This window comes from Polyodon spathula, chromosome 25 (assembly GCF_017654505.1).
Source record: "Polyodon spathula isolate WHYD16114869_AA chromosome 25, ASM1765450v1, whole genome shotgun sequence".
NCBI lineage: Eukaryota > Metazoa > Chordata > Actinopteri > Acipenseriformes > Polyodontidae > Polyodon > Polyodon spathula.
In genome coordinates, this window is record NC_054558.1 from 1,604,568 (window position 1) to 1,743,952 (window position 139,385).

The window sequence follows — 139,385 nt, forward strand, 5'->3', positions numbered from 1 at the left end:
GTGTTTCCCCAAACCTGATGCAGATGTAATAAGTGTTATTTGAGTTCCACTCATTTGAGCTCATGTCTATTTAAGACAATCGTACGAGGAGGGTAGGTGGAACAGGCAGTGCTGTGCGGGGTGCCGCTGGCGTTAGTGTTTTGCCCCCTGCGCTCATTCTGCAAATCGCGGCTCTTCTGTGTAGTAGCTAATGCACTTGCTTGTGCGTCGGGCAGGGCTGTGAGATACACTGCAGTTACACGTTCCCCTGTCGGAGAGGTGAGAGGAGATTAAAAGCACTGAAAGCTCGAATGTAGACGAGCCCTGCTCTCGTCTCACTTGCTGTGCTGGAGGGCTCTGGTTCGCGCCCAGCCCAGCGCACAGCACTCCCTTGTTAACTAGCTGTCTGACTTGCACAGGAAACAGCTGTGAAATACTGAGGGTTAAGAAGAAGTGAAGAGTGCCCCTTGCACAGCAGAGCGCGTATACAATGTGAAGTCTGAAACGCGATACACAGTCGCACAGCACTGCTTTGAACAGGCTCTCAAATACAGATGTTTGATGTCATCCTTTTGTACATGGAGTGGGATGATTCTGTAGTCGGCTGTGCAGTTCGGTGCCACCCATCTGTTGGCTCGTGAAGGGATCTCATTGTCCAGTGTGGAGAGCCATTCACTGCCGCTAGTTTTTCAATCCCGGGTGACAGAGCGAGATAGGGAGGCCGTGTGTGGAAGAGATGCTGATGTTACTGCACCTCTGGGCAGGGTAGCACCAGTTCAGTGTCTGTGCCAGGGGGGCAGGCAGAGGGTCAGTGTGAAGCACTCTGGAAATGTATCAACGCTTCAGGGCTGTGTTCTGTGCTCGCTCATTATCCTGTTTCTCCCTATCAACGTCAGAAAAGCTCAGATTTACTGGAATCCTCTGTGTGCAATACAGTAATACAGATAATATAATGTGAAGTCAGTAGGCCAGTAGTTTTAAAATGATTGGTTTTATGGACAGCAGCATAGTTAATTAAACACTTGAGACTAGCAACCTTCTCAATGTCATGTGACCTAAAACAGCATGCGCTACTGCCTACAAACCTGCCAGCAGCCACTCTAGCAGATAACAGTGAAACAGAGCCTGCCCTGTGATGTCATTCAGCAGTCAGCAATCAAAACTCTGTTGCCTTCTGACATCACAGGCTCAATAAAACTGCTTACCTTTCAGTGGACGTTTCAGCGCTTACCAACGGTTCCCTTTGGATGGGAAAGGTGACCCCGAGCCCTGCAACCCTCGGAGCGATAGTTTTCCACTCGAAGACTCGGCTGCAGTCAGTGCTTTGGGGAATGCGTGACCGCTGTCCTTCTCCTCTCTCTACAGGTGGTCGGGTCTCTGGTGCTAGCTATCGGTCTCTGGCTCAGGTTCGACTCCACCACCACCTCCATCTTTGAGGTAGACAGTTCACCCACCACCTTCTTCATAGGTAAGAAAGAGCTGGCCTGCTGGGCAGTCAATGCGCTCCTCAGGGAGAGAACAGACTGAGCGATCGGGACGCTGGGGTAAGAACCAATCTACCTTCAAGGGTAGATCACTGAAGGTTTGAAAAACTGGTACAAACTCAGGTTGGTTCTGACTGTGGTGACTTACTATTGCATGTGAAGAAACATCTGCTTGGGTTTGACAGGATGCTCCACAGAGTCTGAGAATCATCAGACTGTTTTTACATGTTGAATTTGTGAGACGCGTTTTTCAACATGTATAAATTCTAGCTGAAAGTGCGCATTACAAAACTTTTAAGAATGTCTTTGTTAACGTTTGTGTAGCTAAAACCTGGACTTTTTGTCACTTCAGCGTTGGGACAGCAATATTTTGGTGCTGGGTGACAAAGTGTCTGCATTTCGCAAAAAAAAAAAAAAAATTGTGTAAATAGAAAAAAATCAGTTCCCATCCTGTCAGCTCAAGGAAAGCTCATAGAACTATCCCGTGATAGAACTCTTCGGGCAGAATTCTAGACCTCTTGGCAGCTCCTGGGTGCTGATTCACAAAGAATGCAGTGATCTGTCAAGAAAAGTGGAGGCCTTGTTTTTTTGGCTTTCAGATCAACATACCTGTGCGAGGTATTCCGCTCTGGTAGCTATCCAGACAAAACAGCGATCTGGTATGCAGGCAGGTAGAGGGGAGTCTCCGAGTTGCCATGTCAACGACTCAGCTAAGAATGGACCTTATCTCGTACCAAATTCAAGCCCGTCCGTCACATTGCACCTGCGAGTAAACTAAAACTGTTTGCGTTATGATCTGTGGCGTTTGAAGGTCTGTATTTCTTATAACTTGAAGCCTGTGTTTAAAGTTATGTTCTGATGTTTGCTCGGAAACGAGGTTGGCGTATGAAAGGTGTGTGCGACGCTGCAGTAGATGACGGTGAGCAGTCAGGCTGGTTTGATGGTGATCAAACACCATGAAGTTTCAATGGCGTGACCTCAGCTGCTGATAACTTGGGAGTTCCCCTTGTAAAGATGTTTCATTTACTGTACATTTCACTTGTGCTTTTCTGTTTAAAAAAAAACCTACACGCAAAGCCTCGTCTCATATCTGCCTTTTATGATTTCAGCGTGTGTTAATAGTTACCATGTTTCCATTTCCATTCTGTTATCAGTAACACTGACGAAGCAGCACAGAACCATGAACACAGATCTTGTGACCAGCCATGGAATATGTTAGCGTCAGTATAGATGTACAGAAGGGCACAGCACACAATAGGACAGCTCACCAAGGCCCTGTTCGGATAGCAGAGGTCTTCTGATATTCAGACCTCAAGCACGACCCAGGAAGCAGCCTCCTCTGCATCGAAGCATCTGCTATATGAACCTTAACAGAAGAATCAAGAAATAGACTCCCCAATATATCTACTCTTACCTGTTCTCAGTGGCGAGGGTATTGGTTTCGCCGTCGCTCGAACTAGAGCTGAACTGGCATCCTGTTACCGTGCTTGGAAGCTGCTTATGACTGGTTAATAAACAAACCAAATAAACGCGCCTTCAAATTAGGAGCGCCCAAAACAACAACAACAAAAACAGGAAGCGAGCCACTGAGCAGCCAATCAGTGACCGTTATGAGTACTTTCCAGAGAGGAAATATCTGTTTCTGTAATATCAGTGTGCCTCTAAATACGACCCCACTACATTGTTTCCTGTGGGACCCTATTATCAGTAACACAGGAAACGAGGGTGATGTGTGGAGCATGTGATTTTTGTACCCCTTGCACAACTAGAATGCCGAGTCTGGCTGGTTGCATATACCTCTGGACCTACAGCTTATAGGTACACTTCCATTGCCTCATAGATCATAGATCTAGTTCATAGATCAAAAGGCACTGGTGATGAGAAGGGGTTTTAGGGTTCAACCCTGAAACCAGCGCCCAGGTCTGGACGGGTTCCATACACTTGCAGTGTCTTGCAGTTTCATTGGAAGGCAGAAGTACAATCTGGTTATTGAAGAGAGCTGTGGCTTTCCTGTCATGGGCTGCAACACGCAGTCTCTCTGGCAGGAAAACGCAAACGTGCGCTTATCAGCTGAACGCATTTACATACAGAAGGGTGATACAGCACATCCCTGTAAGTTCCCACCTGAAACTTATTATTTTTGGAACAGCCTGAGCGAGCTAAAAGTAATATGTTTAAGATTTCAAAATAAATGCACAGAAGAAATAAACCCATCCTGGTGTCTTTCAGTTTATGGGAAAACATTTTTTGTTGTGTCAAAACAAAAGGGCTGTAAAGTGCAGTTTATGAGTGAGATTGTGAGATTCCTGGAAGCCTTCCTGTTTTTGTAGCTGTAATTAGTCACTTTGGGAACAAAGTACAGACAGCGGAGAGAGCCCCAGACTAACGTACACATTAACAAATTCAACAGGGAGAGAACAGCCATGTATGGTAGCAGAGTTAGAGCATGTATCATTCTGCGGGCCAAGAATGTGTGCAGGCTTTATAAACATTTTGGACCTGGCACTGCGCGTGGTGATCTCACTGCAGATAGAACCCCAAAAAACAGCTTTCAAGAGGATCTAGCGAACGGAACAATTCTATACATCTTACCTCTCAAGCGCTTCCATTCCATATCACTGGCACGCGTTTCTAGAGCATTTTGCAGCACCTTCAGACCCTTTTACAGTTGAGGAATCGGCCCTGGATTGCATCCAACGCCTCTCTGTGTGTTATCCCAAGGCCACCTCTAAAATCAGCAGCTGGTGCGAGCCAGTGCTGTAAAATGCAGTAATATGAGGGTATATATTGATCAAATCAACCAGTTTATTAGAGATGCTGTATTATTGATGGGCTTTTATTAGACGAGGCGCAGTTAAAAATGAATTGCCCTGGTGCCCCCTGTGTGGAGCCTCACTGCTACTATATTACTAGCACATGATTGTTAAGAGTCTACACTTGCTTTGCTTTCTGCATATGCAGGTACTGTATTACTGTGTATGATAACATGCACAGGGTGTTCAGCAGTAATAATAATAATCTTTATATATCGCCTTTCATAGCGGAGCGGAAAGTGATCACAGTCGATGTTTCACGAACGAGACTTAAGGGTGTGACAGGCTGTGGATCAGTGTCACTCACAAAAACCGTTCACCTGACGGAAGAGCACAAGGAGGTTCAGGGTGTTGGTAAGCGTTAGGGATTATGCATTGTAAAAGCACAGAGGGTGTGGGAAAGCGACTGGGGGACTACGCATTTGTAAGCTAACAGAGAGCGCTGTGCTAAAGCATAGGGACTGCCATGTAAAAGCATCAGCGAGTGTGCAACGGCGCAAAGCATAGGGAATGCATTGTAAAGCACAGAGCGGGTGTGGTTCAAAGCTAGTGAAGCATGGTAACCAGCCACAACGAGTGTTGGTTAAAGCATAGCGGAAGCATGTAAAGCACAGAGAGTGTGTGGTAAAGCTTATGGGAATGCATTGTAAAGCCAGCTATGTGTGTGTGTGAAAGCAATGGGAAGCATTGTAAAATATTTGTCGTTTCGTAGATTTTTACAGTAGACTAGGGTGTGTGAACATGCATCAATATGCTGTCACTTACAACAACGTCTCACCTGAAGGACAGAGCACAAGGAGGTTCAGGTGTGGTAACGCATAGGGAAGCATTGTAAAGCACAGAGAGGTGTGGTAAAGCATAGGGAAGCATTGTAAAGCACAGAGAGGTGTGGTAAAGCATAGGGAAGCATTGTAAAGCACAGAGAGGTCTGGTAAAGCATAGGGAAGCATTGTAAAGCACAGAGAGGTCTGGTAAAGCATAGGGAAGCATTGTAAAGCACAGAGAGGTCTGGTAAAGCATAGGGAAGCATTGTAAAGCACAGAGAGGTATGGTAAAGCATAGGGAAGCATTGTAAAGCACAGAGAGGTGTGGTAAAGCATAGGGAAGCATTGTAAAGCACAGAGAGGTGTGGTAAAGCATAGGGAAGCATTGTAAAGCACAGAGAGGTCTGGTAAAGCATAGGGAAGCATTGTAAAGCACAGAGAGGTCTGGTAAAGCATAGGGAAGCATTGTAAAGCACAGAGAGGTCTGGTAAAGCATAGGGAAGCATTGTAAAATACTTCGGCAGTTTTTCCATATGATTTTATATCATGTATTTACCATAGTCTACTGTGGTTTCACATGTTTATTTTAATATGCTTTCCCATACCTCTCTGTTTTACAATACCTGTCTATGTTTTACCATGCTTTCACTATGCTTTATTACAAAGCCGTGCTTTCACTATGGGAAACGTGTTCAAAGACTGACATTAACAGGAAGAATGTTTCGCTGGTTTCACTGAATCCTGGACTATTAGGGATTCCCCAAGGCCCTTGAGAAGCTCTGCTTTGTTTTGGCACAAGCAGACTGGCAAAGGTAGAGGAATTCCCCTCCAACACCAGCTCTTCCAGTCCTAGCATGCGCTGCAGGAGTGCGTGGGTTGGCACGCATGCTTCTCACAGCACAGGACTCTCCAGAATGAGGTCACTACAAGACAAGCCTGTGTGCCCATGACCCTGCCTTGAACCTTAACACCGACAGCGCTTTCAGTTTTGCAAATGGCTTTTGCTCAGGAAATCGGGAAACCTGTACAACAGGGCCATCTAGTGGAGAGAAAGAAAACTGCTTTTCTGGGGGCTTTGAATGAGGAAAGGCACAGAACAGGAGGCTTTTGTTTCCCTGTCAGTAGTATGAAATAAATCATCTGTTTGTCAAGGTATTTACGATAGTTTCCTTGCTCTATAAAAACACCCCATGGCTGTGCTATAGGGGCTGTGCGAGATACAAGCTGACTGTCACTCCACTGACAGAGTGGCCTCGCAAGACATGGATATATTGATCAGAATCCAGCGTCACAAGCCAGGAACAGGAAGACAATTAAATGCAATGTTTTCTGAGGATTTTATAATGCTTTCTGCAACAATATGTGAGGTTACACTTCAATATCAAGAACATCGCACAGGCCAACCAGAACATCACACAGCCCAATCAGAACATCACACTGCCCAACCAGAACATCACACAGCCCAATCAGAACATCACACTGCCCAACCAGAACATCACACAGCCCAATCAGAACATCACTGTATTGCAGTGCAGCGGCGCGGTGTATGGCAGCGCAGCGGCGCGGTGTATGGCAGCGCAGCGCCGTGTGTATTGCAGTGTAGCAGTGCAGTGTATTGTAGTGCAGCAGTGCAGTGTATTGTAGTGTAGCAGTGCAGTGTTTTGTGTTTTGTTGCACAGCCTGTTTCTCAGCCACTTCTCTTGCTCTCTCAGGGGTGTACATCCTGATCGGAGCCGGGGCGCTCATAATGCTGGTGGGCTTCTTTGGGTGCTGTGGAGCTGTCCGGGAGTCGCAGTGCCTTCTGGGATTGGTGAGTGCCTCTCTTACTGTTGCTGATTGACAGCAGGGCAGGCCACTGGCTAGCTTCACTCACAGGGAGTTCCTCCAGAGTTCATCACTGCGTGACTCAGCCCAGCCTCGTGGCTCGTTTGGGGGGACCGGGTGCTGACTCTTCTGTGCCTCTCTCTGTTTCAGTTCTTCGCCTGTATCCTGGTGATATTCGCTGCTGAAGTGGCTGCTGGTGTGTTTGGATTCCTGAACAAAGATATGGTACTGTCCCTGTGAACCAGACTCTTACAGCTGCTGTTGTCAGACACAGTGCACTGTCACTGTACCTGTGAACCAGACTCTTACAGCTGCTGCCGTGAGACACAGTGCACTGTCACTGTACCTGTGAACCAGACTCTTACAGCTGCTGCCGTGAGACACAGTGCACTGTCACTGTACCTGTGAACCAGACTCTTACAGCTGCTGCCGTGAGACACAGTGCACTGTCACTGTACCTGTGAACCAGACTCTTACAGCTGCTGCCGTGAGACACAGTGCACTGTCACTGTACCTGTGAACCAGACTCTTACAGCTGCTGCCGTGAGACACAGTGCACTGTCACTGTACCTGTGAACCAGACTCTTACAGCTGCTGCCGTGAGACACAGTGCACTGTCACTGTACCTGTGAACCAGACTCTTACAGCTGCTGCCGTGAGACACAGTGCACTGTCACTGTACCTGTGAACCAGACTCTTACAGCTGCTGCCGTGAGACACAGTGCACTGTCACTGTACCTGTGAACCAGACTCTTACAGCTGCTGCCGTGAGACACAGTGCACTGTCACTGTACCTGTGAACCAGACTCTTACAGCTGCTGCCGTGAGACACAGTGCACTGTCACTGTACCTGTGAACCAGACTCTTACAGCTGCTGCCGTGAGACACAGTGCACTGTCACTGTACCTGTGAACCAGACTCTTACAGCTGCTGCCGTGAGACACAGTGCACTGTCACTGTACCTGTGAACCAGACTCTTACAGCTGCTGCCGTGAGACACAGTGCACTGTCACTGTACCTGTGAACCAGACTCTTACAGCTGCTGCCGTGAGACACAGTGCACTGTCACTGTACCTGTGAACCAGACTCTTACAGCTGCTGCCGTGAGACACAGTGCACTGTCACTGTACCTGTGAACCAGACTCTTACAGCTGCTGCCGTGAGACACAGTGCACTGTCACTGTACCTGTGAACCAGACTCTTACAGCTGCTGCCGTGAGACACAGTGCACTGTCACTGTACCTGTGAACCAGACTCTTACAGCTGCTGCCGTGAGACACAGTGCACTGTCATTGTACCTGTGAACCAGACTCTTACAGCTGCTGCCGTGAGACACAGTGCACTGTCACTGTACCTGTGAACCAGACTCTTACAGCTGCTGCCGTGAGACACAGTGCACTGTCACTGTACCTGTGAACCAGACTCTTACAGCAGCTGCCGTGAGACACAGTGCACTGTCACTGTACCTGTGAACCAGACTCTTACAGCTGCTGCCGTGAGACACAGTGCACTGTCACTGTACCTGTGAACCAGACTCTTACAGCTGCTGCCGTGAGACACAGTGCACTGTCACTGTACCTGTGAACCAGACTCTTACAGCTGCTGCCGTGAGACACAGTGCACTGTCACTGTACCTGTGAACCAGACTCTTACAGCTGCTGCCGTGAGACACAGTGCACTGTCACTGTACCTGTGAACCAGACTCTTACAGCTGCTGCCGTGAGACACAGTGCACTGTCACTGTACCTGTGAACCAGACTCTTACAGCTGCTGCCGTGAGACACAGTGCACTGTCACTGTACCTGTGAACCAGACTCTTACAGCTGCTGCCGTGAGACACAGTGCACTGTCACTGTACCTGTGAACCAGACTCTTACAGCTGCTGCTGTGAGACACAGTGCACTGTCACTGTACCTGTGAACCAGACTCTTACAGCTGCTGCCGTGAGACACAGTGCACTGTCACTGTACCTGTGAACCAGACTCTTACAGCTGCTGCCGTGAGACACAGTGCACTGTCACTGTACCTGTGAACCAGACTCTTACAGCTGCTGCCGTGAGACACAGTGCACTGTCACTGTACCTGTGAACCAGACTCTTACAGCTGCTGCCGTGAGACACAGTGCACTGTCACTGTACCTGTGAACCAGACTCTTACAGCTGCTGCCGTGAGACACAGTGCACTGTCACTGTACCTGTGAACCAGACTCTTACAGCTGCTGCCGTGAGACACAGTGCACTGTCACTGTACCTGTGAACCAGACTCTTACAGCTGCTGCCGTGAGACACAGTGCACTGTCACTGTACCTGTGAACCAGACTCTTACAGCTGCTGCCGTGAGACACAGTGCACTGTCACTGTACCTGTGAACCAGACTCTTACAGCTGCTGCTGTGAGACACAGTGCACTGTCACTGTACCTGTGAACCAGACTCTTACAGGTGCTGCTGTGAGACACAGTGCACTGTCATTGTACCTGTGAACCAGACTCTTACAGCTGCTGCTGTGAGACACAGTGCACTGTCACTGTACCTGTGAACCAGACTCTTACAGCTGCTGCCATGAGACACAGTGCACTGTCACTGTACCTGTGAACCAGACTCTTACAGGTGCTGCTGTGAGACACAGTGCACTGTCACTGTACCTGTGAACCAGACTCTTACAGCTGCTGCTGTGAGACACAGTACACTGTCACAGAAGCCCTTCGGAGTGTATTGGAAATGCTCCACGCACTATATAAATAAATAAATATTCCACGCACCTTGTTAGATCGCTCTGGGTTTCACTTGCTTTCTTATTCGTTTCAGATCGTCAAGGAGATTCAGGACGTGTACGTTTCAGCTGTGGAAAATTTCAATCAGGATTACAGCAGCAACCACACCCTGACAGTCTTTCACGAGGCGGTAAGCTTTCACTGCTCACTGCCGAAGCGATCTGCAGCCAGTATCCTAATGGAACACCCCACCTGTGCATTGAGATAGCATTCAAAACCAAGAAACTTTGTGTAGAAGCCCTGGGGTCACTGCTGTGCTGAAATGAATCTCTTTTTTTTCACTTGTAGCTTAAATGCTGTGGGGATGGAAAATCGGACAAGAACACTAATGTTCATAAAACCTGCACTGAGCATGATAACAAAGTAAGTTCGATGCGGTATTGCATGCTGTATGCGTTAACGGCCGGCGTGGAGGTCGGGTGTAGATATAAATCTATTGTGTGTGTTATTTTTGTTTTTCAGAGCTGTGTAGCTGCGATAGAGGAGTTTTTCAATGGTAAACTGTACATTATCGGATACGTGGGGATTGGAATCGCTGGTGTAATGGTAAGGATTCAAGCTGCTGTCTCAGGAGCTTCCAGTTTCATTTGCTTCTCCGTTTTATTACCCCCCGACCTGTTGATGGTGCGTTTCGATCATTCTGAGTGGTCTGTGTTGCACAAGAACGCGCTGTCAGCAACTGCTGTTCATCTCCAGCCTTAGAGGCACGTAGAAACAGGATAGAGATAGGCTTGCTCTTGTGTAGCTGGCAATACACTGCTGTCCACTAGAGGGTACTGCCGCTTACTTGTAGGTTGTAAATACATTTAGTGTAGAACTATCCTGCATCACATGTGCCTGTGATGGAATTGAGAGACACCGCTGAACTCGTAGTTAAAACGCCTCAACAAAGACCATAACAACAAATTCCAAGGACACTGTGTTTGAGTAATTGCAATGGGAGCCACTCAGAACGATTCGCACTGAATCAGACCACAGGAAAGGTAAAAGATGACCGCCGAATAAGAAAGGAAAGCAGACTCAGTGTGACGTGAAGGAGCTTTACCACGTGCCCGTGCAGTATATAAGAGCCGGGTGGGTTAGCTGTTAGCTAGTTCTGAGTGTATTGTCACGCTGCTGTCCTGTGTTTCCCTAGATCATCGGGATGGTGTTCAGCATGGTTCTGTGCTGTGCAATCCGAAACTCACGGGACGTGATCTAACCCCCCTCCCCTCGGCCTGCGCGGGACCCCCTGAACCTCTGAAACAGGCCCCCGCCCCGCGGAGCGACCCAGCACGGGTCACAGCAGGGGGAGCGCCGGCTCACACCACAGCAGGCAAACACACACAGACACCAGCACAACAGACAGCAATACTAAAAGACCCTTTCCACGACGAGAGATTTTACTGCTCTGAGTCTTTCTCACTGTCTTCAGTCAAAGGCCAGTCGTTTGTTTGCGGTGGAATTGGATCGCGTTTCTCTTAGTAGTTTTGGATCCCAGCTTTACCAGCAATGGCAATGCAATGGACAGTCCTCAGGGAGTGAGCTGACTCTACTGCCTATGTGCTCTTGGAGGGAGTGTACTTACTGGTACGCATTTCTCTTTTGTCTAGATTTTTGTCAATGAATGCTTGAAATGTTTGTCGCAGATTTTGTTTGGCCAGTTTCTTTAGTGTTACTACAAATCTCACAGTGCTTTATAGGTATGGATGTCCGCCTAGAGGTCTAGAAGGGAAACGTTGTACCCCAAATTCCCACTGTCTTTTTTTGTGTTGTGGAGACAGCAGCATACATGCACAGCACTGGGGTTCGCCTTGTGTATTGATCTGCCCGACCCTGATCACATTCCACGTGTTTATCTCATTGTAGCTGCCCCTTAGCACAGAACCATTGCATTGCCATTCCACTTGCAAGAGCATACTTTTAAAAAATAAAAATAAAAAAAACTGATTGACTAAAGGTCTCTTTTGTGTTTTCGGTAGTATTTGACTAAATATATATATATATATATATATATATATATATATATATATATATATATATATAAAGTGATGAGTTTAAACGTCTTCGTGGAGGTTTGGGTCCCCCGTATACCTGTACCCAATGAAAACTTGTATATTTTGTGTGTATTTTAAAATGGTAAATGGATTCTTTTAATTGTATTTAGTTAATAATGCAGCAATGTCTTGTTGAGACGTTGCTACACTAGAAGGCAGCTTCTGTTATTTGCAGAAATGTTTAGAACGTAATCTGCGCTTGCTTTAGCTCTTCACAGCCCATGACGGTTTTAAAGCCAGTTAACAATGTGCCTGGTTATGAGGGTGCTGTATACTGAGACAGGTACACCTGATGCAACAGGACTGAATCAGACTCTCTTCAGAGCTTTAAAGGACTGCTCCCTACTGTATAGATTTCCATCTGATTGCTTCACTGTTTAATACTGTGGCGAGCGCTCTGCAGGATTCTGTAGGGCTGCTTCTGCTTCAGTCGTTATTTGCCTTGCTTACTAACTATTCCAGCAGAACCGGGTTCTGACCTGGGGAAGCAGAGAAGTGTTGCACAGGTGCGAGTCCGTGGGCCCGCTCAGCACGCTTCCCTGCAGTCAGCTTTGAGGAGCTTTCAGAAACAGCTTCTACTGGAATATGACTATATATATATATAGAAAATTCATGAGCAAAAGCTTTGTGACTAGAGCCTGATTTTTTGTTTTTGTACAGAGCAGTTGTCTCCATAGAACTCCCTAGCCAAAAATAATTCAGCCCAGTAATCTTCATGTGTGTGCACGTCTCGTCTATATATTGGTGTTTGAAAGAAACACGTTTTGTTTTGGCTTGTCATTAAAGTTAAGGCTACTTTTGTGAATGTGAACAAACCTGTCTTAACATGGTCTTCTTTCTGTCTTTGAAAAAACAAACAAAAAAATATCGAACTTGATCATGTGACACTCCTGTTTTAAAGAGTTTGATTGGCTGGAGAGATGACAGCTACAAAAAGGCTCTTTGCTATTAATGAACTGAAAACCAAACTATTTGTATGCATGCACTGGAAGATTTCATTTTCCTTTAGTTCGTGTGGATGTGTTCTTTACTGAATCATCAACTGTAGCAGGAGGCCTCCGCAGATTCTACGCTGGCATCTACCCGAGGTGATCCCCATCATCTTCCCACGTTTGCTCGTCAGTACACGGTACAGCACAAGCACTTGCACAGGTACAGGCACAAGTGCACGGAATGAAACGAAATGGATTCTTCTACGTGCTGGAATTTGTAACAATGTAAACGAATATTATAAATTCCATTTAGATTGACTGGAGATTACTTTAACAGACACGTCACTCCCACAGCTGTTAAGCACAGCATGAGCAAGTTGATATTTTTGGCAATACAGCGTTAAATGGATCAGACGACAAACGGAACAGCTGCTTGATCTGCTCCAGTAATCCATCTTCGCGGCAGTCAGCCTTGAGTTTTGATGATGTGTGTGTGTGTGTGTGTGTGTGTGTGTGTGTGTGTAATCCAGGGCTGGTCTCCGCGCGGCTCGGCCAGAGGCAGGGCTGGCCTCCATTTCAACAGTACTGATTAACTGGGGTGCGAGTACTTTGGGGGTCTATTTACAGATAGGCTTCCTAAACACAATCATTTAGTTGCAGAGCATTGCTGTGTAAATCTCAATGCATTTATAACACAGCACTCTTCTCAAGCAGGAGGAAAAAACAGACTAAAAATGTTGCAGCTTTCTACCCTCAGCGTGGACCAAGTGAAAAAGTAGTGTGCAAAAAGATACAAGAAAATTCCACACAAATACATATACAAAGAGACTGCTTTATTATTTCACTTAATACATTACAAGATAGAGAGATACATATATAGACAAAATAAAAATAATAACGTTGTGAAACGAAGCTGGGTGCCTAGATTACAGAAGTGAGGATTTGCTGAATGCTGCACTTGGAACGTGCAGAGTTCATGTAAACAGTACTTGGTTAAGATTAAACCAATCTTAGGATGACGTGACAGTTTCTTATACAAGCCCCTTGTGATGCATTACTAGCTATAAGAGTCCAGCACTTTGATGCTGGACAGTTTTATGAATATTTAGCACCGTTGCCCATTGTTCACCACCCTTCTAAACATACAAATCAAAAACTTTACAGAAATCTCTCTCTCTCTCTCTCTCTCTCTCCTATCCTATATATAATATTATATATATATATATATATATATATATATATATATATATATATATATATATTATTTATATATATATATAGGTTCTTACACCATCACTGTCCTAAGCCCTTGGGGAAGGGTTTGTCCAGAATTGGCTGTTGAACACAATTACAGTTTGACGTCAGAAATAACTTGTGTGTGGAGTAAACCGCTAGTGTTTTTCAACCAACCCTTTAAAAACTTCTGTGACTAGGTGTGCCAGAACGCATCCTGCTGGGACCGCAGCAGAATTCCATTTCTGGTTTGGAAAACAAGTGCCAAAAAATAAAAACAGGTCCGTGTGCAACTCTGCAGCAAGTTCATTTCCATTCAAACAGTGAAACATGCCCCCACAATTCCTACACCACTGTGTTCATAGTTAACCTAAAAATATTAAAAAAACAAAAAGCATTTCATCCCAGATGCATTTTTTAGATGCAAATCTAAAAAAGTGAATTTATACCAAAAAAAGCCATTTAGTTAAAAGAATAGTGATACATTTGGTCCCAAAACACAATTCAGATTCAACTCAACACAGACTGACATGCCCAGCTTGGTTTCCAATAATAATTGAACCCTTTTGCTTTACAGCAATGCTGTGCAAGTGCTGTTGCTCACATTATAAATAACAGGGCTCTAGCAGCTCGACGCGAGAGACAGGTTGGTTCCCTCACAGTATCAACACTAAATGGATGACATGGCAAGAAGCGTGCATGGAAACAGACTGAGCAAACACTGAAGGACTCGAGCTCTCCTGAGGAGCAGGATGACTGAGCAAGGGGTCCTTACTGAGGCAAAAACAGGGCGTCTGCATTCTAAAGGCTCGTTAACAGATCGAGGACAGCAAAGCTGGGGACAAGAGAGGCAGGAATCACTCCCTTACTGCTAAAGCAACCAACATCACAACTCAATCCACTACCTGTCCAGTCTCAAAAGCCTTTACAGAAGACATCCCCACACCAGTTAAATATATACACACAGCTATAATACAATTCAGGGCAAGAGAAGTCCAGCACACGCTCCAGCTCATTCTTGACCCATCACGGACTACCAAACCATCAACTTTCCGATCCCCCCTCAAAACCAGCGCTCCCCAGGCGCACGGATATTCGGATATTCAGAGCTGGCACAGGAGTTGTTGTTCGATTCAATACTTTTTCTTTGCAGATGTAGTTGTTTTTGTGGGTGAAGGGGTACAGTTTGGAAGGCAGGTCTCTATGAAGAGATCACATTGTACGGACTGTAACTCAGGATGTGTTCTCCCACCCCCACAAAGTAGACCACTTGAACGATTCCAAACAGAGGGGCCATGACCAGCGCCCTGCAACCCGCTCCCTTCAGAAAAGCAGAGGGGCCTTCTTTCCTCAACACTTTCCTAAAGAAGGATAAAACAGAACGTGGTACAAAACATTACTCACACAATGTAGTTGTCTCTCTTCCTAGTCTCGTGCAGGGAGAGCTAACACGCAAAGGATCCGAGAAGCGGTGTGGAGTCTTACCTAGCGCAGTCAACGATCCCACTGTAACTCTCCTCATGGGCTCCTCGGTTCAAGGACTGCAGACGGGTCTTAATCACTGCAAAATACAAAGCCGTGTATCACTATACTGCAGGTCACAGGGAACTGGGTCAATCCCAATCTAAAATCCATTCAAAATCCCCTTTAAAAATCAATTAACACATCATTGAGCAATACAGTGCAATTAGCAGTATTCTGTCGAAATGAGCGTCTCACAGTGACGATAAAAATACTTAAAACTGAAGGTCACCGTTTTTGTTAGTCCATTAAAAAAAATTGGCTTCAAATGAAAGCAGTTGAACGATCATCATGTCTCTAAAAAAAAAAAAAAACCCAATTCCTTCGAAGGAATAAAAATTGAAAGAACAGGAATGAAACAGCATTTCATCCGCAGTTCTACAGGGATCATGTGCAATGACAATTCAAAACAGTCAAACAGCTGGTCTAGTGTATCAACACCCTTTTCCATTGCACTGCATTCCACCAAGAAAAACAAACAAAAAGGACGTGGCACGTCGTTACATAACTGAGCCACCAAGGCAGCTGAGCGCCACTGAGCCCCAGTCCTTCACTGACCCAATAGCGCCACCAGGCTGCTCCAGCTTACCATCACAGGGGTTGACAGCAACAGCTGCTGTGGATCCAGCAATGCAGCCAGCGAGGAAAGAGTGGTAGAAAGGGGCGCTCTCATCTTCCGATGGCTTGCCCAGCTTGTTAATGTTCGCAAACAGAGGGAAGTAGACGACGGAGAAGGGAACGTCCCTGCGGGAACAACAGAGATTCAGGTTACTCCCCTTTTCAACTCAAAAACACAAACCCGCACAGCACCCTAAACTGTACGGAAGCAGAACAGATGATACTAGTTCAAAACAGAATACCACCCCCCTCACTGCCCTCTCCCTGACCCTTTTACTGTGTGGGACCTCACACTTCCAGACTCACCTCAGCACTGTGGCTCCTAGACCCCTGTAAAGGCCCCGGACTCCCTGTGTTCGCAGCAGCTCCTGTGCTATCTGTGAGGCAGAGACTTTCCCATTAAGTGGAACTGGTCCCACATTGTAGGCTCGGCGGGGTACTGCACTGGTACTGGCCAGCTTTGCACCGGTCACAATGGGAGCCTTCACGCTCTGCTGAGCGGCTGCACCCAAAGAAACAGAAGAGAAAAAAAGCAACAGTCACAATCTAACCACCGTAGCCTGTCCACCGTTGTCCAGATGAATGACCAGTGCCAGGGTTAAGGTAGCATGAAACCCCTGCTGCTTCAAGGGCTCGATGCAGTATAGCGAGCCCCGTCACCACCAACATCCCATGGCAAGGCAGTGGTTAGGAAGAGCTAGCTTACCCAATCTGCCAGCATCCTGCAGCTGGATCTTGAGCATCTCCATTGGAGTGGTTATAATAACCTGGCAGGTCCCGGCACCACAGCCGGCCAGCATCTCCTTGAATACGTTCATCCCCTTCCTGCAACAGAAACCACACATTTCAAACAAGCTAAACAGAACAATCTGTGCTGAAGACTTGCTCAAGCCCTGCACCCGCTTGCATTAAAAGCTCAGTGAGCTGCTACTGCATGGAAACACCCACCCGTCTTTGGTAAGGCGATGACGGAAGAAATCATTAGCAGCCAGTTTAATTGCCTTCTCTGGGGTGACCAGGGTCAGGTTAACTGCAGCACCTGAAAACACAGAAGAGACAGAAGGGTTACCTTCAAGGCAAGTCAAAATCTAAAACCCACACTGTGCAAGCGCACACTGACATCAACATTGTGTGTATCCCCTCACTTTCAATATACAGTTTTTAAGGCATGTTAAAACTTGTTCTTGAACAAGTGCAAGAGATTTACTGCAGTTCAACGCTACTGGGTTATATTTATACGTTGTAATTTAATGCAGCAAGCATTTTCAAAAGTTAGGAATCTAAGCACACAATTTAGGAAGAGGTGGTGGGATTTACTCAAACACTTCATGTTTGCTGCTTAATACAAATTTACATGCAAAAACACAGCTAATGAAAAGGAGAAAAAAAACAAACAGTAAAGAACGGAAAATTCACAATCACACTAAAACAAGGACGGCACATTAGCACAGGGTTAGCAGAAAGAAACACGGACAAAAGCGCACTCCTCTCTGTGAAGTTAGTACGGGCTGGGGTGCAAAGATTCTGCCCTTAAATAAATCTCGCTTTGATGTGAACATTTAAAATCAGAGCAGTACCCCCCCCAACATGAATTTAATACAATTAAGTGAAGACATCCTTAAGGATGCTGCTAGATACACCCAACAGAGAAGGGAATAAACATACAGATGCATCTCAGACAGACGTGCAATGTTTAAAGAGCACGATAGGATGTAAAAGAGAAGATGTGTTTTTTTTTTTTTTTTAAAAAAAAAACAGGCTTCAGGTGATATCAAATCCAATTGGTGAGGTTAGGAGTCAGTTACATCAGTCTGAAGGTTTGTGAAAAGTCAAGGGAGTCATCATGCAGAGCAGAGACACGCAATCAGTGCATAACAGTTAATGATGGAGCCGACAATAAATAAATAAGAGGGGAAAGTAAAGAAAACGGGCAAGGAAGGAAAGACAGACGAGAGATGAAGGTGAGATGAGGGAGTGACAAGGAGGACAGAGGGACCCTTACATATGCAGTACAATAAATCAATAAAAAAAATGTAGCCTAATTACAAAGGTGAGAGGTTCTGTAAACCGTTAAATGATTTGCCTCCAGCATGGCTGTGCCACATCGGCTAGCCCTCAAAATCCACGGGGACGTCTGCAATATGAAAAACACAGATGCAGCAAAACAAACAGCATTTCTCTAGCGATAGCATGGACTGGCTTTCAACACTGCTCCTGTTTTTAAACACGCATCCCTCAATGCACATCTGCAGGCTACTGGACACTCACACATCTTCTACTGAACCACGTGCCACACATGTTGCAATACAACCAGACCGGGAGTTTAAATTATATACAGATTTCTTTATTGCTTGATGTGATCACTCCAGCATAACTGTACAACACTTGCGAGTAATTCAAGGACTCAGATGGGACTGTTCATACATTCTTAACACCCGCTCCTGCAGAGTAAAACCTCATATGTGATTTACAATAATGATGTATTGCAAACACAGTCCCCAGCAGGGAGCTGAAGATGCACCTCAAAGACACTCCCTGTCTTATGCAACACTGGGTGTCCTATACTTCCCAATGCATTATAATCCATCACGATTCCCTTATTAAAAACCCCACTCCACCCCGTGCCATTAAACCTCTCTGGCTTACTTCTACAACTTCCAGTGCTATGAGGGCTACTTCTGTAGCAAAGTGTCCTGCAGAACACCGTTAGCTACTGAGAAATGCATTCACTGCAGCTCACTTAGTGAAACTCTGTACAGCAAGATTCAGGCGATACAGGAGGTCATCCAGTGCTCATCTTACCCCCATACTGAAGTGAGATCTTGGGCTTCAGGATAGAGCACTTCCAAAGTCAAACAGGTGGAGCCGCTCGCTTGCATCCACGAAACTCCTGATGTTTGTTCCCGTATTATAGACAATTCTACGCTACAGGACAGCTCTGATAACAGGAACAGCATTAGACTTGCACATGAATGTTAAATGCATTTCAGCGTGGCTGGGTTTCTCTAGCAAGGTTCACAGCGACACGAGTCACCAGTGTTTAAATGACGTGGCTGTGTTTCTTACCTCTGTACATCCCAAAATACCCCTCAGACCGCACAGTCTTAATCAAACAATCCAACCTGCAAAACACAAGCAAAAAAAAAATCACAAGATCAGACGGTACATTCTTTACTGGAGAGGGAGAGGCTGCATTAGGCAGATGAAGGGAAGGGTAGCAGTCTTTAGACCAGACCCTCAATAAGAGAACTCCCCCACCCCCCCCCCCCCCCACTCCTACTTCTCCAACGCTAGCTATTCATAAACACTGTCGGGCAGAACAGAAAGTAAACAGAACCCAGTTTGGTAAACCGTGCACATCCCACAGCGATGAGAAAGCGTGCAATACTGTGGATTCACACACTATGAGATGTGGTCTCCTTGGAGGGTAAAGAAGGAGGCTGGTGGCATGTGAGAAATTCCCCCCCTATACCACATTCCACGCACAACATATAAGCCAGGATATTACCCTAAAAACACATCCAAAACCAGTGACATGAATAGAGCACAAACACGTCCAAACACATCCAAACATGTAGCGGAGTAGCGCTGACGTTAAAACAATTTAATAAAACAGACGAGGAGCACTCAATGCCAGAACAGGGGGTTAATCTTGAAGCCCAGCTTGGGCCCGTCTTTCCTTTACTGCACTGGTTCTGAAAGGTCTGTGTGCAGACAGACACCCGAGCAAGTGACGCTTCACTTACATGCTCCTGTACACCTGCTGGCCATTCCTCTGGTTCTGCAGCCTGGTTTTGGCCAGGTCGATGGGAAACACACAGGTGACGCCAACAATACCAGCAACACCACCGTTGATCAGCTTGGCAGGAAGGCTGTAGGGGCAAAGAGCAGGAGAAATCCGTTTCCAACATGCAACAGTCTTCAAATACATGCAGCAAACCCCTCAGCCATCGATTAAAAGTAAATGCATTTTAAATAATACAAAATGGGAAATAAAGAAAATCACATGGACTCTGCAATCTGACAGCCACACTGAAGCGGCTTGCCTGCTGAAATCAGAGACGGTCATCAGAGAGTGGGCTGCTTGAGAAGCAGGATTTGATCCCACTCTGCCTGGACCTGCCAGCAAAACTGTCTGCAGTGCGATTTGAACTCGCCGTATTGAAGGGGTAGGTAGCTGGGATTGACTTGAAATGTGATGAAGTATGCAATTTACTCTTTATTTCATATCTCCCACCATGCTGAAATCTACACACTGTATTACATCATTTACCTGCATCGCAACAATGCAAATCCGCTAGAGGACGCTTCTCACCTCAGGCTGCAGCAGGAACACTAAAGCACGCCTCGGTTTAATAAAGATTCTCTAGCTCTTACTGCTAGGAAAATACCATTTATTCACTGAGATATTTTAACTAACAGCAAAAAAATAAAAACGTTCCTAATTAATCATTAGGCAATACCCAGAAAATACTGCTCAGCTGCAAAGCGACAGAAAAAAAAAAAATTAAACTCACCTCATCTGTTTCTGGGACATCTTTCAAAGGAATTTGTAGTTAACGAGGTTAAATGAATGCAAAAAGAAGCTACCAAAAAAAAAATAAACTCTGCTGTCTTCCGAAATGCTTTGGTCTCTAGTGCTGAAGAGCTGCCTCTGGAGTGTAGCAGTGCGAGTCCTGACTGGTCTCTGAAGAGAGAAGAGAAAAGAACTATCAGCTGTTCACCCGCCTCCTGGCATATATTCAAAATCCCTGCTTCGAGAGCAGCGCTCACGCACACACAGCACGCAGAACACCCTCAGAGCCCTTCTCTCCAGTTACAGCAGCACACTCACACACTGGAGTGTAGATTCCTTACTGTGCTGAAACCTGAGCACACTGCAGGAAAGCAACACCCTGGTGGGGCTCACTCTCTCTCGCACCCCAGAGATTTGTCTTCGAATTCTTACAGCAAGCAGAAAGATGCCTTTTCGTATAGCAAAGCCCTGGCCAGACGACAACGCAGGATCCTGCTCTCCCCATACAGATGTCGCCAATAAAAGACAGTGCTTTTAACAGTGAACCTAAATGACCTTCATTGTCAACTGTGTTAGAATGAAGTTTATGAACCACAGAACGATCTTTCACTGAACCGAGAAACAGATGATCAAAATTGTTCATTTTTTAACCCTATTTCAATTTGTCACAGCAAACTGATCCTTCCTGTTTTTCTACAGATTAGCAGACTGCTACAAGAGAATCAGATTATGTCATATCAGTTTATGCCAATGCAAATAGGAGATATATATATATAAGGGGGGGAGGGGGGGTGCTGAACTGCAGTGACACACTCTCTCACACACACACGTTCAGCTGCGGTTTCCCGTTAGAGTAAAACTCAGACTGTGGCACTGTGGCATTCACCCTGTGTCTGATCTACACAGGATTCGTGCAAGCCTCCAGCCCAAGCGCACCACGATTATACAAAACCTAGGACTCGACAGTATAAAGCTGGGGGAGCCCCAGCCCTTGATCAGGCTCCTATGAAAGGATCAGAGCTCAAAGCAGATTTTCAAAAGGACGACCTCCAATGCCAGCTTATTAAGATATAACAATACTCTTCTACACTGGGAATTTAAATCAATGTCATGAAACAGCTCACAGAAGCCAACTATAACGTATAATAATAATAACAACAGACTGGTGATATAACGTCCAGCAACCAAAAACAGAGTTTGGAAATACAATGACCTCCTTACACACTTACACACACACACACACACACACACACACTTACACACACACACACACACACACACACACACACACACACACACACACAGGTTCAGTGTATTTCGCCAGTCATGTGACACACGGCGGCGCTTCAAGGTTACGGGAAGAGTTCATTCATTACTGAGCGGATTCGGTTACCAAGAGCATTGGAAATAAAAACTTCACCAGCAGGTGATTTATAGACCACGACTACCGCGATTAAAGGTGATCAATCTGTAATATTTACAGAAAGTTTGGGCGGATTTTAAAAAGTTGGAACCGCAGGAAACAGACGCACTTCCTCTAAGCGTACGCACGCAGGCTAGTGAACGGCAAGAACAAACTTAAAACCTGAAACACTCCACTCGGTTAACCTGAAGCAACATTTCAATACAAGCGCCACCCTACAACGCACCTACAAATATACATGCATGCATACATACATACATGCATACATACATACATATAGCTTTATTTGTGATACTAGCTCTTTGCCGCTATCCTAACTCAACATCACCGACTTTTTTTTTTTTTTTCAAATACCAGCAACAAATTACGTTTTAACAAAGTCCAATAATATTTTAAGACAGCAGCACAAACGCGTCCTTACCTCAAAGCGCAAAGGTTTGCAGTGAGTCGCGCTGACGTTTCCAAGCCTCTGAAGATGTGAATGGAAATTTCCACCGAAGTTGATGGGCGGGGCTACAACACGCAGGCACAGAATGAACCAATCAGGTCTCCGCGGACCGCATACTAGCGTTGGCCCGGTTCTGGGAGTGGCCGGTCCGTGGTCAGCTGTCAGCGCTTGAATACTTTGCAGCGTGTGTAATGTGACAGGAATAAACGAAACCGGGGTTAACCCTAAACTCATTTACTATAGGGGTGAAATCAGGGTGTAACAATCGCAGATAGAGGGCAGGTTATTCAGAAAGCCTGTTTAACGCGGATGAATACAGCCCTTCATTCTGTATTGATTTTTCAATTACTCGCAAACCTCTGGCATGTATGTAAATATTAATAACTCATACGGGCCCGCGGGGAGAACAAACTTTCCAGCTGGTATTCAGCCCAGCTCTCCAGACCTCTTATTAGCTCAAGCAATATTCTCACTGATTCGTTTGTCTTCGCTTGTATTTTGCGCTTCGTGTTTCAAACTTGGCAATTCAGGATGCAAAAGTTTCTATTTAAAACATGCGCATATCATGAATGAACGTAAAAAGCGCGTCGAAAGAGCGACAGAAATGATGTTAAAAGGTTAGGACAAGTTTAAAGGGCTTTAATAAGGACATCTATTTCTGCTGCACACACTGCTGTTCAGAAGCTTTGTTCAGGGCTGTTCACAAGATTAAAATTCCTTCTGGAAAGCAGGAATGGTATTCCGTTCTAGCCTTGGGGAGGGGAGTGGAGCTGGGCGGTGTGCCATAGCAAGAGTCCTGGCAGTGGCAGCACACATTCCATTTGCTTACTAACAGCATTGCCAGCGCACATCGTCAGGGTCACACGGTTGCTTCCCTCATGCCTGAAACTCGCTTTTCTGGTTTTGTGGTTCCTAGGAGGAGTGGATTCGCAGCACAGTGAAGCAGCTTCAGCCCACACTCTTCACAGATAAGGAAACACAGGTAACTGTAATTACTGACCTGTTATAAATAGGCGTTGAATCGGTCTTACTTGTTGAACCGGTCTGAGCACCCTGCAGCTTTCTGGCAGGACAATGGAAACACGTTGCTCAGAGCTTCTTAAAGCAGTGGCGTCCACACTGGACAGGAGGCTGTTTGAAAGTTACATTGGGAATGGAAAAGCACTGGATGCATTATCTACTAAGCGTGGGGTCAGGGATTATGAAGGGAGGAGAGGGTGTCATCCATATATAGTCTTCACAGACATGTTGGTACGTTCTCATCGGGGGGTGGGCTCATTGGATTTTGTAGGGGGGGGGGGAGATAAATGAAGGAACTGTCCTGGGACTGGGGAATCCCCTCTCTCCTCCCCTGACTTATTGACATTTGTTAATCTAACCCTAGCCACATGATTGCACTGTAAAGAGGAAGTCAGCTGAGAATGTGGAATATTTTACATGAACATGATGCTTGAGAATTTGCATGCCAAAGAAGTTGGGTAAGCACCTGGGCACGGCGCATTATTACATGATAACGCTGGTCATGTCTCCAATCTCTAGACATGGCTGTGGCTTGGTGACCATCACCATTGCTATATATTGTTACTGGCTCACTCGTCACATTGTTATATGTGGTTCCCAAACGACAGACCGTTAAGATTTCATTTCCCCTCAGCTGAGCACAGAAGCAGCGAGTTAACCTTGTGCAGTTCAATGGTCGTGGAATAATCCGCAGCCAAACAGAAATAAAAATGGAAACACTTCAATTAGTTCCAGTAAGTGTGAGAAAGGCAGCCTGCAGCCACACACTTGAAAAAGATTAACCACAACAGCTTTATATAGACAACAGACTTCTCTAATCATTTACTTGCAGAAATTCCCAAAGAGAATAAACTCCCACTATTCCAGCAGCCTGAGCACACTGCTGCTCTTGGCTCTTGTCCCAGTTTTCCCAGGATTTCTGATGTCCTTCATCTCTTTCATTCCCACATTTGCTTCTCCCCACCTTGAACCGGATTTGCAATGGACCTTAATAATAGACCATCTGTTCTCTGCACTCCTCCCTGGTTTCCATAGCAACAGATTCGAACCCTTAGGCCAATAGTGAAATAGAAATACAACTTTTATAGTAATATATTTGACTGTTAAAGTGCTGGGGGTTTGGGTTGACTGTGAGTCAGAGTTAATCATAATAGTAATTAATAGTAATGGATAAATAGTTAACTATCACAAAAGCATGAAAAGCTCAGTGAAAGCATGATAAAGCATGGGTAAGCATTGCAAAGACTAGCAAGGTATGGTAAAGCAGATTAATAAACATGGTAAACCAGACTGAAGTATATTAATGCAAAGTATAACTACAGGGAAATAATGGAGAAACTGCAAAAATACTGGAAAAACACTGGAAAAACACAGCAAAAACTCTGTGAGAAAACACTGGAAAAACTCTGCAAAAACACTGTGCATAAACACTGGAAAAATACTGTGCAAATACACTGGAAAAACTCTGAGGTGGAGTTTTATGATGGGTAGTGGGACAGGCTAATGGTTAACTTGAGTGAAAAGTTTATATTGAGCTCATCAGCACTTTGAAATTCCTCTTGTGAACATGGTCTCTTACTGGTCCTTCGTTGGGACTCTGTGCAGCCCAGCGAGGGATTCCTGGGAAAGTGCGTCAGTTTGTTCTTGTAATAAGTAGACACATTGTGAATTGAAAACGACTTCGTTGAACTATTTGTGTTTTTCAAGCTGCAGTGCCCTGTGTCCAACCCACAGAACAGGAAGGAGAAACCGTAGCTCAGTGAAATAAAACAGAGGCTTTATCTCCCAACAAGGATTTATTGAACGCACATTGAAACATGCAAGGAATGTAAGATCACTGTTCATACATGAAACACGTACACGAAACACCGTGTGTGAGACGCCTTGAAGCGTCGTAGGAATGTGCTTTTACAAAACAAAACAAAAAAAACTCACAAGTGGGCCTACTTAGAACACAAGTGGGAAAATCAAGAAAGCGGCCCGGTCCATTTCTGCAGATGACATACACAACGCTAGTTCTATTAAAGGTGGCACAACTTCCATAGAAAATATTGTATGTTTGGCCCCTGTCATGCCCCCTTCGCCCTCTCCCCTGTAACCCCCTCCCTATGCGAGTGTGTTGCCCGGCGGCCGTGGCCCCTATTGGATGAAGTTGCTCTGGCCGCGGTAGCTGTCGGCCTCACGGGGTGGTTTGGTGCACTGGCTGGGGCGCAGGGTCTCCGTGGTGCACTCGCTGTAGTCTGTGTTGCACTTCCTGCAGCGGCAGCTCAGTGCCACGGCGTAGGAGTACGAGGGGTTGCTGTGGAGCGGGCAGCCTGGCAGGGTCACCGTGTGGTAGCTCAGATCCTGGTAGGTGCAGCTCCTCTGTGACACAGCTGACTTGGGAAGAAGGCTCTTCAGGTTCACGTCCTGAAATGCAATTACAAGCCCTGAAACATTATAGGATGGCTGAAGGTCACACCGTTCTTCACTGCCAGGAGCTCTGGAGGTCAAACGCCAGCCCTATCTGCTGTTTTTATTACTGGGTTGTGTTTCGAGGAGAAGGCTTTCACATTGTCTGAGTTACAGTATGATACAGACAGGCAGCTGGGTCAATGTTAGCAAGCAGGAATGGCTCTCCGCTCTTACCCGTGTGACACAGAAGCCAGCGCAGATAGTGGTGTTGATGACCACACAGTAGGGGCACTCGTTTCTTTCCACGTAGAGCGTGTATGCAGTGGGCTCACACAGGGACCAGGCATTGCCCATTGCCAGACAGAGGAGGGCGCACGTCAGTACAGCAGCACTCATCCTGCAAGCACGAGAAAATAAAACCAGGTCCGAATGCATTCATTACCTCCGCTCCTCATGAGTGATGAGCGACATCAGAACGATACGCCAACGCCTGAGCCAAATGTGTAGAACATGGAACTGACTGGGAACTGATTAGAACAAGTGCGTTATTAGAATGCGAAAGGAACTATTCAGTGACATCTTAGTTCATCTAGAAATAGGTATTTAATTCATAAACAGTTAAGCATGTGCAGAAGTTCATGTTATGCGTAAATGCGTAGTCAGTAATAGATATGCAATAAGGAAATGTAACCTCAGCATTATTTATTGGAGCAGAATGGATCCTAAACTAACACTTTAGTGTCATCTTCATCCATAATCATAAACCCTTAATAGAGCCGAATTAAGAATAATGAAATAAATGATACTTCACAGAAGTCTTTCTAGTCGAAACATCTGAATTTGAGTGGGTTTCGTTTTTAAACATCGCTGTACATTCTGCTTGATTTCCCTCTATACTATTCACTTGTTTTCACATCGCACCTCCCTTACATGAAGAGTCATCTGTATGAAATCCAGGCTGATCCCTAGTTGTGTAAAGGGTTGGGTTCATCACAGACACAAACCCTTTTCACAGCTCTAATCTTCCTTCTCACTGAGGGGCGGGGTGACGTGTGTTCCAAACAGCTCTCAACAGTGACCCTGGAATAAGATTCATTGCAGTGGTATGAATTTGACAGCGGATGCCAAGCCATTAGATAGGATTGCTATAATTAAAACGCTGACTTGCACGCATCACTTTACTTCTGCAGCATGACAAGCCTGGTATAGCACAGTTATCTTAACTAATGCATAGTGTAACTATTACCGGTAACCAGCCCCTGCCGCACTCTGCCCCCAGTGGATGTAAGAGGAACCGCATTTGTTCTCTGTGGTGTGGTGTACCAGTGTATTTCCTACACTCTGGGAGAGCAGGTAAACAGAAAGAAGACACTGCTTCAGTGGTTTGCTGAATGCCTCTTGCCCACTTTGGGCTGCTGCTAGAGAAGAACCTTTCCTAGCTGAATTGAAAAACAGCGTTGGGCTAGAGGAGTTTCTGTATAATGCTGGCTGGGAAAGTTATCACTTGTGTGCTCCACTATACAGTGCAGCCTTCATATGCACCCCCACCTCACTTCCCTGCAGTTACCTCAGAGGAGTCTTTTCAGAAGCCTTGGAATAGTTAACAAGTGTGGCACATAATGATCTGTGCAGAAGCAACAGCAAGCACAGACAATCTAGTATACAGTAAAGCATTCGAGTAAGATTCATACGAAGCAAAGAGAATAGACACTAAACAAGTGATTCTCAATACAGGTAACAGTCTATTCTTAGGCTAAACACACTGCAATACATTTTAAAAAGACATGTAAAAAAAATGATACACTCTCCACTTACCTGTATGTGTTTTGGAGCTCAGGGGACAGTCTGACACTCTGCTATCTCTCCACACTGAGACTTTATACAAGGACGATAATCCCCTCTGACCCTTTTTAGTAAAATCAGATAAAATCAGCCCAAACCGCGCGCCTTACTGGGCAAGCAGGGCAGATCGGATTTCATGCAAGGAGCTTAGCAGCTCATCTCGGGCGCATACCTACTTGGGAATAGTCAAGAGGCTGACCCAGGAGTCTCAAGAAAGATTCATAATCATGAAAACTGAAAGCAGGATATTGAAGTTCAAAAGGGGATGTTTACAAAACATCTGCTCACTTTGCTTACAGTGACACTAATCAACCATTTATCAGAGCAGATCTGATCTGCTATCTTGCCTATTGTGACTGAAAATGGCATGGCTATTACCACATGTCCATATTGAACAGACATTATCAGTCATACAGGAGGATTTGGTGCATAGCAACTAATACAGACTAACAAACGAAGAGCCCATCTGACTGCCAGAGAGCTACCACACAGTCTCGTTATATAAACAAAGTCAATATCACAATAGCTCCCTGTGAAACTCAATCCGATGTTGTTGGGTTTTTTTGTCATTTAATTTTGCATTAGCCGGGTCGAAGGCTTTTGCAGCCTGCGCTGCCTTCGTTGGATCTGAACCTAATTAAATTGTGCTGACGACAAGCTCTTGTTCTTCCAGAGCTGCCTGCTCCGTCTCTTTAAAACACAAGGGTGTCTCTCCGGGGCAGAATCAATCCTACTTTAAACTGTGCTCATATATATTATCAGTGAATCGATTAAGCAGGCACTCTACACTTATAAGGGGTCATATTTTTTCTCAAACATAAACAGGCTTTAAATGACAGCTGCAAGATAAACAGGTCTAATCAATTTAGTGTTATTTTCTTCTTGGAAATAAAAATGTTTCTAATCATTTCAATAAGAGAAAGTCTGTTCTGTGAAACCCGTTAAGATTTTGCTGGTAGTTTATAGTCAGTAACAAGAAGGGATATCGGTCGGGTTTGCATTAGCTTGCACAACATGGCTCGCGGGGGCTCAGTTCTCGATGTGGGACTACATGGTTTTCGTGGGCACTCTCTTGGCTCGTCGCTTGAATTGGGGTATACCAGGCCCTGGTGGGGGGGGGGGGGGGGGGGGGGAGCAGTGCCGCGGCAGTGAATTCCTCCTGGCCGAGTGTCAGCTGACCACAGTGCCGGTGGCGATGTCACTGACCATCCGCTTCATGTCGCGCATCACAGTCATTGGCACTCCAGCTGAAGCCTATCGCTTTGGCACCCTCTTCTGGCTCTTCAGCTTCTCTTATGCCCTCATATCCACCATCAGCGCAAAGATCTTCGTGCCTCTCTTTTACCGTCTTGGCCTCACCAGCACACACGAGGTAGGCTGGTGGCGTTAGCAGCCTGTAGTAGCTTCACTGAGATCCTCTCACAACAGGTTCAGGAGGCAGGTGGTTGCCGCTAGCAGCCGGTACACAAACAGAAACTTTAAGGGTTGCCAGCCATAGACATCAAACCAAACAACTTTGAAGAAAAGCGTGAGTCACTGTCTTGTGTTTTGTGACGTGAATATTTATTTCTTTGTTCTTTTGTTGATCTTGTTTTTCCAAATGCACTTCATCCCACTTTGTTAACACACTATGAAAAGATATTATGTGGTGTACGAATGCATTATCTCTGTTTCTGCTTATTCGTTATTTAGCAGCTAACTAATGTCCTTTTTTTAACTGTGGGAGCTGAAACTGAATAAGCACCTCCTAGCCCTTGTCTAACTCCGAAACTAACTCAATGCCACGAAAGCTGCTGAGCCCCTGAGTCTATTTACACTCTCACCTCTTTCAGACAGCAACGCACGGGAACATGTAACACAATCAAATAGAAAGGTCCTTGTGTACCCTTTACAACGCTTTCAATAATACGCACCCGATGGGGTTAGCTCTAGCTTTGTAAGTTTGACAGTTTTCAGGTGAATAAAGCATTAGATAAGAAGGGCTTTAGTTGAAGTTTATAAAATCAGTGATGGCTCAGTGGTTGCTGGTCGCCTCCTCACTCTCTCTTCTCTCTCTGTGTGGCAGCTCTCTGTATGTGAACATGGTGAGACTGTGGGTTACTGTGAGTCTGGCAGTTCTCTCAGGGTTCATTATGTTCTCATTACACTTTACACTATGGCTTTTCTTTACGAATGCATTATGTTTCAGCAGGCTGAACCAGCAGCCAAGCCTGACAAGTTACTCTCTATAGGTCTGCAGGTAGTACAATAGCACCATCTGGTGGACGTGCTTGTCATGAACCGTCTGTTTAATCAAATGATCAGCGATACAGTGCCATTTTAGCAGTGTTTCGTTTTTCATATTTTCCATAGCATTTGTAGCTGGCTGTGTGCTGGGGACACGTTTCCATTGAGCAGCCTGCTGTGCTGAGGGGTGCTCAGTCAGGATTGAGGTGTTTAGTGGAATGCTGCTGCTAGTCTCACACTGGCTGGTTTTTCTTGCAATGTCTTCTTCAGGGTATTCTGTAATGGGATGGAAGCCGTGTCCTCCTTAATAGGAAATCATATTTTGGGTAGTATTGTGTTTTTCTACAAATAAAATACAAAACTGGTTTAAGCCTATGGGATTGCATGCTCATTTGCGTGGGAGGGGAATTAGTTATAGTGGGTGCAAAATCTAGATACCTTTACAGGTAAACTCAGGGGGAAAAAATTGAAATGGTTGTTAATACTATGCACAGGATTGTGTGACAAATGCTTTGTGCTTCCCATGCTGTGAATGGGAGCCTCTGTGAGGCTGGTGGGAACTTGTCTCCATAGTCTTTGGGTTTCCAGGCAGCTCTCTCCACCTTTGGAATGATCAGCAGACCGCAGCATTGCAAACAGCACCAGCACAATGGATTCAGAGCAAACACTGCACACAATGAAAGTGCATAGTGTGGTACTGCAGGAGATCTGTGTGCAGGTTCACTACTGTCTTACTGGCAATGTAATTCAATATAGTTGCCCTTTGGTACAGAAACACTGCTAGCGGAGACATGAAGTGAAGTTTTATTTAAGCACAGGAGTAATTCTAACAGCTGTGACTAACACAGGAAGTTAGGAACAGGACCTGCCCCCCCTCCCCTCCCCCCTTACCTGCTCTGTGACGTGAGGATCCACTCCCAGCCAGCCCTCCAGGGAGCGAAAACAGAGCTGTGGAAGCAAGGAAGTGGTAAAAACACGTCGATTTTACTGAGCAGAGCGGAGACAGGCAGCTGCTTCAGGTAAGTGCTGTCCAAGCCGTGTCTTCAGGGTGCTGTTGTTTTCACAGTGAAATCTTGCACGACGCGGTCTTGTGTAACTGTGTGTGGTAGGGTAGTTGAGCTGGTGCAGTTGTCACAATGAAGAGTTTGTTGTTGACCTTGTTGTTCTTTGTTGTTTGACACCAAATGGCTTTATAAACTCAGGTATGTTAGGGCGCAGCCAAGTCTTCAGAAGGAGGCCTGCTCACTCCGGGAATGAGAGCTGCTGTTTGGAAACGATTTTGGTTTGAACTGAAGCTATGCAGTTTGGAGCCGGGATCGCGCACTGTACTGAAGCCTGCCTAGTCATTGTTTACATGTTTTTGAACAGCTGAGTGCTGCTGAGCTCCTAAAACAAATGTCTGATTGCTTGTGTTTATAATAATGATGACGATGGATACATATTAAATTCAGAGCACTTCTTTTTTCTTTCAGGTTTTAAACACAAACCATGACCCCTGGGCAAAAACCTGGACCTTTTTTCGCTGTAGTCGGATTGTATCTGCTGTTGTCATTGCCTCCCACCTCTCTATCTAACAGCAATGTAAGTCTAACCTCCGCTCCCCCTCCTGCCACACAACAGAATGCTATGACGACCACATCCAACGGAACCATGCACGTTCCAGCCACAGCCCCATCTGCAGGTCCCCAGGTCAACACCAGCGAGTCTGGGGCTGCAACAACAGCGCTTGTTTCTACAGACAGCTCCACTTTAACTACTCTGTATCCTACTGCTAATGAATCTACAACCCCAGTGAATGAGACAGAGGGTACCACAGCGCCCCCTGTCACAACACTGCCCACTACTCACGCCATTCAGACCAGCGCTGGCACGATCCCCACCAGCCTGAAGCCAGACCAGAATGAATCTGTAACAAGCGGAGCCCCCAGTGTCACCGGGAGCCTCCCAGTGCAGCCCGCCTCCTTCTACACGACCCTCGTCAGCACTCACAACTTAGGTGAGGATCTGTGGAGCTGTGGACAAGGCGTGCTTGAATGTTTAAAATCTTAAAATGGGCTTGACAAAGTTAACCCTAACCGGAGCTGCATAGACCAATTATTCGAGTGTTCGGTTATTCGAGTGTTTGGTTATTTGAGTGTTTGGTTATTTGAGTGTTTGGTTATTCGAGTGTTCGGCTGATTGGGCTAATTTACCAATCCAAGAGAAACGAGTGAAGACACAGCTGCTTGGGTTTGGCTGGATCACTGTTCTCCACAGTCTCAGAAAAGCAGCGCTCATCACAAACCCTTCACTTGTTTCTCTTGGAATGGTAAACTAGTCCAATCAACTCCAGTGACCTCACCTGACTGCCCACACCTGGTTCCTGTGGAGAGCTCATCTGAATACTTGACTAATCAGTTTGTGCTGCACTAACCCTACCCAAGACTTTGATAGCAGTGCAATAACCAGGACCAGAAGGCCACAGTTGGAAGCTAAGTGGATCTGGAATTAGGAAAGCGGGTAGAAGGCACTTGGTTACACAGAGAGTGGGGAGGGGGTGGATTGGGTTACCTTTGTAGCCACTTTGTTGATTCTGAATCACTGGATTCCTATAAGACCAGACTTGTTTTGAGATTAGTCAGCTACTAGGAAGAGGACGAGCCCTGATGGGCTGAATGGCCTCCTCTCATCTTAATATTATATCTGTAGATACAAATTGCTGTAACCCTAACTTGTTGCATCTTATTTCATATTATATTTTAGTGGTGTAATTTACACTTACTGTAAATTGTAAAGTATTTAAATATTGATTTAGCATTGTAACCTGTAAGTCACCTTGGATAAAGGCATCTGCCAAATAAATTAATAACAATGACAATCGTATAATACCACTGTCATGAAATGTAGAAATCTTTGGCAAACCTAATTTCACTGCATTCTTGTTGCAAGCAGCACATAAATGTAACACTTTTTTGTAAGGTTAATGCATGCTTTTCTCTTGGTTTTTTCAAGGCAAGCGATTTGGACTCAACAATTCAGAAATGGCGATTACCATCTTCTTCAGCACTGTTCTCGGAGTGGCTGTCCTCGTGCTCGTCATGTACAGCCTGAACAAGTGCAAGAGGAAGAGCGCTCAGTATTCACACCGGCCTCTGTACAACACTGCAGACGAGACAGGTCAGTCTTTAACTGCACACTCTCCACTCCTCCGGGGCCAGTCTGGGGTTCTGTGCTCTTCTGAATGCTGCTCACGCATCTAATCTCAAGTGTTGAGGACCACCCCGCTCTGTACACTGCTCCGAAGGGCAGGACAAACTGCCCCCTACACACACTGCGCCACCTAACTGTAATCAGGCAAGCAGAAAGCACATACATTTCTAGAGAACAGATGTTGGTGGGTGAACAGTCTAAGGACTGGCTGAATCTAAAGGGTTAAAGAGACTAGTATAAAGGTTACAAGACTGAGCAGTATATTCTAATTCATATCTGATCGCTCACCGCTCACCATTAGCATCCTTTTATTCAGAATGTTACTCAGAAGACTTTGAGCTAGTAGTATGTGGTTTGGACTCTTCACTGGGATTGTATGCTTTGTTTATCATGTCCCTGAGGCAAGACAAAGCTAAGCTTGTACTTTTAGGATCTTCGGGAATACTTTTTACCTGTCTGTAAACGTGTTCAGGCATGAGTTTATAGAGAAGAGCTCCCTATTTCTAGTGTGTGTTTCTCCATCCGTGTGCTTTTCCCCCTGCTGTGTTAATAAGCTCCATTGTCATAGTCATTAGAAAATACAAAGCTCCAAGTCTTACAAAAAAATAACTTATGATTGGGAACATGTATGAATCTAAACAAGATGGAAAAATATTGTGTAATCTTTCTTCTGCACTGTTTACGTTTCACTAACTTTTGTAGGATGTTGCTGTTTTTTTTTTTTATAATGGAAGCAGTTGCCCAGAATTGGTTACAGGAGCAGATCAGGGTTCTGTTTTTGAGCAATCAGTAAACTTGCAATCAGTTGTTGTCTGTACAATGGGATTGCTAGCAACTTGTTTATGCAAATGTTAGCATATCTAGTTGCAATGTGTAGGTGGAGATCTAACTTTACCTGCTTGTTTGTCTTCACAGTGGACAGATACAGCGCCCCAGATGATACGCTGGTCATTTCAGGAGGCTTGTATGATGGCATCCAAATATACAACCCAAACATGACTGTTGAGGAGGACGAAGAACTCCACCCAGAGCATCGGCCCTTTGGCTCCAGAGCCCCTCAGTTTCGGCTGGAATTTTTGCCAGAAGAACAGGGCAGGCCCCCCAGTATTGAAGGGTCTACCTTTGAAACATTTCAGGCTCCCCCTGAAGAGGTTTGATTCATTTCAGACTGCAACCACCACGAGACCCAAACAGGAAGGTGTAAGCTGACGTTTCGGTGGTACTGTACGTACTTATTGAACTGTCATGCTTAATCTTTTTTTGTTTGTTTGTTTGTAGTCCGTTATTCAAGATATCGCAGAGGCCCATAATGAAAAAATAGGGAGGGGTGATGCTCAGGAAATATTGTTATGTCATCTTGTGTTTTTCAGAGGAACCTCTCCCGTGATGATGATTTCCACTTGATTTAGATTTTCAACTTCTCAAACAGGGCAACTTACACCATTGCTACTACAAACCGGAAAACACATTATGGGTAACTACGAGAAGGTCTCGATACACTTCAGCGAATTAATAACATGTGGAGATTTAGCTTGCAGGGTTCGAATTCTGCCTGAACCAAGTGACTCATCTGTTCTCACAGTGTATGTACCCATGTGAATGTAGATGTTCTGCTTTTTGCTTTTCCAGGAATCACTATGGGCTGCTAAATATTTAGCATTTACATATATCTCAAGTTCATATTCCAGATGTCTATCTTTAATAGGCTTTGATAACTCTGTTATATTTTGTGTCCTGTTAAATGAAATTTGTACAAAAAAAAAAATGTAAACTGTCTTATTGAATAATTATTAATTAGCACTTCAGGTTAATAGACTGACACAAGTTACAGCAGCTGCACTTAAATGTGTAAAAACAAAATCATTTTGTAATTACTTAAAATAATTACTTAAAACTCTTCTTAACTAATGTATGTTGTTTATAATACTTAACCTTATATCTGATCACATCTGCAATTTTGCTTTTTTTCTAAAAAAAGTTATTATTATTTTTTGCTTCAAATCAACACCAAAAGGGAAAAAGGCACAAGTGTTGTATTTATTGTTTAGAATCTGATACTGTGCACATGCTAGAACCTTATTTACAGATTAGATCCTCAAACAAGGGAACTTCAGCACTTTTGGTAAATAGCTAGTAAATAAATAACTATTAATTAAGACCAGTAAAAGATTATCTTTCTTCTCTTTTATGATGATCTTATCTTTTTAATTGGGCCATAAATGTGTGTGGTTTTCTTTCATTTAGATTTTAGTCCTATAAAGATTGAACAATCTGAAATTATTTTCTGTTTGCAATGTTTTCTGTCCTTAGTTATTGTGTGTCTTCTAAAAAAATGTCTAAATTGTTGACTTACAAACAGGTATGCAGGATTTCAAAGATGCTGAACAGAACTACTGAAGGTGCATACTGTAGAAAGTATACTGTAAATAATGACAAGATCAACCAGTTTCAGAAATGCAACATTACATTTTTTTAAACTAAAAGTACTTAACAGTGAATGGCTGTGTTATTGTTTTAAATTATAGATTTGGCCAGTTCATTCATTTATGAGGTGCACGCAAATGAGAAACAAATCCTTAGCAAATTACAGAACTGCAAAAACAACACAACACTTTCTTCTTCAGGGTTATTTTAACAGACTTAATGGTAAACAACTTAAGCTGTTTATATAAAAAATACCCATTTCAATTGAACGTTAAGTTTTAAAGCCATTTTAAATGATTTTATGAACAATCTTAAACAGTATAACACAACAACATTCTCATACTATTGGTCATTTAAACATGCAATAAATGTCACTAATCAGTGACTGTTAATTTATTCAAAGAATTTTTCAGCTGCCTTCATTTTCCTCTTCCTTTCTGGATTTGTAACTGCTGTCCACCCTGCCTCACGTATCTTTTTAACAGCTGCTAGTTTCAAAGCCATACCAGGAGACTTTATTGCAAAATGCTCCTAAAATATCAAATGCAAGAGAATGGCATGACATGCAGGCAGTCAAGCATGCCAGCTGATACTCTAGATATAGCATTAAGCCTAAGAGTAAGTTTCATAATACTATAAAGAAAATGAAACAATACCGTTTTGCCAGTTTCACCACACAGGCGCAGAGCGTGAGGATCACTGTCATATAGGCTTTTAAATGCTTCAACCTCTGTGGAAACACTCTAAAATAAATAAAGATAAGATCTGTAAGCAAACGCCTGGCAATTTAAGATTCTGGAACAAAAGTACCTAAAATATACAGATATATCTAGGGAAGTCAATGAAATTAAAAATACTTTGGTAAATGTAGATTCTTCAACAGAAAAGAGGTCTAGGTGGCCTCCTCCTAAATTAAATTATACACTACTCCTTATAGAAGCAAAACTATATATATAGACCTTTACCAGCAAATCACTCTTCTCAGAGCTGTTAGACTGCATATCAAGATCCAGGGCAACTTTTCTCTTTTTCTTTAATGTTTCATCGACCATTGGGGTGAATATTCCTTTCTGCACTGACTGCCCAGCAGAAGGAGGCGGTGTCCGTATTGTGTAACTCTAAAAACAACACAATCTTAACGTGAATTTAAAAGAGACTATTCAGATATAAAACAGGTATGACCAGATCTCCTTCACAATGCTGCTGTAGTGCTACTGTACACCAAACTAAAACAAGTGTGTTAATAACAATGCAACCCTCACAAACAGCTTTAGGAAAGAAGACAAACGTACGTCAAATAAAGAGCCACAACACATAGCAGCAAATTCATAACAGAAAAGTGTTTCTGGAATGCATGTTCTGGATTGTCTCTTTTCACCTTTACATTCGGAGTAGCTTGCATTTTTCTGGCTGGGGTCCATACAGGTGTATGCATGGCAGGTTCAACCTTTTCTCTTTTCTTTGCAGGTTTCAGCAAAGCACTCCCCGCAGTTTTATTGAAAGGAGTAGTCTTTCTGCTTCCTAAACTAAAACTGCTCTTTTGGGGGTATGTGTCCTGCATCTAAAATGTAACACAATTTTAGGATTAGAGGTTAGTAAAAAAAATAAAAATAAATCATTTAAATTACTGAAAGTCAATCAGTATCCAGTATATTTAGTCGAAACTGCTGTATCCATAAATCTTACCTTTCTCTCAGTCTCTTCCTCTGTAGACTGCAGGTTCTCCTGGAAGATTCTGACTTCTTGTTCCATAATATCCTACAAATTTGGAAGAAAAAAATTGTATTTTAATGATCTTACCCATCAACTTTAACTTTATATAAACACTGCTGGTGTTTTTTTCTACTCTTAATAGCACATCAACATTCCTCAAAGTCCCTATAGTATTTAGATAATTAAAATACACCCATCAGGAAGTCATATAGATTTATATAGTGATTTGTATTTTTCAATAAAATATATTGTACCCTCTTTTTCAGTTTTTCTTTCAAAAACTCGATATTTTCTTTCAATACTTTGGCTTCTTTTTCTATCTTTTCCTGCAACGAAAAGATAACGTATTACATAAAAATGAGTTGAGATTAACAACAATTTGAAGTTAGCATCTAAAATCATAAAACCGGAGCATCAAATTGTATGCAAAATATATAGACTGACCTTTTCTTTTTTCACAGTTTGAAGTTGTTGTTTGAAATATGACAGTTCATTATTGATCTGGGACAATTCCTGTTCCTAAAAAAAACAAATGTTGCTATTACATCTAAATACAATGTTAATGTATATCTATATATTATTTATATAATAGGAAATAACATTTATGAGCATTTTGACAATCGTTTACTGGAAGCAAACTAAACTGGCTACCACTTTTCTAAATGTGACGGGTAGTGAGTCAAAAAAACAAATGTTTGCTGTATTTTTAAGTGTTAAAAAGATGTATATTTACACTATTCTTTGAGAAATGGGAATTTTCTGAGGAAACTGCATATTACACAGCAATGGGTACAGCCATAGACATTGTACTAAATATATTATTAGGGAGGAAAACTTTATCTGTCAAGAGAATACAAAAGCACAGTTTGTGAAATAATCAAAAGCGAGGCAGTTATTTCCGTGGGCATTTTCTGCAGTAATTATTCAGGTATTTCACTAAGGCGATGCTTGCTATCTTACCAGTGAAGTTCTATTTGCAATTTTTTCCATTTCTTTTTTCCTCTGCTGCTCCAGTTCAGCATCTTTTTCTTCCACCATCTTATCATACTGGTTCTGACATTTTACAAAAACACGAGTAAATACCACAGGTCATTAAAATGCCTCTCCCAAAAGCAATAGCTCTCGGTGCCTGTTTCGATCACCTATAATCACACGTTTTACCTTGTGCTTTTCCATTAAAGCAACCATTTCAGCTGTCTTGTGCTGACATTTGATTTCAGTTTCCTTCTGCTTCTTCACTGCTTCATCAGCTGTAAGCTTTAGCTTCTGTACCTGTGGAAGTTCCCAACGTTGACTTGTTTATAATGTCATGATTTTATTTGCAAGAATAATTTTTTATTGTATTATTTGAGAAACTAATACCAAAATATACTGGCTATGTGCGCAATAGCACACTAATATATAGCGTAGTGTTTTCAGAAAATGTGTGGATATAAAAATCAACAATAATAGAAAATACCTCCTCATAAAGTTCTGCTTCAGAAACCGTTTTGGCTTCAAAATCCTTCTGAAGATTCTTCATTTCATCATCATGCTGTCTTTGCACATTTTCACGCTCCATTTTTAATTCATTTACCTTCAGCAAAAAATACAACAGAGTAATAATAATAATCTCACTAAATATGAGAGCCTCTGGGGGACGGGCAGCACAGCAGGACAGTTCAGTCGCCTTTCCTGTTTTTCACCTTGCGTGGCATTTGATTTTGCCTCAGGTATGCAATTAGTTTGATTTCCTCAATTTAGCCCTGATAGGGCATTAGTCCACATAGCAGAGACTGGGATACTGGGGGTTCTGTCTTCCCTAGCAGCATTGCACACTATACCAGAACATACATTTAAATGGGTGGCATCATAAGTTTGTATAAAAAGTGAAAAGCAGCTGAGCTGGAGATATAACTGCATGAAAACACTTCTTCATTGGTACATACCTCAGCTTCAAATTGACTGCACGCTTTGCTGTCTGTTGCCATTTTTCTTTTTAAATTCTTAATCTAGTAAAAGAAACAGATGTAGTTAATTCAGTGAGAGTATACTTATACTGAGATAATCATGGTGACCTACAGACAGTATTTGTATTCTCCTTGATGTTTATAATGAATATGGAATATATACCTCTTGCTGCAGCTCTTCGTGAGATTTGCTCTTATTTTCCATTTGCTTTTTCAGATTGTTTAGCTAAAAAGATAAGCAACAGTTTTACTATCTCAGACAGTACAATTATTTTACAAAAGGCTTGTGTTTTGGTTATTTAAAGCAGTATAGATTTCAAACCCTGGTGTCTTTTAACGTTGACTTCTTTAAGCTTATTGTTTCACTATAAAACCACTGTAAACCTCCTAGGGGTTACAAACGATATTATTTCAAATAGATTAATAGGTTGTAAATGTTGCTGTGAATCTTGTGTCCATAATTTTACACACTCAATAAGATATACAGGAATACATAGAAATGTTAATGTAGGCATCAACATGAAGTCTTTTACCTTTGTCTCCACTGTCTTCAGCTGCCTGTCCTTTTTAGAAAGTTCGTTGTGCAAACTTTTATTCTGTGATAATAATACACAAATAAAATAAAGACTGACTCTAGGAATACACATGATAAGGTCTCTGTCACTGAAGTCATTTCCCATTAAGCAGCACTGAATGTGACATTAATAAATCAAGCAGAATAGTATTTTATTATATTTCATTACTGAGCTATCCATGCTCCTCTTTGCTTCCAGGCTATTACTAAAAAGAAAAAAATCGAGATTGTTAAAATGTGACCCTACATCTTACATTTCCAATGTGGCATTAAAGTACCTTCCAGAGACCTCAGAGCTTGGTTATGTAGGATTGTACTGTCCCTAAAGCACCACAAGGAGAACTTCTTTCTCCCAGTGGAAGAATGCAATCTCAGGTATTGTTGTCTAATACTCATCTAGTCTTACATTTTCTTCATGCTCTTCTAGTTTGTTTTCTGTGTCCACACCATTCTGTTCAATGTTTTCCTTTAACGATTCAATTTCCTCTCTGACAATAAGCAAAACAATAGATTTATTTCATCACTGAGCATCCCCTATTCTAAACTGACAGTACTATGCATAATACAGTACTGTAGCTAGAAGTCAAACAAAAACTTGCCTGAGTTTGTTGTTTTCTTCTTCTAGCTTCTCAATTTCCTTCCTAGCCTTTTCTTCATTTTGCTTACTGGCCTGAATTTCAGAATAAATTCAAAGGTACTTTTAATGTATGGTTAATTGAAATAAGTATACTAATCAGGGAGAACTTGGCAAAATGTGTAACCTGTCTGCCAAGCTGAGCTGTTTCCATCGTGTGGTGTCAAGTGGTAATATATTGGTTACAGCTGCTAGACTTGTTTTATGATAAATATATGGGGCTCAATGTTTAGCAAAGGAATTACATACACGTTTTCTGCAACATACTCCAATGACCATAAACTTTTGAAATGACTTTCAATTTAGCACAGCCTGAGTTAAATTTGCATACCTTTAGCTGTTTTTCAAGGTTTTTGACCTCAACAACTATATTCTTTTTCTCCAGTGAAAGTTGTTCTTGATCAAGTAGAAGCTTGCTAAAACTTGAAGCTAACTCTTCATAGCTTTTCCTGTTGTGAAAGAAAGGATTGGCCATGTAGCCAGATATTTAAGCATTCATGCGCTTATTGTGGAGACCCAAGTAAGGTTTATGAAAGGAAATATTACAATTAAACTGTTTAGCACCTATTTTTTCTAATAATCAAAGTTAATCAAGATAACTTACTCTTTTTGTGCGAGGATCATCTTTAAATTATCTACTTCTTCCAAAGAGACTCCCTCCTTTCCAAGAGCAGCAGATAACTGTTCTTGAATCTCACATATTTCAGACTAAAGAAGAAAATCACTTTGTTAAGCATTGAAACAAAAAAGTGATCAAATTTAAAATGTACAATGATAATAATTATTAAGACAACTGAAGTTTACTTGATGCAAGTATGGAAACAAACCTCTTTATTTTGAACAACATGCTTTAACCCTTCCTGATCTTTCTGCAGCTGTTCTATATTCTTCTCAAGGTTGCCATTTACCTCTGAAAGAAGCTCAGCTGCTTCCTGAAGTAAAAAGAAGGACACAGTGAAACCGACTGTACTGTAGATAAGGGATGGTTTGTTATTAGTGGTTAAAGAATATAGAGCTATACTGCTTTTTGCACATGCCAATGAATCATGACTAAAGTGTTATGAAATGTCTGTGCAGCACAGTTGCAGTATATTGTAAAACACGTTTTAAAAACAGATAGGTGTCCAGACCTTTAGTTCACACAGGGCTGTGTTTTTGATCTCCAGTTCAGTTATCAGGTTCCCAGCCTTTTTCTCTTCATTTTTAAACTTTTCCTCTAAAGCAGTTATGGACTGTCTAGCCATTCCCTATGAAGGGACACACAATATACAAATATGTATCTTAGAACATTCTCTCATGCTATAACAATCAACATATACTCCACTTGAAAAAAATAAACATATATCACAGCTTGATTAACTTAAAATGGAATCATTACATAAATAATTGAAATCCAAGGAAATTCTCTGACAAAAAATCACAGTTTATAACAGAATAAATATATGGAGCATTACCAATTTGTCTGTAAGCTGTTTGATTTCCTTTTCTTTCTCTTTTTTGTGTTCTTCTATCGCTCCTAAAACACACAAATAAACATAAGGCAACAGAAGTATAGCCATTGCGCAGATAAATGTAGAAACTTCAGAAAATAAATGTTTCTGATTACCTAATTCACAAGTTTTTTTATTTGCTTCCACTAAAATGTTGTTAAAATTCTCTTCGAGTTCTTCTGACCTGTACAAACAATACTATTGAAAATAATAGGAAAACAGAGCATGTTTTGTTTAATTTAAAGCATAATGAATAAAAACATGGTATGTAACATCCTGTCCATCAATATGAAGGATATCCAGGGATCTAATAAATCGCTGTCATACGCCAGGACTTGGAAGGTTGAAAACAAAACTGTATTGTATAGAACTCATAAACACGCGAGAAGCATTCATTCTGAAAAACAAGCCTACTGACAAAAAATGTTTGCGACAAAATCTTCATTTCCAAGTGTGCCATTTTTACCTCAGTTTCTTCATTGTAAGAGATGTCTCTAAACTCTGAACTGTATCCTGCAGCTTCTTAATCGCTGCTGCCTGACATTCTTTCGTTTTATTAAGCTCTTCCGTGGCTGCGTCTTTCTCCACAATTACTTGCCCAAGTGCCTGTTCTTTAGTTTCTAACATTGTCTCGAGAACTTGCTGACGTTTCTAAATAGAGGTAAGAATTCAGCATTACCAGCAAACTCTGTATATGATCTTGTGTCCAACAAACAACAGACAACATCCACTGAACCCTCACATGTTGACTCTACCTGGGTTTTTTTAAGGGAGCTTTCTGCTTTTTCCAGGTTATCTAAAAGCACCTCTTGTTTTCTATGTGACTCTTGTAGATCCTTATATTGTTTTCCTGACAATGAAAAATAAGTTTAATTATTGTTCTGGAATTCCGATTCTCAGACCTTATGGACAACCTTTCTACCATAAAAACACATATTGACAAGTTAAACATGCCTAACTTAATATTAAAACAATCCAACTGAATAATTACTTGCTGCTTCTTCTAGCTGCTCATATTTCTGCTTTGTTTCTTGAAAATGAAGCCATATTTGCTGAAGTTCATTATCTTTTTCATCATACTTCTGCTTAAGCTGCGACACCTGTAAACAAATGACATTATTTTAAATATCTGAAACAAGCGTTATGCGTTTTAAAGTGGCAGTATTCTGCATGCTCATGTTTATTCAGGGTTGTGGATTATGACTGTGGCTATAAACATGTATGTCCCTGCTATTTATTTTTTCTTCAGGGTTTTCAGTGAAGTAATACATGGAAATATCTACTGTACCTTAATAAATGCATATTGAGGGCTTTCACAGATCTTTACAGCACATACAATGTCAGCCTTTAATATAGGTTTGCTTATTTGCACAATGCTGTACACCAGTTGCCAATCATGCAAGCAAACCCGTTTAGAAAAGAACCACATTTGTGGAGATTTCTAGGGGTTATGGAAAAGGGTCATAAAGCCATTTTAGGGACAAACCTGTTCTTGTTTCTTCCTCAGTTCTGCGTGACATTCCCTTATGAGTTCCTCACTCTGCTGTTTACTCTCTTTTACTTAAAAATTAAAAATTAAAATTAAAAATGAAGGAGTCATATTGTTTCAATGAAATCTATTCCTCTCCACACATATCCTCCCAGGATGCTCCAGTACTATATATAGAAAAACTGTTTAACTAATTAAAGTGATCATTAAGAACTGAAAAACAGTGGTTGTTTATCCGTTATAAGTTTGTTACATTTTCCACACACAGTAATAATGATCTAATCAGTTTAAAACTCACATTTAATCTTCATCTCCTTTCTTTCATTTTCAGCTTGGATTTGAAGGCCATCAAATGCCAGTACCATCCTCTGGGAAAAAAAAAATCAAAGATATATCATTTACAAACACAGTACAATTAAACTGTTATTATGAGTTGTTTTATTCTCAGGAAGAGGGTTTTTTTTTACCTGGATGTCCTTGTTATTCTGAATAAGCAGGTCATGTGTTTCTTCTCTCTCTGATTCATCTAAAATTCAAACAACAATGTTATTTAAAAGTATAAAGGTATAGATTGAAATACTGATCATTGGTTTAGTTCTTAATTGAATATATGCATATTATTACTGGTCTAACAATTTCATAAAAACAGTGCAGTTATTACTTTAATGAGCACTCCAAGAGTATGTTAAAGTAGTACTGTACGGTTTTAAAGGATTTTCCCAAATTAGATTTTATATTTACTTACATAAATTAATTTTCTCTCCTGATCTTTCAAAAGTTTCCTTTAGCAGATTACATAAATGTCTGGTGGCCAAATTTCTGTAAAGAACAGGGATAACACCATTCAGCATTAGATTTACAATATACAGTATTTGCAAACATTTGCAGATTCAATCTTTTCTGCCACAGCATTACATGGCATCTGCTGTTAATATTAATACATTACAACCTAAGAAATCACATACTTGTTGTTCATATTTTTATTTTCATTCATCTCTTCTTCCAATTTCATGCTCAGACTCTCGTTTCCAAACTAAAAAAGGAAAAGATAAAAGCATGTTTTCTTAAATAGCAATACTTTGACAAATATATAAATATATAATTCGCTGGTGAATAAAACTCTAAACTGTCATTTTAGGGATTTTTCTGGAAAACAAAAAATAAAAAATAAAATGTGATTGACCTGTAACTCCTGAATGGCTTTGCGCTGGTTTTCAATAGTTCTTTTATTTTCCTGTAATTTCTTATCCTTCTGTATAACTTCAGCATCCATGGCCACTTTCCATCTCTTTATATTCTCAGCTTCTTCATAAAGCTTGGAATAAATCTGACTGGCTTTTTCAGTGCACTGTGAACAAATAAATCAACAGAACACAATTCTGCCCACCACCTTCAGAAGAGGTGTTGATTTTCTTATTAGTTCAAAAATAAAGGATGAATGCTATAACAATATATTCCAGAATATTTTATTCATGTGTACAATTATCTGCATTTTTTAAGAAAAGTATTGTTCTAGCTAAATTTAACGCTAAAGAGGACAGCATAAGTAGTGGTCTGTGATATGGGGTGAACACAAATACTTAAATACTGAATATCTTCATTGCAAGATATGTATAAAATACAAATCTGCATTTCCAAATTACCACTTCTTCTGGCATTGTTGGTATCTTCTTTAAAACAGGGTCTGGGGAGAAAAATAACACTAGTTATATATAGGCACATTATGGGCAGGTTTCTGAAGAAGGTTTTTTAAAGGTAAGCTGTGCGTGGGGGTCACCTAGCTTGTGCAACGTGCTTCATTCTCGTGTATATTTACCTGGACTGGCTGGTTTTGAATACTTGGAGGCGTTTGTCTTTGTTAATGGCAGGTTTGAGTCATTACTATCAAAGTGCTTCCCAAAAGCCTGCACAAAAAAACATACAAATAAAAACACAAATACTTTAAGCCAGCAATAATAAGAACAATAATTACTGCACGTGACCACTGGTTTCCATTCACACTGACATTACTGGGACACAGACTGCTCTTAGATAAAGTGAATGAAATTACACAGGGCCACCCCTCTGAGTACCTGGGTTAATCCTCCAGTCTCCGTCATTTCTTGAGGTTTTACAGCAAACACCGGGCCAAGACTGATCCGTGGAGGTAAAAACAATTTAAATGGTCTCTCCTTCTCCATCGTGCAGCTTGTGTACTGAGCCTGGAAATAATGCACTGCTAGAAAAACACAATGTTAAACAATGTGGAAACCATGAACACAAATTCCTGTGATTTAAATGACATTAAACTCCAGAACATGGAGGAGATTATCAATGTATAAGAATAAACAAGTCAACATGCATGCTTATTTATTATTATTATTATTATTATTATTATTATTATTATTATTATTATTATTATTATTATTATTTCATGAGCAAATAAAAATAACAAAGCGCTTCCCTTACATTTAAAACGTTACAATACAATATTAAATAAATCTCTCGATTTATTTCACTATATTTAATGACCTCTGTACTGCAGAGTGCTTTAAAAGCCTCGTTGTATTTAAGGTAAATTAAAGAGACAAAGGGTGTCCCTGAATCACGCTGTTGTTATTGTTATTATTATTATTATTATTATTATTATTATTATTATTAGTATTAGTATCACGGTCTGATAACCTTGAAGCTCAACAGTCCACACAGAGAACGTTCGCGTTTGAATTCAGCCCCGTGCGCGCTCCAGGTGAGCTGCAGGGTCGCGTGCCAGCAGGCTGCACCTTTGCAGGTTTTTTTTCACGCAACACGCCTTTGCATTTCCCATAGGAGCTTCATGCAGAATATACACCCCGCTGAGAACTGCGTCTCACCGGGAAACCTGTGGGTAAGCTGTATGAAAACCCCGCAAGACGACTGAGGCTTGCACGAGTGTAGACAAACGCATAACAGGGTAACAGCGTTAGAACAGCACAGTGAAGAGGTTTATAACGAGCATGTGTGTTCCTGGACCAGTTTAACAGCTCTGTAACCAGCACCCAGTACCTCTGTATTAAGCCCAATATTGGGTACTAAGTACTGTATATTTAGTATTTTTTATCGTGTTTGTTGATTACATGATTTAATATTCCATATATATATATATATATATATATATATATATATATATATATATATATATATATATATATATATATATATATATATATATATATATGGAAATAATAGGTATACGCCTGATACAGTTCTGTGTAAAGTTCTGATTGCACCGCAGGCTTTCACATTATATTACGGGTACAACTTTGCACGATGACAAAGGGCACTGTTAGCGGACTGTTACTGTTAGTTACAAACTTTCCAGCAGGTGTAGCTATGCAAAAGAACCACTAGGTGTCACTGCAGCATTGTTTTTATCGGCTGAACACAGGAGGCGGGCTGGGTGGAAGGTGACAGGATAGTAAATGTTGGAATTCGCTTGTAATTCGTAAATAAATGATTTTTTTTTTTTTAATCTGAAGAATGATGACGTTCTGTTTGTTTTGCAGTTGGGGTGGCCAATTCTTTTCACAAACGTATATACTTTAAATAATAAAACATCCTATAAGTGCAGAACTTCAGCTGTAGCTTTGCCAGTTTAATATTTGATGTAAATGTACACCCATAAAAAAAAAAAAAAAAAAAAAAAAAAAAAAAAAACTTTTTTCTACGATTTTTCCAGACTGTTTTCTTTTTAACAGAGTTATTTTGCATGTGTGTTCTAATTTTAACCACACACACACACACACTAAAAGCTACAATGGCCCTATTGTCCAAATTAATATGGAAAATGTGTGCTCATTTTGGTTTGGCCTTTAATAACATCCTGAACATTTGTTATAGCAATGTTGTCAATTATAAGGCTGAGTATTCCTTCAAAGGAAATTGAACCAGGTTCAAAAACACATACAAGCAAACATACAATACAGGTTTTACAGAGAGATCGGTTTCACATCCAAAGTTCTCACAGTCAGAAAAGCTTTACATTATGTATTTAGTTGTATTGTTTTGCTCCTCGTGTACTATGGGATGTATTTGTATGGTCATTGTTCAGTTTCCTGTGTGTTTCCCGTAGTTCCCAGGGTTAACTAAGGGCTCTGCAATTGCATCCAGTCAGTACAGTCTACCACGGCACTGTGCGTTCAAAGCAAGGCGAGGTGGTAAGCATTGCATTGCTTAACATGCGCCATTGCAACACTGCACAGAAACCTTCTAATCTTTGCCTGTTTTGTTTGCCAAAGTGATACCAGCTGAATAACGACTGGGTTTGACTTTCCACACTAAGAGATTGCACCCTGGAGTTTTATTAAGAGGGTTTACCTGCATGGACCTTTGCTGTTTGATCACCTTGCTGTGCTTTTACCAGGGTACCCCACAGGGAACTTTTGAAACTCATCCCACTGCAAGCTTGGCTGTAGAGAGAAGCCCCACTTTCAGTGAAGTGCTCTGATAACGCGTATAAATTGCAGAGCCTGACAAAGTGAGCCACTGAGGGAGAGACAATTTAAACCCTGCCAGCTGGAAATACTGTGCTGGATCCTCCCCAGCGGCGTGCTTAACCACTTCATATTTCCTGAGCAACACGCCTTCCGGTTTCTTCACTATCTAGAGGAACTATTGTTCTCCTTTAACCCTGAGTCACTGCAGCTTTCTCGTTCGCGCACAGTAGCTGCCCAACACCCAAAATCAGACAGCGTGGATTTAAGACAACACATGCCTATTGTGTTGCACAGTAAACATTACATTGCAATTAGAAACCCTCTCAAGAGCAGCTGGAGCTAATCAACTGAACGAGGACACAAAGAACACCAACAGCTCTCCACAATTCCAATGATTTATTAGAAGGATTCCTGAGTTCTGGAATTAGCAAAAGAACAGTCGGCATTGAATGTGTTTTTGTAGAATGGAATGAGAATTTGTGCTCACGAGAAGCACAGTATAATATAATCCATACATTCAGACCCTTTACTAATAGAAAACACAGTAGCAGAACCTGTTTCTAATACAGATGCAACTGTGTCCAAATTCACACTTAGGTATGGGTGGACTCGGTTCCTTTTCCTTCATAATGCCCTCCTTCAGCGGCTGTGTAATGTAATAGGACAAAACACCTGATTTTAGTTTTTAAAATTCAGAAATCGTTTTCTGGGGTTGCACCTACAGACAGTGGAGGACAATCTGTATATAAAAAACATGAAGGCACAAGGCATTGGGATGTTTGCGATGTTTGGCATTCGTATAGATGTGATTGTGACTGGTGAGTGAGCAGGGCTTCCTTCCAGGGGGAATGCATTTCACAGTACAGCCCTGTACATGCTCTCTGTGCGAAAGAGAGTAAACACCTGCTTTCTCCTTCTTCTGGCAAGCTTTGGTGACACCCGTCCTTCAGAAAAACGAGGTCCTACTGGAAGTGACTCTGCAGCAGCTTCACTTGTGATGCACAGTTCACCCCCAAGTCTCTGTAAGTCACTTTGGATAAAAGTGTCTGCTAAGTGACTGAAGAAGAAGAAGAAGAAGAAGAAGTCTGGTGACTCACACAACTAAAGATGTGAAGCAAGTGGTTTTCTAATGAGCAATCTCTGTACTTTGTACAGAATTACACCTTCCAGATGTCCTTATACAAATAAACTGATCACTATGTGAAAATGCACAGTATGCAGGTTACAAAAAGACGTAGCTACCTTGACAGATTAATTGCATCATGTGGGAAAAAGGGTGTAACCAAAAATAGCTACATGGAAGATATTTTCAGCTATGCTTTACTCGTTTGGTCCAAATGCTTGTGTTTCGAATGATAAGCCATTCTTTCTGGCTCTCCGTTACAACTATTTTTATGCAAGACACTGCAGAATGAATCTTTGTGTCAATATCCTTGCTCTCAAATTGTCCGTTCTCAAATCGCCCCAGTTTTACGTAGCTGGAACATTCCACCTTCTCTTTAATCTGTGCTGGGTCTTCTCCCAGTTCGACCTCTCCAGCATGAAGCACATCCGACTGCCTCTCCTCTGTGCTGCTTCGAATTCGGAGTCTCGTCAACTCCACGGGTTTGGCAAACACGATGGTGAAGTAATCCCCCACCGATGGAGACTTGCCCCAGAAATATTCATCCACGTTGCTGTAGGCTTTGTTGGGATTGTAGTTCTCAAACGTGCTGATGTTGGTGTAGATAGTAGCCGGAGGGTTGTCTGGGAGATCAAGGGAAACCTCTTCAAAGTCGTCGTCTTTAAGCTTGTTGGCCGTGCCCAGGAAAGAGGAGTAAAACCCATTGTGCTGAAACAAAGACGGTTTGAAACGAATGACGTCCTTCTGGGCGAGCAAGACCCGGAAATGAACCAGGAGCCAGTCGCAAGGCATCTCCTGGTAAAACATCAACAGGAACTGGGCCAGTCTGGGAAGATCGCTGGACTGATAAAGCTTTCCGATGTACCCCAGCTTGGAAAACTCCAGGGTCACCCAGTAGGATCCCTCCCTGGAGGTCAGGACTTTCTTAATGGCGGTGAAAAAGGATTTGGAGCAGTGGATGTCATCCTCCAGCATCAGATAGTAATGTGACAGGTTGGCACAGAAGTTGAGCAGGAAGGCGTAGTCAACGTTTTGTTTGGAGCGGAACTGCACGCGGTTCGGAGCGTCATTGAAGTTCTGCTTGAGCCCCTGCAGGGGGGGGTAGTGCTCCTGGGGTGCGTGGATGACTATGAGGTGTCCCAACAGCACATGGTGGGAGAAATTCCTGGAGATGTCCTTCACCACCTTGCTGTTCCAGGCTTGGTCGAAGTCGGCCAGATGAACGACCACCACCATCTCCTTTAGCTGCTGAAAAATGGACTTGAGCGTCTCCAGGAGGTAATTCCCTCGCTTCCTCTTGATCGAAGACAGCCCTACCGCCAGGTATTCTGAAAAGAAGAACCAGAAGAATCTTCGTTGGACGACTGCTGAAAAATGGACTTCCTGTTCCTCTCGGAGTAAATCTGTTGCATGGCCACCTCTCTGGCCCATCTCCTGCTCTCCTCCTGTAATGAAACATTTCAGCAGAGGATGAGAGCCCTGTCGAGCAGGGCAGAGGAGCGCCCCCACCCCGGGGGTTCATCCTATGTGCAATACAAGAAAAGTGCTTCTCCAACGCCCAGTTTAATTACACAGCACCTGATTCCCAGCATCGCTTTCTGGATGGCTGTTGGCAAGACCATCGCTGGTTATGGATAATAATTTAGCTTCATTACTCACAGCGGCAAAGCTGTCTTCCTCAGTCCTCAGACTGACAAGGAGGAGGAGGAGGAGGAAGAGAGACAGGGAGCCCAAAGTCATCAGAAATCTCTTCCAATAGCATCTCATTGCAGCGACGCCTCAGGAACACAGTTTAACCCGTCTGAAACGAAACCACACAGCCAATCCAACCCTCAGGACAATATTCAACGCCAGTTATCATGCAGAGGGCAGGTTTCACAGACCCGTTTCCTGGTGTTACCTTTGGTAAGGTAGCCCAGGATTAGTGCTAATCGGAGTCTGTGAAACCAGCCGGGGGGGGGGGGTTCAAATTGACATTTATCAAAGCCCTCAAATAAGCAGATGCTTATCAACTTAAAAAATAATATTCAAAACAAAAAGAAAATTGGCGACCTTCACGACATGAAAATACGAAACTCCTAACATTTTCACTGGCACTGCGAGACAGTCCATTCATTTAAACGAAGCATGTCTTGAAAATCATTTGAAACATGCGCTCTTACTATTGCGCTCAGCGCTTCATCAGCGTCATTGCATTTTAATGACAGGAGACTGACGGTGGTGCATGATACCTGATAAACTGAGGCACTGGAATTGGTTCCATCCCAACTGGGGAGTTCCATCAATCAACAACACCAAACACCCAGAGAGAGAGAACACCCTCCAAGCAAGCCATCAGTACTGCGGAGCGTGAGGGAACTCCCAGAACATGAACACAGACCCACTCTTTCACTGATGAACCTTGTTTTGTTTTGTTTGTTTTTTTGCATTATTGTAAATATATATGTAAATAAAATCTGTGCTTGGAAGTGGCGTGTTGACCACAGTCTCCAGTCTCTCTCCTATCTGCCTGCAGATCACTCCTGCCCCTATTACAGTACTAATTACAAAAACACAATAATGTTATAAACATACACCTTGCAATGTAATATTTACAAGGTCTCTCAAATGTAAACACGTTCTCAGCACACCCGCATGACTGGTTATGCAAAGCAGAGATTTTATAGATTAACAATTGTAACAATGTGTTTTCAAACACATGCATGCACGTTGCACACTGTAAATATTACACAGAAAATGAAACTTATTAAACACTTCAAACACACACACAGATTATACACAGTAAATATTATATAGAAAATATATAGCTATATAGAAAATAAAATTTACTGCAACAAAACTCTTCAGAGACAACTCAAAAACAAATCCGGGGAGGGTCTTTAGGGACCTTTTGCAACGGTTTCCTCCAGTCTGTGAATCACACGCGTTTCCTTGTTTTCAGTAACTTCTAGTTTGCTTTGTAACGAGGTGTGGTGCAGATGAGATGTTGCTGTGGATGCAAACCCCGCGTGTCCAATGTAATAAAAAAACACTGTGGCAACGGGACAGGGGGAGGGGGGTGTAAACTCACTGCGGCTTTCTTTTGTAGTTTAAGAATGCACATTTTTTTTAATTACATTGCTCTGATAGACCATTGTTCTCTTCTCTCTAAAACCCCACCAAAGCCGGAGTCGTCAGTCGGCCTCTCTGAATAGCTGAACCCTGATCCAGGTCATTAACCCTTGAATGTTCAGGTGCGCTCTTTGCAGTCTGCTAACATGGCGGCAGTGCCGCTGCTTTCAGAAAGAAGTCGTTAGTTCACCTGTACTGGCTGGATTGCCTGCAGCTCCAGAGCGCAGACTCGTAAACAGCGATCATGAGGACAGGTGCAACAAGGCTTGCTATGCTGCCTGCGGCGCCTTACCTTTTAATGAGCTGCCAAAAACACTATTATCAGCGTTAATATGATAGCCGAGGGACAGGAAGAGAGTGCAGCAGCACAGATACAATGTGTTCATCAACGCCTCCGAGAACAATTACCATCGAAAAGTAAAAACACACATTATATATTTACCATCGTCTATTTTAATGAATGTTTCCATGGAAAACAGTTTGATATCTGATGATATATATTGTAACATGAATCTACTTTGGGTAGGCAGTCGTCAGTTTGTGAATTATAATAATGTAACTGAAATTGACTGCGCATGCGATTTACTGCCTGAGCAATGCCATCCATTACCAATGGAAATACGAGGAATCAACTAAGTGACCAAACTAATACGCGCCATGCTATCAACCGAACAACGCGAGTTCGCTCCTGAGAGTTACATTATTATTATTATTATTATTATTATTATTATTATTATTATTATTATTATTATTATTATAAACCCAGATAGGCTGCGCCCGTACACCGCACACTCCATTCAATATGGTCACATTCATTTCAAATAGTAAGACAGTACTATAAGTGACTAACTACACAGACCTCGGGCAAGTTGAAAAAGTATCTCCCAGTAGAAAACATTTTTAAAAACCAAAAACTAAAACCCCGTACCTGCAGATTCAGAGTGCGTGGTCGGTCATTTCTGGTTCCTCGTTCGTATTGAACGGCGTCTGGTTAAAGCAGCTGTATTGGGGTGTATTTCCAATGGGTTTTGATCAGATCCCGCTGGTTTAAGCAGCTGTATTGGGGTGTATTTCCAATGGGTTTTGATCAGATCCCGCTGGTTTAAGCAGCTGTATTGGGGTGTATTTCCAATGGGTTTTGATCAGATCCCGCTGGTTTAAGCAGCTGGTATTGGGGTGTATTTCCAATGGGTTTTGATCAGATCCCGCTGGTTAAAGCAGCTGTATTGGGGTGTATTTCCAATGGGTTTTGATCAGATCCCGCTGGTTAAAGCAGCTGTATTGGGGTGTATTTCCAATGGGTATCAGATCCCGCTTTAAAGCAGCTGTATTGATTTCAGATCCCGCTGGTTTAAGCAGCTGTATTGGGGGTGTATTTCCCGTTGGTTATGCTCGCAGGTTGGTGGTTGGTTTCATTGCACTCATGAGAAGTTGCTGTCAGTTCCGCGCATTGCCGGAATACAGCCGCTGTATTGCTTTTTAAAGAGACACGGCGCCAAATGAAGAGGCTGGCTTTCACTGATCAGGCAATAATGAAGGGCTTTCAAATGCACATCATATTTAGATATGCATACAGGATACAGCATGCACACATACAGGCAGACACACAGAGCGACAGACACACAGAGATACAGACATAGACACAAAGAGGCACACAGAGACAGACAGGTCCATTTTACAGAACTTCTCTTGAATGGGCTGGATCTGTGGGTGTCTGTATGAAGAGGGGGTGCAACGCTGCCTCTGCTTTTCAAACTCAATCATGAGTCATTATCGTTTTAATCACACTTTATTAATTCAGAAATACATGTAAGAAATGAAAGCCTCATTTTTATATATAAGTGCAAAGAGAGAGAGAGAGAGAGAGAGAGAGAGAGAGAGAGAGAGAGAGAGAGAGAGAGAGCGCACAGCTAGAGGAGACCGCGGGGGCATCTTCACTGGACTGATCTCTTGCGGTTAGTAACCTTTATTTGCTTTGCAGCCCGGCAGGCAATGGAGACCTCAGGTGAAATGAATACTAAAAGTCGTAATTGGAGAGCAAACACCGGTTATCTGTTTACTGTTTCAGGGTATTTGCACAGCACGCCTGCGAGAAGAGAAACACGGGGTTTGTGCAGAAATGTCACGGATCATAACGTAATGTAACCTAATAAGGGTTGATATTGCGTGACATTGTGCTCAACACTTTATTACACCAGATTCACTGTGTTACTGGGGACTGTAAAGCCTCTGCTCTCTGCTCTAATTGGGATTGGGGTGGATCGGATAATCACATTGTTTTTATAACTGAATTACAGCTGAGATGAGTCTTGTAAATGAATGGTTTCACATGCTAGCATTGACACGGAGTTCAGTGTGTTAAAAGGCCTGTTTAATCAGATCAGTTAGTGGTCTGCAGCTTGACTCGGGTTCCGTTTCACACTCAGTTCGTCTATAAAGATTTGATTTAGAAGCCACTGGGACACAAATTAAACGTGTTGTTGTTTTGCTTCGATTGGTTTCACAACAGTACATTTCAAACTAACCGCAGGTCGCCTTCAAGTAAATTCAAGCTCTCAAGTTAGCTTGCTTTCATGGAGGCCCTACGACACGCTACAGACAGAAAGAAACCAGCCGCTTCCAGCAAAGACTGCAGAGCCCTGCCGCAGCCAGGCTACAGGTGGAAGATGGTGGAAGGGTAGTCCGAGTGCAGGGGCTTGCAGCTCTTGCAGGGGTAGATGGCCTTCTTGACACAGTCCACCAGCTCCTTGCGGAACTTGGACTGCGTGCAAGCGTAGAGGTACATGTTGAAGGAAGCGTTGGTGAGGTCCAGCATGGTCCCGATGTCAGCCGCCACGTTAATGGGGATGGTGTAATCGGTGCGGTCGATCTCGTAGTGCGCGCTGCGGAGGATGATCTGGGTGACAAACCTGGTGATGGACAGCAAGGCGAAGGTCATGGAAACGGTGATGAGAAGAACCACCGACTTCCTCTTCTGGCTCTGGAAGTGGCTGGGAGCCTGGCGGCGCACCCCGGCCGCGGCGTGGACCTTGTTGCTGAGAACGATCTGCCGGAGAGTCAACCCATTCAGGGTGAAGATCACCACGAAGGGGACGATGTAAACCAAGGCGGTCTGAAACCACACCAGCCCGCGCACGTAGAAACCAGGCAGGTGCGGATCGTGCATGCAGACAGGAGTCCCGGGGTGACCGCTCCTGTTGAAGTAGGACTTGTTGGACCAGAAGTACGGGACAGCACACAGGTGGCTACAGGAGCACACCAGGGTGATGGTGATAACGGCACATTTCGGGGTGCAGAACCTGGCTTTCAGGCTGCAGTTGTTGATGGCAATGAAGCGTTCCGCTGTGAAGGTGACCACCAGCCAGGTGGAGGCGTTGTAGGCTCCGTAGTTGAAGATGTCCCTCAGGCTGCACCAGGGGTCCTTGCTCCAGAAGGGCTCCTCAACGTGGAACTTCAGCACCATCTCCATGACGACGATGAGAATGAGGACCAGCGTGTCCGCCACTGAGATCGCCATCAGATAGTAGGTGCTGGACTTTGACAGCATGCAGTTCCGCCTCCAGAAGATCAGGAAGGTCACGATGTTGGCTGGAATAAAATGAAGCACATTGACGATGGTAAGCACTCCGGTACAGTGTGCCGGGACCTGCGTGCGCGCTTCTCCGCTTTACAGCGCTTTTCAATCAAGCTCCAGGAAGCAGTTACTCGAGGGCAGTGGATCCCAGTCCTGGTCCTGGAGACCCCTGTGTCTGCTGGTTTTCATTTACGCGGAGCATCCAGTTGCTTCCCTAAACCCTTAATTGAACTGATAATTTGCTTATTTTATACTTTTTTTTAAACTGTTCTCAGCTTTCAAGTCACTTACCCGATTTTACAGTTAACGTGAAAACTGTTTAAGAGCTGGAAACAATTAAAAAGGCCTAATTAATGAAATGATCAGTACAAGTAAGGGTTTAGTTAAGTAAGCGAGAGCTCAGCTGGAAAAGCAGAAGACACCGGGGTCCCGAGGACCGGGGTCGAGAAGCACCGCTCTGTGTAATAATAGCGTCAAACACGTGTGTTAACGTTAAGAGACCTCGTTTAAAACACATCGCTTTTAAAAACGTGTGTTTGAAGAACAACCCGTGCTATTGAGCGTTTATTTTGTTTTTACTGCCTTTATGCGAGAGAAAAAAAATGCCATAAAATTCTAGGTGAGGCAAAACTTTTGGCCGCAGATTCACGAGTTTGTAATTTTCACATCAACGCGTATTGCCCAGCAATCACTGGAAGGACGTGGATAAATATTGGACAGATAAATCACTTGATGTACATTTTAAGCTAATCTGCTCTTCCAAAAAACGTCTTTCCAGCTTCATCTAGAAAGCAGTTAAACCGCATCTGTTTCCATACCACCGTTGCTGTGCCACAGAAGGAAAGCGATACCGCTGTGGTACCTGGTGCCCCAGGTGAGCTTTTAGGAAGAGCAGCCCCCCAGACCAGATCGCAAGCTAGAAGCGCCCACGCACCTGAAGAAGGACGCGGGACGGCCGGTACTCACAGGGTATCCCGACGATGGCGAGGAAGGGGTAGAACGCTCTCTGAAGAGGAAGCATCCAGTGCTCCTGTCCGCTCATCTCTGCCCCTGGCTCTGCACCCCTCCGCCCCGCTCCGGGCTCCTTTTTACTGCTTTATGTTGATCATTCTCATTACTGCTCGGTAAACAATACGACGCTGCCTTTAATATAGCAGAACAGCCCGGAGCGGCTAGAGCAGGACCGGCCGCGGTTAACCATTAGCAGCAGAGCTGCAGGGATCGCTGGGCAGTGAGAGCGTGTGCGTGTGCGTGTGCGTGTGCGTGTGCGTGTGCGTGGCGGAGACATTCCGTGTAGCCAGGGCGGCTCAAATACCCCGTTGTCTGAAGAACTTGAACAGACAGACGGACATGAAGGCAGATAGAAAGATAACTCCAAAACAAATGCACAAATACATATTTACATACAAAGACAATTCTGTAGTCTCCTGGCTTCGGGGCGAAGTGATCACACTGCAGTGTAGCCCAGTACTCTGGGATCCACAGGACTGTATCAAACACTTATTTTTAAGGTTAAATACAGACAGACAGACCGGCCAGGCAGGTACAATAGCTAGACAGGGGAGTTCTTTTTGACGTTTTCAGATGTTGGGTAGTTATCAGTTAATACAGTCCTGAAGCTAAAAGAGAGCAATTCAAACAGACATGAACTGCAGACTGAGACACGACGGTCTAGAAACGCAATTCAAACAGACATGAACTGCAGACTGAGACACGACGGACTAGAAACGCAATTCAAACAGACATGAACTGCAGACTGAGACACGACGGTCTAGAAACGCAATTCAAACAGACATGAACTGCAGACTGAGACACGACGGACTAGAAACGCAATTCAAACAGACATGAACTGCAGACTGAGACACGACGGACTAGAAACGCAATTCAAACAGACATGAACTGCAGACTGAGACACGACGGACTAGAAACGCAATTCAAACAGACATGAACTGCAGACTGAGACACGACGGACTAGAAACGCAATTCAAACAGACATGAACTGCAGACTGAGACACGACGGACTAGAAACGCAATTCAAACAGACATGAACTGCAGACTGAGACACGACGGACTAGAAACGCAATTCAAACAGACATGAACTGCAGACTGAGACACGACTTACTAGAAACGCAATTCAAACAGACATGAACTGCAGACTGAGACACGACGGACTAGAAACGCAATTCAAACAGACATGAACTGCAGACTGAGACACGACGGACTAGAAACGCAATTCAAACAGACATGAACTGCAGACTGAGACACGACGGACTAGAAACGCAATTCAAACAGACATGAACTGCAGACTGAGACACGACGGACTAGAAACGCAATTCAAACAGACATGAACTGCAGACTGAGACACGACGGACTAGAAACGCAATTCAAACAGACATGAACTGCAGACTGAGACACGACGGACTAGAAACGCAATTCAAACAGACATGAACTGCAGACTGAGACACGACGGACTAGAAACGCAATTCAAACAGACATGAACTGCAGACTGAGACACGACGGACTAGAAACGCAATTCAAACAGACATGAACTGCAGACTGAGACACGACGGACTAGAAACGCAATTCAAACAGACATGAACTGCAGACTGAGACACGACGGACTAGAAACGCAATTCAAACAGACATGAACTGCAGACTGAGACACGACGGACTAGAAACGCAATTCAAACAGACATGAACTGCAGACTGAGACACGACGGACTAGAAACGCAATTCAAACAGACATGAACTGCAGACTGAGACACGACGGACTAGAAACGCAATTCAAACAGACATGAACTGCAGACTGAGACACGACGGACTAGAAACGCAATTCAAACAGACATGAACTGCAGACTGAGACACGACGGACTAGAAACGCAATTCCACAAACAGTCCAGTTTGAGGAAAAGCACGTCTTTTCTTCTCTTAGGAACTTTTGTTTAAGAATATAACATTATCAGTATTTCTTCCTGTAAATATTTACAATTCTGCATTTCAATCCTCCGACGGAGGGAGAGCAGAGCGGAAACCATGGTCACCTAATCCTCTCTAGTCAGCGGCTCTGTTTCCTATCTGAAAACCAACAGAACAGTTCATGCCAACATGGTCCTGTTACTAAGAACAGGTGGCATTTCAGCGTCATCTTCCAGAGCTAGAAGGATCCCGTCCCACGGAATCACTCTCACGATTATTCCTTACACAGATCACCATCTGAAGCTGATAAACATTACACAGCACACTGTATTGAAATATGACGAATTAAAGCACTTTCTACCTGCCCTATGAGATTTATTATTGAGATTATTATCCAGAACAGGGCATGACATGATCGTTCACAGCATATAGACAGTAAGTAAATAACTGTGAAACACCCTCATGACAAACTGCGTTATAACATCATAATCCGACTACAGCCCCGCAGATTCCCTTGCTAGGTCACAATCAGAAGGTTTTTTGTTTTGTTTTTTTTATCTTGCTCGTTGCCACTATTAAAAACGCTGCAGTTTAATTAGAAATCTGCACAGCTCTGTTTGCACTTCAGTGTTGCAATATAACATTTACAAGGATGACATCGGCGCTCAGATAAGAGTTTGCTAATCCCGTCTTGAAATGCGTGGATTGAACCGGGCAGTAACCTGCACTGCGACAGCCAGAGAGACGTCCTTTTATAACTGGATGGAGAGGCAACATGTTCAAACAAAACCAGATTTAAAACAGCTGCTTCCTGGAAGCACATAACGTGCTAAACCGCAGCACGGGAAGCAACCGTTTAAAAAAAAAATAATATCCCCACCCGACCCAAACAATAAACACAGCAAAGGAGCAAGCCAAAAAAAATGAATTCTGCTTATACAAGTTTTATTTCTACAGATTTACAGTTCCCATTACTCCCAGTCAACTGAGTTCCACATGTCCAAATGCAATAATGTACTGCACTGGCAAAATGGCAAACCCGAATGTAACCTGTAAGCGAAACAGGAGAAGAAAACCCGGAATGACATGCAAACGCGTCTGCTACCAGCAGGGGGCGCGCAACGCACCTGTCTAGATTCTACGCTAAATCCACAGTGAAGCAGAATGTACCGGTGCCTGTAATGTTCATTTGAAGATAACTACCAGTGTTAGCTGTTCCTGGCGGAATGGAAATGCGTATACAGTAGCATCTTCCACAGCCACAACAGGGACAAGCGCCTTGCTTTAAACCAGCACAGACGCGGATAAGGGGCAGAGGTGAAATAGCACCACCTAGTGTCTCTGCTTTAGTATGACACTATCAATTAAGTTTGAAAACAGCCTCTTCCACAGAGAGTTCAGTACCTGTGAATCAAAACTCATGTTTCAATTCTGAAGACTAAGCTTGGCTGCAGGTGGGTCTTTCCAACGCTCTCTGTGCTTACGTCACAGGCAAAATGTTTTGAAAATGAAAACTAACAGAATATAAATAAATCTCAACCCAAATCCCCATTTAACTCCTGGAGAGAGATTATTATAATCACATGTGAAACACCTGAGTTTGTATCTACTTGCACACATTTTTCCAATGTATCTTCTTACAGTACATTGATGGGATAAGCTTGAACTAAACCATTTACAATTCTGCCAGATAATATGAAACAGCTCCCATATATATAAAAACATTATACAAGACTTCTCTGCACCAGGTAACGTGCACGGCCCATCTTTCTGCATTAATGCTCTCGTTACTAGAGAGAGATTAAACATTACACAGTACTGAATTTGTAGAGGCAGAATTTTACTACCAAGGGTATGTCTTATACAAATTAGGGCAAATCTAACACTCTACAGAGTGTGTGCCCAAGCACACACCAGCCACCAAAACACAGCATCTGGCCACGATTCCATTCCGTGCACCAAACTGGGAGTTGGGGAAAGTGCTTTCCACACGTGGTTTTGTTCCATGCCCTTGCACCATGTGGTTAGGAGATGTTAAGTCCGGTTGGAAGCTGGGAACTGTGGATGCCACCAGTCCACGAGACGCACGCTGTGCACGGGGTCGAGGACGATCTGCACCCCCTGCTCGTTCCGCGGCTTCCTGCCCTTCACCATCGGGGAGTCTTGAAACAGCAGGCGCGCGCGATGGTGCCTCATGTCTGTACTCACGTTCACTGTGAGCTGGGGGGTGGGGGGAGAGGGGGGAGGATTAAGAATATCTTATCAACAAACAACTGACAAATGTTCATATATTTTAACAAATCCAAATTTCACACAGAACCCTGCGCTGGAGGCTTACCAGCGTTAACGTCATGCCCATGACCACAGGAGTGAAGATGAAATTCAGCGTCGTGACCTGCAGCAGGAAGCAGTCGTGGTCAGGGTTACTGTGAACTTCCTGGTACTGCCTCGGATACTGAAGGCCGTTTCCACAGCCGTTCTTCAACTTGGGAGGCTGAAACACAGCAGCACATTCTGGAATTAAACTAGTGCAAAGCACACTATTGAACCCAAAGGATTAATAAAATCACTGCCCGGGTGCACAGCCACACTGCCGCGTCGGGGGTGGGGGGGGGGGTCTGCTGACGTTTAAATCCAAGGTTCTGGTTTCATATGGCCTGCAAGAAGAAATCTGGTCTGCTTTTAAAATATTTCTACCTAACTGTAATGCTCCAATTTACTTGCAAGCTTCATGCGACAATGAGATTTGCTTTTAATCTTTACTCAGGGAGCTCTTCGTAACTTAGCAAGCTTTGAAAACTATCTGGCACAAACTGTTAAACTAATTTAAAATTAACCCCATTACGACGTTTATTTTTGCACAAGCAAAAAAGTTACAAACCCCCACCCGTGACGCAAGCATGAAAACTGCTATGAAATCCTCACCTGCTTTAGAAACTTAAAATTGAATTCCCACAGCGGTTCTGCTCTGCTCCCAACTATCTTGTTGACCCAAAAGAGCAAACACTGTAAAACGAAGCAAACAAAAAACAGAGGAGGCGCTGCTGTGAACAGGGCTTTGCATTCAATTTGACAGTCAATAGTCTTCAAGCACCAAGTCATTACAGAAGTCCAGAGTCTATAAAAGCCAATTAAATAGTTTGTCTTGTACTGCCACACAAAATGGGCATAAATACAGATTTCTATATGCGGTGGTGTGATGTTTTGAGTGGACAGATCTACAGTGTGAAGAAGCGAGTACAGCACTAGCCAAATCAGGGGGAAAACTGCTTCCAGGGAGAAAACCTCAAAGAGTTTAGGAAGGAGACCAACTACTGGCACGCCTGTGAAAAGATCAAAACTAAACAGGGCCGAGTGCAAGGACAGTAGAATGACACTTTCTTACTCTGAAAATCTGGACTTCTCATTAACGACCATCACCCTTTCTCCACCTTCCTACCTTAGAATTGAGGATAGTCATAGGAGTCGACTCTGGGATGGAGGGGCTTCTTGAGACACGGGAGCAGAAAGGCTCATACAAGTGGTACAGAGAGCGAATCACGCGAGCACGGAGACCCCTCACCTTTCCCATGGAGTCTGGCTGGAGGCGCGCAGGCAAGTGTGCATCCGAGACGTAGTGCCTGGAAACACAAAAAGGAGGGTCCATTACTGGGCTGTGAGAAACGCAGCCATTCACAATGCTGTAATCAATAAATCAGCAGTTAAAAGTTAACACATGGAGTCTTACACACACACCTGCACAGGGAGACCCTACACCACACACACAGTGGCATGGCAGGAAGAGGTCCGCACAGAAAGATTTTAAAAGGGCAGCTGAGCTCAGTGCTTTTACTGACACTCTGCTACAGCAAGTGGCAAGAGATTAGCTTGTGATGCAACACTGCCTGCACGCGTACTTCTGCACTCGCATGCAGAACTATCACCACTCAGACTGCCAGCTGTTCACAGAGCTGCTCGGGGCTTGAAGCATCATTACACCGCAACACAAGGCAGAAACTTACCGTTTGTACAGCCTGGACCAAAACGCCGCCGTGCAGGAAACAGCCCACGCATTCTTACAGATGAGAGCAAATTTACAGATGTCTTCTGGACGGATATAGGAAGCCAACAGCAGCCAGACATCAACGGGGTACTCTGCTCCATCCCCTGCATCAGCATCTACTAACAAAACTAAACAGAATGATACCAGAACAAGAGCAGAAGCCAATTTTAAAAAGAGACGCACATTTTGCTATGCAGACATTTTCACGTAAACTTTCAATTAAAACCACCAATAACAGGGGGGGGGGGGGCGGTAAGAAACTGCAGGGAGTTTTGAGCATCTGCCACGGGCCAGTTCCCAGCATGTAGATCTAAAGCCAGCAGCAGACAGAGCTGGCACGTGCAATCAGCAGAAGCTGCAGCAGCGATCCCCATGGACTCTGATCAGTCGCTGCGGCTCGGTTTGGCGAGCAGAGCAGGGTTTGACAGAGCTCTGTTTTGAGAAGAGTTTGGCAAGCAGAGTATGGCAGAGCTCGGTTTGGCGAGCAGAGCAGGGTTTGGCGAGCAGAGCAGGGGTTGGCAGAGCTCTGTTTTAAGAACAGTTTGGCAAGCAGAGTTTGGCAGAGCTCGGTTTGGCGAGCAGAGCAGGTTTTGGAGAGCAGGGTTTGGCGAGCAGAGTTTCAGCCGGTGCTTTACCTTTGTGTCTCTTGCTTTTCTTTTTCCTGGAAGCCCTGAGCTCGCCGGTGCAGTCCTCTGCGTCCAGCTCGTCGCTGCTCTCCTGGGCTTGTCTTCCGACCCCCGCGATGGAGGACAGCACCTCCTCTACGGGGCCGTGAGAGGCTTCCAAGCCACACAGCAACTTCACTGCAACAAACACCAAGAACACATGCTCACAGACTGCTGGGGGGGGAGAGAGAGAGAGAGAGAGAGAGAGAGAGAGAGAGAGAGAGAGAGAGAGAGAGAGAGAGAGAGAGAGAGAGAGGTCTCTCACACAGAGTACTGTCTCACTCTCACACACAACAGACTCACGCTCACTGCTCGCTGTGTACTCTGTCAGTGACAGCACAGAGTCACTCACTCGCTCGCTTCGAGTGTACTTGGGATCACCGACACAGGCACAGTCACGATGAGCGGAGCTGTGTGTGTCAGCTGAGTAGCTCTCTCAGACAGACACAGTCACTCACTCGCTCGCTCGTACTCTCTCTCTCTCACACACAGTCACTCACTCGCCGCTCGTACTCTCTCTCACACACAGTGTGTGTCAGTGCTCGAGACGTACCTCTCTCACACACAGAGAGTCGCTCGCTCACTCTCTCTCACACGTGCAGTCACTACTCTCTCAGAGAGTGTGTGTGTCAGTGAGTGAGCGAGCGAGCATGAGAGAGAGTGTGTGTGTCAGTGAGTGAGCGAGCGAGCATGAGAGAGAGAGTGTGTGTGTCAGTGAGTGAGCGAGGGTGCATGAGAGAGCGAGTGTGTGTGTCAGTGAGTGAGCGAGGGTGCATGAGAGAGAGAGTGTGTGTGTCAGTGAGTGAGCGAGGGTGCATGAGAGAGTGTGTGTGTCAGTGAGTGAGCGAGGGTGCATGAGAGAGCGAGTGTGTGTGTCAGTGAGTGAGCGACGGTGCATGAGAGAGAGAGTGTGTGTGTCAGTGAGTGAGCATGCATGAGAGAGAGTGTGTGTGTGTGTGTGTGTCAGTGAGTGACTGATCGAGCAGACTCGGACAGGCTCAATAAACACAAAACACTGCGATTGATTTGGCTTTAGCATTGGCCAAGCAAAAGCTTACATCATGGGGTTCTCGCAGTGGCGGTACTGAAGAAGCTTACCTTCTTTTTCAATTGCATTTGCAACGGCTTTTTTCACTCTCCCAGACCTCACAACAGCTGGGTCAGAATTGGCATAATCTGCCACGGTGACTGCAGGAAAGAAAACAAACGCAGGTTAGCAATGAATACCATTCGGCACCACTCCCTCTGCCACCTGCACACCCAACTCCGCAGCGCAGAACAAATACGATGTCAGCTTTAAGAAACATACGCGTCGATCCATTTCTCGTAATTGGAAATGCACCTCTCTACAGCGCTCCTGATCACGGGAACGGGTTAACCGAGCAGAGCGCCCCGACACGCCCGCTGCCGGCTCAGGCAAACCCCGGGGCCGCGGCCTCGCCGCGCTCTCTGCCGGCGCTTTGCAGTACCTGACTCCGAGCAAACATCCTCGGCGCGGAACTTCAGCCGTTTTCGGCGCCCTTTCTTGGGCATGGCGGCGGCAGCGAGGGGGGTCTGAGGCCGGTTACCGAGGCTGCGGCTCCTGCCATGTCGCGACGACACGCAGAGACACCGGGAAACGGAGAGAAATGAAGGGAAAGCAGAAGCGAGCTCCTCCGGGATCTGCAGCCATCGTGGAGCTGAGGCACACCTCGCACAACCACGCGAGACCTCCCCAAACCGGCCCTCCAGCGCCACCGTGCGGATCAGAGGAGAGGAGAGGAGAGAGAGAGAGAGAGAGAGAGAGAGAGGGAGAGAGAGGAGGAGAGAGAGAGAGAGAGGGAGAGAGGAGGAGGAGAGGAGAGAGAGAGAGGAGGAGAGAGAGAGGAGGAGAGAGAGAGAGAGGGAGGGGGAGGAGAGGGAGAGAGAGAGAGGAGAGAGAGAGGAGAGAGAGAGAGAGAGAGAGAGAGAGAGAGAGAGAGAGAGAGAGAGAGAGAGAGAGAGAGAGAGAGAGAGAGAGAGAGAGAGAGAGAGAGAGGAGAGAGAGAGAGAGAGAGAGGAGAGAGAGAGAGAGAGAGAGAGAGAGAGAGAGAGAGAGAGAGAGAGAGAGAGAGAGAGAGAGAGAGAGAGAGAGGAGAGAGAGAGAGAGAGAGAGAGAGAGAGAGAGAGAGAGAGAGAGAGAGAGAGAGAGATCTTTTTCACCGGTCCTTTGCCTAAGCGGCCGTGTCATTGTTGACTCGGTTTTAGCTCTCTTCTTGTTTAACTCCTAGAGGACAGACCATCGCTTTGCAACCGACTGACCGCACAGCACTGTATCATTGCAGTGATCTGCAGCTAGCATGGTTATTTCCACACGCTTTGTATAAAGGCAGTTTACTTACTCGGTCTCCTATAAAACGCTGCTTTGATACACTGGAGACGGGAGATGCTGTCCTAAATTCTTAATATTGAAGGTGACTCTATATTGCCGACAAAAAAAATACAAAAATGTCAAGTGGCCATCATTTAGATTGGGTCATTTTACAGTAAAGGTAGCGTTATTTAATTGCAAGGGCTGCAATAAACACCAGATGTGCCCTTTTCTAGTTTAACCGGTGTTTTCTCTCCAAAAGGCGTAGAAAAAAATAGGGTTTTAAAATTCACCCCATTGTATGTATAACCACCAGGGGGCGCTGTAAGGCTTATATTTTAAACGCCACCGTTGCCACCTCTGGCAATCATTTCGGTCCTTGTTTTTTGCCCGGGTCTTTAACGCACGGCACAGCGATCGTGACGTGTGATGGTGCTCCAGAATACCGGCTCGGCTGATATAAGACTGGGAAAATGGGCGTGAATTGCTAGGAAACAGCAGCGCCGGTCTGTGTCCCGGTGTGGCGGTGACAGCAGCAGCAGCACCGCTGATAGGAGGGGTTCCTGGAGAGGGAGAGAGCGAGCGGAGGGGTGGCGGAGGCACGGCTGACGATGCGGCAGGAATAATATCGACCTTCTTATGATTCTGCTGCCTGGCGTTAGGATGAATGGAAACAGGAGCTTATCGATGGAAGACGGTCACCACATTTCCTGCAAGGCGTCGTGAAGCGCTGTATTATATATATATATAGATATATATATTTTTTTTTTTTTTGCATCTGACAATATTGCATTGCACACCGAGGGCTTGGCACGCTTTCACTGGTCCTGTTTCACAACAGCACTACCGAGCGAATAGCTAGCTGGGCGGAGAAAATCAGAAGACCAAAAAAAAGAGGAGTAACACTTATCTTTTTACATGCAAACATAAAAACAGACAACTAAAAAACCAAAGAGCGCGTTGATTTAGAACAAGAGTAGAAGGATCTGGGGGAGGAAATAGAATGTTTTAATCCTGTTGCTGCAAAAGTTTTGCATTTATTTAATATCTTGCAAGGTGCTTGACAATGTGAATTTAGAATCCTATGACCTTGCCAGGTGAATATATCGGTGTGTATATATTCTAATAATCCCGGTACACGTTCCGGCTGCAAACATGATGTGCGAGGTGATGCCCACCATCAGTGAAGGAGACCCCGCGGGTTCTCAGCGCGGCTCTCACAACGGTTCCGATTCGGAGTCCAATTTCGAACAGCTCATGGTGAACATGCTGGACGAGCGGGAGAAACTGCTGGAAACTCTGCGAGAGAGCCAGGAGAGCCTGGGGCAGACCCAAGGCAAGCTGCAGGAGACGCTGCATGAGCGAGACCAGCTGCAAAGGCAGATCACTTCGGCGCTGCCGCAGGTAAGAGCAGCCGTGTCATTCTAGCATGTCCTGCCACCGCAGGGGGGACCGGGGACCGGGGGGGCTGATTCAATCACCTAGACGCGGCTCCTAATAGGATGACGTCATCGCCGGCTCGTTCACGCGAGGGTCTCCCAGTCAGCGTTGCATGTGCACAATCAGTCCTTACAACGAATTCCAGACCAGTCTAATATTTACAGGGAAGCACGCTTGCGTAGTTTGCTGCAGGTTTACAATGCAACACTACAGCAATTAATAAAGGATTGCAGTGCGATTCTTATAGAGATTACTGGCCTGTTCACGATGAAGGACAGCAAGATTGACACATGACTCACATCTTTCTGATTCCTGAGTGACGAAAAAAGTCCGGTCAAATAGGTGTAGAGAGACCTGTAAGAATCTTTAATTGTTATTATCATGCAACAGGGCGTATATTTAATCTATTGTCGTGGTTCTATTTATGAAACAGAACAATGTTATATATATAACTTTATGTTTATGACGCCACAGTGTGTTTTATACCAGGTCCCACGTTGAGCAGCTCTGTCAAGCTTGATAATAATAATAAGAGCACTGCATGTAGCGCGCTCTATGGTTTAGCTTGCTTCGATTAACGCGTTATCGATGGCGTGTTCAAGCTGTCACAATTAACACGGCTGCACAGGCGATCGCTTAATTGCATTTACTTTCTAATACACTAATCCCCGAAAACGTTTTTTTTTTTTTCCTCTCACAATAATTGGTCCAGCAAAAAAATTAAAACCAAGACACAATAAACCAAAGAAACAATCCTGCAGATGTGTGTATTTACCGAGTGATTTGACCAGGCAGTGCCACGCAGGAGTTTCATTGCACAAGCAATAACACTAGGCATGGCTGTCATACAGGGCTCTGTCTGGCTTGCAATCCATTAAGACAGTGCTGCTTCTTTGTGGGGTTAATGCTGCTGTAATGTGATCCCTGTAGCAGACAGCATCACGCTATAACAGGAGTTATAAATACACCTTGAAGTGCCCTGAGCCAGTCTGCTGACAGCCCGGTGACAATCAAGAAGTGCCAGGTCTGGTACCCCAGAACAGTGTATCGCCAAAGATGCTCCACGCGATTTGAAAAAGAGTACAATAATTTTAGGTCTGCAGTTTACAAACTTGAGATGGGGTCTGTGAGTGTGTGTCTGTGAGTCTGTATGTGTCTGTCTGTGTGTGTGCCTGTGAGTCTGTGTGTGTGTGTGTGTGTGTGTGTGTGTGTCTGTCTGTCTGTGAGTGTGTGTGTGTGTGTGTGTGTGTCTGTGTGTGTGTGTGTGTGTGTGTGTGTGTGTGTGTGTGTGTGTGTGTGTGTGTGTGTGTGTGTGTGTGTGTGTGTCTGTGTGTGTGTGTGTGTGTGTGTGTGTGTGTGTGTGTGTGTGTGTGTGTGTGTGTGTGTGTGTGTGTGTGTGTGTGTGTCTGTCTGTGAGTGTGTCTGTGAGTGTGTGTGTGTGTGTGTGTGTGTGTGTGTGTCTGTGTGTGTGTGTCCATGTGTCTGTGTGTGTGTGTGTGTGCGTGTGTGTCTGTGTGCGTGTGTGTGTGTGTGTGTGTGTGTGTGTGTGTGTGTGTGTGTGTGTGTGTGTGTGTGTGTGTGTGTGTGTGTGTGTGTGTGTGTGTGTGTGTGTGTGTGTGTGTGTGTGTGTGTGTGTGTGTGTGTGAGTGTGTGTGTGTGTGCGTGTGTGTGTGTGTGTGTGTGTGTGTGTGTGTGTGTGTGTGTGTGTGTGTGTGTGTGTGTGTGTGTGTGTGTGTGTGTGTGTGTGTGTGTGTGTGCCTGTGAGTCTGTATGTGTGTGTGTGTGAGTGTGTGTGCCTGTGAGTCTGTATGTGTCTGTCTGTATGTGTGTGTGTGTGTGTGTGTGTGTGTGTGTGTGTGTGTGTGTGTGTGTGTGTGTGTGTGTGTGTGTGTGTGTGTGTGTGTGTGTGTGTGTGTGTGTGTGTGTGTGTGTGTGTGTCTTGTACAGATCAGCTGCAGTGTTGTTCAGACTGTGTTTGTTTGTCTACCTCACAGGGTTGAATCCTAGAATAGTTTCCCTCTTCCTGTTCACCTTACCCCTGCTGCTCTCACTCCCTGGTCTCTGTGACCTGGCAGGTTTGCGAAACCTTTCCAGTGTGATACAAACATCACAGGTCCGGACTCCCCACCTGGATCGCTGCTCCACACTATCTGCTGTGGAGGAGTGGGGGTGAATGAATGGAGTGTACATACTGTGCAATAATATGCCGATAATGACGAGCTTCACTCAAACAGTGATCTCGCATGTGACAGTCAGGCTGGCAGGCTTTAATGTCACTTTACAGGTCACCTGGGTGGTGTGTAGAATGTATTTAGCGAATTGAAGAAATGCACTGAAAGTGAAAAGCCCTTACGTCCCATGTTCCTGCTCTCTCATCTTTCTCAGTCCCTTCCCCATTCCATGGCCTGTGTTTCAGCTCCATTTACATCCTGCACAGCAGTTTTCTTATCTGTTAATCAATGTAGAGGCACAGCCCTGTCCTCAGCTTGCGTCTGAAATCATCTGAATGATTCCTTCTCTGAAGCACTTGAAAGGATCGCCTGCCTGCGAGTCCCTTTTTGAACAGCCTCCCCCCACACTGTCCATTTCCAAGGGTTTGTATTCTTGTCATTGCGGGAGCACTGGACTGGACAGCAGAAGGAGCAGAAAGCTGCCATAGCATTGTCACTGCCTCCTGCTTCGACAAATAGCTAAAATGCTTGCTCTCATTCTGTTTTTTTAAGGTGCTTTATAAACGGTTCTTTTTTGGCTCACCTAGTTAAGCACGACAGCCTGGACAGCAGTCATGCAAACTTGGAAAGAAGCCATGCCAAGCTGTCAACCTTGACTGAGGGACCGTCTGTTCGCTGTATCGCCTTCACACTCCCGCGGGGCTAGGTTTGGGCTCACATCGCACTACAGTGATCCCTGCTGGTCAGAAGGAGACTGGCTAGTCTGGCCCTCACTTAGGGTAAGAATAGGATGGGTTAAGAGCAGGAACAGAGGTTGGCTCTTTAGGGCTTTTCAAATTGGGTTAAAAAACAGGGGTGCAATGATTGAGGTATCAGTTCTTGTAGAAGATACTCAAACTCACCCAGTGTCAGAGTTTCCAGAATTATTTCCAGATAACTCTGCAGGTTTTCTGTGTGGTATAACAGATCCACCTTTAGGCACACTCGGTACCTTACTGAGACTGCAGAATGCACGACGCTGTGCTGCTGCAGCGGAATTGCTGTCACATTGTGAAGTGTTTTCCTTTCACATTGCTCCTGGGCGAACGCTAGCTGCAGCGACTGGGTATGCTGGAGCAAGCTGGCCTCCTCAAAGATTTCATTACAGGAACGTTCCTTCTTATATTACCAGCTGTAGACTGTGTACTGCAACTGATCTCCAGCTTCTATAATTGAACTTTACTGTGTTCCAACCGCTAGCTTCCTTACTAAAGACCTCGCTGCATAGACAAGCCCTCGTTCTTCAACTCTATGTAAATAATGTTAATAGCTTCCCATTTAAATGTTATCCAATTTCAAATGGTGTCCCTGGATTGCATCCACCACCTCTGGTCAGCTTCATCAAATAAAAAGGAGTCGTGTTTCACTAGTGACAGCCCTGAGAAAGTGTGTTTCTCTTCTGTAGAAAATGCTTACGGTGCACTGACATCCAAAGCATGATCAATCTGTCTGAATCCTTTGCCAGTAATGCAAACCCAAGAGGAGCCCGAGACAGGACTGCTGGCACACTCCCCAGGCCCAGGCAGCGAAGCCACAGTCTTCATTTGATATTCGCATCATCTTCTGCAGGGATCCTTCTCTGCACACATCAAGCCTGGCTTTGGTTTCCTCCAGTCCTCCGAGGGTTTCTGTGGACAGACGTTTGGAGTGACAGAGGCAGAGCAGAAGATTGAAATGGTCTCGTGAACAATAGCTTTCTGATGCTGCGAATGTGTCCTTTCAAATACTGTCAGTGGTTTCCTGCATTGTTTCTGATTTCTACAGCATAGGGGTGGAACTTTGACCGGTCGCCACTTCATAACAAATATCAAAAGTGCTCTGTTTAACAATGTCTGGAGCTCTGTTTGTGAGCGTACTGTTTGCACTGTATTTAAAACTGCTTGGATAAATGTTCTGAAGTGTCATTGACACGTTAATGGATAGAAACCATCTGTAGGTATTAATGTGGCCCTTAACAAATTAGAATTGATCTAAACAGTGCTCTGTGAAATCAATAACAGAAGGGCACACAAGCAGCATCTCTACCGGTGTCTTTGAAAGCTTGTTTCTGTCTTTTACAGCAACTACAGTAACTAGTTAGGTCCTAATTTAACATTTCAGTGATGCTTCGATCTGCAGCTGCTTGGATCAGGTGATGGCACAGACCGCTGATCCACTGCAGGGTTACGGCTCTCAGTAAGATCCAGACAGCGTCGTCCCTTATCAGGAGCGCTGTGCAGTGGCAGCTCCAAATCCCTTGCAGGTACCGTCAGTGCTTTGATCTGCTAACGGTCCCTGCTAATATAATGCTTTATCTTTAATAGATGTAGCTTTTCTATCTCCAAGCAACGTGTCGTGTGTGTGTGGATTTGTGAAACTCCCTGCCTGCTGATTTTAACCTCGGCTTGTGAAGTGGCCATTCAGCCTGGCTCCGGTTTCTTTCTTTCCTGCTGGAATAAGGGGCAGAGTGCCAGCTGGATCAATTGCTTCCGCGTGTTAAAAGCCCCCCAGCCCCCCCGCCCTACATTAGCCTGATCCGCAGACAGGGATACAGTGTTGACTCCCAGCCACCTGCTTAAGAATTATTTTACATGGCAAGTTCCTAGTACAGATCATTAAGAAAGACGCACTGCCCTGTCACTTTGCCATGAGTTAGAGATGCAAACTACACAAACTGTGTGATGTGACAAGAGCAAAAGGGAAAGACAGCTGGGTCTGTGAATATGTGATGGATCTGAAACTTCACAGCTTGAACTGCTTTGCAGTGGCTGTCTGGTTGTGTTTTTGGTGTTTTTAATTTTTTTAATTAAGTAATTAGCCCTGTGATGAGATGCGATGTGACTTTGTGCTGAAGCGCAGAGCCTGGCTGCAGCTGCTGATGTCGCTGAGCTCAGATTTGCTGTGATGATGTCATCATGGCGTTTGCATATTGAACTGGACTATTGCATCATTGCACTTAAACAAGTAACAACCTTATAGCTCTAATAGATCTCAACAGCTGATAATGTTTTGTAAAGAGATCTAGGTTTTAGCAAACATTTGAAAAGCTGATAGCTGGTTTCTATGCTAAATTAAAGATATCTACAGCCCTGCTTTCAGAGAGGAAGGACTGTCTGAAGAAGAGAGCTTTGATAAGTAGCACCAAGGTAACTGATCTAGTTGATCTGTAGATACAGGCAGATTGCGTCCACTGCTTGGTTCTGAACTGCGTAGACAGTGTGAAGCTAAAGGGTTAAAATACCTTGTTATGAAAGAGAGCTTGTTGACATCTTAGAAACGCTTTTGACAAAACAAATAGGACTGCAGAAAGACAACAACCACGTGCCTGTCATTTAGTCTTTAAAATAGACCCAGATCTGAGCTGCACCAAGTGGTTACCATGGCACCGGCTTGCGGAATCCTGAAACAGAGGGCTCTCATTGGAATTGGTTTGCTTGTGGAATCATGAAGCGGAGGGCTCTCAGTGGAATTGGTTTGCTTGTGGAATCATGAAGCGGAGGGCTCTCAGTGGAATTGGTTTGCTTGTGGAATCATGAAGCGGAGGGCTCTCAGTGGAATTGGTTTGCTTGTGGAATCATGAAGCGGAGGGCTCTCAGTGGAATTGGTTTGCTTGTGGAATCATGAAGCGGAGGGCTCTCAGTGGAATTGGTTTGCTTGTGGAATCATGAAGCGGAGGGCTCTCAGTGGAATTGGTTTGCTTGTGGAATCATGAAGCGGAGGGCTCTCAGTGGAATTGGTTTGCTTGTGGAATCATGAAGCGGAGGGCTCTCATTGGAATTGGTTTGCTTGTGGAATCATGAAGCGGAGGGCTCTCAGTGGAATTGGTTTGCTTGTGGAATCATGAAGCGGAGGGCTCTCAGTGGAATTGGTTTGCTTGTGGAATCATGAAGCGGAGGGCTCTCAGTGGAATTGGTTTGCTTGTGGAATCATGAAGCGGAGGGCTCTCAGTGGAATTGGTTTGCTTGTGGAATCACGAAGCGGAGGGCTCTCATTGGAATTGGTTTGCTTGTGGAATCATGAAGCGGAGGGCTCTCAGTGGAATTGGTTTGCTTGTGGAATCATGAAGCGGAGGGCTCTCAGTGGAATTGGTTTGCTTGTGGAATCATGAAGCGGAGGGCTCTCAGTGGAATTGGTTTGCTTGTGGAATCATGAAGCGGAGGGCTTGGAATTGGTTTGCTTGTGGAATCATGAAGCGGAGGGCTCTCATTGGAATTGGTTTGCTCATTGGAATTGGTTTGCTTGTGGAATCATGAAGCGGAGGGCTCTCAGTGGAATTGGTTTGCTTGTGGAATCATGAAGCGGAGGGCTCTCAGTGGAATTGGTTTGCTTGTGGAATCATGAAGCGGAGGGCTCTCAGTGGAATTGGTTTGCTTGTGGAATCATGAAGCGGAGGGCTCTCAGTGGAATTGGTTTGCTTGTGGAATCACGAAGCGGAGGGCTCTCAGTGGAATTGGTTTGCTTGTGGAATCATGAAGCGGAGGGCTCTCAGTGGAATTGGTTTGTTTTCCAGTGGCAGCTAGAGGTTCTGCTTTTTTCGTTGTCAGAGATTGTATAGAATAGATAAAAACACACCCCAGTTCTGGGATTCAAATACTGGAACAGTATACTGCAGTGCCCATGTACCTACTCATTCAGAGAACACCATTGGACATCACTGACTGTGGGAGGAGTCTAAAATACTGTCATCCACCAATCGGGAAGCAGACAAAAACTGCAGTTAAAATATACGACCAAACCCGCTTCTTCTCAGCAGTATCAACGCCACCCTTATTATCACCACATGTTACAATGGAGATCTAATCATATCACTGATATTCTATACGCAATATCACTTGATTTCCACTCCATTTCACTAACAGCAGTTTGCCATAGTAAAAGCATAGCAAAGTGTGGTAAAGCACAGTGGATGCCTGGCGCAGGTGAGCATGGTAAAGCACAGTGGATGCCTGGCGCAGGTGAGCATGGTAAAGCACAGTGGATGCCTGGCGCAGGTGAGCATGGTAAAGCACAGTGGATGCCTGGCGCAGGTGAGCATGGTAAAGCACAGTGGATGCCTGGCGCAGGTGAGCATGGTAAAGCACAGTGGATGCCTGGCGCAGGTGAGCATGGTAAAGCACAGTGGATGCCTGGCGCAGGTGAGCATGGTAAAGCACAGTGGATGCCTGGCGCAGGTGAGCATGGTAAAGCACAGTGGATGCCTGGCGCAGGTGAGCATGGTAAAGCACAGTGGATGCCTGGCGCAGGTGAGCATGGTAAAGCACAGTGGATGCCTGGCGCAGGTGAGCATGGTAAAGCACAGTGGATGCCTGGCGCAGGTGAGCATGGTAAAGCACAGTGGATGTCTGGCGCAGGTGAGCATGGTAAAGCACAGTGGATGCCTGGCGCAGGTGAGCATGGTAAAGCACAGTGGATGTCTGGCGCAGGTGAGCATGGTAAAGCACAGTGGATGCCTGGCGCAGGTGAGCATGGTAAAGCACAGTGGATGCCTGGCGCAGGTGAGCATGGTAAAGCACAGTGGATGCCTGGCGCAGGTGAGCATGGTAAAGCACAGTGGATGCCTGGCGCAGGTGAGCATGGTAAAGCACAGTGGATGCCTGGCGCAGGTGAGCATGGTAAAGCACAGTGGATGCCTGGCGCAGGTGAGCATGGTAAAGCACAGTGGATGCCTGGCGCAGGTGAGCATGGTAAAGCACAGTGGATGCCTGGCGCAGGTGAGCATGGTAAAGCACAGTGGATGCCTGGCGCAGGTGAGCATGGTAAAGCTCAGAGAAGTGTGGGAAGGACACATTCTTTGCACACCAACAAGCTGGTAAAGCGCCGAGCTTCAGAATAAACAGATGAGAGGAATCAGATGTTTCTTGAGCCCGGTCTGCTGCTGCAGCACATCCCAGCCATCGCCATGGGAACAGCATTCGCAAGCTGGCAGTGTGCCAGCAGCAGCGGAGGAAAATCAGTTTATAGCCTTGTCTTAACTTGCAATCGGCAACAAGGGACTGCGGTGGACATTACTGGGGTCTGTGAAAGAATTCAGAGGCACAGAACCTGAGCCAGCTTTCTGTCTGTGAAACAGCATCGTCAATACAGACAGCCACTGCAGCCATAACTAATGCACAGCATGACTGCAAAACGGTCTAATTGTTCTAGAGAGGCTCTGTGGTAGAGTGTACAGATCAGCCTCACAATATTGCATGTGTTTAATCACAGCTAACGCCACAGCCTGTCATTTAGAGCCCCCCACTCTTTGCACACGGTTAGCCTCTTGTTCTCAATCATGCAGAAGGAGCTGATTAAGGGAACTGTGCAGATCTGGGGACTAGTCGCTCTTTAAAACCCTTTCAGCTCATTCGCATGGCAGGCACACGCACCAACACCTGCAGCTAGGGTTGGTGCTTTAATGAGAAACGCACGAGAAGCGAGAAGATCTTTTCTGCCAAGTGATTCATCAGCACCTGTTTGCCCTCGAAATTCCCAGGAGATAAATTGGATTTGAGCTGTTAAAAGGAGATTCAGCCGTGGAGACAGTGGAGGTGGATGTCTCTGTGTGTGTGTGTGTGTGTGTGTGTGTGTGCGTGCGTGACAGAAGATGACATCACCGTTGGTGGAGTGCCACACAGAAGCTTGCAGGGCTGCTCAAGCCTTCACTGTGCTTTCTTACTCGACTCTCCAGAGCTGCAGTCCAGTGTAGGGCTACTGTCTGGGTGAAGGACTAATGCAGGATGACAGAAACGCTGATTGTGATGCAAATGATTGACTAATAGACTGGGGGGGGGGGGTCTTTATGTGAAGCGCTTCGTATTTACAGCTTGATTAATAATGCACTTGACTACAGCAACAACCCTTGCTCTTGTGGAAAGTTCTGATTTCCAAACCCTCGGCTTCACATGGAAAAGATGTGTTTCAGTAAATGAGGAATGAGTTTCAGTGCAGCGCCGGGCTGTCTGTTAACCGGACCGCAGTCTCCTCTGCAGCTTTCTCTACCCGTCTACCATGTTGCTGGACGGCCAGGGTTGTTTGCTTTGTGGTTCTTGAAATCCTGTGACACCCAGGAGAGCACCTGAAGCGTATCCCTTACACTGCAGAGGCTCCAGGGATTGCATAGTGTGTCTGAGATCAGCCGCGCCCCTTTCCTCCGCCCCTCACACTGAGAGGAGTCAGTGCTATGCAGTGATGTCAAACAGCAGCCTGGCTCAACACCAGGGAGCTTAAACCATGAAGCCTTACACTGTAAGAAACCATTCAAGCCTCTCCTGGCCAATCAGATCTCTCTCTCGATCTCTCTCTCTCTCTCTCTCTCTCTCTCTCTCTCTCTCTCTCTCTCTCTATATATATATATACATGCGTGTGTGTTTGTTGATCTGATTTGCCAACGGGGATCTGCCATATAGATTTCCAGGTGGAATTTCTTGTAGATTACAAAGATTTTGTTAACTGTGTCAAAACCTCCATTGTAATTGACTCTGTCTACTATTAACACAATAGTTTTTGAAGAGCTATAATATATTGTAGTGGTACAGACCTCTCTAAAAGGGTCTATGACAGCGAGACAACAAACTACATTTTTTTTTTTTTTTTTTTTTTTACAGGTATGGGTTTTTTTTCAGACGAAGCCTCCATTTACTTACATCACACATGTACACACAAGGGTTAAACGATAAAATAAAATCAGGTTTGGAGAAAAAGCTCTTCTTCAGCCACATGGAAAGAAAAGTAAACGCAGAGCAGAAAAATGATTATTATTTTTTTTTTTAAATGTTTTAATCATTTAAACATTGTGTAGACAATTTTATTATTATTTTTTTGTTTAAACACTGCAGTTATCCCTCATTTCAAACCTGTACTTTACTGTATATTCTGAACTGAATTTCAGCCTTCTGCCACAAGGGGGACCCAATAGATTTAGTGGTGATAGTGCGCCTCTCTCAAAGAGATGCAGGATTCGCAGGCTGTCGCAGCTCAGCACTGACTCTAGTCTGCACAGAACTCACTCTTCTCACAGTTCACACAGTGTCTTCAGACAACCCTTTAAGTACACCCCCAGTAACTACACTGGGGTGGTTGGATGCTAGAAAGTTATAGAACTATCTTAATGTTTAAATGTGCACAAAGAAAACAAGCAAAACATGAGTACATTTTCATAGCTCTCAACATTAACTTTAAAACTCCTTACGATTACAGCAGATATGTTAGAGTTATATGCAACAAGCTAAACCAGCTGTCAAGCGCATGACTGATAGTGCTGTAGTATTAACAGTAGGGCTGTGCATTAGCCCTGTAAATGTTCCAATCCTGCAGTTTCGTATTCCGCTCCCTGTGTTCCTGAGCGAACACGGAGCCTCTTTGCAGCGTGGAGCGTGGTTTCAGGAGACTGGGTTTCAAGCCCCTGCATGGCACACCAGGCAGGGAGACTTGGGGTTTGGTACGGCAGAGTTCCCTCAAACCAGGTCTCCTGGAACAAGGTTTCAAGCTGCTGTTTAACACAGCATTGGAACAATTCAGAACACAGACCCTGGAGTAGACTCATCCTCACATCAGTCAGCGTTTCTCAAAGCCTAAAAACAGAAACAAGAGACAGTTAGCAAGCACATCAGCAAGATCTGCTCTCTGTACAGTCAAATCATGAGCAAATCACTGAGCTGCCTCCCTCACTCTCTAAGAGAAAGGGTGCTCCCTCCAGTCAAATCATGAGCCTGGAGACTGAGCTGCCCCCCTCACTCTCTAAGAGAAAGGGTGCTCCCTCCAGTCCAGTCCAGTGATTGGCACTCACCCAGCTCATCCAGCCACCCTGCTTTTGAACCCAGCCCTTCAGATCTGTGTTCAGGAAGTGTGTCATCGCCTGGCGGAGAGACGGGGACAGCTCTGGACTCTTCTTATAAGCATATAAAGCCATCGCCGTGGCGACCTGCAGTGTGCTCATACTGTCCAGCTCCGAGGGTTTGCAAAGGCCATTCACTGTCTGTGAGAACACTGCTATTACCTGAGAGAAATGGAGAAATGCGTTTGAAATACTGCAGCTCTGCAAGGCTGGAGACACCATCACTTTAGACAATCAACAGAGAAAGAGAGAGAGAGAGAGAGGTATATAATGAAGACAACTCAGAACTCTGCTTGTCTGGAGAATCCCAAGTGCTGGGTGTGACCAACCTTCCTCATTCCAGAACACGATCAAAGTGAAGACGATGTTGAAACAGCATCAGATTCGAAGCTTTCCATTACCTGCTCTGGAGAAGCGCCCTTGGCTTTTTCCACCAGCACATCCACATGGCACTGAACGAACGACTTGTCAATCAAGTCACTCAGTTCTTCAATCTTCTCAGCAATCAGTGTGGCATCGAATGACTCGTCATCTGCTGAAAACACAGACATTATGGGAGACGTGTGTACAGAGTGTATAGTATATAGAGTGTGTATAAAGGGAGCTTTAGGGACTGTTAGGGTCAGCTGGTTTCTAACCAAGTCAATCTGTGCTTTGTAGACACTGCATTTTTGCAGTTTTGGAGCCTTTACCTTGGTAAAAACTAAAGGCACACACAAGGAATAAGTTATCAGAGTCTGAACAGGTCTGACATGAGCCGGGCTGCTGTACTGTGCTGTGCATGGGAGCCTTTGTGACATCCCTGTATGGTGGGCAGCGTTCCATATATGCTCTACGGATTTGAAATCCAAGTGAAAGTCAGTGGCAACGGGATTTGAATAGTTTTTATGTTTTTCATAACAGCAAAACAGGTTTAATGAAATTTGAATTAGTATCTTACCCTTTTTTTTAGTGGATTTTTTGTTGGGTCTGAAATCAGGACAGGACACAATCTTGCGTATCGGTGTGATGGCCCCTGCGAATACAACAGAGTGGGTGGGTTGGTTTTGAATCTAATGTAGGTGGGTTAGTTTTGAATCTAGTCCACACACACTGGTCGTGCTCTCCGATAAAGATGAAGAGAGAGAAGGGATGCTCCTAATATCACTTGGGAATTCATTCCAGAGGGTAGGAATCAAACAGATATACAACTCTGCTGCTGCAGAAGCACGGGGCATGGCTATCTGATCAAATGGGTTGCAAACATCAAGCAAAAAATAAATAAATCAATCAATAAATCAATAATAATCTGGACAACACTGTAAAGACCAGCCTGGCATGCTAAACCATATTAATAATCATGGCAAACCAGGACAAACTGAGATTAATGCACAGAAAAAGCAAAGGAAAAAACTGAAAAAAAAAAACAAACCAATGTGGTCAACTTATATAAAGGAATATATACAACAGATTTCAGCGGGCACCCTATCTCAAGTGTAGCGGTATCACAGTGCTATCCATTTTCTGCAATGTAAAAGGACTGCGGGTGGAGATGCTATCGTCCATTAGTAATGAAACCTTCACTGTGGCACTGAAACAGTTAATTGTTACTGCATGGTAACACAAACAGTGGATTGTGTACACAAAACACCACCACAAAATCGAAGGTCATTTCAGAGCAGGCCTGCTGTTTCAGGGGTGTGTTTTCAAAGGCATCTTTTTTTTTTTTTTTCAGTTTGAGTGTAAGCAGAGAATCTGGCGGCGCGGGGGTTAGCGCTGCTGCCTCCCAGCTCCAGGGTCCCGGGGTCCCGGGTTCGACTCCGGCCTCGGGGGTCTATCTGCGTGGAATTTGCATGTTCTCCCCGTGTTCGCGTGGGTTTCCTCCCACAGTCCAGAGACATGCTAGACTGGCCTCCAGCAATCAATTGTCCTGCCTAATCACAGTATGCTACGCACGCAGGTTTGGTGTTTAATATAACACATTCTTACCTAATTGCCGGTCGAAGAGCTCCTGCACCACTAAAGCCGTTTCCTCCTCCACGGTGTTTGTGCTGGCCATGTTTCTGTATTGAAAGATGAGAAGCCTCTCGTTTCGTTTCAGAGTGAAACTTCCTGGACCAGCCCTTCTCCGTGCTCTTCGTATCATACAGACGCACATGCAGTAAGGTCCTAGCGCTGGCTGCGCTCCAGAGAGCCTGTGTGGGACACGCTTCTGTGCGACACATAGATTGCTACTTGTGTTGCGCTTGACCGCGTTTTTTCTTTCATTTTCGGATTTGCTTGTGTTATTGTAACACTTATTGTTACTGTGTTTCTGTAACTAAGTAGTGAATCCATTGTTCATTTCCCATGGAGAGACGCTCCGCAGTTCCTCGGTTATTTTTAAAAACATGTTGCCCACAGCAACGACACGGACAGCGCACTTTTAAGCAGCGTCTTGTCTGTTTAATGATGCAGCTCTATTCCGGGAATCTCTCGGTCCCATTACTGCTGTTATCCAGCAAAAATCAGCTTTTTAACAATCAATTTACCCCCTAGTCCAGTATATTCATGTTTACTTTATTAATTGAAATGTAATCTAAACAGTGCCTGACCAATGATTCTGCACTGTGCACGATAACTTAGTGTGAGTGTGCGGCACTAAAACCGACCCCACTTTTTAATTATTAGTTCCCTCTGCAAGTGAAAACGATGTTTGTTGCATTTTTTTTATGTGACACGGTCCCCAGTCTGAATACAGCCAATGTAATCACTGTGTGTGTGTCTGAATTTCTTGGGAAAACAACATTATTTTGACAGGAAGCGGGCCAGAGTTGTGTAACCCGGTGCAAACTGAGCCCAGTCGATGGCGCTGTGATGCTTCGTGCTGAAGCCTCAGGAAAATTTATAAACCTCTATAATGTGTCTGTATATACGAGGCTCGGAGTGGAATCCAGAATACCAATAAGTATTGAAGTGCTTTGTATCATCTGTCCTAGCTCACAAAACATGTAAAAAACGAATTGCATTTTTTTCAGCGTGTCTTACACATTCACTAACACGCACATTTGAATGCATCTTTTTCAACAGTGCTGGAATACAGCACGGGAGCTGTGTCGTGTAGGTTTCGTCACTCGTTTCTTTTTTAAATCCAGAGACTTCACGGGTGCTGTTTTCTCCGGTTGCCTGCGTTTCCTCTATAAATACAGCTATCAGTGTGAAGAAGCGCTTGCCAGAATGTGCTAATTGGGTTATTTCAGTCAGAGTTACTTGGTGGACTTTTGCTGTCGAGCTAAATTTAAGCTATGCTTGAAATAGCACAGGGGGGAAAAACCACGACGTCGCGTCTGCTTATCTGTGCGTGTCGTGCAGCCAGTGCAATGCGAGGCCATCCCTCACCTGGCCGTCTTTTAAACAGCGTGGATATCGGGCCGCAGCTGGGCCACTTCTGAACGTGCCGGGCTGAGAACTTCACTCACTGTTACCGTGCGGGGTAGCGCTGCACCCCGCCTTCAGACACACACCGCACCGCTTCACTTGCTCCGAGTGACTGCTCGGATCTCGCTGCTAGCGTGTTTATTGCTGCACGGCCAGTGCCTGTGTCTGTATTGGGAAGTGTGGTGACATGCCCTGAATGATTTGGAACGGGACACCGCGGCTTCTGATTTTAAATAAACCTCTTCGCGCTTTAGCCATTACGAGCCCGCTTATTGGCAGGGCGGCTATGGTTGCCTGGCCATGGACCTCGTCGACACCTCTGTGAAAATCCGTCTGCAAAATGGGCTGCACTTCAACACTTGCATGTATCAGGTAAAGGACAAGTTCGACTCTGCGTTCTTGTATTAGGAAGACTTCCAGTGTGCGGTGGTAGGCTATATAGATCTGTATTGTTATTGCAAATTAAAACACGAACGTGCTTTTGACGGCTCTGGGATTGTTGTATGAAGGGGTGATTTGCAGAACGATAACCGAATAAAAAACACTTATTTTAAAAGATAATCTCTTTATTACCCGCAGTGAGTACCGCGTAGCAGGCAGGTGCGCGCATTAACACGTGATTCATGCATTAACAATGAAATATTTAGCGATTGTATTTCTTTATAATTACTTAATAAGCCAGGTTGTGCATAATCAATGAAGCCCAGTTTCACAGACCACTCATCTCGGTAGTTCACAGCTAGCAGATCAAAGCGCCTCGGTGCAATGCAATACCAGCTGCACAGGGGTGTGCGAGGTTGTGAATGCGGTGAGGCTAGTCAGTCTTCAAGGTGCACAGCCGGATGCGGGTTTATTGTTGATGAAACACTGAGGAAGTACGGTGTGTGTTCTAGCTGCTCGAACCCAATTCCGAGGCGGTAACAAAGAGCAAAGCCAGGCAGGTCTGTTTTCCAAGAAACAGAGAGCACGGGAGCCTAAAGCAGTGATCCAGGGGTCATGTTTTTATAACCGAACGTAACTGTGGGGAAACACGCCGCTTTATAGCTGCGAAACTGTTTTTAAACCTGCACGGATAAAAGATGCTGCTATGAAACAGTGGTTGTAAGTAGGTTCGTGCGAAGCTGTCTGTGTATTTGTGCATTTGCATCGAGTCAGTGCCAGCGAGCAGGGATATCGCAAGGAATCGAAGCCTGCATCGCCTCCTTTGTATTTCGATTCTGTGACGCAGAATCAATTTGCAGAATAATTTGACTTGCACAAGAAGGCTGCTGCCTCGAGCCCAAAATATCATCTCTATTGGTTTTCTAGTAAAACGCTGTCTCTACAAAAATGTCATTTATACCCTACCATTGCTGCAAGTAGCTGAAGCCCTTCTAAGAGCTGGTGAGCAGGTAGCGTGCTGCTGTAGCAGGATATGCGCTCCAGATCCATTGTGTTGCCGTTGCTGTGATCTGGGATTTAGGGGAATAAACCAGTATTTGAATGATATTCCAGTTAGGTTTTTCCAAACTTCACCTGTAGCATTCTTTATAGAATTCAGAATCCTGTGTGCAAAATATGGTAACAATTTAGATGAAGTGTCTCTAATTACTGTGTATTTATGTACAACGCTATTATGCATAGTTACAATGTACTTAATGTGTAAGCTGTATTGCATGATACAGCCCTAGCCCTTTTCCATGGTCTCTCCTAATCCTCTGGGAACTGTCATATTGGATGAAGCAAGCTATTACCGGCTAATTGCAAGAGCCCTAAAATGTGTGCAGAGCTCCTATTCCTATAAATACTCGGTGGTCATGTGTGCTAATTTTAAACTGGGGCAGCTGCAGCGAGGAGGAAGATAAATAATTCCAGCTGCCTTCCCGACGCTGCGGTCTGGGCTCATCCGTTACCCCGCAGGGCTGCCCCAAACAGTGTGGTCTGTGCAAGAGGTGGAAAGGATTTCTGATTCCCAGCAGGGTGAAAACAGTCAAACTGCGGAGCACGCGTGGACCAATAAACCACTGCTCAATCTAATCAACTTTTGAGAAAAAAAAAAAACAACCTCATATAGCCCTGCAGAGAGGATCCTGCTTCTGAAAAGACTCCGCCTTCGCGGCGCAGCGTCTGGAACAGAGGTCCACCTGGGGCACGATTAAGAGTCACTATTCTGAACTCCAGAACCCCCAAATAATAAAAAAGCAGGTGATCTCCAAATCAATCTCTAAAAACAGTGCAATTTCAATATTAATCAAAAATATAAATAATTCAGAAAAAATAAAATAAAACTTGTAAGCTTGGGGTCTGGAGACGAGTGTAAAACAACCATAGATAATTAAACCCAAATATTAAACGGGGTTTTAAACATGTGGGCCGTTTTGCTGCTGTAACGTGCGTCTTTGAGTGCTGTGCTGAGCAGTCTCTGGGGTGCTGTTGAGACCCAATTAGAACATGTTTGCTGCTGAAGACAGTCAGGACGTGACAAACAGCAGGCAGGTGAAACTAGCCCTGGGAAAGTTTAGAGGATCTGTTATTATTATTATTATCATTAGTATTATCCAAAGTGGGTTACAGGGACCAGGCAATGGACAGTGCAGCAACAGCTGCTGCTGCAGAGTCACTTGCAGTAGGACCTCGGTCTTGCGTCTCGTGTTGTTAGCTGTCTTTTTGGACATGGTGGTTTTGCACCTTTTTGTTTTTCTTTCTTTTCTGTTGGAAATCAATCCAGCCCGGGTTCCGGTGCTGGCGTCTCAGCCCCCTGTGTCTCTCGCTCTCTCGCTCCTCTGCAGCGGACTCCCACACTCGCTCCTGTAGAAGCCGGAGTGACGGCAGGGTAATGGTCTTCCTCTTCGGATCAGGGTTCCTGTGGTTTTGTGCGCACTGCTGCTGACTGTGCACTAGGTGGCGCTGGAACGGTATAATATCCAGTCTGCTAATGTCTGGGGCAGGCAGCTTGAACTCAAGAGCAACTCCTGAACAAACTTTCATAACGCACTGAGAGGGGGTGGTGTGCCGTGTGTCAGGAGTGAGTGATGGTGTGTGTAAACTGATGTAACAGACATGACGAGACACGGCAAAGCTGAGGGTTTAGTGGATTATAAGAGGACCACAGCGCAGTGTCTTCACCAGCCAGGCTGTTGCAAGTCGTGCCAGTGGGAGCTGCACGGCTGTTTGTGAGGTGCTGTGCTCCACAGAGAGAGTGTGGGGGCAGGAAGCTGTTGCTTGCTGGATTATTGATTGCTCAGGGTAGCTGGCTCGGGCAGCGCTTTGAGCTGCCAAGCACACAGAAAGGGATCCTGGTCTTTTACGATGGGGGTGTGGGGGGCTACTTCAAAACCCTCTAACTTGGGTGCAGCATCATCTAATTCATTTCACTACAACAGGGAGCCAGCTTGAAAAAAAACAACCATTTCTCCATCAGTTTTATTTCTGTTAATTGTTTTGGTAGTGACGGAGCCGCTGAACCGCACAGAGCTTCCCTCTGAAAGGCTAAAGTGAGCAGCCCTGTTCATCGAGTCCAGGGCCCTGGGGTGCGCCAGTCTGTTCAGATATAGAACTGTTACGTTTTGCAGGAGCACAAGCCTACACGTTTAAAGCCCCAGGATAGCAAACCTCTTCCAGATGAATCGTGTGTGTGTGTGTGTGTGTGTGTGTGTGTGTGTGTGTGTATGTGTGTGTATATATATGTATATATATATGTGTGTGTATATATATATATATATATATAGTTCTTGTACTGTACGGCGCTCAGCATATTAATGACAGACTTGTTGATTTTGTGAGATTAATGTGTGATGCTGTCCTCCATATACACATTACCAAGGGAATACTGCAGTGCAGAAAATGAGAAAGGTTCAGTTTATGTTATCTACCTTGCTAGTATATAATTATTATATACATTATCTTACCTGTTTAATATTATTTGTGTTCTGTATCATTGTCTATTGTTTGGCATTGCAATGCAAGTAGTTCATTGCAATTGCTTTATATTTATGTCTAGAGAACCCCAAGTGCCCCTGGTTCCCTTCAAATCACGAGACAATGTAACCTTTCAACTTTGTCACCTGTCATCTCTGTTTATGTAGAATAGGCAGGGCTGGCAGTGTTGAAAGGTCCCATTGTCTCGTGATTTGAAGGGAGCGAGGGGCACTTGGGGTTCTCCAGACTGGCTCAGGTTTCGAGGCAGTGATAATGACTGTGGACCGCTGTGTCCCTGGATGCCAGCAGTGTAATGGGTGACTGCAGGCAGACTGCTCACTGCAGGATCCTTTGTGCTTCCAGGAGTTTGCAACCCTAACGAAGGAGCTGAACGGGTGCAGAGAACAGCTGCTGGAAAAAGAAGAGGAGATCTCTGAACTGAAAGCAGAGAGGAACAACACGAGAGTGAGTGATGCGGCAGTGTAACCCCATTGTGATAGCTGGACTGTGCCAGCGCTCTCATTGTGACTCTGTGTGTGTGTCCGTCCTCCTGACAGCTGCTACTGGAGCACCTGGAGTGCCTCGTCTCGAGACACGAGCGCTCCCTGAGGATGACGGTGGTGAAGAGACAGGCCCAGCCTCCCTCTGGAGTCTCCAGCGAGGTGGAGGTCCTGAAAGCCTTGAAGTCCCTCTTCGAGCATCACAAAGCGTTGGATGAGAAGGTGAGAGATGTGGAGAATGAGGAGTCCTTTCACTGAAACAGGCCCGGCCTCTTCCGCTAATGTACAGCTGATATACTGACTCCGACACGCGAAGAGAAATGACCTTCAAGTGGGTGCAGCTGAAGAAACGCTGTCACAAGTCTTATTACCTGTCACACTATTGCATTGACTGTGTAGTTCTCAGGTGTGCTGCCACTGTGTTGAGTGGCGATTGTGTGAGCACCCACGGTCACTGAGATCCTGTCCCGTTGCTGAATAGTTGCACACACATAGTTCTAGTGAAACACATCACATGACCATATGAATCGATTTCCATGCATTGTGACTATTAGATTTTTTTTTAATTATCTAAATTGTCCAGTTTTGTGGGCCAGTCTGTGCATTTTAAATAGACCTTTGTTATTTCTGTTTACTGTGATTTATTGATCGTCATTGATTTGATTGATTAACTGTCTTGGAGTCTCACATACATCTGTTCTCTTGCTTAATTTAAATAATAAAGTCTTCTCAATGCATGACATCGCTATGTGTAATCATTTGCACATTTCAGGTCTTTGGTGTAGATTCCACATGTGTGCTTCTTGCTAATCCTAATAGTGTACTCCAGGCATGATCCTTGTTACCAGTATTAGGAAGTGGGTTGCTGATTATACCTGTATAACCCGACTCTTCAGCCTGCCCTGATCCTCTAATGAACCGGCACTTCTTTCCCTCCCTGTAGGTGCGTGAGCGACTGAGAGTGTCTCTGGAGAGAGTGACAACCTTGGAGGGGCAGCTAGCAGCCGCCAGCCAAGAGGTAGCACACCCATGCAGCTTGTACAGCGCTGCATTCCACGCAGCACCAGCCTCGCATTCCCATTGCGTTTCACTAATCCCTCGGCAGAGATTCTGTGTGAGATGAAAGCTCTATAAACACAAATGCAGGCACAGTGGTTACGCCTTCACTGGGCTGCATTACACATCGTTAGGCTTTGATTACGGGGAACTTTTAGAAGGGATGTGACACGTCAGTGTTTTCTTAACTAATGCATGCTTGTTGGTTTTTTTTTTTCTTAGATCTTTTTCAGTCGTTGCATCATGGTGACTTATTTATTCGACCTCGGAAGTTTAAAAAGCTTCATCATTGCCTGACTAGCGCTCTCGGAATCATGTCTGAACTCCAAGTGCATCTGGTACACTTGAGTGCAACCAATAACCGGTCCCCCCTGAAACCAAAACCAAAAACATTTGCTCCATATTCGATCTCATTTCAACTTAAACCCTGAGCAGCCTTCACACACACGCACGCACACACAGTAAGAGCTTGGGTGTTAAACTCTTTTCTGAAATACAGAGCAAGCCCTTTGATACGAGAACCTGCTAATCCCCCTTCCATGCAGCTCCACTATCTGTATTCTGTTATGTATATTTCTGACCTGACACGTGTGAATAAACATTTATTGGAAAGGTGTCTCCCCTAAACAGCAGAGGGTTTACAGTGTAGACATCTCCACCTGGACCCCCCTCTACAGGAGATGTGCTTGGCACGTTTGGAAGCAGTGCTGGGGTATTTGCTGAGTTTTCCGTGATTTGATTTCTAGCGCTGTGTTGCTGGATGAAGAAACTGCACCGTAAGCAAAAACACACCCCCCAGCATGCCAGGTGCAGCGCTTGAGCAGCATCAGTTCCACTAATGTGTCTAAAACCTGGAATCGAGAGCAGCTGAGATCCAGGCACGCATCATCTGGAACTGCCCCCCCCCGTTTACATGACAGCAGTCCCATTGCTCAGTGATATCCACTGGCAATGCACTGTAATGCTTCCACACTGTAGCTTTGACCATAGTGTGATTTAGTCCCAGGATCTGAATAAATCTGCAAAACCAGAATGCCTTGCTGTGTTTTCTGATTGAATCCTCCTCTATGTTCTCGTGTTGCTTCCCAGCTTTCAGTGCTAAGACAAGGGCACCCCCAGAGGAAGGACAAGCCCGAAGGAGATCACGTTGATGGGACAGAACCAGTGCCCAAGCCAACCTGGAAGGTGGGTTAATGGTAGTGATGGGAATGCGCTAGTGCGCACGGCTTTCTTTACAGCACACAATGCAATGCAATCGAAACCGGCAAAAAAGAACCTGCCCTGATAAGCAGAGGCAAAGTCAGACACCACAGAGGCGGGCCAGGCCCCCGCCTTTGTACTCATGTTGTTCTGACTGCAAGGAAGCAGGAGCTCATGCTTGTCTGTCAAATCTCCTTTACAGTGGAAGGAAGTATATTGAAGGGCAGCAGTGTTAAGATGCATCGCGGTTTAGTGTCTGAATTCCCCTGCATTGTATTTTTCATGGTGTTCCCGGGATAGCCAGAGATAGTTAAAGCAATCCCTTTCATTTCTGCCTCGTTCAATACCCTGCTGTGTGTGTTCTGTGTGATTCTCTGCTGTTAGTTCTGCTTCTGGCTTCTGATGGGACTCCTCAAGGCTGTAAGTGAAGCGGGGAAGCATATCACTGTTGCGACCGTGCATTGCCGCCAATGGGTGGGGCATTGTTCAAACCTGTGCAACGCTGATATACTTCCCCATCTCACTTGCTCACCGGCAGACTTGAAGAGTCTTTTTTACCACTGGAATAGTTAGTAAGCAAGAAACAGCGATAGAAAATTATACAGTTATACAATTATACAGGACACACAGAGGTAAGGAACGCAGGGATTGCCACACTATGTGTGTGTGTGTGTGTAATATATATATCTATACACACGCTTGAGGAGAGGCAGTAAAAGGCTGCGTCCTGTCAATGGCCCTGCAGTGGTTCAGGATGAAATGTGTCGCTGTCTGCTTTGTCTTGTGCTAGAGGCTTCCGAACGGCTCCATCGACGCCCATGACGAGGTGAGCCGGGTTCTGGAGTTACAGGAGCTGCTGGAGAAGAGCAACGCTGAGCTGGTGCAGAGCAAAGAGCGCGTGGCCGCTCTGACCGCCCGCGTGGCCGAGCTGGAGGCTGACCTCAACACTGCCCACAAAGACCTGCTGAAGAGCGAGGAGATGAGCAGCAAGTGCCAGCGGGACATCCGTGAGGTGAGGGTGCAGATTCTGAGACCTAGCCTCACTTCTTCTGTGGTTTGAAAGCTTGGAGGGACGGGTGCTTGTGGATTTGTTTTGCTTTACTGTGTGCCTGTGTCCTAGGCTCTGGCTCAGAAGGAAGACATGGAGGAGAGGATTACAACGCTAGAGAAACGCTACCTGGCTGCGCAGAGAGAAACCACTTCAATACATGACCTCAATGACAAGCTGGAGAACGAGCTGGTCAACAAGGAGTCTCTCTACAGACAGGTGAGCAGGGCTGGGAGTGAGACTCCTGCTGTAGAGCAGTTTCACCCATTCTGGGTTTTACTACGAGCTGGATCAGCAACAGTGTAACAAGCTCAGTGATTAAACTCATAGTAAAAGCAGAAAAATAGATCAAACGTGTGTGTGTGTGTGTGTGTGTGTGTGTGTGTGTGTGTGGTCGTGTGTGTGTGTGTGTGTGTGTGTGTGTGTGTGTGTGTGTGTGTGTGCGCTGCTTGTCTCTGCATTCCCACTCTCCTGCCCATGCTGTGCTCTGTGTGTGTGTGTGTGTGCGCTGCTTGTCTCTGCACTCCCACTCTCCTGCCCATGCTGTGCTCTGTGTGTGTGTGTGTGTGAGCGGTTCTTGTCTCTGCACTCCCACTCTCCTGCCCATGCTGTGCTCTGTGTGTGTGTGTGAGCGGTGCTTGTCTCTGCACTCCCACTCTCCTGCCCATGCTGTGCTCTGCGTGTGTGTGTGTGAGCGGTTCTTGTCTCTGCACTCCCACTCTCCTGCCCATGCTGTGCTCTGTGTGTGTGGGTGTGAGCGGTTCTTGTCTCTGCACTCCCACTCTCCTGCCCATGCTGTGCTCTGTGTGTGTGTGTGTGAGTGGTTCTTGTCTCTGCACTCCCACTCTCCTGCCCATGCTGTGCTCTGTGTGTGTGGGTGTGAGTGGTTCTTGTCTCTGCACTCCCACTCTCCTGCCCATGCTGTGCTCTGCGTGTGTGTGTGTGTGTGTGAGCGCTGCTTGTCTCTGCACTCCCACTCTCCTGCCCATGCTGTGCTCTGCATGTGTGTGTGAGCGGTGCTTGTCTCTGCACTCCCACTCTCCTGCCCATGCTGTGCTCTGCGTGTGTGGGTGTGAGCGGTGCTTGTCTCTGCACTCCCACTCTCCTGCCCATGCTGTGCTCTGCGTGTGTCTCTCAGAGCGAGGAGAAGGCCAGGCACATCCAGGAGCTGCTGGAGCTGGCAGAGCAGAAGCTGCAGCAGACGATACGCAAGGCCGAGACCCTGCCGGAGGTGGAGGCGGAGCTAGCACAGAGAGGGGCCGCCCTGACCAAGGCAAGTACAGGGCAGGGCAGGCAAGCAGAGCGCTGGCCCTTGCAGGGATGGGCTTTACTTTACTTGGGTAAAAGTGTCAGCTAAATGACTAATTAAAAAATAGATTTAATAATAATGCAAGAAAGGCCTAACGGATTTATTTTTCAAAATTAATTGAATTACACACACACACACACACATCACACACACACACACACACACACACACACACACACACATATATATATATATATAATATATATATATATATAGCTCACACCACAGGAAAGACCTCGATCCAACGCATTGCAGGCGCAGTGATTCTGAATGAAATGTTTGGGCTGTAGAGGTGTTTGCTGTTTGAAGCCCCAGCGCTTTTCAGAGAAGCGTTTCACCCTCTGTTCACAAAGTCCTCGTGCTCTGCACAGAGGAAGAAAGAAATCGCCGCACACCAACGTTCAGGGATCCTGTCTCTAGCTTTCTTTTCATGCAGTTTTAGAAGTCTTACAAAACCGTGGTGGAGAATTTGAAATTAATGAGCACAGCTTCCGTGACTGGAGGCTTTAGCTGCCGACAAAATCCATGCAGAGACAGTCAGCAGCTTTCTCTCTCTCTCTCTTTCAAAGACTTGGCAGAACCAATCTGTCTCCTTGAAAAAGACCCATATACAGTGTAGATTAGTCAGGCGCTGCTCTGGTCTCTGACAGCCCTGACTGTGAATTGTGGCACAATTGATAGTTACGCGTGTTCTCTACCTTTTCTTAGATTAAGAAGGATGGATTTACGCGTTCTCTCTTGATTTTTTTGTGACGTCCCAAGTGTGGTATTTTGAACACAGGGAGTGTTGCAGGGAGACAGGTTAAAGCACACACCTGGGTGTACCTGCTGCACTTGGGGACAGTGGAAGAAGAGCTATCCTGAGGACGCAGGGCTGCTCGAAATGTTGGACATGCACATTTTCGAAAGTAGGTTTGAGTGCTGAAAGAGCAGGGGCCACGCGGGCGCAGGTACTGCAGTTTCTATAGAAGCCCCCTCTAAGCGGGCACCTGTTCTTTTCTTCTCGTCACCAGGCTGAGGAGAGGCATGGCAGTATTGAGGAGCGCTCCCGGCAGCTGGAGGCTCAGCTTGAAGAGAAGAACCAGGAGCTGGGCCGGGTAAGCTATCATTTCCTCCACTGCCACCACACTACAAGCTCGCTTCCTGTGCAGCACTTATTAGGGTCCTTCCTGAGCATACTCACTCTCCAGTCTAGGACTAGTGTACAGGGGGGTCATATTCACTGCTACGCAGGAAGTGAATGTATGATGTCAATAGATACTGAGGCGCTGTTTGTGATGAATAGTGCCATCTAGTGGCTGCTCTGGAAAACAGCACCCAGTGAGCACAGGACACACTGTAGCAGGTTTCTATTAAAATGAATTTAAAACTGAAATTAAAACTGATGTTAGAACTTGTTTTATACCATGTGTAAAAGGAAATCAGATTAAAAAAAAAAAAAAACTGTGTGCAGACATTCAGCCCCCAGAGAGTGCAAAACCCTTGACTTTGCTTCGTGTAGTTTAACGCTGCCCTGTTGCAGGCGAGGCAGAGGGAGAAGATGAACGAAGAACACAACAAGCGACTCTCGGACACCGTCGACCGGCTCCTCACAGAGTCCAACGAGAGGCTGCAGCTGCACCTGAAGGAGCGCATGACGGCTCTGGAGGACAAGGTGAGTATCTGGAGGCACTGCAGTGCAATCGTCACAGCGTTGTCTTCAATCTGAACCCTGCAACGTCCCGCGCGTTTCTGAAATGAGAACAGCTGCTTTATTAATGCAGCTAGATTCCACTACCATTGACAGCACCAAGCTGGCAAGGTAATCTGGTTAAGCCCCAAGGCGCTGTGCTAACGTGTGCTGATGGCTTTGGTAGGTTTGTACTGTACAGGGGTGTCTAATTAACTGTTCAGCCTTGTAAACTGGCTTGTGATCATTGAATAGACTGTGCCTGCTACACAGCTATTCTGACATGCCTTTATAAGACTTATTTATAAATATATCATGTGTTTTCTTTTTACAGAACACATTGATTCAAGATCTGGAAAACACACAGAAGCAATTGGAAGACTCTTACCATAGCAAGGTATAGTATTTACAGCTGGTTATAACTTTGGTTATAGGGAATGACAGCCAAGGCTATATCTTAGGAGCCACTCGTCCGATTCAGCTCCGTACGGGTATAGGAAAGCAGGACTGCCTCCAGTGATTGTAACCTACAGCACAGGAAGTGATCAAACAGGGACCCGAAATGATTAAGGCTTCAGTTTACCAGTCTGCTCCCATTCAAATCTAAAGTGCAGTTTTTGTTTTTGTTCAACTTTGTTACCAGGAAAGGTTGGCAGCTGAAATTGAAAAACTGCGTGTGGAAATGGAGCAGCTGAAGAGACGAAGCGGTGTCTTCGGGGACACTGTGCACCCACGGTAAACGCAGAGTTTTATTTGATTGTTTTTTCTTACTGTAGAATCGTTGAATCCTTTTTAAGAGTTTTATTTCCAGACCCATGGCCTGGAATCTCAGTTTTCCTTCAATAGGTTTTGGTCTGTGCTGTTCGGAAGCCTTCATTTCTGTCCGGTGTGTCTCTCTCTCTCTCTGTCTTCCTGTCGGCAGCTCTCTCGCCGGCAGCGCCACGGATCTCCGCTTCTCTCTGAGCTCGGCAGGGGACACGCAGGTTGACCACTTCGGCACCCCGGCAGTGATCCGGCGGGCGCAGAAAGGACGTCTGGCAGCTCTGCGGGACGAACCCACCAAGGTGCAGCTACTTGCCCCGGTCATAAGAGAGGCACTCCAGGGGCCCCAAACCACGCAATGCTGGGCGTCCTTTGTTTTCGTATTTGTATTAATAACGACCTCTCATGTAAACAGAGTCGTATCAAGCAGTGTCAGGGTTCAGCGTTTCCAATTTAACACAGCAGGCATTTCTGTCAGCAATCTCTTTAGAAACTGTCAAACATCATGTCACATGACTCCAGCCTTGAATTAATGAATCGAAACCAGAACCTAACAACCCAGCTCTGTATCTCGGATCACTTTAGCGGGTTCCGCGGGGTGCCTGTGAATTCCGAGATTTCCTAGGAATTCCGTTCTGTGTAGATTTGGCTGCCTCTAGTCATAACCCTTCATGCAGCTTGTTGGCCATACACTGGATCTGCACTGTAGCCAGTGAAATACATCTATAACCCTTACAGGTTACCTGATGTGCTATGTAAGTATAAAGAACGTTTCCAGCTTGCTTGCTTACATTTACACAGAGAGAAGTGCTTCATTGAATAGGATCAGGCTGTTAGCATGCTTCCCTCTCAGTCTCAGAATCAGGCTTCTGTCCTGTGTGTTTCTAGATGCATGCACATGCTGCTGCACTGTGGCTGTGCAATACCAAGAGCCCCAGTGTCTGTGTTATCTTCTCTTCACCTCTAACCAATGTCTTGTGCTTCCATTGATTTCTGCTTCTATAAATGGACATCCGCAACATGTGAGTTCTTTACAAATCTGATTTCCTTTCTAGTTTCTATTTTACTTTCCAGTATAGCATGCATCTCTGCAGGGGAGGCTAGACCTGTAACCCGGGCTTGATGAGTAATTACATTAGTAGTAGTTTTTATTATTGATAGTAAATATCCATTTACTGTAATAAGAGGGCTTGGGTAGCTCTTTGAGCTAAAAAAGTGTGTTAAAGGCTTTCGTTGTGTTTAGTGATTTACCAGTTCAAATGATGAATACATCTGTGTGTACATTTACAACCACCCCCCATGCATCAAATACAAATACAAATGCGTTGTCTCTCTTGTCCTTGTATATTATTTATTCTTGCCTTTCATTAGCTGTAGTGCATAGGAACTCCTTCAGTAATATTGAATGAACTCTTCTGAGGAACGGTCGCCCCTCAGTATTGCAATTTAATAAACCACTGGCAGTTCCCAGCGGGTGTATAGCTGGCAGGGAACAGCGACTCTTAATCAAACTCCAGCTTTGCCTTGATAATGCAGTGATGTGTCCTCTGAGAGCTGAATTGAATAGTAGCGCCTTGAGAAACAACGCCAGCAAAGTTCCAGACGAGAGGAGGCGGCTCAGCCCATCTCAGCTTGCTACACAGCTGACTGACAGTGTCACTTCAGCTCTGAAAGGATTCCAGTGACTCAGGAGCTCCAGAGACATGACTTTTAGAAACGCTGTTCTTTAGCAGAGGCAGGTGTGAAAGCTTCTGCTCGTTTGATTGCATCAGATCCTGCCGATCATGGATCAGGAATGGGACCGCGCCCAGCCTCTCAGTGTCCTGGCCAGCGTGACCCAGCCCATCGAGAGTGACCCCGAGCTATCGGACATCGACGACGATGACCGCGAGACCATCTTCAGCTCGGTGGACATGCTCTCACCCAGCGGTCACTCCGACGCCCAGACCCTGGCTCTGATGCTGCAAGAGCAGCTGGACGCCATCAACGAGGAGATCAGGTGGGCAGCAAACTCGGGGAAACAACAAATCCATGAGGTTCTTGCTGTGTTTGTGATCTCTGGTCTCGCTGTGTTTGTGATCTCTGAGGTTCTTGCTGTGTTTGTGATCTCTGAGTTCTCGCTGTGTTTGTGATCTCTGAGGTTCTTGCTGTGTTTGTGATCTCTGAGGTTCTCGCTGTGTTTGTGATCTCTGAGGTTCTCGCTGTGTTTGTGATCTCTGAGGTTCTCGCTTGTTTGTGATCTGAGGTTCTCGCTGTGTTTGTGATCTCTGATTCTCTGAGGTTCTCGCTGTGCTTGTGATCTCTGTTCTCGCTGTGCTTGTGATCTCTGAGGTTCTCGCTGTGTTTGTGATCTCTGATGTTCTGCTGTGCTTGTGATCTCTGAGGTTCTCGCTGTGTTTGTGATCTCTGATGTTCTCGCTGTGTTTGTGATCTCTGATGTTCTCGCTGTGTTTGTGATCTCTGATGTTCTCGCTGTGTTTGTGATCTCTGAGGTTCTCGCTGTGTTTGTGATCTCTGAGGTTCTCGCTGTGTTTGTGATCTCTGAGGTTCTCGCTGTGTTTGTGATCTCTGAGGTTCTCGCTGTGTTTGTGATCTCTGCTCGCTGTGTTTGTGATCTCTGATGTTCTCGCTGTGTCTGTGATCTCTGATGTTCTCGCTGTGTTTGTGATCTCTGAGGTTCTCGCTGTGTTTGTGATCTCTGAGGTTCTCGCTGTGTTTGTGATCTCTGTGTTTGTTCTCGCTGTGTTTGTGATCTCTGAGGTTCTCGCTGTGTTTGTGATCTCTGCTCGCTGTGTTTGTGATCTCTGAGGTTCTCGCTGTGTTTGTGATCTCTGGTCTCGCTGTGTTTGTGATCTCTGAGGTTCTCGCTGTGTTTGTGATCTCTGTTCTCGCTGTGTTTGTGATCTCTGAGGTTCTCGCTGTGTTTGTGATCTCTGAGGTTCTCGCTGTGTTTGTGATCTCTGAGGTTCTCGCTGTGTTTGTGATCTCTGAGGTTCTCGCTGTGTTTGTGATCTCTGAGGTTCTCGCTGTGTTTGTGATCTCTGATGTTCTCGCTGTGTTTGTGATCTCTGATCTCTGAGCTGTTCTCGCTGCTGTTTGTGATCTCTGAGGTTCTCGCTGTGTTTGTGATCTCTGTTCTTGCTGTGTTTGTGATCTCTGGGGTTCTCGCTGTGTTTGTGATCTCTGAGGTTCTCGCTGTGTTTGTGATCTCTGAGGTTCTTGCTGTGTTTGTGATCTCTGAGGCTCTCACTGTGTTTTTGTTTGTTAGGATGATCCAGGAGGAGAAGGAGTCGGCAGAGCTGCGTGCCGAGGAGATTGAGAATCGGGTGACAAGTGGCAGTATGGAGGGGCTCAACATGCCCCCCCTGCGGCCCCGCTCCTCCATCCCCACCTCGCTCACCGCCCTGTCGCTCGCCAGCTCCTCCCCCCCCGTCAGCGGCCGCTCCACGCCCAAGCTGTCGTCTCGCTCAGCTGCTCACGAGCTGGGCATCATGACTCTGGTGAGTTCACAGCACTGTCGCATTTCTACCGCAGCCAACACTGAACACTGGCTCCCATTTTTAGTGAAAGAAAAATAAAGCATGCCCCTGCTAGCTGGGAATCGGAACAGGTTGGGAGTATTTTTAACTGAATTTAACAGGAAAGCAGACTTTTCAAATGCAGTACTGACAAGTTCAGAAACCAGTACCAGCTACCAGCTCTGTCCAGGGCACACCATTGCTAGGATTCCCAACAGGGTTTAATGTTTATCATCTACATGTGTTTTTTTTATTTTTTTATATCCTGTTATGTCCTTTATTAATCTCTACTGTTTCCACTTAGACCGTATACCAGGCTTACTATTAAGAAGAAGAAAAAAAAAAAAAGGTTTTCACAAATGTCTTTTCCAGTATTTTGTCAGGACTAACTCGGCTTCCAGCTCTTAGGAATCCCTTCAGTGTTGGATGAGTCCCTATCTGTGACTTTCCCTGTAGGGTTTCACCTCGAATGAGGGGGGCAGACCCGCTGTATTGTACACACGCTCTAGTTCAGGATACTCTGCTTAACAATGGCTCTGTTTGCATGTGTCTGCTTTTCTCTTGCTGCCGATCAGCCCAGCGATTTAAGGAAACATCGTCGGAAAGTACATGTAAGTGCAGCTCTTACTTTTTGTTTTTTTCTGTTTGTCATACACCAGTCATGAACTCTCTCTCCCTGTCCCCCCTGTCTGGTGTTTGTAACCCATTGCTTGTGAGATCTTTCCACTGACTCCACTCTGATTTGATCAAGGTGAATCCCACAGGGATGACCCATGCTGCAGCTGGATTTTACAACACTGAAGGATCCATCGGAATCGCAGCATGACCACGGATAGGTGGGGGATGCAATGCAGTGGGATTCACCGGTGCTGTAAAATGCTCGAGTTTAGGCTTGATCAAATCAAGCCCTGAGTCGTGGAGTCTGGATCTCAATACTTCTGCATTAAAAGCTGTGCACCAGCTTTGCAGCAGAGCAGCTCGAACTCAGCTGAGACAGGGCTCTGGTCCTCCAGAATCCTGTTTTAAAATTGTTACATCGGACATTGATTGACTCTGAGGCCCTCGCAGTGGATGCTGCTGTATCCTGTCGCACACACACGCACACACACAAAGCACACATACAGTATTGCACATGGTAAGTTCTTTCCTGCATACCCCATTTATGTTGTGTGTGTGTGTGTGTGTGTGTGTCTGTGCAATTGTCCTTGCAAGCCTCAGCATTGCTCCCGTTCGTCAATGTTTCTGCACTACAGGTTGAAAGTGACTTCACCTTATAATGCTGACCTGGGTTTGAGCTGGAGAATTCGATCAGTATTGAACCCGAGTCAGTATTGAAGGGAATTCTAAAGGTGCAGTCACTCCCCTCCCCCCCGGTTGTTCAGAGGAGCAGGGCTGGGTTCGAGTGTAACCGGGGACCCTGTGCTCCAGTCTCCAGTGTCCTGGGATGAGAGTCGGGAGGACAAGCCCACCATCAAGTGTGAGATGTCGCCCCCGCCCTCCCCGCGCAGCCTGCGTCTGGAGCAGATGTCCCAGTCCCTGCTCTCCACCAGCCAGGAAGACGGCAAAGGGTAAGCCAGCCGCATTCCTTCCAGCTCCTTCCACTCCAGTGCAGCCTCAGCAGGCTGCTTCCAAACACTGATTCCTACTGCTCTGGACCTGCATAGCACTCGGCTTCTTGGCCTGCAGACGCGGTCCCCAAGCAGCACAGCCTGGTGGAAGAGCATCCGCATGGTGCTTGGAGTCAAACACCGCAGGTTTGCATCCTGGCTGTGGGACGTACAGGGGTTAGTAAGACTAATCCGCAGGGACTGTTTCTCCTCGTCACGCTACAGCGCACCCTACTGGCCAGGTGGCCAGTGAGCTCAAAGGTGGACATCTACAGGGCTGGCCTTTGTCCTCCAGAGGTCGGTAGCTCGCTGGCTTGGTCGTAGGATCGGAGAACGGGATGAGGGGAAAAGCGATTGGCTGTTCCGAATTGGGAGAAAATCAGGGTGTGGGGGGGAATAATAATTGGACACACAGAACAATAAAAGAGAAATGTGTTGCAGGCCAGCCGACCAGAACAGCAGTCGTAACAGCAGCCAAGACTCCCTCCACAGGGGGGGCAAGAAGAAGGGCATCAAGGTCTCAATCGTACGGCTGTTTGGCAAGAAGGAGAAGGCCAGGCTCCTGCAGATGGGCAGGGGGCAGGGAGCTGGGATTACAGGTAGAGTATAGCACAGGAGAACAGCGATAGACATAGCAAACCAGAGACGAGCTGATCAGACCTTTCATTGCAGGGCTTTGCAAGGGGTCTTAGGGTGTTTCTTATTAGGGTTAAGATGTTGCAGGAAATGCTGATAACGATTCGGAGTACCAATGTTGGCCTGGTGCATTGGGTTTGGTCACTGTATTGGATTGAGGAGTGCAGATTCTTGTGTGTGTGACACTGGGACTCGGGTACAAGAGTGCTGAGGAGAGCAGATTCTTGTGTGTGTGACACTGGGACTCGGGTACAAGAGTGCTGAGGAGTGCAGATTCTTGTGTGTGTGACACTGGGACTCGTTTCAGATTTTGAGATCGGGTTCCAGGATTTCCTGGGACTCGGGTACAAGAGTGCTGAGGAGTGCAGATTCTTGTGTGTGTGACACTGGGACTCGGGTACAAGAGTGCTGAGGAGTGCAGATTCTTGTGTGTGTGACACTGGGACTCGTTTCAGATTTTGAGATCGGGTTCCAGGATTTCCTGGGACTGGGGAAGCTGGGAACGCAGTTTTTTTTTTAAATTCCAGTTTTTTTTTTTTTTTTTTAATTCATTCATTATTAAAAGCTATTAAATGGCATTTCCATCTAGCTCCGCGCACTGCACTGCACTGTTATGCTTGTGTTTAATCCACTGATTCTGAGCTTTCTTTTTCATGTCAAACTTGCTATTTATTTCGCGAGGCTCCCCGTGTGTCTTGCCGTACGTGTGAGACGCTGGTTGAAAACTGCCTTCTTTCTGTTGTGTGTCTCCGCCTAACGTTTGCAGTGCTTGCTAATGTGTGCAAGGATCTCACAGCGGGAGTTTTCAACCAGTGCATTAAAAACAATGCCTGCTTTTCTTTTTGCATTCGCCCTCCCATTCCCCGACACCCAGACAGAGGTAAGTGCAGCTCCCTTGGTATCGTCTGGTTGCGTTTTTCATTTCACTTCATAGCTGTTTTCTTTTTTTGAGTTTGTTCTTCGTTTTGACTGCCTTTGTTACAGTGTGAAAATGAAGAGTAATCAGAATGAAGTGTCAGTGAATTGCCTTTGTTGCAGAACCCAGAACCGCTCGGAACGATTGCATAGCCCACAGTGTAGTAACAGGACAGAAAAAGCAAATGCAGTTCTGTCTGAAGCTACTTACTGTCTAAGATGCCGTGATCTCAAACCTCAGGGTCCGGCGGTCGTTTCCAGGAAACAGTTTGGATCTATGCTGCTGTCACAGATCACAGTGTGTGTTGTGTGTTCGTACCCTTGTGTCACTATTGGAATGTCAAGGATGGCAATGGTACCAGTAGGGTAGCATCCTACCAGTGGCACTCCTCCAGTGTAGCTGCCCATGTGCTGCCATTGCTCCTTGATCCCCAGTATAAAGCAGGGGTGCAGAGTGTAAGTGCCACTGGGACGCTTCGCTACAGTACCACAAGCTCAATGCCTTCCTCCTCCTCCTAGGCATGAGCTTCTGGAAGACGCTCGGAGGAAGGGCTTGCCTTTCGCCCAGTGGGACGGGCCGACAGTAGTGTCCTGGCTCGAGGTAAGGTGCTGCAGAGCCGTTAGGCTGTTTATAAATGTGTGTCTTCATCACTTAAGGAAGCAATACAAACAAAGCCTGCTCGGTCTCCTCGGGGAGCCTGCTCGGTCTCCTCGGGGAATAGATATGATCCCTCCAGACAGCATGGGGGTACCCCTATAGTCCTTGATTCGCATTGATGATCCCTCCAGACAGCATGGGGGTACCCCTATAGTCCCTCCAGACAGCATGATTCGATTCATTGATGATCCCTCCAGACAGCATGGGGGTACCCCTATAGTCCTGATTCGCATGATTCACATTGATGATCCCTCCAGACAGCATGGGGGTACCCCTATAGTCTGTGATTCACATTGATGATCCCTCCAGACAGCACCAGGTACCCCTATAGTCTGTGATTCACATTGATGATCCCTCCAGACAGCATAGTTAACTTTTCTCTCACCCAGCTGTCCTCCTTGCAGTCTCTGACTGCCCTCTCCGTGTTTCTCTAGCTGTGGGTGGGGATGCCAGCCTGGTACGTGGCTGCCTGCCGTGCCAATGTGAAAAGTGGCGCCATCATGTCAGCCCTGTCCGACACAGAGATCCAGAGAGAGATTGGCATCAGCAACCCGCTCCACCGGCTCAAACTGCGCTTGGCCATCCAGGAGATGGTCTCCTTGACCAGCCCGTCCGCCCCCCTCACTTCCAGAACTGTGAGTGCTGCACAGCAGCCAGGAGCTCCTCCTGGGACTGGAGCTGAGCTTCACCAATCCTGCCTGCTTGTGCATCTCCATTCACCGTCTGTTTTATTTTAAAACATGAGATCTGCTGCACCCTCGCTTCGAAAAATCTCTGCTTGCAAGCCCTGCTTTCAGCTTGCGCTGCACTTCCCTTGGTCACCTGCAGGGTGTTCAAAGGCTTCCATACTGCTGTTAACCAACCAGCTGTCTCTCCTCTCCTCACCCTCCTGCCCTCTCACTCAGTCTCCTCTCCTCACCCTCCTGCCCTCTCACTCAGTCTCCTCTCTCTCTCCTCTCCTCATCCTCCTGCCCTCTCACACAGTCTCCTGTCTCTCCTCATCCTCCTGCCCTCTCACTCAGTCTCCTGTCTCTCTCCTCACCCTCCTGCCCTCTCACTCAGTCTCCTGTCTCTCTCTCTCCTCATCCTCCTGCCCTCTCACTCACTCTCCTGTCTCTCTCCTCTCCTCACCCTCCTGCCCTCTCACTCAGTCTCCTGTCTCTCTCCTCTCCTCACCCTCCTGCCCTCTCACTCAGTCTCCTGTCTCTCTCCTCTCCTCATCCTCCTGCCCTCTCACTCAGTCTCCTGTCTCTCCTCATCCTCCTGCCCTCTCACACAGTCTCCTGTCTCTCCCTCATCCTCCTGCCCTCTCACACAGTCTCCTGTCTCTCCTCATCCTCCTGCCCTCTCACTCAGTCTCCTGTCTCTCTCCTCTCCTCATCCTCCTGCCCTCTCACTCAGTCTCCTGTCTCTCTCCTCTCCTCATCCTCCTGCCCTCTCACACAGTCTCCTGTCTCTCCTCATCCTCCTGCCCTCTCACACAGTCTCCTGTCTCTCTCTTCACCCTCCTGCCCTCTCACTCAGTCTCCTGTCTCTCTCCTCTCCTCACCCTCCTGCCCTCTCACTCCTGTCTCCTGGCATCCTCCTGCCCTCTCAGCCTCTCACTCAGTCTCCACGGCTCCTCTGGTGTGACACGACGAGGAGTAGGACCCATCTCCTCCTGCCCTCGCACGCAGGCTCCCTGATGTCAGAGTACAGTGATGGAAGTACTCCTCAGTAAGTCAGTCGAGTAGGACGGCCGGAGTTGTGAAGTCACAGTAGGACCTCTCCTCATGTCTCTCACACCTCTATGAGGACGGGAGTAGTGCGCAGTATTCTCACTCTCTCTCCTCTCTCTCTCCTCTCCTCACCCTCCTGCCCTCTCACTCAGTGTCCTGGTTCTCTCCTCTCCTCACCCTCCTGCCCTCTCACTCAGTCTCCTGTCTCTCTCTTCTTTCTTCCTTAGTCTTCTGGGAATGTTTGGGTGACTCATGAGGAGATGGAAACCATGACAACGCCTACCAAAGCGGTTAGTAAAATCTCATTGACGGCCATTTTGTTAGTATTCACACAGAAGATGTAATGAGTTTGTCAAAGATTTTTCTTACTAACTTACTGATTTATTTAAAAACATAATCCAATAATAATGAAAAATGTATGCAAAACAAGCATAGATAAACAAGGCTTTTGAAGCAATGTAAAGAAATGGGTTTTGAGAGCCTGGCTAATCCCGAACATTTAAATCTCTATAGACAATGACCTGGCTGTGGCGATGCTGTCATTTTAATGAAATCCCTGATTAGACTCCTGGTTAATACACTGACATTTAGTCTGATTGTCTTTCTGTACTGACATGCCTTCACCACACAAGAAGGAGAAAGAAGGAGGCAGTTGGGCTCAGGTGAGTCTGGAGGTTCTCTATGTGTTTTTGGGAAGGACATGAAATTAAGCGTCTTGTGTATTCACTGCTATGGAAATTTATCAGGTAAATGTTTTCTTTCTGAAAAAAAAACTAATGATGTAATAAAAAGATTGAGAGTCCAGTCCAGATATTTGATCCAGAACCCTCCACACTGCTGAATTTAGAAACCCTACAAGATGAAAGCGTCTGCTAAGTGACTCTGTGAATAAGAATTGTGCTGGCGTTTCCCTGAACCTGGTGTCTGGTTGCAGACGCTGGCGTACGGAGACATGAATCACGAGTGGATTGGGAATGAGTGGCTGCCCAGTCTGGGCCTGCCTCAGTACCGCAGCTACTTCATGGAGTGCCTGGTGGACGCCCGCATGCTCGACCACCTGACCAAGAAAGACCTGCGCACACACCTCAAGATGGTCGACAGCTTTCACCGGTGAGCACCGCCTTTCAGATCCTGTTGTAGGGATCCACAAAAGGCTAAACAGACCACACTGGAGCCCAGCTGCAGTTCTCCTGCTTGACCAGACAGGATTGACAAACTGGGGTACATTGTGACCTTGCGTCCTGTTCCGTATCCAGACATCAGAACTCGTGCCAAGAAACATGTTTGTTTCCATCTAGTGGAAGCAGGGTTCACAAAGTTGAGCCAAGCTCCCTGAATCCTCTCCTGACAGACCAGCTCCCTACCCGAGCTGTCTCCTAGAGAATTACCGATCGTTACCTTTTGTTTAAAACTAGCTGCCACATGTGTCATGTCCAACGATCAATATTTACGCTACAGATGGGTAGCTTTTCAATATTGGAATTAATAAATGGAAACTGACCAACACGGCCATTGGTATTGTGTGCACTCATTTGCAGGCAAGAAATGAGTTTGTTTCCTTTCACTGTGTAACAAGGGCTCCTGTGTGGCTGCAGGCTCAGTAACCAGGGAGTTTCTCGCACCCAGGGCCAGTCTGCAGTACAGCATCGTGTGCCTGAAGAGGCTGAACTATGACAGGAAGGAGCTGGAGAGGAGGAGGCAGGAATGCCAGCTCCAAATCAAAGGTTTGCCCATCCGCTTCCTCATCCTCACATGAAGCACAAGATGAGTTTTACAATGTGCTGGCGTCTCTCGAGGCTTCTAAATGGTGCTGCCTCCAGTGCGGGGCAGGTTGAGCTGTGGAGACTCGCCCTGATCGTGCACTGAGTGACGGTCTGTGTAAATGGTGCTGGCTCCAGTGCAGGGCAGGTTGAGCTGTGGAGACTCGCCCTGATCGTGCACTGAGTGACGGTCTGTGTAAATGGTGCTGCCTCCAGTGCAGGGCAGGTTGAGCTGTGGAGACTCGCCCTGATCGTGCACTGAGTGACGGTCTGTGTAAATGGTGCTGGCTCCAGTGCAGGGCAGGTTGAGCTGTGGAGACTCGCCCTGATCGTGCACTGAGTGACGGTCTGTGTAAATGGTGCTGCCTCCAGTGCAGGGCAGGTTGAGGTGTGGAGACTCACCCTGATCGTGCACTGAGTGACGGTCTGTGTGGCTTTGCTGGTTTGTGTGCAGATACTATGGTGTGGACGAACGACCAGGTGATACACTGGGTGCAGTCCATCGGGCTCCGTGAGTACGGGACCAATCTCCTGGAGAGCGGGGTCCATGGGGCCCTCATTGCTCTGGATGAGAACTTTGATTACAGCAGCCTGGCACTCATCCTGCAGATCCCCATGCAGAACACACAGGTGAGGAAGCTCCTTTTAGGAATCTATTCACACTGTTCCAGATTACATTGCTAAGCAGATACAGAATTTAGCCCTAACCTTAGCTACAACCCAACACTAACCCTAACCCTAACCCTAACCTTAGCTACAACCCAACAACCCTAACCCTAACCCTAACCCTAACCCTAACCCTAACCCTAACCCTAACCCTACACCCCAACACTAACCCTAAAAAAAAAAAAAAAAAAAATAACCCTAAAAAAAAAAAAAAAAAAAAAAAAAAAAAAAACCCTAACCCTAACCCTAACCCTAACTCTAACCCAACCCTAACCTAACCCTAACCCTAACCCTAACCCTAACCCTAACCTTAGCTACAACCCAACACTAACCCTAACCCTAACCCTAACCTTAGCTACAACCCAACACAACCCTAACCCTAACCCTAACCCTAACCCCAACCCTAACCCTAACCCTAACCCTAACCCTAACCCTAACCCTAACCCTAACCCTAACCCTAACCCTAAACCCCTAACCCTAACCCTAACCCTAAAAAAAAAACCCTAACCCTAACCCTAACCCCAACACTAACCCTAACCCTAACCCCAACCCTTAAAAACTAACCCTAACCCTAACTATTAACCCAAAAAAAACCCTAACCCTAACCCTAACCCTAAAAAAAAAAAAACCCAACACTAACCCTAACCCTAACCCTAACACCCTAACCCTAACCCTAACCCAAACCCTAACCCTAACCCTAACCCTAACCCTAACCCTAAACCCAACACCAACCCTAACCCTAACCCTAACCTTAGCCCAACACAACCCTAACCCTAACCCTAACCCTAACCCTAGCAGCAAGAACATCCACATTGAAAGTTACTGAGGGGGAGACTGTAGAAGCGTGATCTGTGTTTCTTTGTTTTTGTGGTGAAGGCAAGGCAAGTTTTGGAACGTGAATTCAACAATCTCCTGGCCCTGGGAACGGACAGGCGACTGGACGAGGTGAGTACGAGAATGAAAAACTTCCCACTGAGATTGACCTGGCTTTGTTACTAGAAGCTAGTCTGTATCCCACTTCGAGCTGGGTTTCTCCCTTGTGGAATACAGGAGTCGAAACGTGTGCTCTGATTGGCTGAAAGATCCCGTGCTGACTCTAGTAACATGGGCAGTGTGGTAAACGTGATTCCCTGCTTTGTCTCTTGAACTGAGCATTCTGTCTGCACGTGCAGGGCGATGACAAGTCCTTCCGGAGAACACCGTCATGGCGGAAGCGCTTTCGCCCACGCGACAGTCAAGGCCTGAGCATGATGCCCGGGTCCACCGAGACTCTGCCAGCGGGGTTCAGAGTCACTGCCGTGCCCATGCCCTCCTCTGTCTCCACAATGCCCAAGAAAATGCCCCCCGAAGGTGAGTGAGAGCCCCACGCCCTGCCACACTTACCCCAGTGGAGCTGCCTTGTGAATGCTTACTGTTTTATAATTTTATTTTGTGTCTGTGTGCTTGTATCCATTTTTTTTTTGTTTTGTTGCAGTTACCAGTTTGAATGACCCCCTTTCTGATCATTTCAAAGCTGCCTGTGGTTGTACAGTAACGCCATGTCAGGGTGTGCAGACAATTCAGATGTTAATTTCCCTTTAAGATCAGTGCATAAACTCCCTTTTTAGAGGAAAACTCATTTACAGCATTTGACCACCAGATGGCACTCCGTGCTATACAAAAAACCTCATCAGAAATGCAAGCCGTAATGTGAGTTTGATTTCTTTCTGTGCCTCCGTATTAACTCTTTTATACCATATCCCTGCTGTTGAAAACACTCTTTTAATGAATGTATTCAACAGCCGTAGGGCGTTTCAGGCTTGCATATTAATTCTGAATCAGCTGACAAACCCGTATAATTAGTGCAGTCACAGCACTGCATAGCAGCATGCATGACTGAGCTGCCTGGGCTTTCGCTCCTTTATGTAAGGTGCAAATCTCTTACACTGCTATACAAAAAACACAAGAGTGTGGCATACAGTATGCTATGTGGAGTGGACACGCTGTGCACAGTCACCCTGTATAACGTTTGCAGAAGGGTGCGCTTCTATCTGAAAATGACGTAGTGTATCAGAGTAAAGAAATCTCTCGGTGTAAGGTGTGTCCGATCCCAGTCCTGGAGGGACAATCCACTCCAGGTTTAACAGCTACAATGAGATGAACTGCTTCAGGATCTGGATGCAGGTTCAGTTATACAGTTCAGAACAGGGTTGGAACAAAGACCAGGAGTGGAAAAACCTGCTGTGGCGGCTTCTGATCTGTGCAGTAATTGAGTGGTTCCCCATCCACCCCACTGTCTGTAGATCATTTAAAAGAATGTGTTTTTTTTTTTTTTTTTTCAAAAGGACGTGGTGTTTGCGTTGGTTTCCTTTGCATGCAATCTTTTTGTCATTTATAAACTCTGTTGCAGGACTGAACGTGGTTTTATGTGTGTGTCTCTGGAAGCAGCGCAAGCAGCGTATATTTTATATGTTCAATTATTTGCCCCAGCCTTAGAAGCTGGAAAATGCATCGCTTTCCTCACATGAGCTGCAAATGAGTTTTCATGCTTTTTCAGCCTGGAAGAGAAAAACAGCAGAACTTTAAAGGGAAATCTGCTTAACAGAGTCGAGCGCAGATTGTAATCAAAGGGACACTCCCTTGAATTTAATGAATCAGCTGCTCTGTAGGGCCCAATGCAAAGGGCTCCAGCAGGATCACAGTAAGAAGTCTTCACTGCATGTCTACCATGGCTCTGGAATATCGCATACACTTTTACACAAGTCTAGTACAATTCTCTATTGCTTTTTCTGCTCGGATCACTGCTGTATTTACCAGGCTTGTGTGTCCTCTTGAAACCTCTGAACAGAAGCAGAAAAGCTGAGCGCTTTTAAAATTGACCACTAGGGGGCGAGCGACTGTTCTTTTCTAGCCCCTCTGCAACTGGGGCAACTTAGATTTTAGTGAATGAAACCCCTCTATAAGAACTCAATGATGCATATGGGGTAGACACTGCCGCTGTACACCCTTGCAGGATAGTAAGTAACGATCTAAGAATAAAGCACAGAGGAGGAGGGAGCATGCGAGTAACAGGATATTAAACAGGTCCGAGATTCGATGTTAGGAATAGCGTAAAGAGATTATTTAAAGTAATGAACACCTAAGGATCCCAGCACAACTGAATGTTATTATGAGCCAGTAGCTAGCGAGCTAGCTGGAGATGCAAAAAATCACCGTTCCAGGTTTTAGCAGGGAAAGCGCTGCCGGTTCTTAAAGGGTTAACTCTGCTTGAAGAAGCTCTTTGACTGTGCTGCAGTGTGTCTGGACCTGGCTTGCTTCACTCACTGCATGTTGTTTGTGTTTTTTTTTTTTTTGCTTTGTTTGTTGTGACTGACTCTGAGCAGGATCGGCAGGGCCACAGAGATTAGACAGCTCGACAGTTCGGACTTACTCTTGTTAACTGTCCCGAACTAGCAGGAGCACACGGGCGATCAAGGTAAGCGCATTGGTGTTGCTGTGAAGATTATTTATTGTACTGATTTTAAATTGGTTGCTAATAAGAATTTCATAGATCTTCTTCTCTATTGTGCGTTTCCATTCGCTGCGTACGGGAGGTCTTGGATGTGCAGCAGTTTCATTTTAAGCATGACTGCACTGGCTAATAAAGTTCAGGTGACCAAAACACCTTGTTGTTTTAAGATGGTGAAGGTAACAATAATTAAAAAAATGAATTCTCTCCCATTGTGTTTGATTTTAAGTTAAGCACAGCGCTCTGTTCAGAGGTGTATATTTATCATCTCATCCTCCTCCTCCCTGGCCTCTAATTCCTATTCGGAGAGCGTGTGCTGCTGTCTCACACTCTCTGGATATCTAGCACTGGCATCGATGCATGAAACAGCTTGTTCCCTCACATCATCATCTTAGAAACGTTGGCAAGCCGAGAGGAGAGAAAACTGCCTGCCTGCATTAGACCATGTCAGAAAATGTGAAAAACAGCCAACAGCACAAAAACAATAACTAAATGACAAGCTTGCTCTGCCTCCGGGCCGCTCCGGAGTAGAGGAGCAGTAAAAGTAAGCCGTGCGTGGCAGTAACGGGTCGGAACCAGGAATATTAGCAGACTGTAGCCTGGATTCGATCACAGCAATGTCGTGCAGCTGTCGGACTCCCACAGGCCCTGTTTAACAAGACGCTCGATAGAAGTTGTCTGCGTCTTTTTTAATGTGAAAGCAGACTGATTCGTCTCCGTCTGCAGCTGATCCAGATCTAACTGATTGCAGGCTGGCAGAGCTCTGTCTCTCCCACTCCCACAGATGGTAGAAATGACCCAGCGAGCGTCCAGTGGGAAGAGGCAGAAAAAAAATGAAAATAAAAAACACGTGCAGTATTCAGCGAACACTGAGTCTGTGTAATCGCTGACACTGTGTTATATAGAAGCTGCATCTCCCTGTTGCGAGGCTGATTCAGTCAGGGATGCAGGCACAGCAGGTCTCTGTTTTAAGAGGTCAGTCTGCTCTGAAACCCACCTGACCACACGTGGGTGAACAAGTAAAAGTAATTCTTTAAACCGCCAGTAGATGGCACTGCCGCACATGGCTGGACCTCCACGAAAACCCCACCTCCAATATTGTGTTGAAAGCGTTGGTCTGATGTTGATGCTACTCCACCAGCCTGTGAATGAATGTAACACATCTCCTCCAATTCTTCTCCTCCCAGTGCAATCCCACTACTTGTATGGACACATGCTTGCAGCCTTCCGGGAGTGAGCTGCCTGTGGCTGGGGAGGATGCTCGCTGGGCAGGCAGCAGTATGATTCCCTTTGCTGCTTGCACAGCAGGACGTGACTGCGGGGCTGAGGGGCGCCAAGCAGGAGTCGTCCGCTTCTCCAGTAGTGTTCCAGTGATGTCGATGTGGTGTTGTTCTGATATCTTGTTATAAACTGCTCCGTCTCTCCTGGTACTGTGCTGGTTGTAGTGTTGTGGTGTTGGTCCTGGGTGTGAGAGATCTGCAGTGTGTATAAAAGGGACCCCCCCCCCCCCTGTTCAGCAAGGTAATTCCTTTTGTTGTATTTTTTTTCCTGTATATAAATCAAATGACTGAAAGATTTTATAGATATATCGATATGGAATTTAAATTGTGTGTGTATGTGAGTTAAATTATATATATATACAATTGTATAAAACTGCATTTTGTCTTGGTGTGTTTGTTTGTTTGTTTGTTCTAACCCCCCTCCCCTCCCCTCCTCTCTTTTGTTGGGTGTTTTCAATAAATGTGTGTTTTTCTTTTGTCGGATGTGTAGAGACATTCACTGTCACTGTTTTGTTTTTACAAGGAGTAGATGCTCAGCTCACACGCCAGTGCTCTCCTCCCGTGTCTGGATGGGTTTGATGAATTGGGTTCTGTGTAGTCCTGGATATTTTCATGGTAAAAACGTGATTTGGTATGAAAGTGACCAGGATTTTCATACAAAATTAACTGACAATAAAACAACTAACTTCTAATACAACAGCTAACTTCTGTGTGTGTAAAAGTGTTCGTGCTCAGATTAGTTTAGATCACACTGTATTAACAAGGTCCTTTTAAAACACAGGAAAGGAGATTTGTGGTCTTTCAGTTCTTTCAGCACTGGGCTCGCGCCGCTGTCGGCGATGGGTCCGTGTACAGAAGCAGCTCCCTGGCAGCGCTGTTCTGCTGCACACATGCTCAGATGTAGGATGTTGTGAATTGAACCCATTTGTCACATTGTATTTCAGCCAGTGTTGCAGGGGGACTGCTTTAATGGTTACACTCTGGTGTCGCAGCTGCACTTGGAGAGAAGGAAGACTTGTTTTGAGGTTTCAACTTGTAAACATTTGAGAAATGAAATGCGTGCGGCAGGTATACAAATACACAACCATCTTTATTATAAAAATGAAAATAAGTTAGCCAAAATAAAAAATAGCAAATCCACTCTGTTAAAAAAAAAAAAAAAAAAAAAGTCATTATTTACAGCATTAGCGTCGCTCAGAATAAGCTTTGATTGGTCAAACCCCTGTATAAAATATTGGCCCCACAAATCAAAACACAGTTTAAAGCAGAACACACACTCACACACACGCAAAAAAAAACCCAATGCAAAATCAAGAATGAAAAGGAATACATCGAATCAACAGTTTAACTTAAGGGGGGGGGGGGGGGGGGGAGCGGGGGGGGGGGGGGGGGGGGGGGGGGGGATCATCTGAAACTTTTGAAGTCTGTCTGTCTGAAATGTATAAGAAATGCATTCATTTAATTCTAATACAAAACCCTTGTTTTTTTCCTATTTAAAGGGCAACATTAATTTGCATTGAAAGCTATGGGTTTTAAATTAAGGGCTTACAGAATTTAAAAATTCTTTTTTTTTTTTTTAAAACAGCACAGCGTCCTTAATTTAACAGGGAAGTAACTGGGATAGTGCAGGACAGGGTTTCAATGAAGTAGAGAAATGTTTCAACAATCTGCTTTGCCGGCATTGGCCTGACATGTTTTTTGACTCTCATCATGTATGATCGCGTGTTTTAAATGACATATCCGTGTCCTTGTTCTGTGCATTCTTCGTAGTGGCCACACTCCTACGATAAACAAACCCTGAATGGTTTGCTTTGAGATGTGCCAGTGGTCTCGGTTCCGTGTCCCTCAATCCGTTTTCTTCATTCTAGGTGGGAACGCCCCCCGAATATGAAACGGGGGTGTCTTCGGTGGCGATGCTGTCCACTATTGAAGACAGGGAGCGGAGGTTCGGCTCTGCCGACGAGTCTTCGGTCAAAAGATCTGGAAAATAGAAAGGGCTCACTCAGTCGCAGAAGTGAAGCATTGATTGTCCGAGCTTGCACAATGGAGTGTGTAGGCGTGCATGGCTTTATCAATGGACAGCCTGCAGGGTCTATAGTCACCGTTGGATTTGGAGAGTATTTTACAGTCGCCTGCCAGGTTTGATTGCTGTAATGAGAAAGGATTGCAGTGTAGCCTGTCTCCTCTCTGTACCCCATGATCATTCATTTTAACAGTGCAATCTTTAACTTAAAGAGCCCACCCACACGTGGCAACCACACCTGTCTCTAATTACTGCATGCCCAACAGATGCCATCTGTTACCCCGGCACAAATCATTACAGTATGTAGCGTTTGTTTCCACACTATACACTGTGCAGCTATCGAAGGTGAACCTCACATTGAGGGCTTTTTAAACACCAAACAACTGAAACTATGGGACTGGCGGGCAAGGCACTCTGCTTGCACATGGGAAATACCATTCCAAGCGGGAAATAACTTTCCAGGCATTGCTGTGTGAAACGTCTAACAAATCACACAGATAACAAAACTAGGACTGGCTCATTATGAGACATGTTGCACCCAGACAACCGTTTATCACAGGCTCCTTATTTGAAATGAGATTGCTCGAGCTGTGCTGATAGGGTGAGTTGGAATGGATGCAGTGTGCTGATAGGGTGAGTTGGAATGGATGCAGTGATAGGGTGAGTGGAATGGATGCAGTGTGCTGATAGGGTGAGTTGGAATGGATGCAGTATGCTGATAGGGTGAGTTGGAATGGATGCAGTGTGCTGATAGGGTGAGGGTGAGTGGAATGGATGCAGTGTGCTGATAGGGTGAGTTGGAATGGATGCAGTGTGCTGATAGGGTGAGTTGGAATGGATGCAGTGTGCTGATAGGGTGAGTTGGAATGGATGCAGTGTGCTGATAGGGTGAGTTGGAATGGATGCAGTGTGCTGATAGGGTGAGTGGAATGGATGCATGCAGTATTGCTGATAGGGTGAGTTGGAATGGATGCAGTGTGCTGATAGGGTGAGTTGGAATGGATGCAGTGTGCTGATAGGGTGAGTTGGAATGGATGCAGTGTGCTGATAGGGTGAGTTGGAATGGATGCATGCAGTGTGCTGATAGGGTGAGTTGGAATGGATGCAGTGTGCTGATAGGGTGAGTTGGAATGGATGCATGCAGCGTGCTGATAGGGTGAGTTGGAATGGATGCAGTGTGCTGATAGGGTGAGTTGGAATGGATGCATGCAGTGTGCTGATAGGGTGAGTGGAATGGAAAGGGCCCTGTTAATTAGTACCTGCTCCCGCAGCGCAACAGAGAGACTCTGCCAACCCAAACTAATGAAAACAGCTGCCACTATCAGCAAAGCGTCAAGAAATCTAGCAAGCCCGAGGGACTGCTGGCTAACCGTGTCAGAGCCATTAGTGTGCTAGCGAAGTACTGCGTGCTGCACTAGAGACGACGATAATATTTATTTTGATTTGTTTTTTGGCAAGGGTTCTTCTTGAACCACTGTGAATATGGTACCTCTGCTCTGGTGCCCAAAAATATGTGTGCACATTTAGAGCTACAGTAAGGACAACAACAAGCACGACTCACTTAGTAGAAGACCCACACATGAAGTGACTTACCACGACAGTGCTAAATAAAATCCTTCTTTTTTTTTTAGTTTAGTTTCTCGGTTTGTGGCAGTGAAGAACATGTTTCAGTTCTCACGTTCCTGATCGCACGCACGGGTTGCTGTTGCACCAGTCTTACCTTCATGGTTGTTGGTAATGTTGCTGAAGGTGTTGCTGCACTGTTCTGAGCTGCTGGTCCATTCCGGGCTGCTGCAGCACGTACTGCTGGACCCGCGTTCACTAGAGGAGGACATCTGGAAAAAAAGAAACCGAAAAAGGTAAACCCCTGAGTGTGTGTGTGTGTTTAACATCTTTTACTTTTTAATAAACCCATACAACTTTAAAGTAAGCATCTTGAAAACGATGAATGTCCAAAATCATGTTTCTCAAAGCATTCGTTTTTATTTTGCCCTTTTTAAAAGAAATCTCGCTGGCCCAGTTTATTATTATTATTTTAAAAAACACGTCTTCACCCGAGTCTCATCTTCAGCAACACCATTTGCTTCATGCACATGTCAGGTTTTATCCTAAATATATCCTTTGTTTACTGATGTCCTAAGCAGTGCGCAAAAATACTGTTCAATACGTGAGACCCCTTTAAATAATAATATAGTCCACACAGTCGGCGCACTCTAACAGTGGAAAGTAATCACAGTCCAATCAGTTAACCGCACTGGTGTGCAGGACTGGGACTGGCAATAACCTCCACTCTGATAATTCCATGCTGTTACATTTCAGGTATGATGAGCCCATAGACACAGGACCTAGCTGTCTACTGTAAAGTGGCCAATACAACGGCAACAGTTTTTTTTTTTTTTTTTTTTAAATGAATGTGGCAGGTTTTCAGTGACCCTGATTTAGCACTGCTCTTGGTTTACCTAACATTAGCAAGATCAGGGCTGATCAGATACTAGGAAAGCAAAGCGACCCTCGTCTTCTGCCCTTGCAGTTTGGATCATGCGGCATTGCCAGCCCTGATAACCTCCAGCTTCTCTGTACAGCTAGGGCCAGGAGTTTTGGATCACATAGAATTTTAGGACAGCATATTAAAAAAAAAAAACTCTATGAACATAATTTAGATCTTGTAATCAAAGAAACTACAAAACTACAAAATGTAGTACCTATTTCATGTAATTAGATTCACATTTCATTCGACTAAAGTCTACCAGAAGCCATTCGAATAGAAGTACAATTATTTCATTTGTACCCTGTGATTTCCATGATGTAGATGTGCTGTACCCTGCTCTGTGCACTCTCCCTCTGAGAGCTGTGCTGTACCCTGCGCTGTGCACTCTCCCTCTGAGAACTGTGCTGTACCCTGCGCTGTGCACTCTCCCTCTGAGAGCTGTGCTGTACCCTGCGCTGTGCACTCTCCCTCTGAGAACTGTGCTGTACCCTGCGCTGTGCACTCTCCCTCTGAGAACTGTGCTGTACCCTGCCCTGTGCACTCTCCCTCTGAGAGCTGTGCTGTACCCTGCACTGTGCACTCTCTCTCTGAGAACTGTGCTGTACCCTGCACTGTGCACTCTCCCTCTGAGAACTGTGCTGTACCCTGCACTGTGCACTCTCCCTCTGAGAGCTGTGCTGTACCCTGCCCTGTGCACTCTCCCTCTGATAACTGTGCTGTACCCTGCCCTGTGCACTCTCCCTCTGAGAGCTGTGCTGTACCCTGCCGTGTGCACTCACCCTCTGAGAACTGGCATTCCTATAATGCAGGTTCCTCTGCTCATGCTCCTGCTGGTTCAGGGAGCCGAGGAGAGTCTGCAGCCTCTCGATGTACTGGATGGCGCTGCGCAGGATCTCCACCTTGGGCAGCCTCTGATTGGGGTTCATCAGGGTGCTTCTCTTAAGAGCTTCGAAAGCCTCATTGACTTTCTTCAGCCTCCTTTTCTCCCTCATGGTGGCGGCTTTCCTCCTGTCTACCGTGACGGTCTTGCGTTTGCAGATCCTGCACGCCCAGGGCAGGCACTGGCCGGGGCAGTGCTCCTGTGGGGAGAGACCGGACGCTGGCGAGACCTTCTCTTCCAAGCCGGGTCCAGGCAGCAGCCTGTTGTCAGGGCACAGCCCCACAAGCGGTCGCTCCTGGTAACCCGACTGATCGTAACTGTTCTGCAGCCGGGATGGGAAAAAGTTCTCGCCGGCCTCGTAAAACCTCTGGTCGGGAAAGAAGTAGGGGTTGGTCTCGAATAGCTCCATGGCTGCAGCTTCTCTGCTTCTCCACTCCTGTGCTTCAGCTCTAAAGCCACTGCTCGCTCGCTCTGTGCACAACAACTGCTCACACCAACTGGCTGGTGGCATTTAAACCCTCTGCCTGGCATTGGATCACTGGGTTATATATAGAAATGTCCAAGGAAACCTGATCCCTCTTCTAGCTGTTGCCGCACATCTAGACTTCACATCTCCTTTCATTCCTGGTCTCTCAGGGATTTTCAGCACCGCTCGGTTCAGGGAATAACTGTGCTCTGTTTCAGAAGATGAGACTACTGCATGGGTTGCTTGTGGCATTCAAACCTAGGGGGTGTAAACATATTGAGGTTTTTTTAGGGAGTTTTTCGATATTGATTTTACAGCAGTGCAGTCGGTACGAGGCCAGATCCATTAGAGAAGCACATTGTCCGTGTTAACCAGGGAGAGATGTTATGATGTTTATTTCATTTAGGAGAAAAAGTTGAAGCACTAGTTTAGTTATTGTATCTGAATTGATATCTAGACACTGCTAAATAATTGATGCTTCAGGTTAATATCAGTGCCGTCATAAACCATGCAGATATTTTTGTGCATGACGGCTTTGTGTTTATGTGTTATATTTTGGTCAGGAGCGATTATACGGCTTGGCATTCTATCCATTTATTCATCTATTTATAAACTGCTGGCTGGAAGATCTTATTCACAAAGTGAATCCTGGAGGATGCATATTGCACATGATTTAATTAACACCATCACAGAGGTGCTAGGCCACTGTATTTGACTTTTTATGTAGTTTTAAAATAATTTAGACGGTTTGCGTCTTTTAATATTTTTTTTAATTGGAAAATCTTCCTTCTATAGCAGAATTATTATTAATATTGTTATTAGTAGTGGTATCATCATCTTTGGGCATTGATAAATACAATGACAAATGTTTCAACAAAGTCTTTTTCAATCAAAACGTTAGTCATTGAATGTTCCTTTCAGTGCTCATGAATTTGACACTGTTATTTATTTTAACAGCTTATTATCTGATGATATTTGCATTTAAAATGGGGTGTGTGACAGGATAGAAATGAATCTGGAAAACAGCTCTGTGAGACATTTGCAAACAGGTCATTCTCCAGTCTCACCCCACGAGTGCCAGTGGAGGTCTCTGGGCTGGTCGTTCAGTGCAGGCTCCTCCACTCTGTAATTCATCCCTGCGCTGGAGGATTAAGTGCCTCTGCTGTGTGCTGTCAGTTTAAAGGGTGATGGATGCTCACTGATGGCGTGGAAACACAAAGACAGCACTGTGCAGGAGCAGGCAGCTCTTCAGGGGCTCAGCGCGCTCTAATCCGTCACTGTTAGCTGCTAACCCCCGTCTCGTTGCTCTGCCCCGCGAGGGTCTGGTTCCCAGGGGAACTCGAGGAACATGAAACTCTTCAAAAGCGTTTACTTTGCACTGGCAAAAGTACTTTTTTTTTAATCTGCAGGGTACAGGCTGCCATTAAACTGATTTGACTGAAGGGTCGTCTACGCGGCTCGTGTTATTAAATGAGACTTATTTCTCTTGATTTCTTTTATGTCTGGTATATATGTACCCTGCTTCTCGTCATGCAGCACGCCCAGCGCCTGATTCAACGAGCATTTCATTTAAGAGCTGTTGCTGTAGTAGTATTAGCAGAACTGGTACAGGCAGCGTTGTTGTTGTTTATTAGAACAAGGTCAAGGTAAATGGCATTGGTCCTCATGCATGATTTGAGAAACTTCCTGCTCTGTGTGGAAGTGATTCTGGTTATTGAAGCTGCAATGCCCCTGCGTGTGTTCTGCCCCAGTGAGTGGAGGGTAGGCTGGTGTAGTGAGGGGCGAGGCGGGAGGTCAGCGAGGTCATGGCCGTACACAGGTCCTGCACTACTAATAAAGGAAGCGCCAGAGTGGAACACATTGCTGAAGCCGAAAGGAACACATGCTGCTGTCTCAGAATCCGACGCAGGTCTGGGCAAGGTTATGGACTCGTTCTAGAAATGGTTGTCAATGAGAGGATTGTGGATTGAAAGCAGTTCAAGGTGTATCGCTGTACCAAGTGCGGTCTTGTTTTCCTGACTTGGTTCCAGGCATGGGTATGACTCTGCTTCTTGAGTTTTCTATCCATTTTGATCTTATATTGTTGGGTGCCGCTCTTAACCTAACTATGTGAACAAAAACGACATGACTGAGCGTGACTGAAATGAGGCAGCTGTTGCTGTTAAACTCCACGGGAGTCTTGTCTTGACAGGTTTTGGTCCTGTTTCATCAGTGACGTACAGCAGCAAATTGCAAGACAGCTGTGTATCCGTGAATTAGCTTCTACAGAAGAAATGCCCAGAACGTGGGCACATTAGCCATGGAATGCGCCCTCTTCTCGCTCGCTTGGCTCCACACGCCTAGAAAAATAATCTGCGCTCTTGTTTTGCTTCCAAGCGAGCGCTCGTCTCTGCAGTGACTGCCACAGGTGGCCTTGCTCGCCATTTCCACAGCTCTGCTGCCTTCTGACTCCGAGCTCGAGACTCACCATCAGATAGCTCTTATTGAACGATCCTTCGCTTGGTCACATGGGGATTTTGCAGAAGTGTGCTGTAAGGAATCTGGCTCTGAGTGATAATGACTTCATATGGGAAAAGCCTAAATAAACACAAGAACCAAGGAGAGGAGCTGTGGACTGGAGCTACAGAGAGGGGCTGGCTACTACAAAGGCTCTCCACTCTTAACAGCTTAGTCGTTGAAAAACAGGGGGCTTTAAACCCCCCTTAGAAACAATATGAGGCAATGCTGATCAAAGGAGGAGAACGCAGAGTTAGCGACTCAAACCAGCCCTGCACCCGGTCCTGGAGGAATTGAAGCCTTTATAATCTTAAAAGGAGTGGACATAGTGGCTGTAACCTAAACCAGTACCTTAAGCACACACAAGCCACTGTTAGAAATTAGATAGGCTTGGACAGACAGAGGGAAGGAGGTGCATCTTCACACACAGAGAGAGTGGTGAGGGTGTGGAATGGGTTACCTAGTCATGCTGTTATTTAGGGTGAATAGAAATAAGGATTTGGGTTTGAGTAACTCTTTGGTTGTGTAACATTGTAGGTCGTGTACCATGCTTATACGATCACATGAACTCGCCTGTGGAGAATGACTGGAGCCAGGGCAAATGTCCTTCGTCGTCGTATTCAAATTAGTAAAGGCATCCAGTGGTCAAGCAGATTTGTACTCTTCAATGCGAAGTACCTAAAGCATGCTCCTTATGGCTGTATTTATATCTCAAAACATTGCAATCAGCACTTGATACCAAGCATCCAAATCTGTAAATAGTACGTGGCCATCCTCCCATCTTTGAGCATTTCAAATATACACCAACCCATCGTTAGGAAACACACCACACCGCCCAATGGTCTTTAACACAGTCAAATCACTGTCATATAATTAGCCCCTCCCTGCACACCCCTGACCGCACGCCCCTCCCTGCACACCCAGAGCTGCCGTCGATGATTTCATTAGACGGAGAGGGACGGGTGCGGACTTGTGATGCGGAGATGGACGTGTAGCGGGACTGGCATTGAGGAGAGGGCAAGTGTGCCGAGCGACTGGCATGCGGAGAGGACGTGGGTAGAGGGACTGGCGTGTCGGGAGAGGGTAGTGGTGGCGGACTGGTGGGTCGGAGAGCTAGGGACGTTTGGGGACTGGCGTTTTTTGCGGAGAGGGACCGTGTGTGTGGACTGGCGTGCGGAGAGGACGTGTGGGGACCGGCATGTCAGGAGAGGGAAGTGTCGGCACCGACTGGCGTCCTGAGAAGAGGCCGTGCCGGAGAGACGGGACGTGTGTGTGCGTTACGCCTCCCTGCACACCCCTGACCGCACGCCTCTCCCTGCACACCCCTGACCGCACGCCTCTCCCTGCACACCCCTGACCGCACGCCCCTCCCTGCACACCCCTGACCGCACGCCCCTCCCTGCACACCCCTGACCGCACGCCCCTCCCTGCACACCCCTGACCGCACGCCTCTCCCTGCACACCCCTGACCGCACGCCTCTCCCTGCACACCCCTGACCGCACGCCTCTCCCTGCACACCCCTGACCGCACGCCTCTCCCTGCACACCCCTGACCGCACGCCTCTCCCTGCACACCCCTGACCGCACGCCTCTCCCTGCACACCCCTGACCGCACGCCCTCTCCCTGCACACCCCTGACCGCACGCCTCTCCCTGCACACCCCTGACCGCACGCCTCTCCCTGCACACCCCTGACCGCACGCCTCTCTCTGCACACCCCTGACCGCACGCCTCTCCCTGCACACCCTGACCGCACGCCTCTCCCTGCACACCCCTGACCGCACGCCTCTCCCTGCACACCGCTGACCGTGCCTCTCCCTGCACACCGCTGACGCCCTCTCCCTGCACACCCCTGACCGCACGCCTCTCCCTGCACACCGCTGACCGCACGCCTCTCCCTGCACACCCCTGACCGCACGCCTCTCCCTGCACACCCCTGACCGCACGCCTCTCCCTGCACACCCCTGACCGCACGCCTCTCCCTGCACACCCCTGACCGCACGCCTCTCCCTGCACACCCCTGACCGCACGCCTCTCCCTGCACGCTGACCGCACGCCTCTCCCTGCACACCCCTGACACCGCTGACCGTACGCCTCTCCCTGCACACCCGCTGACCGTCGCCTCTCCCTGCACACCCCTGACACCGCTGACCGCGCCTCTCCCTGCACACCCTGACCGCACGCCTCTCCCTGCACACCCCTGACCGCACGCCTCTCCCTGCACACCCCTGACCGCACGTCTCTCCCTGCACACCCCTGACCGCACGCCTCTCCCTGCACACCCCAAAGCCGTGCCTTCACCAGGTGGGCCACTCAGGGACAAACATGGCAAATGTAAGGGAAGAAAAGCAGTTCCCAGCCCAACCTTCACCTGATTTGGATATCATTTGATTGTGGTCTGAACCTGCCATGCTGCCATTGTGGATGGAGCTCCAGTATTGTAAGCTATGCCTTGCACAGTTAAGCAAGGCAGTGTGGTGTAGCTGCCCAGCCCGCTCGCTAATTAAAATGGGTAGTGCAGAGTATATGGAAATGATTTCCAACAGATGTCATCTTGGCAGTGTCATGAAATTGTAGTACTCTTATTCTCTCATGCACTTCACGTGGTGAAATGCTGTATCTGAATTTTGCTATGCAATGCTTATTCCCATCCCTGGACCCTAGTTATTGGACATGAAGAGGTGCTTTCATTTCAAAGCTTTCCGATCCTCTTTTATAATTTGCATTTTGTTGTGCTCGGGGCTTCGTTTATTTTTGGTTGGCGTTGAAGGTTATAGGGGGTGGGGAGTGAGTGCTGGCCGTGACTCTCGCTACAGCACTTCAAGTTATTTGTTCTTCAGAGTGCTTCCAGATACGTTGCATGGTGACATGATTGTGGAATCTATTGAGATGCCTGTCCTGCTTGAGCTGCCCCATCCTCCACCCTGTTAATCTGTTTTTCCACGATCACCAGGATCAACAAGTTTTAAATAACCCCGCTCGCTGCCGTGTTTGACTACCGCCTTCCCATCAAAGGAATTCTCCCTTCTTTCTCCCTCTAACGATTTAAATATATCTCTTGTTGTCAAGCGAAGATGGCTAAATCTATTAATTCCTCTTGTCATTGTCGTTTTTGAGTCCTTTAATGGGTTCCGCGTGAAACCAGATGATTCGAAACACCCCTTTCCATAATCTGATACTTCAAAGCTGGTCCCCTTATTGTACTGAAATGTCTTCTAAAACAGTGAGCTCTACTATTTCTTTTTGTAAATTATTTTTGCATTAAAACTGAAATCCCTCCTGCCTTAAGAGAAAGGATGCTCCCTCCAGTCCAGGGCAGACTTGAGGCATGCAGGCTGAATTGCTCTCTTACTCTGTAAGAGAAAGGTTCTCCTTGAGGCATGGAGACTGGAATGCCCACCCTGTGACTTAGTGACATTCTCGCTGCTCCCTGTTTACTGCCTCATGCACATGCATTGTTAGCATTGGCAGCTTTTTTACCCAGAAACATGCAGCAACATCACGTTAGTAAAATGAACTGCAATATGTAATATGCAGGACAGTGCACCACCACAGGGGTCCTGCTGTGAAAGCTGCAGGGGTTCTGGAATGCTTTGTTATGCTTCACATATACAACAGATACACACACACACATACACACGTCCTTCGTTGTAGTGGATTCAGATAAAGCACTGTCTCGCTGTGTTCCACGTCTGTCTAAAGTTTTTCGTTTTGAATGCTTGAAAAAGCACAATGTAATCTTTAAAAACATCCTAGTGAAATGTTGCACACAGTAGGATGGTAGAATGCTGTCTGTTTCTCTCTTGACAGGTTAGGAGGACGCATCTTGCTTGCCACGCTGCTGCATGTCAGTCGCAGGCTGTAAACGCAGGCTCTTCAGTGTATTGTTTGCCACTCTTTTGTGTGATTAAACGCTGAGGCATTGTGACCTAACAAGTTCTTGAACATTTCCAGCTGGAGTAATGATTTGACTGTTTCGAATACTCTTCCTGAGGTCCCTCGCTGGTCACTGATGCAGGTGCAAGTTCCAGTCTGTGTGGCAGCTGACAGCTGTCTCTCCGCTCTGCACTGTCAGGAGCCACACTTTCCATTGTCGCCTGGCATGGGAGGCAGGTGTGATCATTTGGGGGAGGGGGGGAGGTGGGGGTGGGACGCAGCACTGGTTACTGAATCCTGCTGTGAGATGCAATCTAGAAATCCTGATTTCATTCAGTAGCGAGAACGTTCCCGGGTTGAAGTGATAACGATTCTTGTTCTAATGTCAGCTACTGGACTAAGATCACCAGGGAATGGGGATACACTAGACTACATCGACTCATTGCTAGATGATGCTTCGTTCCCATCTGCCCCCAGGGCAGACCTGAAAGCAATGTAATATCCGACTCGTACATTTAGTGACTTGACATGAGCTGTAAGGAAAGACTAGATGGGAAACACAGGGCTTGATTGAAGACTTTTAAAATCTTAAATGGTATAAAGTTAACCCAAGACGCTACTTCAGATTTAGCACAGAGAGAAGAGCAACGGGTCTGAGAAAGTGAGTTTAGCACAGAAGGCAGGAAGTGTTTTTTTTTTTTAACACTGAGCGCAGATCTACATTTGCAAAGCTTTTAATGAAGCCTGGAGTCATTTTTCTGGTTACTGAGCGTGAACAATCCGTGTCTTTGTGCCAAGCGTGTACGAAAGCTGTTCCATCAGCGTTGTTCCGATCTGGGGAGTCTGATTTACCCGGCAGCTGTCTTCTGACTTAAACTCTCTGACAGTGAGAGTGTCTTGCATATTCTTGCCATTCTTGGTGGCTCCTTTACACCTGCTGCAGCTCGCTGGCTGCAGATGACATCTCCGTCGCAGAGAGGAGACTCTGTCCCTGTCATTCTCCTCCAAATTAAAGAGAGGACGGATTGATTTTTTCAGTCCAGGTCTTCAGCCACCTGGGTTTCAGGTATTGCAGAGCCTCCTGCAGTGTTTACTGGAATTCTGCGTTGTCCAGATCACAATTAAACACAGCAGTTGTTTTGCTAGCAGATATAATGCATGTGTAATTTCAGAGCCCTGCCACCTTCCCGGATCCTATTCATTTCAATAGCAGCTTGACCGCGTCCATTCAGACTCAGAACAACAATCGGCAGTTCATCTTGTCTGTTTAGAAAGTAATACGAGGAACAGCGTTAGCCATTTCAAAGGGGGTTTGCTGCCATAGTGGGACAGCATGGGGCAGGTGGCTGTCGTGACACAGAACAGATCCAACAGCTGAGACTGTCAGACAATGAGCTGTTCTTCAGAGACTGGAGCAGGGCACTGTGCACCGCTACCAGGGGGCGTGTCTCCCGTGATCCTGACTGATTCAATGTATATACTGTACGGCTACCTTTGTGTTCACTGGGAGACCCTGGTGTGCCTATTGGATCACGTGTTTACTCCTATACTGTACAGGGGTTCCAGTGAAATAGTCCGCGAGTCGATCAGGAAAGTGGCAGTCCGGCAGTCGTTGTGTTTTTATTAAGCTCAATCTAATTGCAGAATCTCTGACTGCCCGGCATGCTTTGTGATTGTGTCACTGCCCTCGTCATGTTTAGCGCAGAGGCAGTGGCAGTGCTTCAGTGTGTGTGTCACGGTTATGCTGGTACTGACCTAGCAATGTCAGTGTTTCAGTCTGTATTGAAGAGATGAATCAGAATTGTGAATGGCTGTATAAAGGTCCAGGCTGTTTTAAATGCGGTGCGCAGAAAGCACGTTCACAAGCACATCATCAAACACATGCTTATTAAATACGCTTTCCTGACGGAATTAGCAAGTTGATAGGGACTGCTGTGCACCAGTGATATAAACAGTATATTTGTAAAGCTTGGTTAATATTACCAGTGTCTGGCTGGTTTCACGGATCCAGATCAGGGCTTATCTTAGATTGGCTAATGGTAGCACAGTTAAGGTTCTGCAATTTAGTGCAAATTTGAGATCTGTGAAACCATCCAATCTTCAGACTAGAATTTAATTGAAAGACTGTTCAGAGAAGTAGATTGAAGATTGTGGCTGAAACCACTTTCCATTTAAGGTGTTATTCTTTAAGCTCATCTTTGGTGCAGAGTGCCACCTATTGCTTTGACAAGGTATTGTAGTTGAGCTGCTAGTATTTTAGGAATACGAGTCTGTCTGCTGCATTGTCTGCGCAGTATTCTACCCCAACAATACTGTGAGCTGTGATAGTAATGTAAAGCAATGTGCATCACTTTGATTAATCAGCCAATAACTGAGGTGTCCCAGAAGTCATTTCAAAACGACTGATTATTGATCAGAATGCCCCACTCTGTCCCTTTGACTGTTAAATGTCAGTTGGGAATGACTGCCTCAGTAATTCTATGGTCTTGCCACTAGATGGCAGTGAGAATCCAGTTACACACCACTAGTGTGTGGGCACAGACTGAACCAGTATTTGAGTGACGCAGATCTCCCATCACGGCTGTAGATTCAAAGCTATCAGTAACAGTGTCTCACCGTCTCTGCTGTATGTGAAAGTCTGTCATACAGACAGGTGGACAGGTGTCTTGATTTACATGCAGATTCTGTTACTCTGAAAAGCTCTTGCTGAAGTGTGCCTCGGCCAGGTTTCATTACATGTAATTCAGCGCTTCTCTACAGATATATGGTAACAAAGTGACCAATACAATACAAAAAGGACAACACTAAAACATCCAAAACTGATAGAGACCATTTCCGATTGGCACATTTCACCCCAGCCTTGGTGCTCCTGTTAAGATTCACTGAACTTCCTAATCGATTTGTGGAGTTCAATTAACATGCCGTCTGCCCTTCCTCATTTATCAGCCTGCGCTTTTAAAAGCTTTGCAACATCAGGGATTTGGTTTCAGGAACCGCACAAGCCCAGCTGTGTAAACAAACACGGGATTACTCCTGCCTTTGCAACGGAAACAGGTGTTTGTACATCTGCTGTATTCAAAGAGTGAGGTGCATTGAAGACAAAGCAGCCCTGCGATCATGGAATGCAGTCGTGTCATTTCATTAGGCGTGCTGACCGGGAGAAAGTTCACAACACAGTCCGCTGTGGGGATGAGGGTCCACCGACTCACAATCAAACTTGTGCTGCATTAACCTGCCGTTTGGAATTGTGCACGGCACCCTGCAAATAAACCTGAACCCCTGTCCGAAAAGAAAATCCCAGGTCCACAGGTCCTACTGCTTGCCGCAAACTATCCTTGTAACTGCCCTGAAATGACGTCGCTAGCGTTTCGTGCAACAGCACAGAGCTATAAGTCTTTCTCAGTGTCTTCAACAGGCAAGACGTTTGCATTGCATTGTATGCCATTGGATTTACAAAGTTTCTACTTCGGGCGTATCCCAGCTCACCTGTGCTGAGCGTCTGGCTAAGATGCAAAGCGTAAAAGACTCGAGAGACCTCAGCCTGTTCAAATGTGTAGTCGTGGGGTTGTTTTGATGAGCCTGGCCAGGCGTGGGGCAGGGGGATCGACTCCTCACCTGATAAAATGTGTGTCTAGAGCTCAAGCAGCTGTCTACTTGGATTAGATCTTCCTCATGTCATGTATCTTTCAAAATGATTTGAAAAAGGCTCTGCAGTGACAAGTCTTTAAGAGGTGGTGTTTTACTGTTGCCCTGTTTTAACATCACTTTTGCATGGCAGAGTCTGTGTTCTTTCTACAGCTTTAGCGGAGATCCATAAATCAATTGAGATTAACTAATAAACAAACATAAAAACAAGCCCTGGTGTGCGGATCTTGGGGTTGAAATGCAGACAGGCATGTTGAATAGACAGCAGCTCAGCGCCAGTCTGCGAGGACCACACGCTCAATCAATGGCTATGGGGGCGTCGGATATAAAGGAAAAAGTGAACTTTGGAAGCACAGGAGACGTGATTGAAAACGGGTCTCTCGTGCTGCAGCTGTGCACTGCTGTTCACCCATAAAGTAATGAACAGGATAATAAACTGAATAATATGACTGCAACCCCAGGGCTTGCACTCAGCATTCCTGTAAGCCAGCGCTGTCCTCTGTGTAATGCTCCACTTGCACTGGTTGCTGTGTTAGCCACCAGCGCTGTCCTTCTGTTGAAGTCTGTAATTGGCTTTGTAAGGATGGTTGAAAAACAGTCCCGCTCCCACACACATGTAAAGAATATGCCTTTCAAGGACACTAAACCGAGCACAAGTCAGGATTCAATATTACTGCAATAGACATCCACTATGACAGGGTTGTCAATACTATAGGAGATATATTACACTGTGTAACAATTTTTTTTTTTTTTTTTGTTCCTGGGTAGTAAGTGTTATTTCCTAATTGCTTATGCAAAAGTATAGAAAATGGCAGGATGAGTCAATATTACTGTAAATCTCGAATAGTACATCCTTTACATAATTTGGATTCAGGGTTGTCAAAAGACACACATACTATAGTGATATTTTGAAATATCACTTCCTGGTCACAAAAGCAAAGTTTGTGGGGAATAATAGCAATGTAAGCAATTAGGAAATAACACTTACTACCCAGTGGACACAGATAATAGTGGACAGATATAGGATTGCTAAAGAGAGTTTAAGGTAAATGTGTTATAGATCTGTTATCGCAATGCTGCTGTAAAGATTGCCAGGGTTTACTGGGGGCGAGGTACACAGTACAACGTGCCCAGACGTGCATCAGCTGGCATCGTCTGCACTAAAATCGCTTCCCAGTGTGGACAGATAATAAAATCAACTGGGCTCTAACGAAGGGTTTGAGATTCTCGCCGCGAGATACAGCAGCGATATTGGCAGCCTGGCAACCGAAGCAAAGCGACGGCCTGTTCCATTAGAGGCATTCATAGCTGTTAATAACCACAGGCAAGGAAACTGGAATCTCAATCCCAGACCTGTCAAAAGAAGACAGGCGCTTTAAACTCTGTTTCCAGTGTCAGGATTTACATAACAATCAAATCAGACGATCAGAGGTGGAAGCAGACCAATGAAACAATGTATATATTTTGTAAAGATATACTGATAGATAGAAAGGGAGTTTCTTTCTGTGTCAAGGTAGGGTTGAGCAGTTATGCGACTGCACTGTGTTTGAAAAGCATTACTCAATCTGTTCTCATAATCGAAGCAATGCTTCTCTTAATAAGCAGTTGTTCGCACCGTCTAAATCATGTGCATCCTTACGAGAGACAGCAGGAGCAGAGCTCGTAAATCAAAAGCACGTGGACTGCTTTACAGGCCCCCGAGCATCCTGAGAGAGGGGGCACAATGCTAGTGGGTTTTTATTTATGAGACATGAATTCTGTTTTCAAAGCAACAGAAAAAACAGCTTTTAAAGCATGCTTGTTCATTGCGAGCAATGGGACACATCATGTGGGGAAATATGCACATTTAAAGCAGAGTCTCCTCTCCATGATAAAACAGATTTCATTTGATTTGCAGAAGGACAATCTGCTGCTCTGCATCCCAACTCTGCATCCCAACAAAAGTAGTTTTGCCAGATTATATTCCCTGATGCACGTGGGACTGGATTTATTGTTTCATGGCATCTGATGCCTGCTCTGTCTGCCAGATACTAAACAGACAATGCATTGATTGTCGTGGGATTGCCTGTGAAAGTATAGGATAGCTGAGTGCAGATGTGCCACTTACCTAATAAGGGGATAGCATAGGTGTCCTCCCTGACAGGCTGCCATTGCTTCTCATATTTGAACAAGCACAGTATGTATGTACAGAACTGGGTAGCAGTGTATTAGATTTACTCAAGATGCACCATTCTTCGATGAAGTGACCTGGATCAGGTTGCACAGTGGCACTACGTATTAGTTCATACAATTGTTCCACACCTCGCCCTGCCTTAGACAGTACAGAGCCCTTGTATTGCCCCTGGAACGAACATCATGTATTTATTATCAAGATCAGGGGTGGGCAACGCCATTCCAGGAGTGCTAGACTACAACAGCTGTATTTGATTAGGATCAAGAGTGCTAGGGGTGGGCATGACGCCATTCCAGGAGTGCTAGACTACAACAGCTTTAACATGTAGAATGGGATCATGAGCAGGGTTAGGATCAGGGTCGGGGTCAGTATCAGGGTCACAACCATTCCAGGAGTGCTAGACTACAACAGCTTTAACAGGTAGAATGGGATCATGAGCAGGGTTAGGATCAGGGTCAGGGTCAGGGTCAGGGTCACACTCCATTCCAGGAGTGCTAGACTACAACAGCTGTAACAGGTAAAAAGGGATCAGGCGCTTCTTTAGGACTGGGTTCTGTTCAATGCAGCTCCTAGATTATTCCACTGTCTGTAATTCTTCTCTAGGCTTTGATATACCTGCTGGGTGTCAGTAGTATTTGTTCCTGTGCTCTCAGCTGCTCTCAGTGCTCTGAAGCCAGTACCTGCTGCTGAGAGTCTGACTGCAGTCCAGGCAAGCACAGCTCCCATCATGAAGAGCAGGACTCAGTGAGAGCCACACCACTTCGCTGCCAGAACCCTGCCTTGCCTTCTTTGTCAGCAGCAGCAGACGTGATTGTGTGTGATGCTGTTTCATATGCAGCGTCTAGTTAGTTTTAACAGAAGTCTTTGTGCAGTGAAGTAAAAGGCGTTCACTGAACGCTCGTTCACCCAAGCTCAGGAAAAAGCCTTTTTCATGAGTTTTCAATGAGCCTTTTCTGTTCTTTCAGTAATTCTGGGTCGATGTGTTTTATTCGACTCCTCTTATTCTGGCTCAAACCCTGCTGTGGCTCAGTTTAAATTAGTCCTCAGTCTGAAAAAGGAGGCTTTTGGTCTGGCTTTTGTAAAAAATAGCATCTGGGACAATACGGACTGTGGGCTGATTGTTGGTGCAATGAATGTGTAATAAATGCTATCCCTGGCAACAATGGAGGTGACGTGCCTCCTGAAACGCTCCTCATTGAAACTGTTCAGCCAGTCCTTCCCCAACGTCATCGCACACTGAGGAGCAGCGCACTCTGCATGCAGTCTCGGCAGGTCATTCAGACTCCTCCTGCTATACCTTGTGTTAGAAGTAAATGCACCAGACAAGTAATGAATGTGATCTGTCATTCTCTTTCACTGGGATTTCATATCCTGTTACCCTGCTGAAACCTGCAGGCAGCACAGTTTCAAAGAACACACGTCACAAAGGCTGTCATTCACAACACAACTTGCCAGCAGTTATTTCAGGCAAATTTAAAATCTAGGACCGTAGAAAAGCCATACCTCGAGGAAGCATTGAGTGTACTTTCGGGCTAGTACAAAAACCTAGACTTGGATTGTATCGACTCAGACAACAGTCACTGTGGCTTTTAGGTAACAAAAATGAACAGAGTTTAGCAGGGAAGCACGCGCTGTCATTGCTTGTGCAGACCTGGCTTGGAGAATAAACAGGCTGTTATTGATCCTGCTAATCACAAGCAATCACGTTGTATTTGAATTCTAATGAGGCATCCAGGATTTGCAACCAGTCAATCCATTGCTAATGATGCGTGACTGAGACGCAGGATGTGGGGTCTGTGGAAACGCATTCATTTAGATTACCGCTTGCAACACCAGATACCAAAGAGATGTGCAGAGTACTGATAACACTCTCACTGCATGGAGATGACTTCATAGCAGACTGAGAACCACTTCAAACCACTCCAGAGCCTGCATGCATGATAGCCCATTGTATGGGAGAGGAATTGATTGAAACCAAGCCTTTTAATCCCGCACTCTTTCATTTTCATCTTGCAGAATGCAGCCTTGTGACAAACGAACACAAACAGTTTGACGCCAAACCAGCTATAACTGGAATGCAACTGCAACTGCCCTTGAAAAGAATGATTGACAAGCATTACTTGGAATGAGTTTTTTATTTCTGGTATTGATATAATGACGTGTGTTTGCATGTATTAAAACGATCTGTCGTTCTGAAATCTGTCTTGGAATAATGAGACTGAATGACTGGCCGAACAGCAGTGTTTAATATTCCACCACGTTGCCAGTTGGATGCAAAGCTTGACTGAGGGAAAGCTGTCCCTGATTCAGCAGTTGGATTTCTGTAGTGCGATGCACAAGAACTATGGGAAGAGCGCTGATATTTCACTCCTGAGCATGGCTGGGAGCATCCCTCCTCTCTGTATATAAAAAGCTGCATTGCCCTGTTGAAAGTGAGTTCATTCTCGGGCTCCGTCACATTTCAATTCCATCACTCTCTTTGAACAGGTTATTATTGCATTTCATAAAGTTCGAGTTTGTCCGTCTGAAGCACAGTGTGTTTTGGAGGTGGTAGATCTGTTACGGAGAGAGACAGCAAAGTCTATATAAAAACACAATGAGAAATGCACACAGCCCTGGAGGCACAACGGGACTGGAGGGAAGCAGGCTGCTAATGAACCTCAGACAGTACGTGACCCCAGCACATTATAAGAAACAGCTTCTCAGTGTTTTATTGTCTATGACTTTTTATAAAGGATTAGAAGTACTACACCAAACAGATGCATTTAAAGGATCGAACATCTCAAACATCTCATTTGAAGTTGCGTCACACAAGCAGCAGTTCTGTATGAAGGAGTAATGGTGCACTGATTAGATTGTTGCTGCCCCAGGGTCAAGCCTTAATTAGTCTTGGAAATCCTGTAAGCCCTGGCTGGGATCGTATATCACTTTCACTTTATCTGGGTTGCTACACTTCCAGGGAAAAATAAATTCAGCATCCTCAGCGGAGTATAACAGCGCTCCAGGGGGCGTGTCAGAATTCTTATCAAGGACAGTGCAGGTTCTTCATGGGCACATGATGCTAATAGTATAGTAATGGGTAGGAATCCTGTCCCTTGATTAATAGCATGTGTCACGAAGCACCACCAGTTTCCCGAACTGGAAAGTATATCAGACTGTGTTTAGTTTTTCATGAGTTGTTTAAAGGTCTTTCTTTTTCAGCTGCTGATACAGCACAATCCAGTTATCTGTTTGCCTCCCGAGTTATTAAGTAAGGTGATGAGAGGCCCTTTTGCGCTAACCTTTTAGTACCTCTGATGATAGTGACGTGCTCCCGGGCAGACAGTGCTCCCAGTTCAGCAGCCTGTTTCAGTGCCGTTGAGTTAAATGAATACTGATGGAGAAAGAGGAGTCCCTAATAGGAGGGTGGTGTTAACATGTAATGTGAGCCAGATGTGTTGGAGTCACGACAGGAGAGTAATGCTTTGATTGGCACCTTCTGGCTTACTTGGACATGAGTGACCATGCTATAATGCAATGAAATAATGCAAGGGTTAAAGCAGAGGCATGTTCCAGTCTATTATATAAAGTGATACTCACTCCTCCTCTGCTGTGATGAGCAAACCCTGGCAATGCAAGGGTTAAAGCAGAGGCATGTTCCAGTCTATTATATAAAGTGTTACTCACTCCTCCTCTCCTGTGATGAGCAAACCCTGGCAATGCAAGGGTTAAAGCAGAGGCATGTTCCAGTCTATTATATAAAGTGATACTCACTCCTCCTCTCCTGTGATGAGCAAACCCTGGCAATGCAAGGGTTAAAGCAGAGGCATGTTCCAGTCTATTATATAAAGTGATACTCACTCCTCCTCTCCTGTGATGAGCAAACCCTGGCAATGCAAGGGTTAAAGCAGAGGCATGTTCCAGTCTATTATATAAAGTGATACTCACTCCTCCTCTCCTGTGATGAGCAAACCCTGGCAATGCAAGGGTTAAAGCAGAGGCATGTTCCAGTCTATTATATAAAGTGATACTCACTCCTCCTCTCCTGTGATGAGCAAACCCTGGCAATGCAAGGGTTAAAGCAGAGGCATGTTCCAGTCTATTATATAAAGTGATACTCACTCCTCCTCTCCTGTGATGAGCAAACCCTGGCAATGCAAGGGTTAAAGCAGAGGCATGTTCCAGTCTATTATACAAAGCAACTCGGTCACATTCAACAATTCTGCACGATCCCCACGACTCGTGTCAAAGCATCTTATCACAGTATTTGAGTAAGTGCAGCCAAACTGCTCTGAATTATTACTGCACACATCCTGCACAAGGAAAGGAGACTAACCCTGAGAACATGTCACCTGAAGCTACTTGCTTCTCAGATATGTCGGGTACAGTTGTGTCTGGAAGAGGCCAAACTTCATTTCCTCAATTGCTTTCCACTGGGGAAAACTCCTCATCAGAACACTCATCAGAAGACTATAAATGGCTTCAATTTAGTTTAAATTGCTGTTGTTGTGTCTGAAATGTTAGAGAGGCAATTGGAGACACTTGTTTGTATTTGTCAGATAAGGCCTTAGTTTCTGCTGTGTGTCTGTGTGTGTCTGTCTGTCTGTCTGTCTGTGGGTGTGTGTGTGTGTGTGTGTGTGTGTGTGTGTGTGTGTGTGTGTGTGTGTGTCTGTGTGTGTGTGTGTGTGTGTGTGTGTGTGTGTGTGTGTGTGTGTGTCTGTGTCTGTCTGTCTGTCTGTCTGTCTGTCTGTGTGTGTGTGTGCAGTGTCTGTGTCTGTCTGTGTGTCTGTCTGTCTGTCTGTGTGTGTGTGTGTGTGTGTGTGTGTGTGTGTGTGTGTGTGTGTGTGTGTGTCTGTGTGTGTGTGTGTGTGTGTGTGTGTGTGTGTGTGTCTGTGTGTGTGTGTGTGTGTGTGTGTGTGTGTGTGTGTGTGTGTGTGTCTGTCTGTGTGTGTGTGTGTGTGTGTGTGTGTGTGTGTGTGTGTGTGTGTGTGTGTGTGTGTCTGTCTGTCTGTCTGTCTGTGTGTGTGTGTGTCTGTCTGTGTGTGTGTGTGTGTGTGTCTGTCTGTCTGTCTGTCTGTGTCTAGCACAACAGCAGGAAAATTGTAGATGAGATAGTGTCTCTTTTTCATTGGAAAAGCCAGCCATGTTGTGTGCTCAAACTCACTGTCATGTGCCCGGTGGATTCCGAGAATCTCGACGCCTTACCTGCTCTAAAATTAGCCCTCAAGGCAGATAAAACGCTGCCGCTGATCCAATACATAATGCATTATTGAACTGGAACAAGCAGGACTTAAAGTTCCTGAATTATTGAAAACATGAAGACGACTGCTCTCCTTGTCTCCACCCTTTATCGAGACACTGTCCTTGCACCCCTGCGCGCTCTATACATCATTACCACCCACAGCTTGCTAGAAACATTCATTCTGGCGCTTCACTGCCGCTGTACTGAGAATGATTATTGACACCTCCTGTTTCTGAACGGGTGATACAGTCTGTTCTTGTTTTTCACTGTCATCCGAATCTAGCTGCAAACTACATGATGTGTGGACACGTTGCAACGTGCCTGCCTGGTGTTCACTGTTTTTGCTTCAGTTGAAGGAGATGCCTCCACGCTTCTCATAAACGCCTTGCTCAACACCCCCCGGTGCTCTGTTTTGAAGCAGAGGGCAAAAAATGTAACAACTTTGAAACCTGTTGAGAACCTCTGCCCCCTCCAGAGAGTAAGTGGTGTCTCGCTGTGTGAGCGGGGTGGAGTGTCCCGGGTACAACCCTCATATCAGGCAGAGGAAGGCAACAAGGATCGATCTGTGCATTAAATAGAGGGCTCTGTAACTGTGCTCTGAAGACAGCACATTCTTTTACATTGATGTTCACACATAAAACCAGCCACACTTGTGTTTTTAGAGGTGAATTAGAGGACTCGAGCGTCCGAAATAAATCATTATTTATACAGAAATACATTTTATTCTTAAAGTATTTAATACATTGCTTAGCAGCAATCTATTAAAGTTTTCGTTTGTATAGCGATTCTAGAATGCTGGCACATCCAGTGACCATTTAAAGGGTATGTATTTATTTAGCCTATGGTGGTGTTCCACACAAATCATAGACTCTACTTCTGCACTAAGAACAAGCGATGTGCCTGCTGTTAAGATACCTGAGATGAGATGTTATGTGGGCCAGGGTGCCAATGCATATCAGGCATCTCATCTCTGCAACTCATTGCCTTCAAACAGAAAACATTTTAAAGCGCTCAAATATTTCCATGAATCTGACCAGGGCTGCAAACCCTGTCTATACTGACCATGACCAGGGTCACGTACATTGGAATTGTTCTGGCCTTTTTAAATGATTATTATGAGCATTAATGATTTTATGATTCTTTAAACTGCCTGTTTGAAATGTCTTTCATTGATTTTGTAATGAGTTATTTCTCGCCCCCTTCTCTCTCTTGCCAGGACCCTTATTTTTGGCCGTCGCTTGCAGGCAAAAATTCCCTTCTAATTGACCCTTGCCCTTTTCACAAATGCTTCACTGAGAAATGTACGTGTGTTTCATGGTAATGAATTTAAACAAGGTGCATCAGGAAGAAAGCCCAACAGAACTCATTCCTGGAGTCCTCATATTGATCTGTGTTGGTAAAGCAGAGCGACCACGTAGACTCCTTTATACTGCGGTCAGGAGTTGGTAGAGAGAGCTTGGCTGACACATGCTGCACAGTATAAATAACAATCCTGTTAGAAAATGACTGAGCTGGGCTGGCAGGCATGGGCTTGGGGCTGAGATAAAGAATCACTGTGTTATACTTCCAGTCGTGTCCTTCTGCGGTTTCTCCCAATAAGAATTCAATACTGTGGGCAAACGAAGCTGAGCAGAACAACGGCTTTAAAAAAAATACCCCCCCCCCCCCCCCCCCAAAAAAAAAAAACAGTCTGAACGGGTGTCTCGGAACTGCCTGCGTGGGAATCTACTCTGGAATTCAGCCCAAGGTAAAACTAATTTCTTTTCTCATATCTAAAAGCTTGGCACCAAAATGTGCAATCGAGTGTATCATCCTGAAATGACAGGACCTACCTGGGATTACATTTATACACAAAAAGAAACAGGATTACATTTACTCATTTACTCAAAGCCGACTAGGTGTGCCAACAGACCACTTTAATATGTGGGCTTTAAACTCTTCGTGTTGATTCTTCTATTAGTTGTAATCCCTACAAGTTTTAAAATCCCGCCCGTTAATATCATCAGTACAATTTTCACTGCTTCCCTCCTCACTAGCTAGAGATCACTTCCAGTCTGTGGCGAGGTGACTAGTGATCACACTAGCTAGATATGACTTTATCTGTGGCAAGGTGACCAGTGATCACACTAGCTAGAGATCACTTCCAGTCTGTGGCGAGGTGACCAGTGATCATACTAGCTAGATATATCAGGTCCCCTTTTCCAACATTTTTATCCAGCCCCATTTTACAGCTAACTGCACCATGTGCTGATCTGCTACTTTGCATTGTGATGAGTGCCGGCTGTAGTTCCACATGCTGTTTCCAGGCTTGTTATGTGTCCCTGTCTAAATATACTGCAACAATTGAGGCATGTAGTTTTGTTTTGGTTACAGGATGTGGTTTACACCTGTGTATCTTAGTTACAATCCACTTGCCACAACATCTGTCAAGGGCTGAAAGCAGAGGTCACTCGAGCAGTGTGTTAATGATTCATTTAAAAAACAGAACTCCAGGCAGGGTTTAGAGCAGTGAGGGGAGGCTTAGGAGGCGGTGTGGGTCCTGGAATGTGATGTGGGATCTGGGTTCAATCAGCTACAAGCAACGTTTACAGATCTTTCCTGAAAAGGTTGCATCATTTTATTCCTGTAGCAGAGAACCAACAGTGGGTGGGTTTTTTTTTCCAATGTTTATTTATTTTTTCATAAAAGTTCGACTTTATTCAATATTTATTTTCCCATCAGAATGTGTTGCGTTAAGGATTTCGATGGCGTTTGATTTTTCTCCAGGTGTCGCTATTGAGGGCGGAGGATTAATAGGTGCAGTGTATTGATTTTTTTTTTTTTAAGCAATGCTTGAAGAGTGTAGCAGCAGTTCCCTATTCTTTCTTTCTGAATATCAATTGCTGACGTGTGTCAGCCGGGTGCTTTCAACGCCGAGCTGGGTAGGATGCAGGACTGGGAGGAGGGAGGAGCAGGTTCAGGGTCAGGCTTCAAGATCGTTTCATCTCGGGACCGACACAGCTAACATAACAACCTTCAAACAAGAAGCAACAGTTGAGAGGCAGGCTCTCACGGAGCGCAGCTGTAGCTGCGCGGATTCAATGACATGTTTATCAGTGCAGCTGCATCGTCGAGAGGACCTCGTCTAATATTGCCACGGGTGAGCTTCATAGTGCTGGAGCTGCAGGAACAATGAACAGATTTTTGTGCTTTGATCTTTGTTTAGACATTGATTAACACAGGGACAAAGTGCAGTGCCGAATCAGCAGACAAGCTTCACTTGTGTGTTTTAATGAATGTCTTAAACCCTGGCACCTGTGATAAATTGCTATCCATATACCTTAAAGAGAGCTCTATAATGGAAAGATAAATAGGCAGTATCTTCCATTGCAGAGCTCTGAAAGCATCTGTCAGTGCATTTGCCCCTCACCTTATGTCCTTACGTACATAAAAGCATGCCCAGTTCCACTGCCTTGCATTTTGTGATGGTCTCTGCCATGCCAGTCCTTTTATCAGTGCAACACACACAGTGATGTGCCAGCACTTGTTTAAGGTCAAAGCTACCGCAGCTGGGATCTGTGTTCTGAGTAAGGTCAGGGCGTGCTCTGAAAAGTCAAGGAATCGTCTGCATCGTCACCAGCATGGCCCGTGCTGCAGGAGCTCCCAGCCGCGCAAGCATGCCAGGAGAATACCAACCAGTGACCGAGAACTTTCTCTAGTGCACTGTCGCTTTAGCAATACACTCTGAAGTGCTCTCAACACAAATCTGTCTGCTTCACAAATATCTAATGTCATATTGCTGCCAGAGATTCAGAAGCTATGAGAGAAAGCTTGCTGCTCTGGTTTCCAATAAAATAAAGATAAAAAGAACAGCATTCAACCATCAATGAAGAGTTGAATTGAAAGCAGGCTTGTATAGTCTTGCTGACCTTGTGCAGAGTTCTGCAGAGTTTATTTAAAAAACTTAAATCCCAAGTCTGGATTCTAAATTAAAATGAGCCACGGGCTTGTGTAGCGAGCCAGTCCAGTCAGCAGACCGGCTCTTGCAGTATTTCTGTTTTAAAAGCTGTTAATGCCAGCGTAGGACTAGCAGGACCAGACGCACTGAAAGAAAGCAGAGAAACGCTTTTTCCAAAGTGCGCAGACCCTCTCCAGTGACCGTGCAGCGGCTGTGTGTCAAAGCGGCAATGATAACAGAAGGGCAGGCTGCAATGGGGTGTCTGATAGAATGATACCACAGGGATATTATTTACATGTTTTGTCAATAGCATCCCGGCTACAGGGAAGAAGAAATGCAAACGAGGGCCTAAAATAATATCAATGTGACAAACAAAACAGGAAGAAGACAGATCACTGTCTTTACCCTGAAATCTTCCTGCCTGGCTGATTCTTCTGATCAAGCTACCCATGTGGGGGGCATTGGTGTTGATTGAGTTTATTTCCCATTCAAACAGCTGCGTGGGTTCGAGATGATTGCTCATTTTCTTAGACTCTGTGGAGAATAGCAATCCATGCAAACCCAAGCAGATCTTCAGTTGTTTCAGCGAAGGGCAGCGCGAATCGAACCGCAGAAGGAGCAGAGATTGATGGGTAAGGAAGAAGTGTTTTATTTCTTTTTCTCACCACACTTCATTCACAACACCTCATAAAAGAGCATCGCTGATCGAACCCAAGATTGAATTTCTATTCACCGAAAACGTTCAGATCTTTGAAAGTGATTTCAGTGCTGCATTTTCAATGAAACTGTCTTCTGTATTTGAAATCCTTTGAGATGACTGACATGCTAGCAGTTATGTTTTACACACACCCACGGAGAAGAGAACAGCTCTTCACATTGATCTGTTTACATATAGAATGTGTGAATCTCTTAAACACTCCCCTTGTACACAAGCCTGAGAAATCCTCTAATGCACAATCTCCCATCAACACGCCGGTGATTCTAAACTCTCTTGTTTAATTGCATTTGTTATGGATTTCAGTCATGAATACAAATCTGCAGGCACTGCTGACAGAGAATAATCAACTGTCGCCTTGTGTCAAAAAATACAGTAATTGCTCAACAAGAATTCTTCTTTATAAACTTGATGATTCTCAATACAGAATAGGCCATTCATACAGTCAGGAACACACCAGTGTGTTGAGCCATGACCCGGATTATAAAGAGTATTATTTGTAGGCCGCTTGCATATATACTGTGTGGACACTTTATTAGGATCTGTCCCAAATATTGGTTTGGACCACACTGCAACCCACTGCCTCTCTGAGTCTGATAGGGTACCATGTAATAAAACCAGTACAGCAATAAAGGACTGTCTTACCTGTCTTACCTGTCTTACCTGAAAGTCATAGAAGGCATGGCTTGTACATATAACTATTTCCACTGGTCCCTGGTGTAGAACACGCATGTGGAGGCCAGTGGCGCTCTAAATAGGTTGCAAAGTCATGCAAAATGTCTTACATGTACACAAGAAGTTATTCCTTCTCTCCGCCTGGGATTCTAAAAGGCATTAAATGCACACTAGCCTGTGCTAGTCCCACCTGCTCTTGCTGAAGTTCTGCTAAAGAAACTTTAAAATGAGAAATATCCATTTGGCCCTGAGCTGTGCTATTTGTAATCTGCTGCGTAAATAAATCACGCCCTGTATTATGAGTGCAGGAGCTGGCCCAACCTGAGGCAAATGCAGCCAGCAATTTATTAATGTTCTGACTGGGCTTCCTGCGCCACTTACTAGCTCTGATTGAACAGAACGTATCTCTGAGAATATTAATCAGACCGGCTTTTCTTTATTGCAAAAAGCAGCTGAACCTTTTCAATTTACAATAACTTTTTTATTGCAGAACATTGAGTTTCACTGATATTTGAGTACTTTGGATGATTTAAGCTGCGGACTGAGTCATCGATATCTGCTGCAGAGTTTGAACAATTTCATATGCTTCATTTAGCTCCTTCACAGGCTAGCATGCTAGATCTGCTGTACAAATTTATTACAACACCTCATTGCTTCTGTAGCTTCGACTTGTTGTGCATATGAAATCAAACCTCTGGAACTGAACATATTGGAAAATTGACAGATTTCATATTTCACACATTAAAAATAGGAGGAGAAACGGAACACAGAGCCACACAAGGGAAAATGCATGAAACTTTTTAGAAGTTGTTTTAAGATGCCTAATTAAAGCATCAAGTGGTCTAACATTTTCACACGAGAGCCTATTGTTTCTGTATCACTGATTTAATTAACCTGAACTGGATTGAAGTGTTTCTGTTTGCATCCATTATAAAAGCCAGCACAAACCATCGCGTGGAAGCTGCTTGCCATGGTAACAGAAAGGGAGACAGCCCCTGACAGTTCCAGCTGGTCCTGTTCAGGATTTCATCAGTCAAAATGAAACTGCCATCGCAGGTCTAACTGTTTAGTTGTAGAGAAGCCCCTGACACACAATGCATGAACACAACTCCACTCTCCCAAATAAGTGGACACTGTTCCAGCAAAACATGCCTCTGGAGAGACTCCTGCGGGCTGGTTCTCTGAAGCGAGATAGGGATGCATATCCGTGTCCCACAGGAGTCTTTTCAGAAGCATGCTGTGCAGAAATCGTTCATGAAACCTTCCAGAACGCACAGAAAAATATGAACTGAAATAATGTGGTGTATCTGTTCACCAAACACATTTGCAAACCTTTTTTTTTTTTTTTTTTTTTTTTTTTTACAAACAGCAAACTACTACAAACCATAATGTTGTGGAAGCCCTGGACAGAGATGGGAAGAGGACCATCCCATTGCTTTTGCATAGCGCTCTTTCCTTTGCCCTTATTTTGAATTCCATGCGCTCAGATTCAAGGTCAGAGCAGAATGCACGCTGCGTCTCATCATCCAGGAATGTGATTTAATCTTCGAACACGGGGGCAGTGTCTTCGGAAAGCGGATCAGTTACCTGAGGTTTGAATCTCGAGAAGATCTAATCACTGGGGCCCTACAAATATATCTTGGGTTTGTTCAATGTCAAGGACTCCCCCTTCCTACTTACCCTACCATAGAACACACAGATACATTCTGAATGCTCTGCGCAGTATTTCTTTGAGATCAGACAGCGGT

The 139,385-nt window shown here is 45.4% G+C and overlaps 11 protein-coding genes and 1 long non-coding RNA gene across 18 annotated transcripts in view; 3 read left to right on the forward strand and 9 right to left on the reverse strand.

The window, feature by feature from the left end:
- Positions 1–11,560, forward strand: part of LOC121300157 (tetraspanin-2-like) — a 16,062-nt gene extending 4,502 nt beyond the window's left edge. Inside the window, exons 2-8 of one of the 2 annotated variants that reach the window (XM_041228605.1) lie at positions 1,345–1,447; positions 6,753–6,850; positions 7,015–7,089; positions 9,670–9,765; positions 9,924–9,998; positions 10,098–10,181; positions 10,771–11,560. In XM_041228605.1, the coding sequence (XP_041084539.1) occupies positions 1,345–1,447; positions 6,753–6,850; positions 7,015–7,089; positions 9,670–9,765; positions 9,924–9,998; positions 10,098–10,181; positions 10,771–10,836 (597 nt within the window). In that variant the 3' untranslated portion in view covers positions 10,837–11,560. The remainder of the gene's footprint in view (positions 1–1,344; positions 1,448–6,752; positions 6,851–7,014; positions 7,090–9,669; positions 9,766–9,923; positions 9,999–10,097; positions 10,182–10,770) is intronic. The other variant, XM_041228606.1, reaches the window with a different exon arrangement.
- A 1,861-nt stretch (positions 11,561–13,421) lies between these two features.
- LOC121299529 (mitochondrial glutamate carrier 1-like) lies at positions 13,422–22,431 on the reverse strand. Of its 3 annotated transcripts, XM_041227307.1 has the most exons (10): positions 22,336–22,431; positions 20,493–20,662; positions 19,722–19,847; positions 19,042–19,097; positions 16,924–17,014; positions 16,682–16,800; positions 16,282–16,477; positions 15,947–16,101; positions 15,322–15,397; positions 13,422–15,197 (listed from the first exon to the last, which is right to left on the reverse strand). In XM_041227307.1, the coding sequence occupies exons 2-10, from the start codon at positions 20,510–20,512 to the stop codon at positions 15,038–15,040; spliced, it is 999 nt and encodes a 332-aa protein (XP_041083241.1). In that variant the 5' UTR covers positions 20,513–20,662; positions 22,336–22,431; the 3' UTR covers positions 13,422–15,037. The 3 variants fall into 3 exon arrangements, with proteins under 3 accessions (XP_041083241.1, XP_041083242.1, XP_041083243.1); XM_041227308.1 differs by lacking the exons at positions 20,493–20,662; positions 22,336–22,431 and adding an exon at positions 18,022–18,109 and having other exon boundaries at positions 18,778–19,097; positions 19,722–19,764; XM_041227309.1 differs by lacking the exons at positions 20,493–20,662; positions 22,336–22,431 and adding an exon at positions 18,022–18,109 and having other exon boundaries at positions 19,722–19,754.
- An 812-nt stretch (positions 22,432–23,243) lies between these two features.
- LOC121299531 lies at positions 23,244–34,490 on the forward strand. 2 transcript variants are annotated; one of them, XM_041227312.1, is made up of 4 exons: positions 23,244–23,344; positions 31,317–31,840; positions 32,836–33,000; positions 33,949–34,490. In XM_041227312.1, exons 2-4 carry the CDS (start codon positions 31,333–31,335, stop codon positions 34,188–34,190), a joined length of 915 nt encoding a protein of 304 aa, XP_041083246.1. In that variant the 5' UTR covers positions 23,244–23,344; positions 31,317–31,332; the 3' UTR covers positions 34,191–34,490. The 2 variants fall into 2 exon arrangements, with proteins under 2 accessions (XP_041083246.1, XP_041083245.1); XM_041227311.1 differs by lacking the exon at positions 23,244–23,344 and adding an exon at positions 30,758–30,863.
- LOC121299532 (thyrotropin subunit beta-like) lies at positions 25,185–27,666 on the reverse strand. The gene is made up of 3 exons (XM_041227313.1): positions 27,592–27,666; positions 26,011–26,173; positions 25,185–25,791 (listed from the first exon to the last, which is right to left on the reverse strand). Exons 2-3 carry the CDS (start codon positions 26,170–26,172, stop codon positions 25,522–25,524), a joined length of 432 nt encoding a protein of 143 aa, XP_041083247.1. The 5' UTR covers position 26,173; positions 27,592–27,666; the 3' UTR covers positions 25,185–25,521.
- Positions 34,491–40,896: 6,406 nt separating the features above from the next.
- Positions 40,897–45,554, reverse strand: LOC121299530 (synaptonemal complex protein 1-like). The gene is made up of 16 exons (XM_041227310.1): positions 45,379–45,554; positions 45,123–45,210; positions 44,490–44,990; positions 44,272–44,339; positions 44,052–44,125; positions 43,774–43,832; positions 43,605–43,674; positions 43,304–43,377; positions 42,809–42,917; positions 42,573–42,667; positions 42,284–42,468; positions 41,934–42,001; positions 41,782–41,843; positions 41,458–41,574; positions 41,155–41,259; positions 40,897–41,035 (listed from the first exon to the last, which is right to left on the reverse strand). The coding sequence occupies exons 3-16, from the start codon at positions 44,577–44,579 to the stop codon at positions 40,928–40,930; spliced, it is 1,284 nt and encodes a 427-aa protein (XP_041083244.1). The 5' UTR covers positions 44,580–44,990; positions 45,123–45,210; positions 45,379–45,554; the 3' UTR covers positions 40,897–40,927.
- Positions 45,555–48,845: 3,291 nt separating this feature from the next.
- Positions 48,846–50,215, reverse strand: LOC121300191 (alpha-1,3-mannosyl-glycoprotein 4-beta-N-acetylglucosaminyltransferase C-like; the record flags this gene model as incomplete). Its single annotated transcript, XM_041228687.1, has 1 exon — positions 48,846–50,215. A coding segment is annotated over one exon (1,146 nt), but the record flags the coding sequence as incomplete, so codon positions are not given.
- A 25-nt stretch (positions 50,216–50,240) lies between these two features.
- Positions 50,241–53,156, reverse strand: LOC121299603. Its single transcript, XR_005947436.1, has 3 exons — positions 52,923–53,156; positions 50,543–50,684; positions 50,241–50,328 (listed from the first exon to the last, which is right to left on the reverse strand). It is a non-coding gene; the product is annotated as an uncharacterized LOC121299603 (long non-coding RNA).
- A 1,491-nt stretch (positions 53,157–54,647) lies between these two features.
- On the reverse strand, positions 54,648–56,610 carry LOC121300192 (probable G-protein coupled receptor 139). Its single transcript, XM_041228688.1, has 2 exons — positions 56,535–56,610; positions 54,648–55,582 (listed from the first exon to the last, which is right to left on the reverse strand). Exons 1-2 carry the CDS (start codon positions 56,608–56,610, stop codon positions 54,648–54,650), a joined length of 1,011 nt encoding a protein of 336 aa, XP_041084622.1.
- A 2,765-nt stretch (positions 56,611–59,375) lies between these two features.
- LOC121299601 (transmembrane protein 183-like) lies at positions 59,376–64,922 on the reverse strand. Of its 3 annotated transcripts, none has more exons than XM_041227423.1 (8): positions 64,661–64,922; positions 64,290–64,379; positions 63,162–63,329; positions 62,486–62,645; positions 61,924–62,104; positions 61,410–61,490; positions 60,823–60,978; positions 59,376–60,704 (listed from the first exon to the last, which is right to left on the reverse strand). In XM_041227423.1, the coding sequence occupies exons 1-8, from the start codon at positions 64,722–64,724 to the stop codon at positions 60,519–60,521; spliced, it is 1,086 nt and encodes a 361-aa protein (XP_041083357.1). In that variant the 5' UTR covers positions 64,725–64,922; the 3' UTR covers positions 59,376–60,518. The 3 variants fall into 3 exon arrangements, with proteins under 3 accessions (XP_041083357.1, XP_041083355.1, XP_041083356.1); XM_041227421.1 differs by having other exon boundaries at positions 62,486–62,642; positions 64,661–64,819; XM_041227422.1 differs by having other exon boundaries at positions 62,047–62,104; positions 62,486–62,654; positions 64,661–64,819.
- A 991-nt stretch (positions 64,923–65,913) lies between these two features.
- LOC121300193 (liprin-alpha-4-like) lies at positions 65,914–109,431 on the forward strand. The gene is made up of 30 exons (XM_041228689.1): positions 65,914–66,924; positions 85,618–85,719; positions 85,812–85,976; positions 86,698–86,772; positions 87,900–87,995; positions 88,801–89,022; positions 89,131–89,277; positions 90,197–90,331; positions 91,381–91,464; positions 91,890–92,021; positions 92,371–92,433; positions 92,680–92,771; positions 92,959–93,100; positions 94,571–94,797; positions 96,067–96,298; positions 96,892–96,927; positions 97,745–97,884; positions 98,365–98,522; positions 99,015–99,066; positions 99,598–99,638; positions 99,960–100,075; positions 100,567–100,767; positions 102,078–102,140; positions 102,486–102,512; positions 102,785–102,960; positions 103,477–103,574; positions 104,065–104,240; positions 105,153–105,221; positions 105,449–105,626; positions 108,951–109,431. The coding sequence occupies exons 1-30, from the start codon at positions 66,676–66,678 to the stop codon at positions 108,998–109,000; spliced, it is 3,744 nt and encodes a 1,247-aa protein (XP_041084623.1). The 5' UTR covers positions 65,914–66,675; the 3' UTR covers positions 109,001–109,431.
- Positions 76,911–80,220, reverse strand: LOC121299602. Its single transcript, XM_041227424.1, has 5 exons — positions 79,930–80,220; positions 78,902–78,976; positions 78,363–78,493; positions 77,914–78,123; positions 76,911–77,698 (listed from the first exon to the last, which is right to left on the reverse strand). Exons 1-5 carry the CDS (start codon positions 80,096–80,098, stop codon positions 77,678–77,680), a joined length of 606 nt encoding a protein of 201 aa, XP_041083358.1. The 5' UTR covers positions 80,099–80,220; the 3' UTR covers positions 76,911–77,677.
- Positions 109,432–110,438: 1,007 nt separating the features above from the next.
- Positions 110,439–114,936, reverse strand: LOC121299576 (myogenin-like). The gene is made up of 3 exons (XM_041227367.1): positions 114,334–114,936; positions 112,787–112,901; positions 110,439–111,023 (listed from the first exon to the last, which is right to left on the reverse strand). The coding sequence occupies exons 1-3, from the start codon at positions 114,841–114,843 to the stop codon at positions 110,908–110,910; spliced, it is 741 nt and encodes a 246-aa protein (XP_041083301.1). The 5' UTR covers positions 114,844–114,936; the 3' UTR covers positions 110,439–110,907.
- Between the last annotated feature and the right edge of the window lie 24,449 nt (positions 114,937–139,385).

Coding starts and splice junctions, on each gene's coding strand:
- LOC121300193 (XM_041228689.1), top strand. CDS start 66,676: ATGATGTGCGAGGTGATGCCCACCATCAGTGAAGGAGACCCCGCGGGT. Junction 87,996..88,800: donor TGCCCAAGCCAACCTGGAAG/GTGGGTTAATGG, acceptor GTCTTGTGCTAG/AGGCTTCCGAACGGCTCCAT. Junction 92,022..92,370: donor TGACGGCTCTGGAGGACAAG/GTGAGTATCTGG, acceptor TTCTTTTTACAG/AACACATTGATTCAAGATCT.
- LOC121299576 (XM_041227367.1), bottom strand. CDS start 114,843: ATGGAGCTATTCGAGACCAACCCCTACTTCTTTCCCGACCAGAGGTTT. Junction 112,902..114,333: donor GGAATGCCAGTTCTCAGAGG/GTGAGTGCACAC, acceptor CTTTTTTTCCAG/ATGTCCTCCTCTAGTGAACG. Junction 111,024..112,786: donor CATTACCAACAACCATGAAG/GTAAGACTGGTG, acceptor TCTATTTTCCAG/ATCTTTTGACCGAAGACTCG.
- LOC121299601 (XM_041227423.1), bottom strand. CDS start 64,724: ATGCCCAAGAAAGGGCGCCGAAAACGGCTGAAGTTCCGCGCCGAGGAT. Junction 63,330..64,289: donor AAATGCAATTGAAAAAGAAG/GTAAGCTTCTTC, acceptor TGTTTGTTGCAG/TGAAGTTGCTGTGTGGCTTG. Junction 60,979..61,409: donor ATTTTAAGTTTCTAAAGCAG/GTGAGGATTTCA, acceptor GCTGTGTTTCAG/CCTCCCAAGTTGAAGAACGG.
- LOC121299529 (XM_041227307.1), bottom strand. CDS start 20,512: ATGTCCCAGAAACAGATGAG. Junction 16,801..16,923: donor CATCGCCTTACCAAAGACGG/GTGGGTGTTTCC, acceptor TTTCTGTTGCAG/GAAGGGGATGAACGTATTCA. Junction 16,102..16,281: donor CTAGGAGCCACAGTGCTGAG/GTGAGTCTGGAA, acceptor TTGTTCCCGCAG/GGACGTTCCCTTCTCCGTCG.
- LOC121299530 (XM_041227310.1), bottom strand. CDS start 44,579: ATGGATGCTGAAGTTATACAGAAGGATAAGAAATTACAGGAAAATAAA. Junction 42,918..43,303: donor TGAGGAAGAAACAAGAACAG/GTTTGTCCCTAA, acceptor ATTTGTTTACAG/GTGTCGCAGCTTAAGCAGAA. Junction 42,002..42,283: donor CTTACAATGAAGAAACTGAG/GTAAAAATGGCA, acceptor TTGTTTGTACAG/GTCAGAAGAACTCGAAGAGA.
- LOC121300192 (XM_041228688.1), bottom strand. CDS start 56,610: ATGAGCGGACAGGAGCACTGGATGCTTCCTCTTCAGAGAGCGTTCTAC. Junction 55,583..56,534: donor CGCCATCGTCGGGATACCCT/GTGAGTACCGGC, acceptor ATTTTATTCCAG/CCAACATCGTGACCTTCCTG.
- LOC121299602 (XM_041227424.1), bottom strand. CDS start 80,098: ATGTGCGTCTGTATGATACGAAGAGCACGGAGAAGGGCTGGTCCAGGA. Junction 78,977..79,929: donor GCTCTTCGACCGGCAATTAG/GTAAGAATGTGT, acceptor TTGTATTCGCAG/GGGCCATCACACCGATACGC. Junction 78,494..78,901: donor AAAATCCACTAAAAAAAAGG/GTAAGATACTAA, acceptor TGTTTTCAGCAG/ATGACGAGTCATTCGATGCC.
- LOC121299532 (XM_041227313.1), bottom strand. CDS start 26,172: ATGAGTGCTGCTGTACTGACGTGCGCCCTCCTCTGTCTGGCAATGGGC. Junction 25,792..26,010: donor CTGGCTTCTGTGTCACACGG/GTAAGAGCGGAG, acceptor ATTGCATTTCAG/GACGTGAACCTGAAGAGCCT.
- LOC121299531 (XM_041227312.1), top strand. CDS start 31,333: ATGACCCCTGGGCAAAAACCTGGACCTTTTTTCGCTGTAGTCGGATTG. Junction 31,841..32,835: donor CGTCAGCACTCACAACTTAG/GTGAGGATCTGT, acceptor GGTTTTTTCAAG/GCAAGCGATTTGGACTCAAC. Junction 33,001..33,948: donor CAACACTGCAGACGAGACAG/GTCAGTCTTTAA, acceptor TTGTCTTCACAG/TGGACAGATACAGCGCCCCA.